The sequence below is a fragment of the Bufo bufo genome, chromosome 8 (genome assembly GCF_905171765.1).
Source record: "Bufo bufo chromosome 8, aBufBuf1.1, whole genome shotgun sequence".
Taxonomy (NCBI): domain Eukaryota; kingdom Metazoa; phylum Chordata; class Amphibia; order Anura; family Bufonidae; genus Bufo; species Bufo bufo.
Genome location: NC_053396.1, coordinates 169825515 through 169969693, shown reverse-complemented (window position 1 = coordinate 169969693; position 144179 = coordinate 169825515).

Genomic DNA, 144179 nt, shown 5'->3' with positions numbered 1-144179 from the left:
GTGCAGTTCATTAGGTGCATCTCAGGCCATAGGTAATGCCAGTCTTGATCTCCTGTGTGCCAGAGTTAGATGCGCCAAATTTATTAAGAGGCAAATTAATAAATTAGATGCATCTCTGGACATCCAAGCACCAGAAACTCAAATTCTGCTATATTACGCTATAATTTAAATTGTAGTAAATCCAGCTGGATGTCTGAGGCTGCACCCCCTCCTGCTAAGCTCTGCCCCTTTACTTGTCACTTTAGAAAAGCAGCATGAAGTGCAAACTGTTGTAAATTATGGAACAAATATGGCATGGGCCATAGCTTGCGAGTCTTTAATGTCACAAATGTGGCATTAAGTAGTGGTAAATCTCTCTCAATGTGTCTGTTCCTGCTCTACAGAGGGCTCTCATCTAGAGTGGATATAAAAAATCTACACACCCCTGTTAAAATGTCAGGTTTCTGTGCTGTAAAAAAATGAGACAAGGATAAATCATTTCAAAACTTTTCCCACCTTTAATGTGACCTATAAACTGTACCACTCAATTGAAAAACAAACTGAAATCTTTTAGGTGGAGGGAAGAAAAAAAAACTAACTAAAATAATGTGGTTGCATAAGTGTGCACACCCTCTTATAACTGGGGATGTAGCTGTGTTCAGAATTAAGCAATCACATTTAAAATCATGCTAAATAGGAGTCAGCATACACTTGCCATCATTTAAAGTGCCTCTGATTAACCCCAAATAACGTTCATCTGCTCTAGTTGTTGTCTCCTGAAATTTTCTTAGTCGCATCCCGCAGCAAAAGCCATGGTCCACAGAGATCTTCCAAAGCATCAGAGGGATCTCATTGTTAAAAGGTATCATTAAGGAGAAGGGTACAAAAGAATTTCCAAGGCATTAGATAAACCATGGAACACAGTGAAGAAAGTCATTATCAAGTGGAGAAAATATGGCACAACAGTGACATTACCAAGAACTGGACATCTCTACAAAGAGGCCTACAGCAACATTAAAGGAGCTGCAGGAATATCTGGCAAGTACTGGCTGCGTGGTACATGTTACAACAATCTCCCTTATTCTTCATATGGGGTAGAGTGGCAAGACAAAAGCCTTTTCTTACGAAGAAAAACAACCAAGCCAGGCTACATTTTGCAAAAACACATCTGAAGTCTCCCAAAAGCATGTGGGAAAAGGTGTTATGGTCTGATGAAACCAAGGTTGAACTTTTTGGCCATAATTCCAAAAAATATGTTTGGCCCAAAAACAACACTGCACATCACCAAAAGAACACCATACCCACAGTGAAGCATGGTGGTGGCAGCATCATGCTTTGGGGCTGTTTTTCTTGAGCTGTAACTGAGGCCTTAGTTAAGCTAGAGGGGATTATGATCAGTTCCAAATACCAGTCAATATTGGCACAAAACCTTCAGGCTTCTGTTAGAAAGCTGAACATGAAGAGGAACTTCATCCTTCAGCATGACAACGACCCAAAGCATACATCCAAATCAACAAAGGAATGGCTTCACCAGAAGAAGATTAAAGTTTTGGAATGGCCCAGGCAAAGCCCAGACCTGAATCCGATTGAAAATCTGTGGGGTGATGTGAAGAGGGCTGTGCACAGGAGATGCCCTTGCAGTCTGGCTGATTTGGAGTGTTTTTGCAAAGTAGAGTGCAAAGAAGAGTGGGCAAATCTTGCCAAGTCAAAATGTGCCATGCTGATAGACTCATACCCAAAAAGACTGAGCACTGTAATAAATTCAAAAGGTGCTTCAACAAAGTATTAGTTTAAAGGTGTGCACACTTTATATTTTTTCTTCCCTCTACCTAAAAGATTTCAGTTTGTTTTTCAATTGAGTTGTACAGTTTATAGGTCACATTAAAGGTGGAAAAAGTTCTTAAATGATTTATCTTTTCTAATTTGTTTACATCACAAAAACCTGACATTTTAACAGGGGTGTGTAGACTTTTTATATCCACTGTATGTGGAATCAGATGAAAAGGAGGAGAACTATAGGATCATGGTTTGATTAGTAACAGGACACAGCACAGGCAATGTCTGCTGATACTGGACCATTGAAACAGATTTTTATTTTTTCTGTTTTGTGAAAATATATAATTTGTTTTAAATTTTTTTTAAAAGCAATGTGTTTTTATGCCAATCTAGCGGCTTTGTCAGGCTAATATTGTACTGGAAAATTAGCAGCTTTCTTTATTAGCTGACCGCTGATTGGCCTCTCATGTGACCGCACATTAACTTCAGTGCAACAGTCAATATTAGTGTTGAGCAAAGCGAGCTTCTGATGCTACATCCGAAGTCACTTCTTTCAAAATTTCGGAGTAATGCTGTATGGAGATCTATCTCTGTACATTATTAAAATGTATGGGCTCCGATCAGCCGAAGTTACTTATTCGCGAAGTCGCGTGCGACTTCATTGAATAACTTCAGTAGTTGATTTTTAAGGTGGAAAACCACTTTAAAATTTGAAACCAAACTCGGCTTCGGTTCTGAGGTACTAGTCAGAACTGAAGTTAAGTTTGGTTTCAAGTTTTCTTTTTTTTTTTGTAAATTCTTTATTTTCAGAGTTTTTCAAAACAAGTTTTCAACTACCAAAGTTATTTAACGAAGTCATGCGCGACTTGTGAATAAAAAACTGTACTCATTGTACTCATTTTGAGATATAAAAAAAATATTTTTTTATAAAAAAGTTGAGTCCTTTTTTTTGCTCTGTATTTTTACTGTTTTCTGTTATGCATCTCAGCTGATGGCTCCTTATTTTTGAGCTCATAAACACTCATTATAACTTACTTATCTTACTGATAAGAAAGTAGGTAAAATAAGTGTTTATGGCCTTTTAGTCAGTTAGGCTGGGTTCACACCTGAGCGTATTCGATAAGCGCTTTTTACAGGCGTTTTTATCGGGCGTTTTTGAGGCGTATTTTGGGGCGTTTATGTATTTTGGAAACGCGCGTAGTACGCGCGTTTGTGTGATTAACCACAGAGGCATCCAATGAAAAACTGCCACAATACGCGCGACAATACGCCCCAAAGAAGCTCCTGTACTTCTTGGGGCGTAGGGCGTTTTATAGCGTGTTCATATGCGCTGTAAAACGCTCAGGTGAGAACCATGCCCATAGGGAAACATTGGTTTTTGCTTGTTGAGCGTTTTACAGCGCGTAGGAACGCGCTGTAAAACGCTCAGGTGTGAACCTAGCCTTAGAGGCAGAGAAGGTCATTTATGACCAGGCAGATATATGCCACTTTTGTGGCGAATTTTTGGAGCAGATTCTGTCGCAAGCCATCGTGCCAGGTCTAAAAATGTGGGCGTAGTGTGGGCAGGGAAGGGGATGGTCTGGCAGGCCCATCTCATTCATCATTTTCTACGCCTAGTTTAGGTGTAGAAAATTGTCTAAATTTAAGACAGCAAGGAGCCATCCACCACCAGCTATAGGGGTTATTAAGACCGGTGCCTAAAACACTGTTTTTAATAAATGTGCCACAAAGATTATTAGATGACTGGCACAAAGTGAAAGTAAAAGTGTGATTCACACTAGACAGTTAACCATTTGTGACAGAACAGATGAATATTTTTAATAAAGACCAATTGAAAAAATATATTTTTAGCCCAAAATGAGTAAAATGAAATCATAAAACAATTACCCCTGAAGATGTACAGATGCAGCCGAGCTAAACTTGATGGTTAACGAGTTAAAGGGGTTGTCTGAGTTATGAAAAAAAAAATATAGCACTGTAAATCTGAGCAAAATATAACTAAGCTAAGCAAGTTTGAAGGAAAAAAAAGTAATATTTCCTAATTTCCCTGGTTCTATTCTGGCCCTTTGTTTACCTCCAATAACAACATTCTCTGCCCATCCCCCTGCACTGCAAAGGGAGTGAATGCAAGTGCTGTCCTTTGTGACATGTCTGCCTGCTGGGACATTCAGCAGCATGTTGTATGTGTAGGACTTCAAGTCCCAGCTGTACAATGACACTGCTGATAAACACAGGATCTTCTCCCTACCTGTTCTTGTGCAATGCTCTGCAGAACTCCTCTAGTCTGTCAGCTCCTGTGCCCAGCGTTTGTCTCCTCACTGCCTGCAGCTACTCAGTAAAGCCTTCAGTCCTGAGTCTATACTGCTGAAGGGGTTAAAGTTTTTCCTGAAGAATCCAGGGAGAGAGCAGATGGCAGCAGAAGGCATTGCAGGGGTGCGTGGCCAGCACAGTGATGTCTCGTGTACAGACACATATCTGCTCTCTCAGGCTTGTGCACAATAAATCATCAGAGCAGGGAGAGAAGCTGATATCACAAGTCATGTCACCCTCAGTGAAATCTGAGAAAGCAGAAACTGCAGATAAAATAAGTGCATGGTAAATCCTTTAAATTTGATTAGTTAGAAACAAAGAACAAAAAAATAACTCGGACAACCCTTTTAACTAAAAAATGGCACAAAAAGGTTGACTAACTCTTTCAATATATTTAAATGTTTTTTGTCAAAAGAAGGCAGGAGATAACACTGTGACATGTGTGTGAACTCGCTCTGGTAGACAGGGTTAGCGGACGCAGTATAGAGGCAACAACAAGTTCTTTAGATCAAACAGTTCAGTGTTTTTTTCACACTTTAAGCAAGTGACAAAACATTCTTATAAAAAAAAAGGTCATCTTGCAGTGTTGGTGGTTGCAGTGTTGGTGACAATTCACACCATGCAGAGATTCTGCCTCAAAGAGTCCTTACTGATAGCAGCACAAACCTGTTTTTACGCCAAACAGGTAGCAAACCTTCATCCAGACACAATGCTCCCAGATCCCAACACAGAGACCTGGCTTCTGAGCCCAGCTGCCTATTTAAGGACAGCCAGGTGCTGTCACCAAAACCCGGACCGGCATTTAAAATCTGGTCCAGTATTTGAACTCACCTGGCTGTAAATCAGCCCAGCAGCACATGCTGGCAGGAAAATACCTGTTTTCCCAGACCAAACCTCTCACTGTGTCACACATGTTATCAGAGTTACCAGCGTCAATTTTAGCTTGGCTACATCTGTACATAGAGAATTCACGGAGATATAAATCAATAAAAAAGGTGTGTGCGTCTGCCTACATCTAGGCTAAATCCTGGCGCACACGTCACGCCCATACTAGCGCCGGACTCCATGCCACATGTTATCAAAAGTGGCTGCTCTTGCAACTGTTATTTTGCTAACAAGGCGGCTCCTGATGATACTATGTTGAAACACGTTGAGTAACATGATAGCAAATAGCCACTACTATAGGGAGGCAGATTACATAGGCAGTCTCTTTAAAGCATAGACTGGAATGCTGCAGGTTTTGGTGGTTAGGAGTGGGGCTAGGACGCTCTAACTTGACCTCTAGGGAACTCCTACTCCAATATATATCGATGTAAAAATAGGACTTGTGAAACAGAGCTTTTAAAACAGGGCTTGGATTACTTACCTGGCATCCTGAGGCCGCTGAGTGCAACATTCATCGACACTCACCTCTACTAATCCATACCTGTCTATTGGTTTTATCTGCTAGTACCTTTCTCTCTGAGATAGGACACAGCAGTGATAGCCTACTTTATGGTGCCACTCCGATTTTAGGATTACTATTTATAATAAAGATGTCATGTCAGCACTACTGAGAGATTCTGATGTCATGTCAGCATGATCTCTATCATATCATGGAGACTTTCTGTAGCTTGAACGCATCAAAAACAAGCCTGGGCCAACATACACAAATATATTTCCATCCCTTTAATCCAAAGGAAGTAATATTTCCTAATTTCCCTGGTTCTCATCTGGCCCTTTGTTTTCCTCCAATGTGGCTGATGAGCCTGACAGTTTGTAGTAGTAGTGTATATATGTATGTATGCATGTATGCAGTAGTGCAGCCTCAGCCTTTGAAGTTGTAACTTCAAACAGTCATATCTTAGCGTAGAAGTAAGATTTTAAAGCTCAAACGTTCACGGTAAACATTTCATTATTCATGAAAAATAATGTTTTCTGATAGAACTGCACATTGTTTCTCATTGTCCGTGGAGAATATAGCATTTTCGGGGGTCCCTGTTCTCTCTCGCATAAGTACGATTGTACTTTTTTTAATAGCACAGAACAGGAATTGTCCACAGTTCAGAGTGATTGTCATCTTTGAGTAGCTGTGAAGGGGATCCGGTGCTTTACAGAAAATTGGCTCTCTTTCATATTTGCCCTATCTCAAGGACCCCACAACTTATCCTCTTACATATTGCTATGACTTCTCAAAAGATTAGCAGAAACGCCACTTTAGAAATAGAAAAGGGCATAAAATTCAATCTTTTGTAGCGTGCCGATATAGTCAGGCCAAGTAAGCTTTTCTTTACTTTCGCTTATGGTGTTTATTCTGTTTTCCTTGTGCTGTAGATTGCAGGAAAAAATAAAGGGCAATAAATGCTTCAGAAATAATATCACTTTATATGATTGCTTTCAAGGAGGTTAACAAGATTGCCGATATTGAACTTCTTGATGGAATATAAAGAAAATTGGTCGTCTGGGGGGCATCAATCAACAAGGGCAAAATAGAATAAGAAGACCCTGAATAAGGTAAAGCTTTTATTCTTCATTCATTTTGCTACTTTGAAATAAAATGATAATGGCCTGGAATTCTTCGGCGAATGCCTATATTGTCAGACATTTTCTCTATTCCAAATAGTCTTTAGATCGATAAGAAGAAAGGCTGTACATCTGTGTATCGAACAAGGTGTGGTGCCAATTGCTCCCCTATAAGGTCACGTTCACTTTTCAGTTATTTGGTCAGTTATTTTGATCAGTTATTGCCATCAGTTATTGTGAGCCAAAACTAGGTGCGGGTCAAAAACAGAACAGGTGCAGATCTTTTCATTATACCTTATCTCTCTCTAGGCTCCACTACTGGTTTTGGCTCCCAATAACTGATAGAAATAACTGATCAAATAACTGAATGCACTTGGCCTAATATGTAAAAATAACCATGCCATACAGTGCCTAAATACAACCACCATACATCATGGTGTCTAATTGACCGTTCTATATCTGTTTGCCTAAACAAAGAAGTACATTATGGCCAACCCTATATGCTGAAAAAGTAATATACTGTACAGAGCAAAAGTAGAAGTGCTACATAATGCCTAAGTAAATACCTCCATACAATACACCAAATAAGAGCACCATATATACAATATCTAAATAATACTGCTATGAAATGTATAGATGGTGGCTGGTTTGTTGCTAGGGTTTTAAAAGATCAGGGGAACAGGATCAAGACACATGTTTTGACCCCCCCCCCCCCCCCACACCAAAAAAAAAAAAAGTAGATGTTTTGGAGACAAAATACTGTATCTACAGGACAACTTTTTGAACATTGCAGGCTTACCGTAGATATAGCAGCTCAACTCAATATAATTCTATAATACAGTCACCAGGGAAGGCCCCACAGTACATTGTGCATTGTACTAGTTCTTTGCATGAACTTACTTGATATCAGTCAGTTAAGGAACAGCCAGCTTTAAACTACGTGGGCTGGGGGTCCTGATATGGACCTCAGAATAGTTGGGATAGATGTCCCTGAACTACTGTGAGTAGTGGTGGTGTGTATTATAGTCATCTGTACGGCTCAGGAGTTGCTTTTATAAAGAGATGTGTCATGAGAACTCTATAACCCTTGCAACCACCCATCTGCATGGTTCTCCTTTCTCCTTTAATATGCTGGTAATTTGGCCATAAAAAAAGTAATGACCCTTTTCTGACAGTGGGGGATGTCCAGCTGTCGGTGCATCTGTAAATCTTCTTTCCTGTCTTCATCACGCCAGCATTTTGGGATAAACCAAAAGGTTTATGATAGTTCAGAAAGAAGATCAAAGAAGTACATTTAGCCTTAGTGTGGTGAGGGAGACTTGTGGACCCCTCTGGCTTGTAGGTTCCAACACAACTGTGACCAATGTCACCCATATAGTTAAGCCGCTGGTTATATGTCTGTTATACAGTATGACCCTATGCATATATACTGTGGATGTGTACATGAGGCTTTTCTCCGCTACATTTACAATGTCTTCCTTTTCTCTGCAATCATAAGCAGTGCTGATTATAATCTTATTTTTGCTTCTAGCCTCTAGTAAAGAATGCACACATGGGAATGGCACATAGAAAATCAACATCCGCAGAACCTGTATGGTGCCACAAAAAGTTATAGACATTGTGCGTGCCACTATATGCTGCTTCCATAAGGTGATAAATTCACCCCTATAAGCATTGAAGAACATCTCTAAAAACAATGGTCCGTGCCATCCCCATCACCCTCGTAAATAGGTGATTTTGCTGGGCCAATTCATAGCCCTCCAGATATTTTTTTTTCAACCAAAAGTAGTAATACAGGGAGTATATGGACATTACACAAGAAGGGACTCACCTCTATGACATCCATATGCCTTAGAAATGAAGACTCAACGTAAACAAGAAATATAGTTGCCCTCATTGTTTGTCAGTCCGTAGCAATTTCTACACAGTCCTGACACAGTCTTGTAGATATCCTGCAACGGTGAATCTCTTGGTGATCTAACTCATTTTCAGCTGGAGACTGACTAATGTGGGGATCTGCCATGAGAGTGGGGTTTAGGAATCATCTTGTCCTACTGCAGACAGAATACAGCAGGGAAGCTCCTGCTCCATCTGCTTGCATTACATCTTGTCATGTACCTGTAATGTGGAGGAGAGGGGGCATGGATGATCTTCTAGGACACAGCTTTAATATAAACCATACTGTAATATAAATCAAATTAGGACCATGGAAAACACCTAGGCAAGTTGATTTTTCATTCAATTCTGTAACAGGAACAATTTTTGTGATTTGCTATACAGAATGAGTTATACCAAATGTGTAAAATACTAATACTAATAATTAGTGTTGAGCGAATCGAAGTTAACAAAATGGACTTCGATCGGAATTTCAGGAAACATTCGATTTGCCGCGATGCCGAATTTCCTCTTGCTTCGGGATAGCTAATCGATTTTTCCTGAAATTGCAGTAAAAATGTAAAAAATCATGCTTACCTCATCCATTTGTGTGCAAAGAGGCCACCGCGGCCATCTTGCTTAAAGATCTTGTGCAAAATCTCGTGCGCTGTGACGTATGATGTCATCACGCCATCGTGGCCGTCGTGATGACATCATCATGCATGGCGCAAGATTTTGCACTGGATTTTCAAGCAAGATAGCTACGGCGGCCTGTTCGCACTGAAATGGATGAGGTAAGTACAATATTCTTTTTTTTTTATGAGCAACCCTTAAAATGCTTTAATATTGATCTCAGATGCCGCAATCAGTGATGAACACAGCAATGAAGAAGCCGAATCGATTTTTTAAGAATTTTGCTCATCTCTATCAATAATGTTATTTAAAAATTCAATGATTGAACTAGATAGCTTTCAATAAATCCTACCTAAGCACAACTAGGAAGAGTAGGGAATTCAAGTGGTTATTAATTAGCAAGAAATGAAAGACTAACTGATTTTCACAGAAGCTGTTAAAATGACAGAAATAATGGATTTTTTTGAAGCGGCTTCTGAGGTCTGTACGGAGACAGAGACAACCATTAAGGCATTTTAACTGGAATAAACCTTGGTTTTGATATCTTTTCTCATGACACATTGATTGTGGGCTGTTAGATTTAGAAAAAAAAATGGTCCGCGTTCTATAAAAAGAAAGAACTCAGAAAGTTTTGCTTGATGTCAGCAATGTATCTATAAAGCTTTTCTGAAATGAATAATAGCAAAATGTCCTTGTGTAGAACTGTGATTGCCAAATATATCTTCAAGCACAAGTAGAATGACATTAGAATTCTTTCTGCGGAGTATTTTCTGGTACATGTAATTAGAGGTTCTTGGTTTTAATAGTGTGTTGAAGTCCCACTCTTGGGAATGTGCTATTGATTTTAAAGGAAAAAATATTCAGAAGCCTTATGCATGTAATATAGATTATTTAACAGTTCTACCTGACTAACCTCATGTGTTTGATAGAAAAGCTATTAAAAAGCAAAAAATTTTTTTTTAAATTACATGATTATATTATTTCTTAATATTATTATTTATTTTTTACATATATGTTTACATGATTTTCTAGTATCCATTCTTTCTTTAAATATGAACTTAATATCTGTTTTAATATATATTGTTTTTTCCTATTAACGTGGCTTTCTTCAAGTTTTTTTAAATTTTTTGGAAAGTAAAAGTCAACTGGATTATTTGATCATTTGCAGTTGGTAGGAATCTGAGTGGCATGGAAGGGACATGGTTTAGCAGAGTGGTCTAAAGTCCACCCCATTTTTGGCACACAATTCTGTCGCAAAGCAAACCAATTAATAGATTTACAGCTTTCACTGACCTTACTTCTGCTCCCATTTGGGAAATTACTCCTAATTTTGTTTAGATTATTATTATTTTATCAAAGTAAGCGAACATGTCAAAACCATGGGAATAAAGGGGCCGTGGAGTTTGTGTAAAGGAGCACTCCCACAAAACTTTTTAGTACACAGTATAGTGCAGATGATCTGCTTACTTATGGCTTTATGCTGAGTTATTAGATCCTTTCCAGCCTAAAGGATATTCATTTTTGTAGAAATACATGTTGTTGTCCCAGACATAGAAGCTCTATGCCCAAGATCAGCCCCAATCACTTGAATGGAGTTGAGCTGCAGTACATGTAGCAAAGCACTGCAGTGCCTGGCACAACACCAAATGACTACAGCATTCCAGCAAGTATGATGGCATCTTCGTTCCACGGAGGATTACACACTTTCTGGGGGTCAGAGTTACTAATAATTAATTGTCCTATCCTAAGGATATACCAATGATTATAACCTCTTTAATATAAATCTATATTCTCTTTCAACAGACTTCTGGGATTGCACATGCAAAACAGGACCTTTTTAGCAATTTATGATATGAACAGAGCATAAATGCTTATACTTCATAATTATACAATAAGATAGTTAAAAAAAATAGGCTAGAATTTCCATTAGTTCCTTACTTTTCAATCAGGATAAATCTATCCCTTTAAAGCAAATACCATTTCTTCCATTTCTCGATTTTACCCTTTTTTGGATTATAACAAGTATCACTATCTCTTGGTTTCTAATTTTGGATGAAATGTAATTTTATCCTGGTAAAGTTTGCTTTATAGCAACTCCCACACACATGAATACATTCAGATACATGAAGGAAGAAACCTATCTGCTTAGAAAATTTGTGTTAGAGAATGTAAAGTGAAGAAGAATATAAAAATAAACTCTACTCAGAAATTGCGCTTGTAATTTTCAGTTTCCGCTGGGACAATTGTTTATAGCACCTAATGCACGCTTTAACCAGTAAGCTCTATACCAATTTATGATGTATTTGTTGTATTTAGGTTTTGATGGAATTTCAGGTTGTTATTAATAAATTATTGTTAGAGGGGTTGTCTGGGCTGCAGATACTGATGACCTATCCTCAACTCCTAAAACCCCCACCGATCCGCTGTTTGAAGGCACTCATGTGAGCGCAGCAGTCTCCTCAATGTTTACCTGCATGCCATCTCCATTGTAGTGGCAGTACAGTGTAATTACATCTTAACTTGAATAAGGGCAAACAGCTGTAATTACACTTAACAACTGCTACAAAGTAGATGGCATGCAGGTAAACACATCGTAGGATGCAGCTCTCACATGACCACTGGAATCACTTCAAACAGCAGGAGTTGGACCCCCCGCAGCCTGACATTGATGACCTACACTGTCCCTATCCTGTCCCTACCTGATGTATAGAGTAAAATATATAGACAGCTTCTCTGTTGATACCCGTTACACGCTGCAGTAATATTAATAATGATTATCAGTAGAAAGAAATATTAAATATATTTCTGACAGATGGAATAGAGTTTCATCAATCAGAAAATAAATTTTCACTCACTAACAAGTTGCCATAAACAATCGTTCTCAATTACCGTATTATTCAGATGCTTTTCAGACAGGTGTTATATAGAGCCCTTTTTTGTGTCCATACTTCCTTAGAACCAGAGGTATGGTGATCTAATTTATTTTCTGATGAACTACAGGAGGTTCAGTTATTGCGTATTACGGGAGTAATAAAGCACTCGTATTATACCTGTCTGAAAGTGACCTTAGCTAATGAGTTATTTGACATTCAGGGATTTATTATTGCTAAAGGGTTAATGGATAAGAACAAATCCTATATTGGGATCTTATATACCATCTAGTATTACAATTAGAGTGTCACGGTGGGGAGTGGGGGAAACCCCTCACCGTACAATGTAAGAGGAATAAAGGATAGCTGCTAGGCCAAGAAGCCAGGAAAAGGGAAGCAGGTCACCTCCTATGGCGTCCCTAATCCTCTCCCTAACTCCTCACCGTATGAGTGGACCTGCATGGTAGGACGGCTCTTACCCTGTATACCTGAGGCCCTGAGTCGCCCTGAGAATCCCTCACAAAGGAGCTTAGGAGAGGTGCCCTGTTCTTCCAGGACACGGAAGAACAGGAGTCTCAAAAGGCCTAGTAGCAGGGAAAAGGAGAGACCATACACAGCAAGAGGATCGGCAAGTAAGAACACAAGACAACACACTTACCTGCCGAAGACTCCACGACTGTAACCCGTGCATACATACCTGAGTCCTAACACCAAACAGGATGCCGAACCAGCAACTCACACAGGTATCCAGCACACCAGACTCCGCCAGGATCCCCATGCCGCAAGGTGCATGGCAGCCCCAGGCAGCGCTGCATACAGGCTTGTGGTTCACCCCTCCGGGAAACCAACCCCCTTCCGGAGGACACAACACACAGGGAAAACGTCTTACATACATGCAGGAACAAACACCAACAACAGCCCATACCTGTAACAACAATAAAGACGTACAACACACCCCGAACATAAACCCACACCTAACATACAACAAGTGAGGTAGGGTATAAGGAGCATACAAAAGGAAGACAATTTATGTCCAACAAGGAGGCCCTCACCCAGAAAAGGCACCAAACAAGGCTGGAGTACCACTGACCCAGACAGGAAACCACACATAAAGTCAAGCTAGTGGCCACACCCAGGACACACCTAAATCCCCACTAGCTAGAGGATTAACCCCTCGCTCACCAAACCGCAGGGAGACACACCTTAAAGGGGAAATGCACGTGCAAACCGACAACATGTTGCCACCGGCAACCAATCTGCACGGCAACCACGTCACGGTCAAACAATAATATGACCGTGACATAGAGATGAGCAATGTTTAGATAAAAATTAGATTTAGCTGCTTCGACAAATTTCACAAAGAAATTTCTTTGTAAGTAGCGGGTGCAATGATGGCGAAGTCATTATACCCTGGAGATGCTGCGTAATCGCTGATCGCAACATCTGGGATGAAAAATCAGGGCTTTCAAGGGTTAATAGGTTTAAAAAAATACTCGCCTTATCCATTTGGGCGCAAAGAGGCCTCCACAGCCATCTTGATTGAAGATCCTGTGTGAAATCTTGCATTGTGTGATGTCATCATGTTGGCCATCACAGTGCACAACATTTCACGCGGGATCTTCAATCAAGATGGCCTAGCTGCCTCTTTGCGCTCAAATGTATGAGGTGAGTATGATTTTTTTTTTTTTTACAGCTATTTCATTGAAAACTGATTCGTTGTCACGTAGCATGAGGCAAATCGAATTTTCCCTCAAATTCTGATCGAAATCCACTTTGGATACTTTGATTCGCTCAACGCTAATTACTACAAGAGTACAGCTGTATCAAAGGAAATTGGACATTGCTATGCCCCCTGTCTATAAGGCGTATCCCTACAAAGACTGAGGGTAGGGCCACACTGTGCAGCATTGATCTGTGATTATTCTGCTGCAGTTTTCATATTGATTATTAAGGAGCCACATTTGCAAGGAAACAGCGGAGTCACCCGCAAAACCATTCAAACAATTGTAACTGGCTGCACAGTTGTGTGGGCAAGACACAGGTCATTGACATGACATATGAAGTGATATAGTAATGTATGATTAATGAAAACCTGGTGTTTTTATTCTTCTAGTCAACAGGATAGCTCCCTACTAGTGTTGGTTGAGCACCAAAGTGCTCGTATGCTCTGGTATGTCCATATATGGAGTCAGTGCTTGGGGACACCCAGTGTATTTAAACCTAATTTAGCCTCTATTTCTGAAAAGTTTCTGGTGGGATTCAAACTCACAACCTTCTACATTACAGCCAAGAATCTTATCCACTACACTATAGAGCTGCATGGCCAGTTACCCAAAAAAAATAAATAAATAAATAAATATATATAAGACGTCTGCTGTATAGGAATACTTACTACTAAGTATTCCTATACAGCAAAAGTCTTATATATATATATATATATATTTTTTTTTTTTTTTTAAGCAACTGGCCATGCAGCTCTATAGTGTAGTGGTTAACATTCTCGGCTGTAATGTAGAAGGTTGGGAGTTTGAATCCCACCGGAAACTTTTGAAAAATAGAGGCTAAATTAGATTTAAATACACTGAATCAAGCATTGCACTCGAGCACACACGATATTCGGCTGAACACTGTGATGTGCCGAGCTGCGCGATGCTCGAGCCGAACTGGTGTTTGGCCGAACATGCTCGCCCAACACTACTCCCTACACAGTCTAATTAGTTCTTGCTGCATCAGACAGTGTCAGATGCACTGAGACTTTGGGACTCTCTTCCTGAGGAGGTGGTGATGGTGAATTCACTAAAAGAGTTCAAGAGGGGCCTGGATGTATTTCTAGAGTGTAATAATATTACAGGTTATAGTTACTAGAGATGGGTTGTTGATCCAGGGAGTTATTCTGACTGCCTGATTGGAGTGGGGAAGGAATGTTTTCCCCTAAAGTGAGGAAGATTGGATTCAACCTTTTTTTTTGCCTTCCTCTGAATCAACTTGCAGGATAACAGGCTGAACTGGATAGAAAGATGTCTTTATCAGCCATATAAATTATTTTACTATGTACAGTCATGGCCAAAAGTTTTGAGAATGAAAAAAATATTAGTTTTCACAAAGTTTGCTGCTAAACTGCTTTTAGATCTTTGTTTCAGTTGTTTCTGTGATGTAGTGAAATATAATTACATGCACTTCATACGTTTCAAAGGCTTTTATCGACAATTACATGACATTTATGCAAAGAGTCAGTATTTGCAGTGTTGGCCCTTCTTTTTCAGGACCTCTGCAATTCGACTGCGCATGCTCTCAATTAACTTCTGGGCCAATTCCTGACTGATAGCAACCCATTCTTTCATAATCACGTCTTGGAGTTTGTCAGAATTAGTGGGTTTTTTATTTGTCCACCCACCTCTTGAGGATTGACCACAAGTTCTCAATGGGATTAAGATCTGGGGAGTTTCCAGGCCATGGACCCAAAATGTCAACGTTTTGGTCCCCGAGCCACTTAGTTATCACTTTTGCCTTATGGCACGGTGCTCCATCGTGCTGGAAAATGCATTGTTCTTCACTAAACTGTTGTTGGATTGTTGGAAGAAGTTGCTGTTGGAGGGTGTTTTGGTACCATTCTTTATTCATGGCTGTGTTTTTGGGCAAAATTGTGAGTGAGCCCACTCCCTTGGATGAGAAGCAACCCCACACATGAATGGTCTCAGGATGCTTTACTGTTGGCATGACACAGGACTGATGGTAGCGCTCACCTTTTCTTCTCCGGACAAGCCTTTTTCCAGATGCCCCAAACAATCGGAAAGAGGCTTCATCGGAGAATATGACTTTGCCCCAGTCCTCATCAGTCCATTCAACATACTTTCTGCAGAAGATCAATCTGTCCCTGATGTTTTTTTTTTAGAGAAGTGGCTTCTTTGCTGCCCTTCTTGACACCAGGCCATCTTCCAAAAGTCTTCGCCTCACTGTGCGTGCAGATGCGCTCACACCTGCCTGCTGCCATTCCTGAGCAAGCTCTGCACTGGTGGCACTCCGATCCCGCAGCTGAATCCTCTTTAGGAGACGATCCTGGCACTTGCTGGACTTTCTTGGATGCCCTGAAGCCTTCTTAACAAGAATTGAACCTCTTTCCTTGAAGTTCTTGATGATCCTATAAATTGTTGATTGCGGTGCAATCTTAGTAGCCACAATATCCTTGCCTGTGAAGCCATTTTTATGCAACGCAATGATGGCTGCACACGTTTCTTTGCAGGTCACCATGGTTAACAATGGAAGAACAATGATTTCAAGCATCACCCTCCTTTTAACATGTCAAGTCTGCCATTTTAACCCAATCAGCCTGACATAATGATCTCCAGCCTTGTGCTCGTCAACATTCTCACCTGAGTTAACAAGACGATTACTGAAATGATCTCAGCAGGTCCTTTAAGGACAGCAATGAAATGCAGTGGAAAGTTTTTTTTGGGATTAAGTTAATTTTCATGGCAAAGAAGGACTATGCAATTCATCTGATCACTCTTCGTAACATTCTGGAGTATATGCAAATTGCTATTATAAAAACTTAAGCAGCAACTTTTCCAATTTCCAATATTTATGTAATTCTCAAAACTTTTGGCCACGACTGTAGAGTGTTTATGGGCAGCAGGACCCTTTGTCAATGGGAATTGTAACTCCCAGGTATCAATGCATTCATACATTCCTCGATGCAACAACAGACAGAAGACACATTATTTTTTAATGACTATTAAATGTAAAATTGGCAATGCGATATAGTTTTTGGCATTTACAAGACTACCTCTACAAGTCTAATGGGGTCATTTATTAAGATCGGACTTTAAGATGCCAGTCTTAATAACCCCTATATCTGGCACAGGCTTCTACATACATTTGGCACATCCAGCACCAGTCTAAATGTAAGACATCTTCCTTGCTGGTTTACATTTAGACCATTTTCTACACCTAAAACAGGCCTGGAAAATGATGAATGAGATTGGCCTGCTGGCTTGTCCACTACCCCACCAACACCGACTTATTTAGACCTGGCGTTGGCGGGGAAAGGTCGCCGATTGTGGCACAAATAACTTTTGCTCTGCAATCTTTGCCAGAAATACACCTAATATAGGCATATTTCTGGATAATAAATGACCCCTTACCTTTCCAAACTAACATAGAACTATTTGACTTTGAGGTCTGGTCCAGTCAGTGTAATTTCTTTCTTTACACTTATTCAGCAAGACTACAGTAAAGGATATATTGTATATCTATTCCATCACTACCTATGCAGTCAGCCATCAAAAAGTCATTGCTGCATTATGCCAGGAGTCTTGCTTGAAGGAAGACAATTTCTCTACATGATGTAAGGCTGCTGGAGCACTGTTATACACATTCAGCAAATCTATCTTGGCGTAGATAGAAGGTATGCTAATTCATAAGATAGCTTGCCTTTGATGTGTAATTTTTTAATTATTAATTTTATATAACCAGTAAAAATGCTATATATGTGCAAATTTTTCTTTTTTTTTCTTTATGACAATAAACAGCCACTATCATAAGAGATAAAAAAAAAAAAAAATCTGCTTAGCTTGTAAAATCATCAGGCCAATAGACAAAGAATTTGTAAAAGGAAAAAATTTCAAACAGAAATCTCATTAATATTTAACTATAAAACTATATTGCTCTAGGTAAAATGCTAATCAATTATATAGTGTATTCATATTAAAGTGCAGAGAATATTCAGTAACTTAACTTAATAACTTTTATCAGAATGCAGATGCAATGTAATGCTTGCTCACTGCATAACTGAGCCTGGAAATGTTAAACTAGATCAACAGGAGTGGCTTATAAAATCCAAATTAAACCTCTAGATCTGTAGAAATGTCTACTGAACAACTAGTTTTCCAGGGATGCCTGCTAAAATATTAGTTCTCCAGGGGTTCTGCTAAACATGTGGCTTCCCAAGGATACTTACTAAAACACTATCTGTCCACCATGCTACTGAACTTGTAGTTCCTCAAGGATGCCTACTAAACCACTGTATTTCCAGGAGGAGGGGGTTGCTGCTAAACCTGCAGCTCCCCAGAGATATCTACTAAACCATTTATCTCCACAAGGATGCCTACTAACCCTCTAGCTCTCAGGTGGTGCCTACCAAATCAGCAGCTCCAAAGGGAAGTCTACTTAACCACTAGCTCTCAGACGGTGCCTATTAACCCACTAGCCTCACAGGGATGTCCACTAAACCACTAGCTTTCAGATGGTGCCTACTAACCCACTAGTTCCACATAGATGTCTACTAAAATAATTAGCTCTCAGTTGATGCCTACTAACCCACTACCTTCACAGGGATGACTACTAAACCAAAAGCTCTCAGATGGTGCCTACTAGCCCACTATTCCCACATGGATGCTTACTAAACCACTAGTTTTCAGATGGTGCCTACTAACACACTAGCTCCACATACAGTAAATGCTTACTAAACCACTAGCTTTCAGATGGTGCCTACTAACCCACTAGCTCTACATACAGTTGCAAGAAAAAGTATGTGAACCCTTTGGAATCATATGGATTTCTGCACAAATTGGTCATAAAATGTGATCTGATCTTCATCTAAGTCACAATAGACAATAACAGTCTGCTTAAACTAAAAACACAAATAATTAAATGTTACCATGTTTTTATTGAACACACCATGTAAACATTCACAGTGCAGGTGGAAAAAGTATGTGAACCCTTGGATTTAATAACTGGTTGAACCTCCTTTGGCAGCAATAACTTCAACCAAACGTTTCCTGTAGTTGCAGATCAGATGTGCACAACGGTCAGGAGTAATTCTTGACCATTCCTCTTTACAGAACTGTTTCAGTTCAGCAATATTCTTGGGATGTCTGGTGTGAATCGCTTTCTTGAGGTCATGGCACAGCATCTCAATCGGGTTGAGGTCAGGACTCTGACTGGGTCACTCCAGAAGGCGTATTTTCTTCTGTTTAAGCCATTCTGTTGTTGATTTACTTCTATGCTTTGGGTCGTTGTCCTGTTGCAACACCCATCTTCTGTTGAGCTTCAGCTGGTGGACAGATGGCCTTAAGTTCTCCTGCAAAAGTCTTGATAAACTTGGGAATTCATTTTTCCTTTGATGATAGCAATCCGTTCAGGCCCTGACACAGCAAAGCAGCCCCAAACCATGATGCCCCCACCACCATACTTCACAGTTGGGATGAGGTTTTGATGTTGGTGTGCTGTGCCTCTTTTTCTCCACACATAGTGTTGTGTGTTTCTTCCAAACAACTCAACTTTGGTTACATCTGTACACAGAATATTTTGCCAGTACTGCTGTGGAACGTCCAGGTGCTCTTGTGCAAACTGTAAACGTGCAGCAATGTTTTTTTTGGACAGCAGTGGCTTCCTCTGTGGTATCCTCTCATGAAATCTATTCTTGTTTAGTGTTTTATGTATCGTAGATTCGCTAACAGGGATGTTAGCATATGCCAGAGACTTTTGTAAGTCTTTAGCTGACACTCTAGGATTCTTCTTCACCTCATTGAGCAGTCTGCGCTGTGCTCTTGCAGTCATCTTTACAGGACTGCCACTCCTAGGGAGAGTAGCAGCAGTGCTGAACTTTCTCCATTTATAGACAATTTGTCTTACCGTGGACTGATGAACAGCAAGGCTTTTGGAGATACTTTTATAACCCTTTCCAGCTTTATGCAAGTCAACAATTCTTAATCGTAGGTCTTCTGAGAGCTCTTTTGTGCGAGGCATCATTCACATCAGGCAATGCTTCTTGTGAAAAGCAAACCCAGAACTGGTGTGTGTTTTTTATAGGGCAGGGCAGCTGTAACCAACACCTCCAATCTCATCTCATTGATTGGACTCCAGTTGGCTGACACCTTACTCCAATTAGCTCTTGGAGATGTCATTAGTCTAGGGGTTCACATACTTTTTCCACCTGCACAGTGAATATTTAAATGGTGTGTTCAATAAAAACATGGTAACATTTAATTCTTTGTGTGTTATTAGTTTAAGCAGACTGTGATTGTCTATTGTTGTAACTTAGATGAAGATCAGATCACATTTTATGACCAATTTGTGCAGAAATCCATATCATTCCAAAGGGTTCACATACTTTATCTTGCAACTGTAGATGCTTACTAAACGACTAGCTCTTAGATGGTGCCTACTAACCCACTAGCTCCACAGGGATGTCTACTAAACCACTAGCTTTTAGATGGTGCCTACTAACCTACTAGCTTCACGTAGATGCCTACTAAACCATTAGCTTCCCAGGGATACTTACTGGAACACTACTTCTGCGAGGATAACAAAGCATTTAGCAACACAGCATGAACTCTAAAGAAATACAGGAGCAATTGATTTATAACAAGAATGGATATAAAATGGAAATAATCAAATATTTTGAAAAAGTTTGTAGGATGTGAAAGCAAAACTACTAGCTCACTAGGAAAGATTAGTAAACCATAATATAACTAATTTAAATGGCTATGCATTGTCCTCTGGTGTCCCTAGTAGTAACTGGACTAGTGAGCTTTTAAGGGCTATCAGCTGTTTGAAGAGGAGGCCACACTCCATTTGAGCTCTACCTCCTCTTCATTACACTGCCTGTCATCTTGGAAGTCTTTGTAATTACAAGTACTCATTCCATTCACTTGAATGGAGTGAGTACTTATAATTATACTGCACCACGGCTGCAAGAGAGATGACACGCAGTGTAATAAAGAAGAAGCAGCGCTGGCATGGAGCGCCACCTTCTCTTGGAACAGCTGATCGGCAGGGGTGCCGGGTGTCGGACACCCGCAGATCAGATATTCCTGACCTATCCTGTAGCGCCTGCACAACCCCTTTAATTATCTGAATAAATATGCTTTAGATAAAAAAAATACAGGCATGTCCCTTTAACACTAAATATTACTTTCATCATATATTCAAACCTTTATAGTCTTAGTTAAACACAGTTAAAAAGTGCTAAATCATTTCTTTCTGACCTTCCTAATCTGAGTCAAAATGTTGATTCTGGGCATGGACACCAAATATTGACTAGACTTTACTGACGAGACTAGACTGACACCAGATCCATACATAATTGATCCTTTAAATAATTACAAGCAATGAAAAAATCATTCAGTATAATTCCAGAAGATTTGCTTATGATGGAATATGCAGGGGTAGTGGAGGCCACCGGACAGAAACTATTTTTTATATTCCTGCAAGGGAAAGAAAAATACATGGCACTCGACAGTATGCACTGCATGGATAATGAGAAGACCCACAAACAGCTAATGATCTGCTGACCTGATAACATTGCGCAGTGCAAGCACAATATTGCTGTAGGAATCTCCACCTCGGATCAGAAACGGAAACTGTCCATATAAGAGGCAATCAGGAAGTTAAAATTTGCAGATCACTTCTGACACTAATAAATGTTGCTGCATGGTATGATAACTGATAAAATGCCAGCTTGTGGTGGAGCAACCCTTAAAGGACATCTGTCAGCAGATTTGTACATATGAAACTGGCTGACCTGTTACATGTACACTTGGCAGCTGAAGGCATCTGTGTTGGTCCCATGTTCATTTGTGCCCACAATGCTGAGAAACATGAGGTTTTAATATATGCAAATTAGCCTCTAGGTGAAATGGGGGTGTTGCCGTTACACCTAGATGCTGTTACACTTGCATCAAAAAAGTCAATAAAAATACAGGTGTGCATTATTACTGTGGTCCATGAATAGTTTGATAACCCCTACATAAGCAGCACCTATTATTATGGTTCACAGCAATGTGGATGCATCATCTGCCTGATCTGAAATTAAGTGGTGGCTTAAACTTCATGGCGACTTCATTCCTTTAGTATCTTATTTATTGTAATATTCAGTGATATAACTTTATATAATCATTCCCAGAGTCTTTGATGCTGAATCCATCTCTTAATTTATAGGGATGGATAGATATGGTTGAAGCTTTGAAAGCAAAGTTGTGCATAAATGCAAATTGTTGCGGTGTTCATTTTATAAAATAGCCGGACTTGAAACAGCGCTGCTTATAAGTTCAAAGTGGGAGAATTACCTCATGGTCTAATTAGCCTGTAATTGTCTTTTTATACATGTAATATCTGTGAAGATGTTCTACTGGTGGTTGAGAAATAAAATATAATTATCCTGCAAAAGTGTATCCTAATTTAGTTTTAACTTCCAATTAAAGAAGATCTAATGATGACTGAGATGAGAATTTTCTTAAACACGGAACTGCATGAAACCCAATCATCCATTATTTAAGTCCAGTACAATCTTATATACTTACACTTGTAAATGATTTTGCTAACTTTAATTTGACTTAAAATGGGGTTTCCTAAAGTAAACATCAATGGTTAATCTCAGGACAAGTCATCCATTAATGGAGGTCCAAGTCTGAAAAATTCCATGATCATCAAAACAAAGAAGTCGTGATATTTGCTTTAGTGCCTCGTAGCTCTTCCCCATTCATAGTAACATACAGTAGTTTGTAAGTCTGAAAAATAAAAACATCTGTCCAGTAGTGTTGAGGGAGCATGCTCAGCCAAACACCACATCATCGAAATGCTAGACCAACCACCACAGTCAGTGTATTTAAATCTAACTTAGCCTATATGTCTATGCAGAAGATCACTGTACAGTGGAGGAATGCCAGCTCTGGATCTATATATAGCTATGTCCATATATGGAGTCAGTGCTTGGTGGTACCCAGTGTATTTAAATCTAATTTAGACTGTATTTCAGGAAATTTTCTGCCAGGATTTGAACTCATGAGCGTCTGCATTAGAGGCAAGTATCTTAACCACTGGGCTATACAACCCAATGACAAACTGCACTGGAAAAACCTCATAGCAGTTTCTGTATCAGTAAGAATTCCTTCTGTAGGGAATATTCACTACTTTAGAAACTTCTATGAGGTTCTTCCACCGCAGTTTATCATTGGGTTGTATAACCCAGTGGTTAAGATTCTTGCTTCTAATGTAAAAGGTTGTGAGTTCAAATCAGATATAAAGATAAAATTTATATGTGTTTTAGTAATTGTAAAAAAAAATGTATGTTATAATAAATGTGTAATTACTAATATATATATATATATATATATATATATATATATATAGTGGATATAAAAAAGTCTACACAACCCTGTTAAAATGTCAGGTTTCTGTGATCTTAAAAAAATGAGACAAAGATAAATCATTTCAGAACTTTATCCACCTTTAATGTAACCTATAAACTGTACAACTCAATTGAAAAACAAACTGGAATCTTTTAGGTAGAAGGAATAAAAAAGTATAAAAATCTAATAATATGGTTGCATAACTGTGCACACCCTTAAACTAATACTTTGTTGATGCACCTTTTGATTTTATTACAGCACTCAGTCTTTTTGGGTATGAGTCTATCAGCATGGCACATTTTGACTTGGCAAGATTTGCCCACTCTTCTTTGCAAAAACACTCCAAATCTATCAGATTGCGAGGGCATCTCCTGTGCACAGCCTTCTTCACATCACCCCACAGATTTTCGGATTCAGGTCTGGGCTCTGGCTGGACCATTCCAAAACTTTAATCTTCTTCTGGTGAAGCCATTCCTTTGTTGTTTTGGATGTATGCTTTGGGTCGTTGTCATGCTGAAAGATGAAGTTCCTCTTCATGTTCAGCTTTCTAGCAGAAGCCTGAAGGTTTTGTGCCAATATTGACTGGTATTTGAAACTGTTCATAATTTCCACTAGCCTAACTTAAGCCCCAGTTCCAGCTGAAGAAAAACAGCCCCAAAGCATGATGTTGCCACCACCATGCTTCACTGTGGGTATGGTGTTCTTTTGGTGATGTGCAGTGTTGTTTTTGTGCCAAACATATCTTTTGGAATTATGGCCAAAAAGTTCAACACCTTTTCCCACATGCTTTTGGGAGACTTCAGATGTGTTTTTGCAAAATGTAGCCTGACTTGGATATTTTTATTTGTAAGAAAAGGCTTTTGTCTTGCCACAATACCCCATAGCTCAGACATATGAAGAATACGGGAGATTGCTGTCACATGTACCACACAGCCAGTACTTGCCAGATATTCCTGCAGCTCCATTAATGTTGTTGTAGGCCTCTTGGTAGCCTCCCAGACTAGTCTTCTTCTCATCTTTTCATCAATTTTGGAAGGACGTCCAGTTCTTGGTAATGTCACTGTTGTGCCATATTTTCTCCACTTGATGATGACTTTCTTCGCTATGTGTTCCATGGTATATCTAATGCCCTGGAAATTCTTTTGTACCCTTCTCCTGACTGATACCTTTTAACAATGAGATCCCTCTGATGCTTTGGAAGCTCTCTGTGGACCATGGATTTAGCTGTGGGATGTGCCTAAGAAAATTTCAGGAAAGACCAACTAGAGCAGCTGAACGTTATTTGGGGTTAATCAGAGGCACTTTAAATGATGACAGGTGTATGCTGACTCCTATTTAACATGATTTTGAATGCAATTGCTTAATTCTGAACACGGCTACATCCCTAGTTATAAGAGGGTGTGCACACTTATGCAACCAAATTATTTTAGTTGGGTTTTTTTTTCACCTAAAAGATTTTAGTTTGTTTTTCAATTGAGTGGTACAGTTTATAGGTCACATTAAAGGTGGAGAAAGTTCTGGAATTATTTATCTTTGTCTAATTTTTTTGCAGCACAGAAACCTGTCATTTTAGCAGGGGTGTGTAGACTTTTTATATCCACTGTATATATATATATATATATATATATATATATATATATATATATATAGTGTGTGTGTATATATATATATATATATATATACACAGTACAGACCAAAAGTTTGGACACACCTACTCATTCAAAGAGTTTTCTTTATTTTCATGACTATGTAAATTGTAGATTCACACTGAAGGCATCAAAACTATGAATTAATACATGTGGAATTATATACATAACAAACAAGTGTGAAACAACTGAAAATATGTCATATTCTAGGTTCTTCAATGTAGCCACCTTTTGCTTTGATTACTGCTTTGCACACTCTTGGCATTCTCTGGATGAGCTTCAAGAGGTAGTTCCCTGAAATGGTTTTCACTTCACAGGTGTGCCCTGTCGGGTTTAATAAGTGGGATTTCTTGCCTTATAAATGGGGTTGGGACCATCAGTTGCGTTGAGGAGAAGTCAGGTGGATACATAGCTGATAGTCCTACTGAATAGACTGTTCAAATTTGTATTATGGCAAGAAAAAAGCAGCTAAGTAAAGAAAAACGAGTGGCCATCATTACTTTAAGAAATGAGGAAAACTTTAAAAGTAAGGGCTATTTGACCATGAAGGAGAGTGATGGGGTGCTGCGCCAGATCACCTGGCCTCCACAGTCACCGGACCTGAACCCAATCGAGATGGTTTGGGGTGAGCTGGACCGCTGAGTGAAGGCAAAAGGGCCAACAAGTGCAAAGCATCTCTGGGAACTCCTTCAAGACTGTTGGAAGACCATTTCAGGGGACTACCTTTTGAAGCTCATCAAGAGAATGCCAAGAGTGTGCAAAGCAGTAATCAAAGCAAAAGGTGGCTACTTTGAAGAACATAGAATATGACATATTTTCAGTTGTTTCACACTTGTTTGTTATGTATATAATTCCACATGTGTTAATTCATAGTTTTGATGCCTTCATAGTCATGAAAATAAAGAAAACTCTTTGAATGAGAAGGTGTGTCCAAACTTTTGGTCTGTACTGTATATATATATATATATACCAAAAAAAGAGCAAAGCCAGCACACTGGTATCTCTGTAAAACATTACATGAATAAATATGTGTAATATTATCCATATCATGAAATGTCCTTCATTGACAACCATCCAATCACAGGTGTACATAATTGTGTGTTTAAAAACAAATTGCTCATTATCTAAAAACTCACATGTAGCTCGAGTACATCTGTGATTGGATGTTTGTCAATGAAGGACATTTCATGATATGGAATATATTACACATATTTATCCATGTATATCAGCACATTGCATTTTATAAATGATGTTTAGATTTTTTGAGAAAGAACAATGTACACTCTGTGAAATCACTTTTGAATTATGTATTTTAAAATGGTTTTTAAGTATATTGACACTTAATTATGTAATCACTATGTTTAAATATGTATGCTATATAAGCACTTGATTTTGCACATTGTATTATGGCTTGACAAAGGCTCCATGGAGTGAGCTGAAACGTTGCTATCACATGGGTTAGAAAATTACCCACTGTTTTACACGGATACTAGTGTGCTGCCTTTGCTCTTTTTTTGGTATATGTAACAAGACCTTGGTCCTTGGTCTTTTTAAGGTATTGCACTGCTGATTTGTTTGTGTGCTGCTCTTCAACTTTTTGTGTGTGTATACAGTACAGACCAAAAATTTGGACACACCTTCTCATTCAAAGAGTTTTCTTTATTTTCATGACTATGAAAATTGTAGATTCACACTGAAGGCATCAAAACTATGAATTAACACATGTGGAATTATATACATAACAAACAAGTGTGAAACAACTGAAAATATGTCATATACTAGGTTCTTCAAAGTAGACACCTTTTGCTTTGATTACTGCTTTGCACACTCTTGGCATTCTCTTGATGAGCTTCAAGAGGTAGTCCCCTGAAATGGTTTTCACTTCATAGGTGTGCCCTGTCAGGTTTAATAAGTGGGATTTCTTGCCTTATAAATGGGGTTGGGACCATCAGTTGCATTGAGGAGAAGTCAGGTGGATACACAGCTGATAGTACTACTGAATAGACTGTTAGAATTTGTATTATGGCAAGAAAAAAGCAGCTAAGTAAAGAAAAATGAGTGGCCATCATTACTTTAAGAAATGAAGGTCAGTCAGTCAGCCAAAAAATTGGGAAAACTTTGAAAGTAAGGGCTATTTGACCATGAAGGAGAGTGATGGGGTGCTGCGCCAAATGACCTGGCCTCCACAGTCACCGGACCTGAACCCAATTGAGATGGTTTTGGGTGAGCTGGACTGCAGAGTGAAGGCAAAAGGGCCAACAAGTGCTAAGCATCTCTGGGAACTCCTTCAAGACTGTTGGAAGACCAATTCAGGGGACTACCTCTTGAAGCTCATCAAGAGAATGCCAAGAGTGTGCAAAGCAGTAATCAAAGCAAAAGGTGGCTACTTTGAAGAACCTAGAATATGACATATTTTCAGTTGTTTCACACTTGTTTGTTATGTATATAATTCCACATGTGTTAATTCATAGTTTTGATGCCTTCATAGTCATGAAAATAAAGAAAACTCTTTGAATGAGAAGGTGTGTCCAAACTTTTGGTCTGTACTGTATATATATACAGTTGCAAGAAAAAGTATGTGAACCCTTTGGAATGATATGGATTTCGGCACAAATTGGTCATAAAATGTGATCTGATCTTCATCTAAGTCACAACAATAGACAATCAGTCTGCTAAAACTAATAACACACAAAGAATTAAATGTTACCATGTTTTTATTGAACACACCATGTAAACACAGTGCAGGTGGAAAAAGTATGTGAACCCCTAGACTAATGACATCTCCAAGAGCTAATTGGAGTGAGGTGTCAGCCAACTGGAGTCCGATCAATTAGATGAGATTGGAGGTGTTGGTTACAGCTGCCCTGCCCTGAAAAAAACACACACCAGTTCAGGGTTTGCTTTTCACAAGAAGTATTGCCTGATGTGAATGATGCCTCACACAAAAGAGCTTTCAGAAGACCTACGATTAAGAATTGTTGACTTGCATAAAGCTGGAAAGGGTTATAAAAGTGTCTCCAAAAGCCTTGCTGTTCATCAGTCCACGGTAAGACAAATTGTCTATAAATGGAGAGAGTTCAGCACTGCTGCTACTCTCCCTAGGAGTGGCCGTCCTGTAAAGATAACTGCAAGAGCACAGCGCAGACTGCTCAATGAGGTGAAGAAAAATCCTAGAGTATCAGCTAAAGACTTACAAAAGTCTCTGGCATATGCTAACATCCCTGTTAGCGAATCTACGATACGTAAAACACTAAACACGAATGGATTTCATGGGAGGATACCACAGAGGAAGCCACTGCTGTCCAAAAAAAACATTGCTGCACGTTTACAGTTTGCACAAGAGCACCTGGATATTCCATAGCAGTACTGGCAAAATATTCTATGGACAGATGAAACCAAAGTTGAGTTGTTTAGAAGAAACACACAACACTATGTGTGGAGAAAAAGAGGGACAGCACACCAACATCAAAACCTCATCCCAACTGTGAAGTATGGTGGTGGGGGCAAAATGGTTTGGGGCTGCTTTGCTGCGTCAGGGCCTAGACGGATTGCTACCATCACAGGAAAAATAAATTCCCAAGTTTATGAAGACATTTTGCAGGAGAACTTAAGGCCATCTGTCCACCAGCTGAAGCTCAACAGAAAATAGGTGTTGCAACAGGACAATGACCCAAAGCATAGAAGTAAATCAACAACAGAATGGATTAAACAGAAGAAAATACGCCTTCTGGAGTGGCCCAGTCAGAGTCCTGACCTCAACCTGATTGAGATGCTGTTGCATGACCTCAAGAAAGCAATTTACACCATACATCCCAAGAATATTGCTGAACTTAAACAGTTCTGTAAAGAGGAATGGTCAAGAATTATTCCTGACCATTGTGCACGTCTGATCTGCAACTACAGGAAACGTTTGGTTGAAGTTATTGTTGCCAATGGAGATTCAACCAGTTATTAAATCCAAGGGTTCACTTACTTTTTCCACCTGCACTGTGAGTGTTTACATGGTGTGTTCAATAAAAACATGGTAACATTTAATTAGTTGTGTGTTTTTAGTTTAAGCAGACTGTGATTGTCTATTGTGAAGTATAATTATATCGTGGCTCACCCTTATCTGTTAGCCTGGTTAAGGTGCTCTGTTTTTTGGATGTCTCACCCGTTCATCCAATGTAACAAATGTACTTCAAATGCAAAAATAAAAATAAAAACAGGCACTCACCAGCTGGTATGTCTATAGTAGAATGTTTATATAAAATATCACATAAAATATCACATAAAATATCACATAAAATATAAAATACAAAATAAAATGCAATGTATCATAATATGCACTGGGGTTGGCACATATATTATATCCTACAAAGAAAAAAATAAGGGGTTGGGTCAGCACAACCTGCCTGTAGGTGCACATCACTATGGCGAAATACATATACAAACGGAAAATGCAAATGTGATCGCACACTACATCCAGCACTCTGCCCTCCATGCTGGACGAGACATTGGTTTATATTTTGGCCAAAGCATAGTAAGCCACTCACCGCGTCAAGGTTGTCTCATGAGTGGTCCCTAACTCTTGTTCCTACCTGTTCATGGGCCATGACAGCCACATAAAATCCAGGGAATGCAGGTCAGCATGCAAGCCAAGTACACTTTGCTTGTAACCCCGTCCGGTGCCATTACAGCTTTCATCGGATCCAGGGATGCAAGTACCAACATGCATGCTGAACCCACCATATACTTCTCCTGGAGCCAGATGGCTAATGGTAGGTTCTATACAAGCAGACTCAGTTTTATACTGACTTTAAAACCAGCCTCAAGGACAGATTAACTGGTCAGGTGTGCAATGACTCCAAGGAGATCGCCACGCCTCCAATATATACTACAAAGAAAAAAATAAGGGGTTGGGTCAGCACAACCTGCCTGTAGGTGCACATCACTATGGCGAAATACATATACAAACGGAAAATGCAAATGTGATCGCACACTACATCCAGCACTCTGCCCTCCATGCTGGACGAGACATTGGTTTATATTTTGGCCAAAGCATAGTAAGCCACTCACCGCGTCAAGGTTGTCTCATGAGTGGTCCCTAACTCTTGTTCCTACCTGTTCATGGGCCATGACAGCCACATAAAATCCAGGGAATGCAGGTCAGCATGCAAGCCAAGTACACTTTGCTTGTAACCCCGTCCGGTGCCATTACAGCTTTCATCAGATCCAGGGATGCAAGTACCAACATGCATGCTGAACCCACCATATACTTCTCCTGGAGCCAGATGGCTAATGGTAGGTTCTATACAAGCAGACTCAGTTTTATACTGACTTTAAAACCAGCCTCAAGGACAGATTAACTGGTCAGGTGTGCAATGACTCCAAGGAGATCGCCACGCCTCCAATATATACTACAAAGAAAAAAATAAGGGGTTGGGTCAGCACAACCTGCCTGTAGGTGCACATCACTATGGCGAAATACATATACAAACGGAAAATGCAAATGTGATCGCACACTACATCCAGCACTCTGCCCTCCATGCTGGACGAGACATTGGTTTATATTTTGGCCAAAGCATAGTAAGCCACTCACCGCGTCAAGGTTGTCTCATGAGTGGTCCCTAACTCTTGTTCCTACCTGTTCATGGGCCATGACAGCCACATAAAATCCAGGGAATGCAGGTCAGCATGCAAGCCAAGTACACTTTGCTTGTAACCCCGTCCGGTGCCATTACAGCTTTCATCGGATCCAGGGATGCAAGTACCAACATGCATGCTGAACCCACCATATACTTCTCCTGGAGCCAGATGGCTAATGGTAGGTTCTATACAAGCAGACTCAGTTTTATACTGACTTTAAAACCAGCCTCAAGGACAGATTAACTGGTCAGGTGTGCAATGACTCCAAGGAGATCGCCACGCCTCCAATATATACTACAAAGAAAAAAATAAGGGGTTGGGTCAGCACAACCTGCCTGTAGGTGCACATCACTATGGCGAAATACATATACAAACGGAAAATGCAAATGTGATCGCACACTACATCCAGCACTCTGCCCTCCATGCTGGACGAGACATTGGTTTATATTTTGGCCAAAGCATAGTAAGCCACTCACCGCGTCAAGGTTGTCTCATGAGTGGTCCCTAACTCTTGTTCCTACCTGTTCATGGGCCATGACAGCCACATAAAATCCAGGGAATGCAGGTCAGCATGCAAGCCAAGTACACTTTGCTTGTAAGCAGTGAATTTAAAGTACCGGATCCCACATCGTGACATAAAGGACCCAGCGACCATTGGCAGCATAAATCACACAGGCATTCTAAAAGGGCAAGGTAAGAGGGTTCACGGATAGGGGGATGCCCCATTCATAAAACCCGTCTACTTTAATATATACTGAACCCTGAGTGCGGACTTTGTATGCTGGTGAAACCGGATGTTTCACATCTCTATATTAGCGCTACATTAGTTGCTACATCAATCTACATGGACACAATTATCACCTAAGAAGACACATGCAAGTTCTTTACAGCTGCTCATTCAGCAGTTTTTTTCACTCTTGAATAACCCTTCATTCACAGGTATTAATCCTTATACGGGACATTTCTGTCACAGATTTTTGATCTTATTTATCATACATAGTATCACTTTTTTTCTTTTTCTTTTTCTTTTATTAATCCATCATATTGAAGCAACTCTTCTGAAATATATCGCTATAATATTTGTATTTTGCGCAACAGAGCGGATGTGATATAATATATGTGCCAACCCCAGTGCATATTATGATACATTGCATTTTATTTTGTATTTTATATTTTTTGTGATATTTTATGTGATATTTTATATAAACATTCTACTATAGACATACCAGCTGGTGAGTGCCTGTTTTTCTTTTTCTTTTTGTGATTGTCTATTGTTGTGACTTAGATGAAGATCAGATCACATTTTATGACCAATTTGTGCAGAAATCCATATCATTCCAAAGGATTCACATACTTTTTCTTGCAACTGTATATATATATATATAGTATATATATATATATATATTTTTTTTTTTTTGTATTGACTAATTACTAATATATATATATATATATATATATATATATATATATATATAAAAGTAATTACACATTTATCTTGTGCCATACATTTTTTAGAATTTCAAAATAACATGAGAAGTTTATCAATGTAATCCCTACTTCCTATGTCAGGATTCGAACTCCCAAGATTGTACATTAGAGGCAAGGATGTTAACCACTACAGGGAGTGCAGAATTATTAGGCAAGTTGTATTTTTGAGGATTAAATTTATTATTGAACAACAACCATGTTCTCAATGAACCCAAAAAACTCATTAATATCAAAGCAGAATATTTTTGGAAGTAGTTTTTAGTTTGTTTTTAGTTTTAGCTATTTTAGGGGGATATCTGTGTGTGTAGGTGACTAATACTGTGCATAATTATTAGGCAACTTAACAAAAAACAAATATATACCCATTTCAATTATTTATTTTTACCAGTGAAACCAATATAACATCTCAACATTCACAAATATACATTTCTGACATTCAAAAACAAAACAAAAACAAATCAGTGACCAATATAGCCACCTTTATTTGCAAGGACACTCAAAAGCCTGCCATCCATGGATTCTGTCAGTGTTTTGATCTGTTCACCATCAACATTGCGTGCAGCAGCAACCACAGCCTGCCAGACACTGTTCAGAGAGGTGTACTGTTTTCCCTCCTTGTAAATCTCACATTTGATGATGGACCACAGGTTCTCAATGGGGTTCAGATCAGGTGAACAAGGAGGCCATGTCATTAGATTTTCTTCTTTTATACCCTTTCTTGCCAGCCACGCTGTGGAGTACTTGGACGTGTGTGATGGAGCATTGTCCTGCATGAAAATCATGTTTTTCTTGAAGGATGCAGACTTCTTCCTGTACCACTGCTTGAAGAAGGTGTCTTCCAGAAACTGGCAGTAGGACTGGGAGTTGAGCTTGACTCCATCCTCAAACCGAAAAGGCCCCACAAGCTCATCTTTGATGATACCAGCCCAAACCAGTACTCCACCTCCACCTTGCTGGCGTCTGAGTCGGACTGGAGCTCTCTGCCCTTTACCAATCCAGCCACGGGCCCATCCATCTGGCCCATCAAGACTCACTCTCATTTCATGAGTCCATAAAACCTTAGAAAAATCAGTCTTGAGATATTTCTTGGCCCAGTCTTGACGTTTCAGCTTGTGTGTCTTGTTCAGTGGTGGTCGTCTTTCAGCCTTTCTTACCTTGGCCATGTCTCTGAGTATTGCACACCTTGTGCTTTTGGGCACTCCAGTGATGTTGCAGCTCTGAAATATGGCCAAACTGGTGGCAAGTGGCATCTTGGCAGCTGCACGGTGGCCGATCCAGCATGGAGTGAGGAAGCAGGATTGCAGTGCTCCTACAAAATCCTGTGAAATATCCTTTATACACCTGGCATAATCGGGGTTTTTTGAGCGCATTCACTATATGTTGGACCCCTTCATACTTGTGGACACTCTGCCCGGTGCTGGATTGCTGAGTTTTGGCTGTGGTGCTGTGGATGCCGACGGATTGAGGGAGAGGAGCAGAGGGACGCAAACTGAGGAGAGTGTGGAGTGAGGCCGGGACACGATCCGCCACAAGGTACACAGTGCAGGTATGGCTTGCTGAAAGTTGCTAACAACTTACCTTGGACTGCTGCCGATACCTGCTGGAATCTTGAGCCGAAGACCGAGGCGGGAAGAAGCCGTGCAGTGGGCGCCATCTTGCCGTTAAGTGTATGTGCAGCGGCGCTCCTCTCTGCCCCAGCAAACGGAGTGGATCGGCGAAACGCTCTGTATCTCCCTACTTCCACTATTATCCTGAAGTCCTGCAGTGGTAATCCTGTTAGGAGTCCTTATATATGAAAGCTGCAGAGTTCACCACAGTTTATATGAAAGTTTAATGGTGGTGCTGGTGTACTTATCCCCCTCCCCCCTGAGGAATGTAAAGATATCTGGCAGTCTACTTGGCTGTGTGGCAGGACTTGCTGAATTTAAAAAAGCCTCATCTTGATTTGCTGCATGAGTGACAAACCCCAGCAGATCTTTAAAGTGTCTGTGGACTATTTCTATGGGCCGCAAAACTTCTTCTGTGGCTCCATCATCTGTTAAACGTTTCATGGACGCCATGAGTCAAACTGAACAGGAAAGTGAGGGGTCTCCTGTCCCTGGTTCCTCTGCTGAAGCCTCTCAAATTATGAAAGCTATAGCTGCCTGTCAAGCTGCTCTTACATCAAAGATAGACCATCTACAGTCTGACCTTAGCTGTTTGCGACACGATTTTGACAAAATACGTGAAAGAACATCTGCAGTGGAGCAAAGAGTGAGTGATGTGGAAGATGCATCCAGAGCAGCTGGAAATAACACCAGGCAGCTGCTGCAACAGGTACAGATGCTGCAAGCCAGGGCGGAGGACGCTGAGAACCGCAATAGACGTAACAACGTCCGTATCCTGGGGTTACCGGAGCGAGCAGAAGGGTCTACCCCAGAAATTTTTGCGGAACAGCTCATAAAAGAAGTGTTACATCCCATCTCACTTTCCAGTTGCTTTGTTATAGAGAGGGCTCATCGGATTCCAACCAGGCCCTTACCGCCGGGATCCCCTGCTAGACCTTTCATCATGAAGATCCTGAACTACAGGGACAGAGACGCTATTTTTCTAGCTGCTCGACAGAAGGGGAATGTCAGCTATAAGAATGTCCGTTTGTCCTTTTACCCGGACTTTACTGCAGAGGTCCAGAAGAAAAGGAAGCAGTTTACTGAAGTCCGAGCGCGGCTGAGGGACAAAAATGTGAAATATGCCATGATCTACCCTTCTCGCTTGAGGGTGCAAGATGGTGAAACCGTCCGTTTTTTTAGTACTCCTGAAGAGGCTACTGAATGGATTGAGAGAAATCTAAATGCAAGGCCTCACCGCTGATGGTTTATACTATAGTGTTGGCAGCTGAAGCATATAATACTTGATTAAATGTTAAATTGTTTTGCTGACAAGATGGTTGGGGGAGGGGGGGAGTATCTGGTTTAAATGCACCATTATTACTCCTGTTAGATTCCCTGTTATTTGACTTTGTCTATTGATCAGATGTTTAACCCCATTTTGGTATGCTGGGTGGCAACACCCTGTATGACTATGCACTGTTGTGGGTAGACGTATATACTTGCTTCCTATCACCAACGTACCTATATGGTATATATGTTCTAATGAGTTAGGGTAGGTTATCGTACCCAGGAGTTGCTAGTTTGGGGTGTCAGGCTCAACCATGTTAGGGAGGTTTGGGCAGGGTGGGTTAGGGAGGTTGGGAATGGGTGGGTTAGGGAGGTTGGGAATGGGTGGGTTGAAGAGAGTTTCTCTGTTGAGGGGTTCTTTGATGTGGATTGTGTGTGTGCGTGAATGTGCCTTCATTGGTCGGAAACTATGGAGATGTTATCTTTGGAAGAATAAATGGCGGTAATTAAGCTACTTTCGTGGAATGTTCGGGGTCTGAATGATAAGATTAAACGGTCTTTAGTGTTCAATTATCTGAAGAGGTATAACCCTGACATAATGTTATTGCAAGAAACGCACCTGCAGGGCCAGAAAGTACTAGCTTTGCGGCGCCCATGGATAGGCCCCACATATCATGCGGTTTACTCAAATCACGCTAGAGGCGTGTCTATTTTAATTGCTAAAAGTCCTCCATTTCAAATACTATCTGTGCAGCTAGACCCTTATGGTAGGTATGTGATTTTACATGCTTGTGTCAGAGGCCTGCAGTACCTATTTGTGGGACTATATATTCCTCCGCCATTCCGCAGAGAGGTCCTAGACTTAATTACAGCTAAAATAGCAGGATTTCCAGCAATACCTTATATTATTATGGGTGACTATAATGCCACTTTAGATCCTATACGGGACAGAAGGGTTCCCCAGGCCTCACACAACAATGGCCTATCACATTGGGCTAATACTTATGATTTAGTAGAGACGTGGCGCTATTTCCACCCCACAGATGCGCAATTCTCTTGCTATTCAGCTTCTACTGGCTCACTCTCTCGTATAGATCTGGCCTTTGTCAGCAGAGACTTATCCCCCTATATCAAGTCTAGTGATTATCTACCGAGAGGAGTTTCAGACCATGCCCCCCTCCTTCTGATACTGTCACAGCCGCTGGCTTCGACTGATAAGCAGTGGCGGTTAAACCCTATGTGGCTCGAGGTATTACCTGTGGTGAGCGAGAGTCTAGATGCAATGGGGAACTACTGGGCAGAAAATGAAGGGTCTACGAATCCTCTGGTAGAATGGGATGCTTTCAAATCAGTAATGAGAGGGGCATTGATTGCTGCTATTGCAACTCATAGAAAGGAACTGAATATCAAACGGATAAAACTAGAGACGGAACTAGCTGATAAGGAGAGGTTATATATACTAGATCCGTGCCCTGAGAAGTAGACTTTGTGGCTTGAGGCGCAGCGTAGGTTTACTTTGCATTTAACTGAATATACTGAGAAGAAACTTTTAAATCAGAGGCAAACTATTTTTTCAGATGGTGATAAGTGTGGCAGGGCCTTGGCGTACTTGACTAGATCTGAGACACAGCAAACGGTGGTGGCGGGAGTTCTGAATGACCAAGGGATCTTATTGAGGGAGCCTAGAGATGTCTGCCGACAGTTTGCCTCCTATTATGAGACATTGTATGCCCCCAAGATCACGTGTACTTCGGAGGAAATTGTCAATTTCTTAGCAGGTATTAATATTCCTTCTTTGGACAGAGATGACAGGGGAGCCCTGGCAGCAGACATATCTGACCTGGGGATTGAAACGGCCATTAGTTCCTTAGCAACCAAGAAAACCCTGGGACCCGATGGATTTCCTGCTGAATGGTATAAGCGATTTTCTAAAGACCTGGTTAGTAGATTTGGGAAGCTGTTGAGGTATGCACTGGAAAGTGGTTCGTTGCCACCGTCCTTTCTGGAGGCAACGATAGTAGTGATTCACAAGTCGGGGAAACCATCTGACCAGTGTAGCTCTTATCGACCTATCTCACTTCTGAATCTTGACGTCAAAATCTTTGCGAAGGTACTGGCGTTAAGATTGCGGGGGGTAATTCTCTCCTTGGTTGGGGTAGATCAATCAGGTTTTATGCCAGGGAAAACCACAGATATTAATTTAAGGCGATTGTTCACTAATCTTCAGGTCAAACATGATAACAGAGGTATGAGGGCTCTTGCGTCCTTAGACAATGAAAAAGCATTTGATTCAGTAGAATGGGAATTTATGTGGGCAGTGCTGACTCAAATGGGCTTTCCGGAGAAATTTTTGTGCTGGTTACAAATGCTTTATAGATCCCCTTCGGCGAGAGTCAGGGTGAATGGGTACACATCGGACTCCTTCCCCTTGGGTAGAGGCACTAGACAGGGCTGCCCCCTCTCCCCCCTGTTATTTGCATTAATTATGGAACCTTTGTCGATACTCATATCCTCTAATTCAGGTATAGAAGGCTGGGAAATAGCTGGAATATCAGAAAAGCTTTCATTATATGCTGATGACATGCTGGTCTACCTAGCAGATTCAGGGAAATCCTTGGATACCCTTTTAGGTGTTGTTGATCAATTTGGGGGTTTCTCGGGTCTCCGTGTGAACTGGGCTAAGTCTAGTCTATGTCTGGTTGATGATGTTGACCCAGCTCGCATTTCGGTGAACAATAAGCTTCAGATTGTGGAGCAATTTACGTATTTGGGGATTATTGTTCATAAAGAAGTGGCAAAATTTTATGATTTGAATGTTGCTCCTACAATGCAATCCATTACTCGAAAGCTAGAGGCTTGGGAAAACCTTCCTTTAACTCTGATTGGGCGTATTAATGTGGTAAAAATGATTCTTCTCCCAAAATTGCTATACTTATATAGGGCTGCCTCAGTGTTACTCCCCAAGAGACATTTTGCTACTTTGGATAGAATAATCGCTCCCTTTCTATGGAATAAGTCTTCTCCCAGAATAGCGAGATCCACCCTCCAGTCGTCTTACCTGCGGGGGGGTCTTGCCTTGCCAAACCTGTACATGTACTATGTAGCGGTGCAGCTGAGCTATGTGGCGTGGTGGGTACGGGCTGACTCAGGTAACCCGGCGGTAGTGTTGGAGGCAGCTTTATTGGGGTCCTATGAGGCACTTACGAACTTGGCGTATAGGAGGGAGGCTAGGTCTACAATACACTACACCCAATCGATGGCTGCTGCAGTACAGATGTGGGTCAAATGGGGTCAGAAATGTAACCCTGATGAGAATGATATTACTTGGTCGCCATATTTGCCTTTGTGGAGAAACAGAGTGCTTCCGGAGCTGTTCTCATTACTGGAGTTTGAATTTTGGCCTCAGAGGGGGATGCGCTACCTTACCCAACTATATGATAAGGGCCTATTTAGAACCTTTAATAGTTTGAAACAGGAGTTTAATTTGCCCCAGCGTTGTTTGTATAGATATCTTCAACTCAGGCATGCCTGTCAGGCTCAGTTTGGTAGAGAACCTTTAAAGCTGGAGTGTGGTACAGTTGAGGCAGCGATTAGGAGGGTTCCGTTGGTCAAACCAGTGTCGACCCTGTATGCGTCGTTGATGGCTTTGCAGGACTCCCCCCTAGACAGGGCATTTGTTAGGTGGAAAAGGGACATTGAAGGTTTGGAAGATGTTCATGTTAAAGAATCTAGCTGTACATGGAGATCTACAGTGGTAAGTGCTAGGGATCAGTTGATTCAAGTTAAATGGCTTCATAGGATTTAATATACTCCTGTGAGACTATTTAAAATGGGTAAATTGCCGAACCCTCATTGTACAAGATGTGGACATGAAAACGGTTGTCTTAGACACATGGTTTGGCAGTGTCCGATTATTCATGGCTTCTGGGAAGAGATCCATAAATATTTTAATGACAAACTAGGTGTAATGACCGACGACACGCACAGGGAGGAAAACAGGGAAAGCCCTGCCCAAGGGAGAGGGAAAGGTGGTGACCCCTAACTCACCTTGCGGCTGGCACCTGACTGCCCTGACGTCCCTAGACGGGTTCCTCACCCGTGCGGCGATCACGTGCCTAAACCCTGGCTTTCCCTAATATGAGCCCTGAATAGTGAACAGGCCGGTGGGATCGCTAGTCCACACCACTATCACTAAGAGGGAAACACCAGGGAGAGGACAGACAAAACATACAAACACATACACCCAGGTGGGCGACCACAATAAACCAAAAAGGTCCAACAGGGATCTGGAGGGTAGCGTACTGGACCAACTACCAGCGAACGCAGCAACACAGCTCCAGAAGGTCAAAATAGATGTCCAGGCAGGAAGCTCTATCTCTGGCAACCAGAGAAGTGTGAGAGAGAAATATAAGGAGGTCTGGGAGTGCTGGACAAGGAACAGCTGAGGAGAAGGAGCTACGGATCCCTGAGTGAGCCAAAAGGGTTTGCTAAGCAAACCCAGAAAGCTACCATAAGGAAAACAGCCCTATCTTAAATAGAGCGTGCAGCCAACCCCTGCGACTTCCTGACCCCGGGTATAACGGAGTCAGGCGTGGTCCTCGACACCCTCGTGACAGTACCCCCCTCTCTACGAGGGGCCTCCGGACACTCAGGACCAGGTCTCTCAGGATGAGAGGCATGAAAAACCCGAACTAACCTGTCGGCGTTTACCTCAGACGCAGGAACCCACATTCTTTCCTCGGGACCGTAACCTCTCCAATGCACCAGATATTGAAGAGAGCGGCGGACCCGACGAGAATTAACAATTTTGGATATCTGAAATTCTAGGTTACCATCCACGACAACAGGAGGGGGTGGCAGCGGTGATGGTTCTAGAGGTGGAACATATTTTTTGAGTAACGACTTATGAAAAACATTATGAATTTTAAAAGTCTGAGGTAACTCCAGGCGAAAAGCCACGGGGTTGATGATGGCTACAATTTTGTAAGGGCCAATAAACCTAGGACCCAGTTTCCAAGAGGGAACCTTCAATTTAATATTCCTAGTAGACAACCACACATAGTCATTCACTCCTAGGTCCGGACCTGGCGACCGTCTCTTATCAGCCATGCATTTGTATTTACCTCCCATATTTTTCAAGTTATCTTGCACCTTCTGCCATACCGATGAAAGAGATGACGAAAACCGTTCCTCTTCGGGAACCCCAGAAGACCCCCCCTCTTTGAAAGTACAGAATTGGGGATGAAAACCATATGCACCAAGAAATGGTGACTTGCCAGTGGATTCCTGACGACGATTATTTATGGCAAACTCAGCTAACGGTAAATATGATGACCACAACTCTTGGTTTTCAGACACAAAACATCTTAGATATGTCTCAAGGTTTTGGTTGGTACGCTCAGTCTGTCCATTCGACTGAGGATGGAAAGCAGAGGAAAAGGACAAGTGTACCCCCAAACGAGAACAAAAAGCTTTCCAAAATTTAGAAATAAACTGGGTACCCCGATCCGAAACAACATCGGAGGGGACCCCGTGAAGCTTCACGATTTCACTGACGAATACCTGAGCAAGAGTCTTAGCATTAGGTAGTGCGGGTAACGCAATGAAGTGTACCATTTTGCTAAACCTGTCCACTACTACCAAAATAACTGTTTTACCCGCAGACAAAGGTAAGTCAGTGATAAAATCCATTGACAGATGTGTCCACGGTCTATTGGGAATGACGAGTGGTAATAGAGACCCTGCAGGACGTGTATGTGAAACTTTTGCGCACGCACAGGTAGAACAAGAAGACACAAAATCCAATACATCCTGACGCAACCTTGGCCACCAAAAACGACGAGACAATAGTTCCAAGGTTGCTTTACTACCCGGGTGCCCAGCAAGTGCCGAATTATGATGTTCCTTTAATAATTTGAAACGTAAGTTCAACGGTACAAACAATTTCTGTGAGGGGCAAGAGACCGGGGCGTCCCCCTGGGCCTCTAACACCTTCCCCTCCAAAACAGAGTGTACCGCAGAAACAACCACTCCTCTTTGAAGAATGGGTACCGGATCACTCACATTACCCCCTCCAGGGAAACAACGAGATAGTGCATCAGCCTTGGTGTTCTTTGCCCCAGGACGATAGGTAATCACAAAGTTAAACCTGGTAAAAAATAGCGACCACCTTGCCTGTCTAGGGGTGAGACGCTTAGCTGATTCGAGGTACAGAAGATTTTTGTGGTCCGTAATCACAGTGACGGGGTGGACTGCACCCTCTAAGAAATGACGCCACTCCTCAAACGCAAGTTTAATAGCTAATAGTTCCCTATTGCCAATATCGTAGTTCTTTTCTGCTGCAGATAGTTTTTTAGAAAAGAAAGCACAAGGACGCCATTTGCCAGGAGACGGACCCTGAGACAGCACCGCCCCCACTCCCACCTCTGACGCATCGACTTCAACAATAAAAGGCTGAGAGACATCAGGTTGGACCAGTACAGGTGCTGAGGTAAACCTCTCTTTTAGAGAGGAAAAAGCAACTTTAGCGGCGTCAGACCATTTAGAAAAATCAGTCCCCTTCCTAGTCATGTCAGTAAGCGGTTTTACAATAAGTGAATAATTTTTAATGAATTTCCTATAGAAATTCGCGAAGCCCAAGAACCGTTGTAGTGCTTTGAGGTTCTCAGGAAGATCCCAATCTAAAATTGCCTGGACCTTCCTAGGATCCATACGGAAACCTGACGCAGATAAAAAATAACCCAGGAATTGTATCTCCTGAACGGCGAAGACACATTTTTCAATTTTAGCATATAATTTATTCGTCCGTAGGACCTGCAGTACTTGTCTGACATGCACCTCATGTGTTTTCAGATCAGACGAATAAATTAAAATATCATCTAGGTATATTACCACAAACCTGCCGATTAGATGACTAAAAATGTCATTAACGAAATGTTGAAAGACGGCAGGAGCATTGGTCAGACCGAAAGGCATAACTAGATTTTCATAATGCCCCTCAGGGGTGTTAAACGCTGTCTTCCACTCATCCCCCTCCTTAATACGAATCAGATTGTAGGCACCCCTAAGATTAAGTTTGGAGAACCACCTAGCACCCGCAATCTGATTAAACAGGTCAGGAATGAGAGGAAGAGGGTATGGGTCTCGGATGGTTATCTGATTTAATTCGCGAAAATCTAAGCAAGGACGCAGGCCCCCATCTTTCTTTTTAACGAAGAAAAACCCTGCAGCCACGGGTGAAGAAGAGGGTCTGATGTGTCCCTTAGCCAAGCTCTCGGAGATATAATCTTTCATGGCTTGTCTCTCTGGACCCGAAAGATTATATAACCTGGTCTTGGGTAATTTTGCGCCGGGAATAAGGTTAACCGGGCAATCATAAGGACGATGAGGTGGTAACTTCTGACAACCCTTTTCAGAAAAAACATCCTCAAAGTCCGAAATAAATGTAGGTATGGTAGTTATGGAGGCGACTAAGCAATTGCTATTTAAGCAATTTTCTCTGCACTGCTCACTCCACTCCAATATCTCCCTGGCCTGCCAATCCACCACTGGATTGTGCGCTACCAACCAGGGAAGACCCAGCACTACCGGAGTGGGAAGCCCCTCCAGAACATAACCTGAAAGCATCTCGTTATGGTGGTCCCCTACCCGAAGGTGTTAATTATGAGCAATGTGCGTGAGGTTTCTCTGAGACAGGGGAGCAGAATCAATAGCGAATATGGGAATGGGTCTCTGTAAAGTACAGAGAGACAAACCCAAAGTGCGGGCAAAATGGGCATCTATCAAATTTACCCCTGCTCCACTGTCTAGAAAGAAAGAAATAGTCTCCGTCTTATCACCAAAAATAATAACCGCTGGCAACACAAATTGCGATGTACGTATGGAGGAAACGTATACCCCCCGGCTGACATCCTCCACACAGCCTGGGGTTAGTAGTTTTTCCGACGGTCTTTTGTTTCTGAGGAAAGAAGGACAGACATTAATGAAATGACCCCTCTCCCCACAAAAAAAAAAAACCCCACGCCTACGGCGAGCCTCAGGAGGACGGACCTGACGAGTAGTTCCTCCTAGCTGCATAGGCTCGTCTAAGTCCGTACAGACTAACTGCTGCTTGGGAGGGGTTACCAATTGCTCCGGTTTTTTCAACCTGACCCTAAGGCGTCTATCTATTCGGATAGAAAGGGACATAACCGCATCAAGGGAAAAGGGGGTCTCATATAATGCAAGCGCATCCTTAACCCTTTCGGATAACCCAGAGCAGAACTGACTCCTGAGAGCCGGGTCGTTCCATTGGGTATCCGTAGCCCACCTACGGAATTCAGAGCAATACTCCTCTACCTGCCGCTCTCCTTGTAAGAGTCTCCGTAATCTTGATTCAGCCAGGGCGACTCGGTCAGGGTCATCATATATGAGACCCAAGGCCCCGAAAAAACTCATCCACTGACCGAAGAGCCTGGGAATCAGTAGGTAAAGAGAACGCCCAGGACTGCGGATCCCCCTGCAGCAGGGAAATAACAACCCCCACCCGCTGATCTTCATTACCAGAGGAGTAAGGGCGCAGTTTAAAATATAACTTACAGGCCTCACGGAATGTCAAAAACTTGTCCCTTCCCCCAGAAAATCTGTCAGGGAGAGGGACCTTGGGTTCCGCAACAACCTGGTTACCAGTAGCAACCGCTGGGCTTGCAGTCAGTTGTAATTGCTGCTGTTGCTGGAGGACCGACGCCTTCAATCCTACCACCTCCAAAGACAGGCCATGAAATTGTTTGGACAGAGCAGCAATTTGATCCATACTGGATTCTAAGTAGGTAAAAAATTTTATTTATTTTTTTTACCTACACAAAATAATGGCCAGAGATAATGTAATGACCGACGACACGCACAGGGAGGAAAACAGGGAAAGCCCTGCCCAAGGGAGAGGGAAAGGTGGTGACCCCTAACTCACCTTGCGGCTGGCACCTGACTGCCCTGACGTCCCTAGACGGGTTCCTCACCCGTGTGGCGATCACGTGCCTAAACCCTGGCTTTCCCTAATATGAGCCCTGAATAGTGAACAGGCCGGTGGGATCGCTAGTCCACACCACTATCACTAAGAGGGAAACACCAGGGAGAGGACAGACAAAACATACAAACACATACACCCAGGTGGGCGACCACAATAAACCAAAAAGGTCCAACAGGGATCTGGAGGGTAGCGTACTGGACCAACTACCAGCGAACGCAGCAACACAGCTCCAGAAGGTCAGAATAGATGTCCAGGCAGGAAGCTCTATCTCTGGCAACCAGAGAAGTGTGAGAGAGAAATATAAGGAGGTCTGGGAGTGCTGGACAAGGAACAGCTGAGGAGAAGGAGCTACGGATCCCTGAGTGAGCCAAAAGGGTTTGCTAAGCAAACCCAGAAAGCTACCATAAGGAAAACAGCCCTATCTTAAATAGAGCGTGCAGCCAACCGCTGCGACTTCCTGACCCCGGGTATAACGGAGTCAGGCGTGGTCCTCGACACCCTCGTGACACTAGGCTTTCCTAACGTCTGTACTGAACTTACTAGTCTGTTGGGAGTAGCCAACGAGATTGTTCCAACCAAATTTGGCAGGAAGCTGTATAGAATACTCTTATATTATGCTAGGAAAACTATCCTTCTCAACTGGAAACCTCCTAAGAATCCTACTGTGCAACAATGGGTACATCTAGTTAATGCTGATCTGGAATTATATAAGTTTGTGTATGAGAGAAGAGGGACCCCTGATCGTTTCATGAAGATATGGGACCCCTGGATTGGAGCCCAGACTCTAGTACCATAGATGACTAAAAGACTGTTCTGACCAATGAAGGCGTGTGTGAATGTGTGTGTGTGTGTGCAGTACTTTTAATCTTCCTTAGGATTGATATGTTGGGTACTGTTCATCCTGAAAGTGATATCTTTTTCTTCTGTCCCAAACTTGGGTCATGAGGAACTGTTATGATTGATCCCATGTATTTGATTTGTACTGGACTCAATTGATGATTGTCTGTATTTGATGTGTTTGTTATGCTTTTGCTAAATTAATAAATAAAAAGATACTATTAAAAAAATCTTGGCAGCTGCACGCTTGACTTTTCTCAGTTCATGGGCAGTTATTTTGCTCCTTGGTTTTTCCACACGCTTCTTGAGACCCTGTTGACTATTTTGAATGAAACGCTTGATTGTTCGATGATCACGCTTCAGAAGCTTTGCAATTTTAAGAGTGCTGCATCCCTCTGCAAGATATCTCACTATTTTTGACTTTTCTGAGCCTGTCAAGTCCTTCTTTTGACCCATTTTGCCAAAGGAAAGGAAGTTGCCTAATAATTATGCACACCTAATATAGGGTGTTGATGTCATTAGACCACACCCCTTCTCATTACAGAGATTCACATCACCTAATATGCTTAATTGGTAGTAGACTTTCGAGCCTATACAGCTTGGAGTAAGACAACATGCATAAAGAGGATGATGTGGTCAAAATACTCATTTGCCTAATAATTCTGCACTCCCTGTACACTTTACAGCTACATGTTAACCTGCACAAAAATATAAAATAAGTCTTCTGCTAAATAGTGTTGAGCACAAATATTCGAATAGCAAATTTTTATTGCGAATATCGCCACTTTGAGAATTTGCAAATATTTAGAGTATAGTGCTATATATCCGTTATATCGAATATTCGAATTTTTTTTCCATCTGAACACATGATTCCTCTCTGCTTCTTGCTTGTGGGCCAATGAGAAGGAAGCAATGTCAAGTTCACAACAATACTTTAGTGCACCAATTAGTAATCTGTAGTCAGACCTGTTAAAATGTGAAGTTGCGCGTATTGCGCCAAAATACACTGCGTACAGAATTATTAGGCAAATGAGTATTTTGACCACATCATCCTCTTTATGCATGTTGTCTTACTCCAAGCTGTATAGGCTCGAAAGCCTACTACCAATTAAGCATATTAGATGATGTGCATCTCTGTAATGAGAAGGGGTTTGGTCTAATGACATCAACACCCTATATTAGGTGTGCATAATTATTAGGCAACTTCCTTTCCTTTGGCAAAATGGGTCAAAAGAAGGACTTGACCGGCTCAGAAAAGTCAAAAATAGTGAGATATCTTGCAGAGGGATGCAGCACTCTTAAAATTGCAAAGCTTCTGAAGCGTGATCATCGAACAATCAAGCGTTTCATTCAAAATAGTCAACAGGGTCGCAAGAAGCGTGTGGAAAAACCAAGGCGGAAAATAACTGCCCATGAACTGAGAAAAGTCAAGCGTGCAGCTGCCAAGATGCCACTTGCCACCAGTTTGGCCATATTTCAGAGCTGCAACATCACTGGAGTGCCCAAAAGCACAAGGTGTGCAATACTCAGAGACATGGCCAAGGTAAGAAAGGCTGAAAGACGACCACCACTGAACAAGACACACAAGCTGAAACGTCAAGACTGGGCCAAGAAATATCTCAAGACTGATTTTTCTAAGGTTTTATGGACTGATGAAATGAGAGTGAGTCTTGATGGGCCAGATGGATGGGCCCGTGGCTGGATTGGTAAAGGGCAGAGAGCTCCAGTCCGACTCAGACACCAGCAAGGTGGAGGTGGAGTACTGGTTTGGGCTGGTATCATCAAAGATGAGCTTGTGGGGCCTTTTCGGGTTGAGGATGGAGTCAAGCTCAACTCCCAGTCCTACTGCCAGTTTCTGGAAGACACCTTCTTCAAGCAGTGGTACAGGAAGAAGTCTGCATCCTTCAAGAAAAACATGATTTTCATGCAGGACAATGCTCCATCACACGCGTCCAAGTACTCCACAGCGTGGCTGGCAAGAAAGGGTATAAAAGAAGAAAATCTAATGACATGGCCTCCTTGTTCACCTGATCTGAACCCCATTGAGAACCTGTGGTCCATCATCAAATGTGAGATTTACAAGGAGGGAAAACAGTACACCTCTCTGAACAGTGTCTGGGAGGCTGTGGTTGCTGCTGCACGCAATGTTGATGGTGAACAGATCAAAACACTGACAGAATCCATGGATGGCAGGCTTTTGAGTGTCCTTGCAAAGAAAGGTGGCTATATTGGTCACTGATTTGTTTTTGTTTGGTTTTTGAATGTCAGAAATGTATATTTGTGAATGTTGAGATGTTATATTGGTTTCACTGGTAAAAATAAATAATTGAAATGGGTATATATTTAATTTTTGTTAAGTTGCCTAATAATTATGCACAGTAATAGTCACCTGCACACACAGATATCCCCCTAAAATAGCTAAAACTAAAAACAAACTAAAAACTACTTCCAAAAATATTCAGCTTTGATATTAATGAGTTTTTTGGGTTCATTGAGAACATGGTTGTTGTTCAATAATAAAATGAATCCTCAAAAATACAACTTGCCTAATAATTCTGCACTCCCTGTATGCGCATCATTAATTGCCGATTTGCGCAATCGCAGAAATATTGGAGCACTCTATCTGCATATAAAGCTATTGTAATGTTCTGCCGTGCCAACAATTTTCTCCAGTCTCAGGAAACTTCTAGCAGCTTGAAAAATGTAGCAAAAGTGACCTACTCCTTTATTGCGTGCGAAATACGCACATATTACATTGCCGATTTTCACAATCAAGAAAATAATGGCGAATTCTCAATTTTATGATGAATATTTGCCCAAATATTAGCAAAATATTGCAAATTTGAATATTGCCCCTGCCGCTCATCACTGTTCATGAGTAGATATTTGATTAGATCGAGTGACAAATGAGTCGTTAGTTGAGACAAAACATTCGAACGACAACCCTTTAGATGGCAAGAGCATCGCATAAGTGCTATTGTGTAATAGATTATTTGTCAGGAAAAATTGTTGCATTTCCACCCACTGTGGAATTGTCCATGCTGCAAACGAAACCTGCGTATGCTTGTGGAATTCTTGGCGGTGAACGATGACTTCGACTGTCGCTTGTTGTTCGATCGTTCAATGCTTAAACAATATGCTACTAGATAATTGATCACTTTAGCTTGATTTTACAATTTTTTTTAAAAGATTATCTACTGTAAAGGGGTCTTTTCATTTGAAATCCGACTATAATAACAGATTGCTCAATGTTAACTATTTAGAGAGTTGTACAAAACAGTCTCCAGACAAGATTGTTGGGAATTTAGAATAATCTGAACCCCTTTACAGCAGTGTCTCTTTCATTTTGGGATTTATATGTGGTTTCACAAAGCATTAACATTCAGGCTTGATCCCAACCAGTGCCAGGGAAGGCTCATCAGTATCGAAGCAAATTATTATCAAAACAAAAAAGGTTGACCGATGAATTTATATAAGATGCCTATATTCTCAATTGTTATTTAGACAATCAGATTATTTTAGGAGGGTGCCCCAGACAACAGGCTACCCCCCCCCCCCGCCCCACAATCTGCAGAGAGGAGCCTTGCAGATGTATAAGACCTGCTGATGGTCGGCCAGATCATTGCTACTGTAACAAACGTTTGTAAGAACATTAGTTAGCGATGATCTGGCTGTGTAATACATCCCTAAAAGTGCCGCTGATGCTCATTCATCAGGCAATCAGAATCTTTCAGCATGCTTAAAAATCATCATTTGCCAGTGCCGGATTGTGCTGTCTAATCACAAACTGTCAACAGTAAATGAATCAGTATGGGGATAAGCGATGGCATTAGCGATTGCACCTCACCATACTGTGGAAGAGATTGCTGCATGTAATAGCAGCAGTCTCCTCCACTAATGAGTAGGTGACTTCTGGGAAAGAATTCTTTCTTCCCCACAATTGTTTGCTAAACCTTTTTATGTAATACAGCCCTTACTTACTGCAAAGCACCATTAGAGAATAAATGAATCATTGAATCACTTTTCATTGAGGTACATATACTGTCCATATGATACATGGATGTCCTAGGTCGTTAAAGTGAACTTTTTTAACTGCCAAACCAAGGATGTAGTTAATTATGTGCACCTTCAGTAGTCTTCAGGTATACATCCTGTAAATTTCCAGATGGACAGGGTCACATGTGCCACTGCAGCCAATAACTGGCCTCAGCGGGGACATGTCTCTAAGCAGCATGTGACCCAGCAGTGATGTGACCCTCCATCCTAAAGAATGGGAAATGGAACACCATTAAAGGGATCCAGAGACCCAGGGATACAGGACAGAGCAGTTGGGTGCAGATGAGTGTGATTTATTTAACAGGTACAAAAGACTGGGGTTCGCAGGTAAAAAAAATTCTGAAAAGGGAAACCTCTTTAAGAGATACTCTTTTGCAGCTGCTCTGACAAATAGATGAGGATCCAGAAAAAGAGACTAGTTTGTAATGCACAATTCCTCATCTAAGCATTTGAAAATGTGCCTTCTACACAAGACACCACTAAATGTGTTTTATTGCAAATAAAACCAATCTCCTCTTCTTTCTCCTGCAGGAAGCTGAGCTTTTGCTCCTGTTTTTGGCAGGTTTGCATATTTGGTATTGCTGCATCCTTAACAACCCGTACTACGTAATTTCATTTCTGTAAATTTTTAATTTATGTAATTTATCCCACATGTTGAATACTGTGAAGGGGGGGGGGGGAAATGCCAGAATTACTGTTCTTTGCACACTTGCCACAAAAAAAAGTGGCATAAAAAGCAATCAAAAAGTGTTATGTACCCCAAATTAGTACCAAAATCAATCAGTAGCAAAAACCAAGCCCTAACACAGCTCTATAGAAAGAAAAATAAAAAAATTATGGGTCTTGGGAAGCGGCAATGCAAAAACATTTTCTTTTAAAAAAAAAAGTATTTTTACTGTGCAAAAGTAGTAAAACAAAAAAAAAACTTTATGTATTTGGTATTGCTGTAATCACACTGACCCAGAGACTAAATGTACAGGTATTATGTTATTTATGAATGCTGCAGTATTCATAACGTAGAAACTCAGAGCAGTATTGCTTTTTTTTCTCAACCCCCTAGACAAAGTTAATAAATGTTAATCAATAAGTGTATACTCCAAAATGGTGCATTTAAAAACCACAACTTAATAAGGCTACATCGCTTTTAAAAGTAAAAAAGTTATACCTACTGGAATATGATGATGAAAAAAATTGCTTGGTCACTAAGGCCCAAAAAGACTGATCATTAAGGGGTTAATAATTTTGGCATATCATATGCCATCAGGGTTTACTATTAACTATGACATACGAAATCCATGTATAAATATTGTAGTTTCTCTCCTTAGTGCCTTAGAAGGGACGGAGAGAGACTTTGGATCTCAGCATCTTGGATCTTAGCTTCCAGGACAGGGGTATAAGTATGTCTAGGACATGAGAGGAGTGAGTCAGGTTAATTTTCAGTGTTTTTGTAGAGTTTGGGCTTCTTTTTTTGCAGCTACTCCCCACAAACCATATATCAAAACTAGAATTTGAACAGTATGTGCAGAAAAACAGCACCGCAAATCAGTGAGTGTTTTAATCAAAATTGTATTATTTTTCCATTTTTGTGACACTTTTACCACAAGAAATATTGTCATAAATTAGATTATTTCAAGCTTTTGTATTAAATTAAGAATAATATGTTTACAAAATATGTGTCTTTCAAGACAACTTTAAAGCTAAACACAGCAGTTTATGGACCGACCTCGATCATTAATCTTTCCAAGATTTTACTTTGAGGCCTTCTTGAAAAGGTCACTAGAATCATGAGAACTCTGGTATTTGATGGCGTCTGGCAAATAAAAAAAAAGAAATGTTTTTACAAAACTGAGACTTTCAGAGACCATTGATTTCTTTTAATCTTGTTTAGTTCATTTATTTGCACACATTTAAAATGGAACATCTTGTGCCATCAGATGGTCTGTGCTTTCAGATGGTTTAACAGCTTACTGTTTTACTTTATTTCTCATTAGGGAAAATTAAAAACATGAAGGACTTACACTTATATATCAGGGGAGAGTATACACAGCTATGTCTTCAAGGGAAGATAACTGATAATTTTAAACCCTAATGGTCAAGATTAAGAGTATAAATCACAATAAAAGTTACGTTTTACGGGAATGAATAACACACATGTCAAGACAAGGCAAAAAATAGTCCAATGACTAAATGGAAATGTTAATTGTGATATAAGACAAAATAGGATTAAGGTTAATTTCACACAGGCAAGTGTGTGTCGGGAAAAATGGTCCACGTGCCACATGCAGTTTCCGAACCGACTCGCACTCTGTAATTGTAATACTTTAATGTCATGTTCAGTTCAATACTGACATTGGCATTATTTCTAAACTATTGTGCAGCATGGCAGCAGTCCAAATTAGAGAACAAAGTGCGTCCACAACCCACATCACACCGCGTTATCATTAATGGCCGTACATGGAGAAGGAAGGAGTGCGTACCTCCCTTCCCACTGTGATGTGGCTGGGCACTGCCACCAATGGGTAGCAGCCTGATCTAGGAGTGTCAGGGATGGAGGAAATTGTGTGACATGTGAGCGGAACTTTCCGCTTGTGTCTGATGACTTGCATCATGGCCAGCCAGCAGCATACAGGAACATAGGGATTAATGTGACTCTCGTTAATCCCAATGTTACTATTATGTTAGATAACTGATGGGGATCACTGATTATTAAAGTGAGGCACCTGGTGATATTACTTTAAGAAATCCATTTACCTCACATTAATTGTGAGTGACCCCATCAAGTAATCTAACTCACATAATAGTAGGAACTTACATCAATATGATGCAGTGTGTTTGGGTCAGCTGATCCACAATTGACCATAACATGGGCCTTTTTTCCAGGAACGCATTTGCCAGTGTGAAATTAGCCTACAGGAATGGAGAAGATGAAGGAAGGCAGTGTGGGATTTTTTTTCCATACATTTTTCTATGTTCCTTTAATTCAGTTCTTGATAGTTGAGTCTAAGCATTGCAATAATTCTTTTTATTAGCTGCAATTTGAGTATTATGTAAACTTACATATAATTTTTTGCAGGATTTGACATTTTTTTATGTATATGTAACTAAACTTGATATCTTTATGTAGGACTGTAACTCACTCTTTAATATAAATTCTTCTCTAAGCTTAGTAGACTCCTTGGCAGGTTTGATTGCTGGAAGCCTCTTCAAACATTCATAGGAAATCACATGTATTCCTTCATTGCCTTCACAGTTTGGATTTTCAATAATAATTCAACTTCTCATGTTTCTTTAAGCTTCGTGAACCCTTCGTCTCATACAGCCATTAACAACTTTAAAACAAAGGGAAAACTTAATTTTCACAATACAGGCTATGTCAGAAAAGTCGACTAGAAGAAATGAAATGGAGAGTTTTTCTCAAACAAACCAACATATTTGTGTTTTCTTGCCAGGATTGTAATAGCCACCTGTTGAATGGCACAGTAGGTGACTAAGGTCTAACACTTATTAGTAGCTCTCCATATGCAGTAGGAACACATTTTATTTTTCAGAGACTTGGAAGTACAAACATATCCGTCCCCACGTTGTGTGCTGTAATTCAAGTCAGCAATGCTGCAGTCATCAACCTCACGTGAAGCGCAACTTCTCTCCTAGATTATGGGTCAGCATTTTCATTTCATTCCATCTCACTTGTGCCAGGGGATTTTTAAATCTTGATAAGGTTGATTTGCTTTGCTTGGACTCCTGCGCTTCTGTACAATGGCTTGAGAAGCTTGAAATGCAATAAAAAGTGATCTGAAATATTTTATGTACTGTCCAGTCTTGATTCCTTTTAATACATGTAACATACTTCTCTATGCAAAGTATTTACTGAAAATGGGATCAATATCAGCTCACTCTTCTATCTAGTATTTGGGGTCATCACTAGTGATGAGGGAAGTTATCAAAAATTCTGTTTGGCTGCTTCGCTGAAGTTCACAAAGAAATTCAATTCGTTATGAATTTGTCATGAAGGGGAGTTGGGGAAAACTACCCACCATATAGCGTAGAAAAACATGGAAGCAGCTAGGACTGGACACCAGGAATAGGGAGAATGTCACCTCCTAATGCAGCCCTAATCCTGGCCCTGACTCCTAACCGTATGAGCAGACCCAGATGGTAGGTGGGCTCATACACAGGAACCTCAGACCCTGAGTTGCCCTGAAGATCCCTGCAATGAGGTTAGGAGCAGGAGATGACCTGTTCATCCCAGAGGTGGATGAACAGGAGTCTCCACTGACCTAGCTACAAGGAAAGGGACAGCCAGTGAACAGCTACAGGATTGTCAGGTAAGAGCCCAGAAACAACATGCATTTACCTGCCTTGTCCTCAACAACAACCGGACTGTCACAGTGGGGAGTGGGGGGGAAACTCCCCACTGTATAACGTAAGAGAACAGGGAAGCAGCTAGGCCTGGACACCAGGAATGGGGAGCAGGTTACCTCCTAAAGCCGCCCTAATCCTGAGGATTAGGGCGGCATTAGGAGGTGACCTGCTCCCTTTTCCTGGTGTCCAGGCCTAGCTGCTTCCCTGTTTTCCTACGCTATACGGTAGAGAGTTTTCCCCCACTCCCAACCATGACAGTATGTCTAGCTAGGAGGCCCTCCCACTGGACAAATGGTATATCCAGGATAAGAGCAACACTCCAGCTCTCACAAAGGCTGAAAGGCATGTGACCTCAGGCTCACAACACAACATATAAAAAGCCAAGAGGCCACACCCAAGACACACCTAGATCCCCACCAGCCAGAGAATTAACCCCTCCCAACAGGGAAGGGAAGCAGGATAAAATGGGCAGGCACCTACATGCTCCAACAAACACACGTTGCTGCTGGCAACAGCATGCACAGCAACCGTGTCATGGTGAACACAACAGAGGCCGTGACAGAATTACTTTGTAACAAATCCCATTCCATTGTATGTAGTGGGGGAAGTGAAGGGGATGAGGCGGATTGCACTGCCCTCCGTCATATGAGGGCGAACGGAGATTGCGCCACCCGCCCCGTTATTGAACCCCTCAGATGCCGCCTTCAATGCTGATCGGGACATCTGACAGTCACATTGATGCCTTTTAGGGCTTAATCAGGGATTTAAAAAAAACACAAACTCACCTCATCCATTTGCCCGCAGAGAGGCCTTCACGGGCACCTGAAGAAGAAAGCACACCAAATCTCGCGCGCTCTGACTTGATGACGTCACCCCTTCGTCAGGATGGACGATATTTGACGCGTTTTCTTCAATCAAGATGCCCATGATGGCCTCTCCACCAGCAAATGGATCAGGTGTGGCTTTTTTTCCCGCCATTTCAGAAAAAAATGTATTCGTTACCACGAAGTCCCAGGATATTCAGATTCGTGGAGAACTGAATTTTTCCTGAAATTCGGATTGAAGTCAGATAGATGATAATGGAGAAGGAAAAGAGGCTAAATTTAGTGAGTGGTATTTTATAGACACTAAGCTCGTCTTAGGTTCTATGCATAATGTGGAGTATGGATGCATGTTGGCTAACTGCAGACATGTTTCCAGCATTAACTTACAATGATGGAAGTCTCTTTTCACTTATATAAGTACCCAGGGTATCCAGAGGATCCTCTTTCAATCCTCTGGATTGTCTTTGAATCTTTTGTCTCACAATTATTTATGCACAATAATGTATTTTGCAAACTGTGACGTCAGTGGGGGTGGAGGAATTCTCCCCATCATTAGCCATTGTCTCTTGGTTTGAGGAATGTTATACCTTCATTGACAGTAACCCTTGATTGTTTGACCTTGTATGGCCGCTACATCAATGATGTGCTAATCCTATGAGTTGGTGATGTGGCTGCCATACCAGGATATATTAGCTACTTGAATAATAATTTGGTTTGTTTATTACATATCATAAAAAATATAATTTCATTTTCAGATTCAATATAATCATTGATATGACTGTTGACACTTGCAGTTATTGCAAACCCTCTTTTGGTAATGCGATTTTGCATTTTATGTCTTCCACACCATTTTGTAAGAAACATTTCTGTGGATGAGTTTTTAAGGTCTAAAAGAAATTGTCCCAGTGATGTTGCTTTTCATAAAAAAAAATAAACATAAAAGAAAGATTGAAAAAATGACATTACCCTAATTGGGCTTTGGATCATGCTGACAACATAGTGAATGACAGAAAAAGGGAAAATATCTTATTAAAGGGAAAACAAAGAAAACGACAGTGAGATATTAGTAGATTAGCAGATTACTTTTCTGTGCAGATTTCAGGCGGAAAAACTGCAGAGTAATACAATACCATCAAAGTGTATTAGAGGTTAGACAAATCTCAGGTATACTTTGCTTTTTTTTTCTTAGATGTGGAAATTGACCTGCTGTCGGGATTTTAAAATCTGCTGCATGTCAATTGTTTGTGCGAATCCGCACTTTCTGTAGAGTGGTTTTCTCATAGATGTCAATGGGGTTGTTTATATAAACAGAAAAATGCATGAACATCCACAACAAAAAATGCATAAAAACCACACAAAAAAAATCACCAAAACCGTGATAAATAGTGCAGATTTATGTGCGGTTTTGGTGTAGATTTCATGCATATTTTCTGCACATAAGTCTGCACCATGTGCAGGCACCCTAAGGCACGATTGTGTGACTTTCAGGATGCAGCTGTACCTCCTTGCAAGGGTTAAGGGTGAAGAACACCAATAGTGGTTTTGGCCATTACACAAACCATGTAATTGCATGGGTACTAGGGATCAGTGATGGCCAGTTTGCATTGTTCGCCCGCGAACATATGCGGGCTGCCATCTTTTTTCACAAGTCCGGCGAGGCACAGGTAAGCCATTACATGTGCCTGTGCACGAGCCGGTCTGAAAACAAGTGCGGTCAGCGGGAGCAGGCAGTTCCGAGAACAGCCACCGGGGGCCTTCATCGGGTTGTTCTCGGGACTGCCTGCTCCCAGTGACCGCATTTGTTTTCAGACCGGCTCACGGCACAGGCACAGGTAAGGGCTTACCTGTGCCTCGCCGGACTTGTAAAAAAAGATGGCAGCCCGCATATGTTCGCGGGCGAACAATGCAAAATTTGCCATCTCTGCTAGGGATCAGGTAACCCCCTACTGCCCCTGGCAGCTTTGTCCCCCCATCAGCTGCACCTATTTCAATGAAATCTGCTTCCTCAGGATGCAGATACAATTGAATACAATTGTGAAGAAGGAAACATTATACTATATAGGATAAAATGTAGTGGGCATTATACAGTAATATGGTCCCTACATATGCCCTTCATACAGTATAATTTATACTTTATGCGGGGCACATATAAGGGGCATAATACCGTGTTGGGGGCACATAAGGGCTCACCATATTAGCAGTGTGATGGGGTGGAGTTTAGCAATGCTATGAGGAGCAGCTTAGCTGTGATACAATGCGGAGCTCAGCAGTGTGACAGAGACCCTAGGTATAACTTTTCTTGTGGCACCAAAAATCCAAAATCTACCTCAGAAGATACATTATGTTTCAGATATTTCTGCAACTGAATATCAGTTCCATTCATCTAATTGGGGTTGTTTAGGCAGCATTCACATGGCTATCTGCAAACCCCATTCATAAGCACAAATGTCTGCCACGGTCCAGGAGGGGTGGAAGATGAGAGTGGTAGTTGCTCTGCCTGCAATGATTATTCTTAGAAATTACAGTGCCAATCCTCACACTGATGCTCCTTATGGCCGGGCAGTGACAGGGAGGCTTAACCATTCTTACCTCGGGGCACACCCTGATGTTGGGATTCCTGTATGATGGTAGTTAAGATGCGCTTGGGGTTATGGATCTGTTATGGGTGTAAGGCAGAAAATGTAGGTGCTGTGCCCGGTAAATGGTTTTGGAGGCCAGTTATAAAAACAGACAATTCTCTTACTAAAATGCAGAATGGGAGTTGTCGTACTACTCATCATACTGTTGTTTTAATAATCTACATGCAGCATATGGGGAGTAAAACTGGGAGAAAGATCTGGGTGTATTAATAGATCATAAACTAAATAACAGCATGAAATGCCAGTTATCTGCAGCTAAGGAAGACAGAATTTTGCCTTGTAATTAAAGAGGTATGGACTCGCAGGCAGGGATGTATTATTGCCACTATACAAAGCATTGGCACAGCCTCACCTGGAATATGCGGTTCAGTTCTGGGCACCAGTCCATAAAAAGGATGCCCTGGAGCTAGACAAAGTGCATAGGAGAGCAACTAAACTAATAAAGGCAACTCCTACAACCAAAGTGTGTATACCCAAAAATCATTCATATTCAAAATTTACATTGGAAAAGGTGAACACCAGACAGTAATATAATAACACCCGCCCACTACGCAAGAAGTAGGCCCAAATAAAAAAAAAAGTAAAAAAGTCTTAACAGTTGTCCAACAATGAGACCAAAACTGAGGACCATGTGTAAGCCCAAAAGTATATCTACCATACCAGTGTCCCTTACTCACCCAACGCTTTCGCTAACAGGCTTCGCCAGGGAAATAAGGGACAGTGTAATGGTTGTGGGCGGTGTATAGCACTGCTTTGGGATTTTTAGAGGTGGGTACCACTAGTACCCACCTCAAAAACAGCCTAGGGCAGTGCCAAGATATCCATGGCTTACATTAATTGTACAGGGAGTGCAGAATTATTAGGCAAGTTGTATTTTTGAGGATTAATTTTATTATTGAACAACAACCATGTTCTCAACTAACCCAAAAAACTTATTAATATCAAAGCTGAATATTTTTGGAAGTAGTTTTTAGTTTGTTTTTAGTTTTAGCTATTTTAGGGGGATATCTGTGTGTGCAGGTCACTATTACTGTGCATAATTATTAGGCAACTTAACAAAAAACAAATATATACCCATTTAAATTATTTATTTTTACCAGTGAAACCAATATAACATCTCAACATTCACAAATATACATTTCTGACATTCAAAAACAAAACAAAAACAAATCAGTGTCCAATATAGCCACCTTTCTTTGCAAGGACACTCAAAAGCCTGCCATCCATGGATTCTGTCAGTGTTTTGATCTGTTCACCATCAACATTGCGTGCAGCAGCAACCACAGCCTCCCAGACACTGTTCAGAGAGGTGTACTGTTTTCCCTCCTTGTAAATCTCACATTTGATGATGGACCACAGGTTCTCAATGGGGTTCAGATCAGGTGAACAAGGAGGCCATGTCATTAGATTTTCTTCTTTTATACCCTTTCTTGCCAGCCACGCTGTGGAGTACTTGGACGCGTGTGATGGAGCATTGTCCTGCATGAAAATCATGTTTTTCTTGAAGGATGCAGACTTCTTCCTGTACCACTGCTTGAAGAAGGTGTCTTCCAGAAACTGGCAGTAGGACTGGGAGTTGAGCTTGACTCCATCCTCAACCCGAAAAGGCCCCACAAGCTCATCTTTGATGATACCAGCCCAAACCAGTACTCCACCTCCACCTTGCTGGCGTCTGAGTCGGACTGGAGCTCTCTGCCCTTTACCAATCCAGCCACGGGCCCATCCATCTGGCCCATCAAGACTCAATCTCATTTCATCAGTCCATAAAACCTTAGAAAAATCAGTCTTGAGATATTTCTTGGCCCAGTCTTGAAGTTTCAGCTTGTGTGTCTTGTTCAGTGGTGGTCGTCTTTCAGCCTTTCTTACCTTGGCCATGTCTCTGAATATTGCACACCTTGTGCTTTTGGGCACTCCAGTGATGTTGCAGCTCTGAAATATGGCCAAACTGGTGGCAAGTGGCATCTTGGCAGCTGCACGCTTGACTTTTCTCAGTTCATGGGCAGTTATTTTGCGCCTTGGTTTTTCCACACGCTTCTTGCGACCCTGTTGACTATTTTGAATGAAACACTTGATTGTTCGATGATCACGCTTCAGAAGCTTTGCAATTTTAAGAGTGCTGCATCCCTCTGCAAGATATCTCACTATTTTTGACTTTTCTGAGCCTGTCAAGTCCTTCTTTTGACCCATTTTGCAAAAGGAAAGGAAGTTGCCTAATAATTATGCACACCTAATATAGGGTGTTGATGTCATTAGACCACACCCCTTCTCATTACAGAGATGCACATCACCTAATATGCTTAATTGGTAGTAGGCTTTCGAGCCTATACAGCTTGGAGTAAGACAACATGCATAAAGAGGATGATGTGGTCAAAATACTCATTTGCCTAATAATTCTGCACGCAGTGTATGCATATGGCCACGTGTTCAGGTTTCTGCAAGCAGTTTTGGAAGCCAAAATCAAGAGTGGATCAAAAAGGGGGAGAAAGTATAAAGGACAAATACCACTTTTCTTTGTTTGGGGGGCTTCCAAAACTGTATTAGAAAATCCTAATAGGGCATGTACAATGATTTTGCCACCTTAGAAACACTCAAAATAAAATCAAGATTTTCGAGCGTACGTCTCATCAGTATAATCATAGCTTAAAAGATAGATCATTTGATCATTAAGCAAATCACTGTGCCCTAGTAGAAAAACATTAGCCGTTGAAAACTATAACCACACAATTTTCTCTTGTTTCTGATGGGACTGCACCCCTCTGCGAATTTTATAAACCCCGAGATCTGTAACCTTACTCATAAGCTAGAGAACATAGATGGATATCGTATTAGTGAAGTATTTGCGAGATTTGTGTTTGAATGAAAAACACAAAACACTGTTTCCATTGGCCCCTCGTTCATACAAATAATTTCCTATTCCCGTCTTCGGCATTTTACATCTAGTATTGTCACCAGTGGAGATGAGAGATGTCTTGGTCAGCATGACCAAGTCTAGATGGCAATGAGCACTCAATCCAATTTTCCATTTTGTAGCTTTCATTACTATTTTTCATCAAACTGTTATTCACAGAAAATGCGCTGGGGAATTCAGATACAGGAAGGAAGTGTGGAGAAGATCAGGGTTTCATGCGTCCATCATTCACAATGACACATTTCATCGTTAGTACACAACAGCAATAGATGTGCTTCATCTCTCCTAAATATGACCAGATATCAATCTGCAACATTACATCCCAATTGGAGATGTAGTTTACTTGCAGGAGCCCCAGAAAGATGATATACTGATATTGTATATTTTCTCATGTTCAGTACTGCGTTCTTTATGTAGATAGCATCTCAGAGTGTTCAATAACAGAGAGAGACTGAAGGAGGTGAAAAGTGTTTTCTTCCATGGGGATCCATGTGTTCTTAATCATTCTACTGTGACAGAGATGGCCGTGTCATATTGATGCTTTAGATTAGTATTAGTTGAGAATACCTCATACGTCTAAAGTTATGAACCACAGTAAATGACTAAAAATGAGGATCAGTAATATCCTGTCAAACTGCAGAAATGTAAATTGCCACACTGTAGATCGAAGACAATAGTGACATTAACAGTTTGGTCTGACAGCAGAATCATATCTCCATTGCATTTTTATGACATAGATCTTGTTAGTTCATAGTGTGGACTAACTCTATTCTTCCCAAATATGATAATGGTCAAATAGATCAAGGGGGTTATGAATAATGTAATTAAATTATAATCCTACCCAATCTAGTACTTCTAGTACACCTTTATGTCTATATGCAATTGTAACCTGATGAAGGGGAATTCATTGTCCTCGAAACACGTTGTTTCTCTGCATCACCTGTAATAAAGACGTTTCCATTACCTGGGAGCAGGGGTGCACCACCAATGAGGTGAGGTGAGGCGATTGCCTCAGGCAGCATCAGGTAGGGGCAAGAGGGGGGCAGCAGAAGGGGGATTATCTGTTTCTACAGCATAGTATTGGGAAGCACAGTATGTGGAGCTGTATTACCCTGTATGTTTTGTAGTTCTGTATGTAATGTTTCCCAAGTGTGTCTTTAACAGTATGGCTGAAGGAAAGGGGTTAGGTTAAGAAATTGGCATTGGGGGGTTGAAGCGCCGTTTCAGTTTTTACCTCTGGCAGCAGAAAGGCTAAGTGCACCCCTGCCTGCGAGTTGCAACGGATTCTTGTGTCAATCAGTTATCTAATAATATACAATCTAGTACGTGATATCCTCTTTCTAACAAAATTAAAACTAGCCCTGTACCTCACTAGTTTTATTTCAAGCTGTCAGCTTAGGGAGCATCTCTTTACTCAGGGGTAAGTCCTTTCTACTGCAGCTTGTGGAGGTTGAAGGAGGGAAGTGAGCATGTGCATCCACCTCAGTGAGGTGGACAGAGAAATCAGAAAAAGAGATGTTGCTATACAGATAGATTCCATTAAACAAATCAGTGGCTATGCTAAATTTTTAATTACATGCAATTATAAAAGAATTCCGATCCAGGTGATAGTTTGAAAACTGTAGAATATTTTTGTGGGGCAATTCCTTTAATATTTTAAAACTCTTTTCAGGAATTTTTTTAATTTAAAGTAAATTCCCAGTATAAAGATGATTTAAAGGAAACTTTCAATTTTTTACTTTTTCACTTTATGACTTACAGCAATTCATATTTCTTCGACCTGTCAGCTTTCATGATCTGACTGTTTAAGTAACGATACTGAGACACCTTTTCTTCTAACTACATCAATCTTCTGCTATCCCTTCTGGAAATGTATGGGTAAATCGACAATTGGATATTATGTCTTGTAAATAGGATGTATCCCTACACATTGGAGCACTATTTGCACTGATTAGACACTGTCAGAATAGAGACATGTCCCATTGATGAGGAAAAAGGTTACACCAAGTTGTCAATGTATTTATACATTTTCAAGAGGTAGAAAAAAGGAACAGCAGAGCATATTGTTCTAAGAAAACATTATTTTGTTGTTAAAATATTGCGAAATTTGCTGTTCAGGATGAGTTCCATATTTTTGATGCATCTGTTCCAGTTTTTCCAACACAGAAGGCTGAGGGCGACTTTTTTAAATTCCATTTTTTTAATTAAAATTTATATTGCTTAATAAAAGAAAAATCATACATTTCTCAGAAGTCTGGAGCATTGTGCTTTGTTCGAAGAGTACAGGGAAATTGGTGATGCAGTGGGGCCCACACAAATTTTTGCTATCGGCCTTTATTGGAGACTGCTGGCATTTTATGCACAAACCTCTAGTAGGAATTATAGAAGAATGCCACAACATGTAGCCATACTAATAGTTACTGAAGAACTTTCTGGGGTTGAAACTCTGTTCCATATATTGCAGGGTTGTTCATGCTGCATGTCCATGAATTTCTGAAAACCATACTATTTCAATGGCGTATCAGAGACCATGTGTGTGATATTGAGAATAGCATTTTCTAAACACACCTGATTCAGGTCACGGTATGCATTCATCACCCCAAAAAGGGGTTGGCGACTGCAACAACTTGATTTTAAGTAAGGAGATGCAATGGATTTATTCCATACACTCAATGAGTGCTGCAGGTGAAAAGTTCAGTTTTACACGTTTCATCTAGCCTGGAAAGTCTACTTGTATCCTAGGCTGGATGTTGTTTAGTAGAGCAATTGAGCAGGACTAGGGGAAGCTGAGCACTGGAGTCCCCCAAATACAGTGCACAAGTATGGAAGTCCTCATATTTATGGTCTCCTGGCTCTCCCTTTGCATAGTATAGGATGAAAGCTGTCACAGGCAGCCAGGAGCTTATTATATCAGGATTCCAGCACTTGCATTGTGGTGGAGCTTCTCACCAGGGGTTTTAAGAAAAAGGACTGGGTCAAGAAAACCCAGCATTTTAATCATGGTCACCAGTTTATGTGTCCTCAGATAGAGCAGCATAAAACTAGTGACAGATTCCCTTTAATTTTTATTTTTTCTAACCTTACCTATCTGCCTGAAGCACACTGCTTGGAATCTTCTACAGCAATAAGTGACCTGATCCACTGCCTACCATGCAAACAATTTGCGTAGTTTAAAACCGGCAGGTGGGCAGTGAAATTCTTATCGGCTTTGATTTTGTTTCCATCAATGCTTTTCACCATCACTAAACAGCTTTATGTCTGAGCCATCGTCCGTTTCCATTACTAATCAAGAGCATTTTGAAATTCTAAAGAATAAAAAAAGGTTTTCTGATGTAAAAAAAAAAATATCAATCTAATAACTTAAGGCATTAGAAAAGAAGCTGTATTGATTCACAATTAATTGCGTTATCAAACAGATCTGCCTCAAGGGGAGTAACGTCACAGGGCATCCTTCTTTGCATCTGCTCTGAAATCGTACAAGGCTTTGATTCACCTACTGATTAATTAAAGGAAAAAAAATGAATAATTGGAACCAGAAAAGAGATGAGTTATATCAAATGATTTCCCCCTGTGTGGAAAAAGAAAGAACATCAATGTATGCAAATGACACTCTTTGGAACAGCTTTCAATATGGATAAAGCTCACAACCCCTCATGATGTCTGGCACATCGTTACACACTAAGTAACATCTACCAGCAGGAACCTAAAAGGAGAAGGAACTGCCAACTGGCAAGAACAATTGTCTCACTCATATATAAAACAAGAAAAAATCTGATGTGAAAATTGTATTCTGCCTTGAAATCTTTTGTAGTTTCCTAGATGTGAATGAAATGTGACAGATATAAAAGGAAATATACACAGGGCAATGCCTGGAATTTGTCACAGTTGCAGGTCTATGAAAGCCTTTCTGTAACCCAAAGACATACAATATGTCCACTTTCATTTATCAGGTGGCTTTCTTCTAATACGGTTCAGGCTGAAAAGTACAAAGTAGAAGCCTTAAGGTGTCCTGTAGGCAGTGGAATTAAATGTACAGTATGTGGCAGATTGAAGATGTGGAGATATCGCATAGACCCCTGTAAAAATGTGTGAGGCTATTGATAATTATGTCTATAGATGGTTCATATGTAACTAGGCCTCTAAATTGTCAGCCATGATCTGCTGTAATGTTCATTCATAAGTGTGTTTTACTGCATCCACTTCATAGAGTCTGAGATATGTATGGTTTGTCCATCGCTGTGAAGCCACTAGTGTTATAACATTGTGTACATGCAGCAGGACCTTTTGGCCCCATGACTCTCTTGCGAAGGTCCTGGAAACAGAAAGAGAGCAGGGCCAGTGTAAGAACGTGTAGAGAGTGCTGTAGCCCAGAGGATGTTGACCTTGTTTCTTACTGTAGGATATTCAGTACATAAACAACCATGAAACAGACACTAAGCCTTGACATGTAATCAATGCTCACAGGGCATAGCTAAAGGCTCATGGGCCATGGTGCAAGAGTTCAGCTTGTGCCCCCTTCCCTCAGTGCTTTGTGGCAAAGGACAGGGGATCACATAGCCTTCCTGCTGCCTGAGACAAAAATTGAAACAGTGTCCGTCCCCCCATGCCAAATTGTTGACATAACCCCTTACCTCCAGCCAGAGGTGTAACTTGAACATTCTGGGCCCCAGTTCAAAATCTATAACAGGGCCCTCCCAGTATGCACTTTCTATAATACCGATGTCTTCTTATGTGGCACAAGGGTCCCCTCAGGCTCCTAGGCCCGGTAGCGACTGCTACCTCTGCACCTTCTATAGCTACACCCCTGAATACACAGCAGTGTAACAATCCAATGCCTGTACAGCATTTACTCTGGTGATTAGGGAAGAGCAAACTTGTGTTTTCAAGTTCGGTGTACATGGTTTGGGTTTGGGTTATCTAAGAATTCCGTGTGCGCCGAACTTGGTTCTGCCACCATCTGCAACTTCTCCCCACTCACATCAGGTCTAAAACTGTGGGCGGCCCTTCTCATTCATAATTTTCTACGCCTGGTTTAGGCGTAGGAAATGATCGAAATGCAAGACAGCTAGAAAGCTGTGTTACATTTAGAACTGACGCTGGAAATGCCGAAGTTAGGGAGAGGCCTGCACCTCTTCATAACTTCGGTGGATCCACTGCCGGCTATAAGCCTTTATTAACACTGGTGTCTAAAACACTGGTCTTATTAAATGTGCCAGTAAAAGCTTAAGTCATCCAGAGAGTTTCCTGCTCCAGAGAAATGGTTTTACATAGTTCGATAGGCTTTGTGCTTTATTTGTATCTGTGTAAGTTCATTCTAGATCACATTTTCTGTACAGTCTTCCTAATATAAATTCCTTCATTAGTACACCTTTTACAAAGTATCATGTATTTGAGGATGCACATGAGAAAGTGTCCGTGATGTTAAGTCTGTTTAGTTTTAGTGCTAGTCTTGCATTTTTTATTGTTGCACGTAAAAGTTCCAATCTCTGACGGTGATGAAAGGGCACTTCTGATGTCACTCACTACACATTCATCTTACATTCACCTGTCAGTTAATCAACCCTAGGTTAGGGAAATTGGAAATAGGACAAACTGGGTCACTATTTAATATGATCATGTCTCTGGGGTCCATGCAAGATCCCCATAAAATGTTTATAATGTTTAAAATGTCTATTTCGTCAGGATTTATTGAATATGTACGCTCTATATTGTCATGCTTTTTATATTTTTATATTTCCACTTTTAATATTTTAAATTTTTATGTTTCATTTATATTAGTATGTTTATATTTTATACTGCAACTATATCTATATATGTTTTAGATGATTAAGCCCATTTGTGATGGCTAGAACAATAGAGGATCTATTCTATCTATATAGATATCAGAGAATGTATTATCTGCCAGTGAGAAATTTTAAAAATGATATATCTCAGCAAAGCAACCAGCTATAACAAATTCATTTTTACCCCAAGTCTACAAGAAAAGTAGAACCATGCAGCACCAAAAAACGCATATGTGCTTAAAAAACCGCATGGAAAACGCATGTAGAAAAACCGCAAGTGCATTCCAAAATGGAAAATCCAGGCTTCCATATTTTTTGGGTGCCATTTGGGATATAAAAGGCGGAGGCATACAGGTGTCACGGCACCACTGAGGAAGGGAAGGTTAATTCCCGAAACGCGTCTGGGCTGGACACCTGTAAAAAGTACCTCCGTTACTAGTAGCGTGGCCACGCTACGAACATTGCAGCTGTAAGACAGAGCGAAGTCTATTGGAACAGATTAACACGGACCAAAGAGGCAGTTTCTGTATTCCAGCCGGAACGGTAACAGGCACGGACCAACTAAGTCCCGCTCCAACTCCCGCGATAGTTCGGGATAGCTGGCGAGAGAAGCTGGAAGCGTGACGCTGATACCAACCTGCACCGCTCGACTGTCGTTCAGATAAGAAGGAAGGTAAGAGCTAATCCTTCCCAAAAGCATTGACCTACCAACGAAGTGATAAATATCTACGGCTATTAAGCCTGAAATTACGTTAGGGACTCACTCTTTTGAATGCTCTTTTGAAAATTCTGTGGAAGAGACACATTCATTATCTCAATTATGCTTTGGAGATCTACTTGCTTGTGACACAGGATTCATATATGGGATAAGGCTATATCCATACTACACTTTTACCAGTGGATTTGCGTCCAATTACCACCATCCTGGTGGTCTGCATTGCTGGGATATTGAGAGGACTATATATACAAAGTGTTAAATTCTAACATATTTATTGGCAACAGTATTTTTGATGTTTTATTTATCTTAATTGTTTCACAATCATACATGTATTAACTGATTTAATAAAATTTTAGAATAAGTCCAAGTGCCAGAGTGCTCACCCATATTTTACTATTCATCTGTTTAGTTTTAGTGCTAGTCTTGCATTTTTTATTGTTGCACGTAAAAGTTCCAATCTCTGACGGTGATGAAAGGGCACTTCTGATGAGGAGATTCCTTAACCCCTTAGTGACCAAGCCTGTTTGGGCCTTAATGACCAAGCCAAATTTTGGAAATCTGACATGTGTCATTTTAGCTTAGAATAACTTTGTAACGGTTTTGAACATCAAAGTAATTCTGACATTGTTTTCTTGTCACATATTGTACTTTACTTAGGTGGTAAAATTCTACCAATAAAATATGCGTATCTTTATTAAAAAAGTGAAAATTTGTAAAAATTGGCACATTTTCCTATTTTCAACTGCAATATTTCACATACATACATAAATACTATTCAATATTTTTATCTGAAATATATTTCCGCATCTTTACTTTATTTTGGCTGCTCTTACAACATTTTTTAACTTTTTTAAATTTATTTTAGGAGAGTTAACATTTTAACATAAATTTTAATTTTTTTGAAGTACATATTTTTTCCTGCAGCAAGCCAAGTTTGCAGAGGCTTATAAGTGTCAGAATAATAGAACCCCCCAAAAGTGAACCCATTTTAAAAACTAGGCCCCTTAACGTATTTATCTATGGGTAATGAGTTTTTTGACGCACTAGTTTTTTACAGAAATTAATGCTAAGAAGGTGAAAAAAAATTTAATTTTCATTTTTTACACAAAAGTGTCAATTTAAAGAAAGATTTTTTTCTACAGAGCACATGAAAATGAAGATGTACACTCCAAAATGTATCACCCCGTTTCTCCTGTCTTCAGAAATACCCCCATTGTGGCCCTAATCTTATGTCTTGACAAACGGCAGGGCCCAACATAAAGGAGCACCCAGTTGTTTTCAGAACACAAAATTTGCTTGAAAATGGTTCAGGCCCCATTGCACACTTGTAATGGCGTTGAGGTGCCAAAACAATAGAAAATAGGACCCCATTTAGAAAACTAGACCCCCTAAGGTATTCATCTAGGGGTGTAGTAGAAATGAATGCAAAGCAGGCGGAAATTTTTTTTTTTCATTTTTTACAAAAAAGTGTCAATTTAAAGACAGATTTTTTTCTACAGAGCACATGAAAATGAAGATGCACACTCCAAAATGGAAACAAATCAGAAAAGGTAAAATTAGTTCCAAAGTCTGAAAAAAAAATTAGCTCCACGACCCATCCTAAAGGGATCCCTCCCTCCCTGGAAAGCCCACAAACTAAACAGAAAATGAGAATAAATTGAATTCCTGAATCCCCCCACCCCCGTTCTTTTTGGTATTAAATAAAATTAATAATTCGCAACCGTATGGTACGTTTCAAAACAGGGGTAATTACAGAGGCCTGGTTGTGATGGGCAACTGGGGCAGTAAATCCGGATGTCCCTCCTCCTTTCATGTTTGCTACACACCCGGCATCTTTTCTGTGGATACGTTTTGCTGGTAGTGGCAGGGGTGAGGGAAATGGTGTTCTGAAAGCCTTCGAACGTCCTCCGATTCGAAGGCTTGCCCAGGTGCGGGGGACTCAAACAGGAGACTCTCAACCACCGTCTCCTGGTACTCGAGGAAGTTGAGGTTTCCCTGGGACTTTTTAAATAAAATAAAACTATTGTAGGTAGCAATCTGGATGAGGTAGATTTCTACCTTTTTATACCAGGCCCAGTTTTTTCACTTCACTGGGTAGGGTTGAAGCGCTGGTCCGAGAGGTCTACACCTCCCATAAATTTATTGTAGTCTGTCACACAGACTGGTTTGTGCTTGTCCGCCGTAGCCCCCCTCTCCCAAACTGTCACTGTGGTGTCTGCATGCAAGGTGGTCAGCATGTAGACATCCTTCCTGTCCTTCCACTTCACGGCAAGCAGCTAGTCACTTGCGAGGGTAAAGGATGTTCCTTTCCCCAAACGTTTGGAGACCAGCGGTTGTGGGTATCCAACTCTATTTTTGCGGACTGTCCCACAAGCCCCTGTGTTTGCAGCATGGAGGGATTTATAAAGGGGTATACCGGTATAAAAGTTATCTGTGTACACATGGTACCTTTTGTGCAGGAATGGCGCCAATAAATCCCACACAATTTTGCCTGATGTTCCAATATTTTCGGGGCAGCCTGGGGGGTTAAGTTGGGAGTCTCTGCCCTCATAAATAGACAGACCACAGGTGTAGCCGATTGTGCTCTCGCACACCTTATACAATTTTACCCCATATCTGGCACGCTTGGAGGGAATATATTAACGGAAGGAAAGGCGGCCTTTAAAACTAAAAAGGGACTCATCAACGGATAAAAAAATTTCAGGGGTATATAATTTCAAGAATAAATCTGTAAGGAGGGAAATAAGGGGTCTCAATTTATTTAGGCGGTCGAAGGCTGGATCAGTTCTGGGGGGGACTTGGGAATTGTCAGAAAAATGTATGAACCGCATTAGGACTTCATAGCGGTTACTGGACATAACTGCTGCAAACACAGGGGTTGAGTGGACAGTACTCGCAGCCCAATAGGATCGGACAGAGTTTTTTTTTTACCATGCCCGTGTCCAGGGTAAGCCCCCAATTTTTTTTTATTTCAGGGACACTTGTGGGGGTCCACCGTCTTACATAAATAGACGTGGGCTTTTGTACAGCAAACTGTGTGGCGTACAAATTAGTTTGGTGCACAATTAACTCAAGGACGTTATCATCCACAAATAAATGAAAAAAATCATAAGGGGTAAAATTGGCGACATCCACATTAATTTGGGGAGTGGATAAAAATTGGGGTACTTGGGGGGAAAATGAAGTGGCAGGAACCCATGTAGCAGAAGGGACGGGATCACTGGGTGGTGAATGAGAGGAGGTGGCGACTTCTACCACCATAGGGCTATGGGGTCTGGGGATGGATTCGGAGTCCCCGCTATTTCAGCCTCTGAAGCGGTGTCAGATTCAGAGTGGTCAGAGCAGAGAAATTCGTATGCCTGCTCTGCACTGAATAATCTCTGAGCCATTTTTTTTTTCTGTACAGCTCAGAAAGAAATAAAAATAACTGACCGTCCCTAACAGAGTGGTAATGGACAGCAAATGACTGACACCTACTGACGGACTGACACCCACCAACTGACTGACTGACACCCACCAACTCACTGACACCCACCGACTGACTGACACCCGCTGACCGCCAGTAACAGACAGACACAGGGTCCTTAATAAAGATAATTGACCATCACTAATAGACGTCTAATGACGGACGCCTAATCAGGGACACCCACTGACCGCCAGTTACTGACTGACAGTTTATAATTTGATTTTTTTTCACAGTATGTAATCACAGAGCCAGGACAGAAGTCTGATCTCTCTCTCTCCTTACAGAATAACTGTGCTGAGGGGAGAGAGAAGCGTATCCCCTGTCCTGGCTCTGTTTTGTAAATATAATGGATGTGATCTCCATGATAAGTTTATCAGACAAGTCGAGCACCGAGTGATCAGCTCGGCGCTCAAGGCAGACCTAGGAGCAGGGAGCCTCCCAGCTAGCAAAGTCGCCCTGGGAACGAGGTCAAACACAGATCCTGGCTCCCGAAGCTAAGCAGCAGGTCTGCGGCTGATGGGAGACCGAGTGCGCCTTTGACGCCCCGTGACAATACCTTATCTCTGTGGAGGTTCCAGTCCTGGTTCTACCCCACATTAACTGACCAAAACGCTGATGTGTGAATGGGGCTTCATATTCATTAACACAAACATACGGTATTCTACATCACAAGATGTAAGATATCATTAAAACACTATTTGAACCCAACAGGAAGCATGCACTTATAGGATGAAAGGGATAAATGTGCATGAAATATGCATCTGTATGTTCAAGTGTTTAATGGAGAAGCAGATTTAATTAGAACAAAATAATAGTTGCAAATTGCATTGAAATACATTGGACGATGTGGAATTAGTAAAGTCAATGTCTTACGATTAGTGTTGATCACGAATATTCAAATTTTTATCGCGAATATAGGAACTTAGAAAATTCGGGAATATTTTGAATATAGTGATATATATTCGTAATTTCGAATATTCTATTTTTTTTTTTTAATCAGTACACATGATCCCTCCCTGCTTCTAGCTTGTGGGCCAATGAGAAGGCTGCAGTATATTTGACTTTAGGAGTAGTGTTGTTTGCAAATTTTCGTAATGCGAATTTTCGTAATGCAAATTTTTATTGCAAATTTTTCAACTTACAACTATTAGACAAAGAAGATTATAGCATTATATTAGCTAAATTGCTCTAAATTTGTTTTTTTTTTCGAATATTCGCTATATATATATAGCAATATAGCGAATATTCAAAAAAAAACAACGAATATAGAGAAATTTAGCCAATATAGTGCTATAATCTCTTTTTTTTATAGTTGTAATTTTTTTCCAATCTGAACTTCAGATGAGAAAAAAATTACAACTATTAGACAAAGAAGATTATAGCACTATATTAGCTCAATAGCACTATATTCGTTTTTTTTGAATATTCGCTATATATTCTTGTTTTAGAATATTACGAATATTCGAAAAAACGAAGTTATAGCAATATAGCGAATATTCGCAAAATAAAAAACGAATATAGAGAAATTTAGCTAATATAGTGCTATAATCTTCTTTGTCTAATAGTTGTAAGTTGAAAAATTTGAAATAAAATTTGCATTACGAAAATTCGCATATTACACGATCATTACCTTGCCGATTTTTCGAGTAAAAAAAATCTTAGAATATAACGAATATTCGAATTTGCGAATATTCGACGAATAGTCTACAAAATATTCGCGAAATATTGCGAATTCGAATATGACTCCTGCCGCTCATCACTAATTACGATTAGATTCTGTACTATATATGGCAATATAACCTAGAACGGATTGCATTTATAAAAAAAATAATAAAAAAAACATACATTTAATAGGTAAAGAGAGAAAAATGTAAAATGGTGTTTGTTTGGGATAAATATCCAATTTGTTTGCAAATTCATGCAGCCAATCAAGTGAAAAAGCTCACAAATGTAAGCAGGCGCTATCTCTACACTTTATTCTGCACGCATTTTCAAATGGTTACATGTATTCGAATTATGCAGATAGTAAGAGTCATTAAGAAAATTGCAAACTGTAGCCGTGCCCATAGAATTCATTTTATGATGTCATGCAGCAAATGTTTCCCACTTATTTATATCGATAAATATCTGGCATACTGTGTAGAAAATGTTGGCTGCTTTGAAACAGATGACCTTGTACGTACATAAGGGTATTCTTTCTAGATTGCGGACTAGGAACAGTGGATCTACAACTTTGATTCTAAGTTGGAAAAAATCAAAAACTAAAACATACTAAAATGCCAAAGTTTACTAAAATAATAAGTTCCCAAAAATATTAAAAATTTACTATACATAAAAGAGCGGAAATGGTGTTGCGATTTACCATTTAAAGGGAGGTTGCAGGTCTCATGTTAAGAGATTTAATAAATATTCCTAGCTGTCACATTTTTTTCCAAAATGTAAACCTGAGGTAAATTGATCATATATTAATATTGTAGGAAAGTAAGGGTTTCCAAATATTGCTCTGCAGGCGTTATGAATAGAAGACACATGAATGGGCTGTACAGTGGCTCTGTGGTTAGAACTTGTGCCTTGCAGCTCTACTTTAGGTTCAAATATGACCACTGACAGTATCTTCATTGAGTTTGTATGTTATCCCCCTGTTTGTGTGGGTTTCTTTCCACACTCCAAATACTTACTGATAAGGAATTTAGATTGTGAGCCCCATTGTCATGGATGTAGTAGGGGAGAACACCAAAAGACAACAAGAAGGAAGGAAAAAGACACTAGGCCTCACTGCTAGGTAAGAAAAAGGGTCACCACCTATAAAACCCTGCTCCTGGCCCTATCTCCTATCCGTATGGGCACCTCCCGATGGTAGAGATGCCCATACACAGGAACCTAGAAAACCCTGGTGGCCCTCGGATACCCTAATGGTAATGACAGGGCAGAGACAACCCGCTCCTTCCCTGGTGAAGGAACCAGCGTCTCGCTGAGGTCTAGCAAACAACAAAGGTGGGGGAATACAAAATACAACAAGCGGAGCACTTAACTTCTGAGGCTGATGGATGATGGATGATGGATGAACAGGACTTCAACCAGAACCACACTCCAGCTCTTCCAAAAACCAAATGAAGCTATCCAGAGTAAGGAGTGATGGTTAAAGTCAGACTAAATAGGGGGAGGTAAAGGTCACATGATCCACACCTGAACAGGAGGTGTGGACATACAAGCAACACACAGACAAAGTGAAACCAAAAGAGGCTGTCAGATCACTAATGTGCAGATTATCTTTCAGACCTTCTAAAACCTGTCACCCTGTGTGACACCCATTGGGGACAGCAAGTAATGACAATGTCCATAAAGCGCTGTGGAATATGTCAGCATTATATAAGTGAGTGAAATTAATAAATATACCAGATACATCATGATTAGAGATGAGTAAATCAATTTTGTAGAAGTTCAATCCAAATATTTACAGATCATAATTTTTGCTGATTTCATTCAGGAGAATTCTTGGGAAAATAAATCAAAAGAGAGAGAGAGAGAACCACAATGTCATCCATAGTTTTTCAGAGCACTTATAGCACTTTTGATTTGGTCATATCTGCCCCAAACTGACTTTCCAGAAATCCACCATTCATGATGTACAGTAGTGTTGAGTGAAGCAAAGCATTTAAAGCAGATTTTGGCCTGATGTTTAGGAAAACTTTGATTTGCAGCTAATCCGAATTTTCTAAACTTTGTGCTAACGAATCAGTTTTTCCTAAAATAGCGGCTGCACATGTTACAAAGTGAAAGTAAGAATCCCAGGAAAGCAAGATCACCCATAATGCCATACAGCCAGCCAATCCTCAGATAGCCATCCCCTGTGATGTCACAGACCTATAAAAGCTTCATTCTGTGTGGTCTCCCCCATTTTCCTGTAAGCTGAGCATAGACAGAGATGTGACAAGCTCTCATGCACTAGGAACAGTTTTGGACTGCAGGGAGAGTGTTTCATCGTGTACATCACATTCTAGTGCACTGACATTCAGAGTAAGGGCTCATTCACACCGTTGTATGCTGTCCGCAAAAATGCGGATCCGTTTTTTTGCAGATTAGATGCTGTCCCATTCACTTCTATGGGACCCTTTTCTTCCATTGGCCCTATTGAAGTCTATGGATCAGCAGAAAAACAGAATGCAATCAGTTTTTTGCGGACAGCATACGGCCATCTGAATGAGCCTTTAATCCGTTGTTTTAGTGATACAGTTACTGTACACTATGGCCAACAGACAGGTGCCTGGGTTCTCCAAAGGAATGGGCAGTGGCAAGAATGTTGCTATAGCAGAACAAGTAGGAGAAGAAGAAGGGGAGGTGGTAGCAGCCATAGCAACAGGCCAGACCTGCCACTGTTATCGAGCGGTCGTGTTTTGACCAACAATCTAGCCGTACTGGAATACTTGACTCGCTCATTGACCTCTTCTCAAGAGTCAACAGATGCACACAGCCAGGAATCAGTGTGTTCCTCTGACACGACGCTTAGATGACATGGCCCAGGAACTGCCTCTGTCCCCTCACATTTCCTCTTGCTTTTGCTGCTCCTTCTGCTAGCCAAGTAATGCATGCTGTCGGCTCTGCTCCAATTTTCAGCGAGGATGAGCTTTGTGAGGAAAGTCAGTTGTTACAGGCCAGCCCAGACTTGGAAGTGTGTTCTGCTGTGGATTCCTTTAGGCATGGGTTCATAAAAGCAGCGGCAGGCAGGCATTATGCAGTGGTGGAAGGAAAAAGCCATACTCGGCAGTGTGGGAATTTTTCACTAAGTCACTGGGGACTTAGTGTGGTGGTATGCAGGGTGTGTGGGCAGAAGGAGAGGCACTGCCACTGTGCTAATGTTGGCACAATGGCCCTGCATCAACACATGGAGTGTCACCAAAAAGTGGCATGGGAAAACCGTGCCAACCATTAAAAGTCTTACAGCCTGATGCAGCAACAGCTGCATCTCCCACTGGCCCCACTCTCTCTCAAGCAGTCAGGGCTCGTCAACATCAGCAGAAGGAAACTTTTTTTCCTTTCCATCGACTTCAATATCATCTATTGCTCCTGATGCTTCTCCTCCTCCTCTTCCTACTCCTTGTCACGTGTTTTGACAGCAATAGATCAATGCAATAGATTGCAAAAAGACAAAAGTATGTGTGTACTCATCCAACAGTGCAGAAGCTGAATGTGCACCTGGCTATATTGCTGTTATTACAATCCCTCCCTTTTAATGTAGTTTACTCTGCACATTTGAGAGAACTGATGGCTTGTGCCCACCTAAGGTGGAGAGTCCCAAGCTGACATTACTTTTCTAAAAAAGCCGTACCAGCCCTGCACCCGTACGTTGAGCAAAAGGTGGGGCAGTCCTTGGGCCTCTCTGTGTTGTGTAGAGTTCACACCTGCGCTGACGTATGGAGTTGTAACTATGGTCAAGGAAAATATATGTTCTTCACAGCCCACTCAGTAAATGTGGTTCTGGCCCAGGCACACCAGCAACTTGGCCAGGTGATGACAATGCCACCTCCGAAATGCAATGCTGGGATTTCTGCACCAATATCCTCCTCTACCTCCTCATCCTCCACCTTGTCCTCATCCTCCCCTCTAGGCACAGTTCACAGTGGTCCTCCAGCATATCATCTATGCAAAGCTAGGCATCGTCACACTGTTCTGCAACTCGTCAGAAGGGATCCACAGCAGGGAGGAACTGATTGGCATCATCAATAAAGAAATTGAACACTGGCCGTTTCTTCCCCAACTGGAGATAAGAACCATGGTTACTGATAGCAGGAAGAACATTTTGTCTATGCTGCGTCAGGGAGGGCTGATGACCCATGCTCCCTGCATGGTGCACATCTTCAATCTTGTTGCCACCAGGTTCTTCAAGTCTTCGACAGAAAGAGCTGTTAAAAATGTCCAGGAAACTGTGAAAGCCACTCTTAATGTGCAAAACACAACCTCCTTGAGCTGCAAAGGCAAAATGCTCTTCCCCAAAATTATTATATGCAACGTTTCCACTCATTGAAACTCCACGCTCCATTTGTTACACCACCTGTTCAAGCAGAGGAAGGAGTTCAGCGATTTCTTAATGCAGCTGATGAGCGGTTTACTCCTTGGTGTAACTTCCATATTAGCCAACTGCATCTCATACATGACACATGCCATTTGCTCAGGCCCTTTGAGGAGGCCACTTTATTTGTCAGAATTAAGGAATGAATGATGTCATTGCACTCCTTCATATCCAGGAGGGGATGCAGAGAAATATGATTGTCCAGGGGACAGAAGACTTGGCATTTACATCTAATGGCCACCTGAGCCCTGAGGAGGATGAACTGGCAGAGGAGGAGGACATAAACGCCCAGGAATTTTATACACAACTAGGAGGTTTATCTGCCCAAGCGAGAGGAGAGGAGCAGGAGGAGCTGGAGGATGACAACGAACATTACACAAATGACCCCTACAGACCATGGCGGTATGCAGTGGAACTGGAGGCAGGGAGGCATTCCGAGTCCCCTGCATAAATGGCCAGATGCATGCTTTATTGTTTGTGTAGTGACAGCCGCATTGTCAGGATTCGGCAGAGGGATGACTACTGGCTACCTACATTGTTAGATCCTCCCTACTGGTCAAGAATGGGTGTATTTTTTAGACCTTCTGAGAGGGATGCAAAAATGGACTACTATAGAGACATGCTGTGTAGTTGGTTTAACACTGCCTATGAGCGCCATCGCCCACCCTCAGGGAATTCTGACTGGGGATGGACTCTAAAAGTAATCTCCAATTTAGTTAGGGATCTAGGACCATCAGGAAGTTCTTTGGTACCATGGTGAGTAAGTACAACTGTGGAAATGTGTGAAATACAGCCTGTTTCAGTTTATTCATTGTTTTCATTAAATTGAATGCTCAAAAATTGTTTTGTCTCACTCCCATTTCTTCTTGTTGCATGTTGAAGCTCTACTTGGAACCTTGTTAAGATCCAGCCATGCTAAATATGATTTTTTGCCATTTTTCAAGTGGTCTTAAACTTTTGATCAGGACTGTATTTCAAACAGGGTTTTCCTCCTTTTTTGTTAAATATTCCATGTGCCTAAATAATTAAGAGTAATACAATGTCAGTGTGTATGGTACATCAGTACAGGGGTCTGTGTAACATAGTCAGGTGGAATTTTTTATTTCTTTCTTTTCATGTGTGGATCATGAGACACGGTTTGTCCTTTTTCAGGTGTGAAAAAGAGAAACAAATCGGGAAAATAGGAAACAAAAAGAATTTGTCATCTATTCATAAGAGAAAAATGGCATCCAGTAATATTAGTGATGCCAATCTAGTCCTAGGCCCCAGTGATGTTTTATTATGCACGCACAGCTGTTCCACAACATGATATGTGGAATTGCCCTTGAGAAAAGAGAAATGTAAGTACAGAATTAATCATCAAACAAATGGGTGTAAACTACAGCTACGCATTAGGACACAAAAGGAATATAAAATAGCCCTGGGTATTAATGGTGAAAGTGAAGGGAATACATTTACAAGTCCTTTGTAACTAAGTGGATTCGCTGTAAGAGCATTTATAACCACCGTAAACACTAAGCATTTAATATCTGGGTATAGATGAGCCAAGTACTTCTAAACAGATCATATTTGTTACGACTTTCCCAAAGGTTTGGGTGCCAGCCAAATCCAAATAATTAGCAATTTGATTCTGACGAATCTTTCAAAATGACGGCCACCTTTTTACAGATAAGAAAATCGGACATCTGTCACCAAAAAGGATAATTATTTGACCATTTTTTTATTCAAAAATAAACACAAAATTAAAGGAGCACCTAGCACAAAACTGATACAGCATAGGGTAGATTTATGAAAACTGTCTAAAATTAAAACTGACCTTTTTCCCCATAACAACCAATAACAGCACAGTTTGTTTTCTAAGAACACTATAAAAACTGAAAACTGTGATGTGATTCGTTGGTGTGGTCACATATGTAATTAATGAGAGAAAAATGTGTCAAAATGACTAAATAAAAGTTAGTGCATGGCATATGTGCCTGTTTTTTTGTCATGGGTTGAATTACACTCTTCCTGATTATCTCATGTATCTTGTCCCCCAAATACCCTTTCGTGATGAACCACACCTCACAGCCCTGTCTGATGTCACTGTACGTCAAGATCACACGGTACAGTTTTGTCACTGGTTACCAAGATATTACGTTACGCCCTCCTTGAGAGTATGTAAGGTCCGCTTGGCACAGTATTACACCAACACCCCCTGTCCACACGGGCACAGGGAGGCATATGGAGTAAAAGAGGGTGGCCAACGTGACCTCCGGCGTGGCACAACACTCGATCACAAGCTGGGAAAGCCCTTTCACTGCCCCACTGAAACAGGGCAGGGCCAGCCCAGTAGACTGCCACCAGTTCCTCGTCAGATATAAGCCCGGTCCATTAATGGGGTTATATCGGGTCAGAAACCAACCCAGGTAGCATATAATGTAATACTGAGACACAGACGTGTGGATTCGTGAATCGAGACAAAAGAACAGCACAAGATTAAATTATATATTTATTTGCCTTAAAGGGGTTGTCTCACTTCAACATGTAGCATTTACTATGTAGAGGAAGTTATTACAAGCCAATTACTAATATATTGTTATTATCCATATTGCCTCCTTTGCTGGCTGGATTCATTTTTCCATCGCGGTATACACTACTTGTTTCCATGGTTACGACCACCCTGCAATGCATAAGTGGCGGTCATGCTTGCACACTACAGGAAAAAGCGTTGGCCTCTGTGGTGGCCAGGACCTAGGGGCACATAGACTAGTGCTTTTTCTTATAGTGTGCAAGCATGACTACAACTGATGGATTGCAGGGTGTTTTTAACCATGGAAACGAGCAGTGTATAATGTGATGGAAAAATTACTCCAGCCAGCAAAGGAAGCAATATGGACAATCACAATACATTAGTAAGTGTTTTGTATTAACTTTCTCTACATAATAAATGCTATTTGCTGAAGTGAGACAACCCCTTTAAGGGCGCACTAGACACTATATACACACAGACTACAGGGAGTGCAGAATTATTAGGCAAATGAGTATTTTGACCATATCATCCTCTTTATGCATGTTAGAAACATAGAAACATAGAATGTGTCGGCAGATAAGAACCATTTGGCCCATCTAGTCTGCCCAATATATCTGAATCCTATGAATAGTCTCTGGCCCTATCTTATATGAAGGATAGCCTTATGCCTATCCCATGCATGCTTAAACCCCTTCACTGTATTTGCAGCTACCACTTCTGCAGGAAGGCTATTCCATGCATCCACTACTCTCTCAGTAAAGTAATACTTCCTTATATTACTTTTAAACCTTTGCCCCTCTAATTTAAAACTGTGTCCTCTTGTGGTAGTTTTTCTTCTTTTAAATATGCTCTCCTCCTTTACCGAGTTGATTCCCTTTATGTATTTAAAAGTTTCTATCATATCCCCTCTGTCTCTTCTTTCTTCCAAGCTATACATGTTAAGGTCCTTTAACCTTTCCTGGTAAGTTTTATCCTGCAATCCATGTACTAGTTTAGTAGCTCTTCTCTGAACTCTCTCTAGAGTATCTATATCCTTCTGGAGATATGGCCTCCAGTACTGCGCACAATACTCCAAGTGAGGTCTCACCAGTGTTCTGTACAGCGGCATAAGCACTTCACTCTTTCTACTGCTTATACCTCTCCCTATACATCCAAGCATTCTGCTGGCATTTCGTGCTGCCCTATTACATTGTCTTCCCACCTTTAAGTCTTCTGAAATAATTACTCCTAAATCCCTTTCCTCAGATACTGAGGTCAGGACTGTGTCAAATATTCTATATTCTGCCCTTGGGTTTTTACGCCCCAGGTGCATTATCTTGCACTTATCCACATTAAATTTCAGTTGCCAGAGTTCTGACCATTCTTCTAGTTTTCCTAAATCCTTTTCCATTTGGCGTTTCCCTCCAGGAACATCAACCCTGTTACATATCTTTGTGTCATCAGCAAAAAGACAAACCTTACCATCGAGGCCTTTTGCAATATCACTTATGAAGATATTAAACAAAATTGGTCCCAGTACAGATCCCTGTGGAACCCCATTGGTAACATGACCTTGTTTTGAATGTTCTCCATTGACTACAACCCTCTGCTGTCTGTCACTCAGCCACTGCCTGATCCACTCAACAATATGGGAGTCCATGCTCAATGACTGCAGTTTATTGATAAGTCTTCTATGTGGGACAGTGTCAAAAGCCAGTTGTCAAAACCAGTGTCAAAAGCCAGTGGGACAGTTGTCTTACTCCAAGCTGTATAGGCTCGAAAGCCTACTACCAATTAAGCATATTAGGTGATGTGCATCTCTGTAATGAGAAGGGGTGTGGTCTAATGACATCAACACCCTATATTAGGTGTGCATAATTATTAGGCAACTTCCTTTCCTTTGGCAAAATGGGTCAAAAGAAGGACTTGACAGGCTCAGAAAAGTCAAAAATAGTGAGATATCTTGCAGAGGGATGCAGCACTCTTAAAATTGCAAAGCTTCTGAAGCGTGATCATCGAACAATCAAGCGTTTCATTCAAAATAGTCAACAGGGTCGCAAGAAGCTTGTGGAAAAACCAAGGCGCAAAATAACTGCCCATGAACTGAGAAAAGTCAAGCGTGCAGCTGCCAAGATGCCACTTGCCACCAGTTTGGCCATATTTCAGAGCTGCAACATCACTGGAGTGCCCAAAAGCACAAGGTGTGCAATACTCAGAGACATGGCCAAGGTAAGAAAGGCTGAAAGACGACCACCACTGAACAAGACACACAAGCTGAAACGTCAAGACTGGGCCAAGAAATATCTGAAGACTGATTTTTCTAAGGTTTTATGGACTGATGAAATGAGAGTGAGTCTTGATGGGCCAGATGGATGGGCCCGTGGCTGGATTGGTAAAGGGCAGAGAGCTCCAGTCCGACTCAGACGCCAGCAAGGTGGAGGTGGAGTACTGGTTTGGGCTGGTATCATCAAAGATGAGCTTGTGGGGCCTTTTCGGGTTGAGGATGGAGTCAAGCTCAACTCCCAGTCCTACTGCCAGTTTCTGGAAGACACCTTCTTCAAGCAGTGGTACAGGAAGAAGTCTGCATCCTTCAAGAAAAACATGATTTTCATGCAGGACAATGCTCCATCACACGCGTCCAAGTACTCCACAGCGTGGCTGGCAAGAAAGGGTATAAAAGAAGAAAATCTAATGACATGGCCTCCTTGTTCACCTGATCTGAACCCCATTGAGAACCTGTGGTCCATCATCAAATGTGAGATTTACAAGGAGGGAAAACAGTACACCTCTCTGAACAGTGTCTGGGAGGCTGTGGTTGCTGCTGCACGCAATGTTGATGGTGAACAGATCAAAACACTGACAGAATCCATGGATGGCAGGCTTTTGAGTGTCCTTGCAAAGAAAGGTGGCTATATTGGTCACTGATTTGTTTTGTTTTTGAATGTCAGAAATGTATATTTGTGAATGTTGAGATGTTATATTGGTTTCACTGGTAAAAATAAATAATTGAAATGGGTATATATTTGTTTTTTGTTAAGTTGCCTAATAATTATGCACAGTAATAGTCACCTGCACACACAGATATCCCCCTAAAATAGCTAAAACTAAAAACAAACTAAAAACTACTTCCAAAAATATTCAGCTTTGATATTAATGAGTTTTTTGGGTTCATTGAGAACATGGTTGTTGTTCAATAATAAAATTAATCCTCAAAAATACAACTTGCCTAATAATTCTGCACTCCCTGTATATACAATGGGCCGATTAGTGTTGAGCGCGAATATTAGAATCGTGAATTTTAATTGAGAATCTCCCCACTTCGAGAATTCGCGAATATTTAGAATATAGTGCTACGTATATATTCGTATTCACGAATAGTGTTGATCGTGAATATTCTAATTGCAAATATATTGCGAATATCAGCAGTTAGCAACATCCCTAGCAACCAATAGAAAAGTTGCCTACCCCTTAGTGTTGATCGCGAATATTCTAATTCTAATCTAATTTTTATCGCGAATATATTACATTGCCGATTTTCGCAATCAATTAAATAATGACTGGAGATCACAAATGGCAAATTTATGGCAAATATTCGGCAAAAAACGTGCAAAATATTGCAAATTTGAATATTGCCTATGCCGCTCATCACTAGGTCCGATATGTGAATGCAGATGATGGTACAAACAGATTTACCAGATAAAAGTCATTACCAGATATGCATGTGGTCCTTTAAAGCTGTAATCTTGCATGGTTGGATGCTATAGTCACATGGGAGGCGGTGACATAAGCAGGATTTCCAGGTCCCTCCAAATACGATACCTGGCGTGACTTCCCTTCAGAAAAGACAATGGCAACTGTCCGGCACAGGCACTTTAACCCTTAGTTGGTCACGCCTCACCATCCCCCTGTGAGGATGCCACCTGGGGGGGGTAATTACATTATAGGAGGGGAAGATAGTGCAGATAGAGACATCTTAGTGATATTGCCAATGAAGCTGATACCCTGATTGCCCAGCATGTGTTAAAATATCATTTGGATAGGGCCAATTGCATCAAGTTCCAGGGAAATTAGCATGTCAGAACATCGGCGCGAGGGGGTGACATTGATAACCTCCTCCTCCGGAAGGAGGCCCAATGGACCTTTACTCTGCAGACCACCAAACCTGATGGGTTAAATGACTTTATCTCTTACACTGGGTTTATTTAGTGATGTGCACTGTGGTGTCTAAGTCCACACCTGTTATTAGGAATGGTGACATGTCTGCATGCTACGACTCTACTACGCATTGATAGGCGAGTTGGGATGTCATTCTCTCACTAGTATATGGTGATGTACTGCTGACCCTCTGATATGGATTGTGTGTCATTTATTTTCACATCGCAGTAAGTGACAACGTGACGCATGTGTTTTGCTGTATTGTTGTCATACGCTATATTTAACATGTGCGGATCGCTGTAAATAAGTCACAGTTTGCTTTGAGTGGTGACATTCATCTGTCACATCTAGCGATTTGTTATCATATGGATTGTGTGTTTTTTATAATAATCTATGCTTTTGGATACTCCTCTGGGTGCCTCTTGGGCCATGTTACCTATTCCTGTTATCTTGGTTTGGTAATAATGGCCTTTATTCACTCCTATATTGATACTTACCTCCTGCGCTTTCTTCAGCGATGTTATGAGGTGGGGCAGGGGCGTGCCGGTTCTCGGCAGCGACCCCGATTCATTGGCTCCTGCGCTGCTTTGTACGGCCCAGGGGGTGTGGCTTCTTCTTCTTTAGAAGCAGCACTGGCGCGGCCGCGCTACGGCCGTCCCAGTGCCGCAGGCTACGTGTCTGCACGCTAAACACATGAGATTGTGCAGCACTATTGTTTGTCTATTGTTAAGCTTCCAGTTTTGCTCCGGATGACTAAGCTTCATGATAATAGCAGCTAAAGAAACGCGTCGAGCAGATAGGCTTATGTGCCTTTAGTGTTGCAGAGGCTAACACCTCATTAGGAAGCCAAACCACATTGTAGCCAGTTTCTATTCAGTAGATGTACCAAGGGTAACAGTCCAGGGTTGAGTGACAGTGTCCTTTCTTTCAGGCACTCTCACTTGGTTAACCCACGTTGTGCTGGAGGATTGTGCATGGGGGCTTACATGTTTACCCCACTCATCTCCAGATACATTACTTGTTCCCTGTGAGGTACATTGTCCTAGGATTAGATTTGAGTGTATGACGTCACACTCTTACCATATACTAGTGGGATCCAGGACGTGATAGTATTTATATATGCTTGTATTGTAGTAGAATTATCCACATTTTAAGGACATTTATTAAAAGTTCTATTTTAGCGATGGAAAGACTGGGAAACATCTCATAAAGGAAACAGGTTCTTGGCAATAACCAACGACAATTACCTTTCCCAACTGGTTCAGGACCCGACTAGAGGGACAACCATACTGGACTTAGTTTTAACCAATAGACCTGACAGAACAACAGATGTGCAGGTTGGGGGACACCTGGGAAATAGTGACCATAATGTAATAACCTTCCAATTGTCATTCAAAAGAGCATTTCTACAGGGAGGAACAAAAATACCAAACTTCAAAAAAGCTAAATTTAGCCAACTAAGAGAGGCCATAGGCCTAACTAACTGGGACAAAGTTATTTACGGTACACACTCAGATTGGGTCACTGTCACTAGTGGAGTACCACAGTGGTGAGTATTGGGCCCTATTCTCTTCAATATAAGAGTGTGTAGAAGGCTTGCACAGTAAAATATCAATTTTTGCAGATGACACAGAAGAGGACAGTATACGGCTGCAGATGGATCTGGATAGATTGAAAGCTTAGGCAGAGAAGTGGCAGATGAGGTTTAACACTGCCAAATGTAAGGTTATGCACATAGGAAGGAATAATGCAAGTCACCAGTACATACTAAATGGTAAAACACTGGGTAACACTGACATGAAAAAGGATCTAGGAATTTTGGTGAACCACAAACTAAGCTGTAGAAACCAGTGTCAGGCAGCTGCTGCCAAGGGCAATAAGATAATGGGTTGCATCAAAAGGGGCATAGATGCCCATAATGAGAACATAGTCCTACCACTTTACAAATCACTAGTCAGACCACACATGGAGTACTGTGTACAGTTCTGGGCTTCTGTGAACAAGGCAGACATAGCAGAGCTGGAGAGGGTTCAGAGGAGGGCAACTAAAGTAATAACTTGAATGAGTGGACTACAGAACCCTGAAAGATTATCAAAATTAGGGTTATTCACGTTAGAAAAAAGACGACTCAGGGGAGATCTAATTAATATGTATAAATATATCAGGGGACAGTACAGAGATCTCTCCCATCATCTATTTATCCCCAGGACTGTGACTGTGACGAGGGGACATCCTCTGCGCCTGGAGGAAAGAAGGTTTGTACACAAACATAGAAGAGGATTCTTTACGGTAAGAGCAGTGAGACTATGGAACTTTCTGCCTGAGAAGGTGGTGATGGTGAGTTCACTAAAAGAGTTCAAGAGGGGCCTGGATGTATTTCTGGAGGGTAATAATATTACAGGCTATAGCTACTAGAGATAGGTTTTTGATCCAGAGAGTTATTCTGATTGCCTGATTGGAGTCGGGAAGGAATTTTTTCCCCTAAAGTGAAGAAAATTGGCTTCTACCTCACAGGCATTTTTTGCCTTCCTCTGGATCAACTTGCAGGATAACAGGCCAAACTGGATGGACAAATGTCTTTTTTTAGCCTTATAAATAATGTTACTATGTTACTATGAATCTAAGCTCCTCACTGGAAGGTCATAGGGAGATGGTTCTGGCACCAGTGGACCCGCCTGGACCTCTGGTGCTTTTGGATACTGAACACGGCATTATTGCTGCGCTCCTACCATGAGTTCTCCGTAACTCACCTTCCCTGCGTCCTATCAGCAAATGAAGACCGGGAGAACCTCCGAACCTCCATAAATTCTTTATGAACTCCCGGTTTCATGATGTCTAGAGAGTTCTTTTGTAGTAGTTGACCAGCTCACCTCCTAGCAGACGGTCATCCTGTCAGTGGAATTTGCTTCCAGCTTGGGAGTGTGAAATGTAAACAATTGATCTGCTTTGAGGCAGGGCAACCTGTGGAGCCTGTTTCCTATGCCCAACCACCCCTTACCTGGAGCAAATAGGCAGGCATTAAATAATGACTCCACATATTCCTCACATCTTCCTTCTCTAATGTTGTCTCTCTAAAGTGAATAGGGCTCAACTGAAATACCAGGCACAGCAGATGGAGAGCACTGACACGGTTTTGGACATCCTCTGGCCCTGCACAAGGCATGGCGCAATGTTTTAGTTTATCCTGTTATGCTCCTTTAGCGGATTACATCAAATGTCCCTATTAAGTACAAAACTACATGAATTTTACTAGTGCCATTGACTACAGATAAGTAATATGTATGTGGATATTCACTCCCTTACCTCTGCCATGCACCTGTGCTGAAATACATTAGGAGAAGTTCTCCGTTCCATTATGTGTGCGCTCTCATGAGTCCTCTCAATGCATTCCAGTGCTGGTTTGATGGCACAAAGGAGAGGAACAGTGGAGAGTATTCACACACATATTAGTTATTGATCTTCAGCCAGCAGCAGGAGTACAATTCATGTAGTACTGTCCTTAATAGGGCTTCGATAGTTAACAGATTCTCTTTGAGGAGTATTTAAATAGAAGCCCATAAGAGCACTGTTATTCCCAGCAATATCTTATATTCAGCGATTTATCTGTTTCTCATAAACATGTAACGTGCATGTCTATATACAAACAAACTGAAAAGAATGGTGTGGTGTTAAACAGGCAGAAAGTGCTCAAACCCACATGCAGTTGCGCATATATATAGGGGAGCAAATCCTGCACTTGTGGCCCGTTGCTAATGACGATCCCCAGCAAAAATGCATACAGTGGAAGATGCCCGCAGGGGACCACAAGTACCACAAGAGACATCCTACACAAGATAGCAATTATGTGGATGTGATAACCAATATAACAATATAATAATAGCAAAGACAGGTGCACTCTGCGGTCTTACTAAACCCTCAAACTGATGTTAAAATTGAGAGATTAACCAACATATCCTACGGTGTAGGACATGTCTGAGCCCGAGCACCGCGCCAAGGTTTCTCAAGTAGTTCGGGTCCTAACACTCACCTACCTGAGCCGTATGGGCAATACCAGGGGCCAGTGGGCGAATTACAGGAGCGTGAGGCCCGACTCACAGACAACTCATCAGTTACCTCCAGCATGTGGCCATGCTAGCAATTGGAGGAGGGAGGAGTCTGCGAGTCCCACTCAAGACTGGCTGATATGTCCCAGGCCTCACAGGTGCACCTAAATGTAGCCTGTAGATGGAGAGCAGGCACATTTAAATTGGAGTTTATACACCTCCAGGCATCTCTATATACAAACTAACTTGACGTGCATAGAAATGTATTCAGTAGAAATAATTATATATAAATTCATTTGAAATTTCATAGTGTAAAATCAAATTCTAAGTGTTTATAGGTCCAAGGCGGATTTTAATAACTGTAGATATCTGGTTAGTTTTCAGCCTTTATTTGTAGTGCTTGCAGCTGTAATTATAGGATTTGTATAATATCAAAGTCACTTATTGCTCAATTATCTACTGTTAGCAAAAAAAAAAAAAAGAATCACAGTGGTTCATACTGGATGATATATTTGGAACATCTTTAGACACTTTTCTTGTAACATGATGGTTGTCAAGATAAGGGTCCATTCACACGTCCGTAAGTGTTCTGCGGATCCGCAAAACACGGACACTGGCAATGTGCATTCCGCAATTTGCGGACCGCACATCGCTGCCACTATAATAGAAAATGCCTAATTTTGTCCACAATTGCGGATAAGAATAGGACATGTTCTATTTTTTTGCGGAAACGGAAGCATGGATGCGGAAGTGCGGATCCGCAAATGCAGATGCGGATAGCACATTCCGGCCCCATTGAAAATAAATGGGTCTGCACCCGTTCCGCGAAATTGCAGAACGGATGCGGACCCATTTTGCGGACGTGTGAATAAAGCCTAACTCCTGCTAAATCTAGGTTTAACCAAATAAAGACATGATTATGACATTAATCACAGCTGAATGTTAGGCATAAGATTGACTGATTTTGGAAGAAAACATTTAATTGAAGCCATAACTAGAGATGAGCGAATGTATGAAAAGTTTGATTCGGCTGATTCGGCAAATTTAACAAACAAAATTGCTTTGCGACTAATTACTTTGTCATGAAGCGCATTTTTTTATGATTAGCGGGTGCAATGACAGGGAGCTGCGATAGCGCCGCCCCCATTATTGTACCCCTCAGATGCCACGTTCATACATGATCACGGCTTCTGAGTGTAAAAACTGTGTGAAAAGAACATAAACAAATTAAATCAAACTTACCGCCTACATTTGCTCACGACGCTCCGGTCACCGCCATCTTGCTTGACATCATACATCACCACGCACAGGATTTCGTCCGAGATCATCAATCAAGATGGAGGCTGGGGGCCCGTCGCGAGTAAATGGAGGAGGTAAGTAGGATTTTTATTTATTTTTTTACACTATTTCAATTTAAATCGATTCACTAACATGAAGCACAAGGAAATTCGGCTTCGAAGCGAATCATATTGATTCGGAAATTCGGATCAAATTCCACTTTGTGGGATTTGATATGCTCATCTCTAGCCATAACCACACAGGAATGACTTAATAATCTTAAACATCAATGTTAATGTTCCGGAATAACAGATTGAGAGTTCATGAATGAATGTTGGGCAGACTAGATGGGCCAAATGGTTCTTATCTGCCGACACATTCTATGTTTCTATGTTTCTAATGTGAAGATATATTGTATGTCCAAAAAAAGCTAGGAGCTGGTGTCGATTTCAGATACAATTTATGCCAGTAAACCCATCCCATTAAACTCTGACCCCTTTTCTCACCACTTTTTCAAAGCTCAAAACTTTTGAATTATGGTGCAAATATGGAGTGTGCAATAATTGGCGACATCTTTACTCCATTATCGGGACTAAAACCATTGATACTGTAGATTTCCCCCAATGAGTTTAAATTAATTGCGCATATAACAAGCTTATAAGATGGTAAATAAGGGCTCCCCTTTACATAAATGGATCACAAGTTATATTGGTTAAAAAAAGACACCTTCTAATTTTTCGGCCCATAACAGTGGCATTAAATCCTTGATGGTTACAATTTATCTTATAAGGTACAGAAGCTTAGCATTTGCAGTTCACTCTAGGTGGTAGTTACTTTTGGTTGCAAATATACTTGTTGCTGTTATCTATTAAGTCAAATAAGTAACAGATTCACAGAACAACCCAACTTTTAGTACATAAATAGGAGGAGAGTCACCACTACTCCTGACCCTATTCATGAGAACCATTCCACAACCAATCCCTGCTAAAACTCTTATTCAGTCCATTACACCACAGGACTGACCCAATCAGTCCAAACTATAACCTTCAAAGCAAGAAATCTCCCACAACATGCTAATTGTCAGTCCCTTCCAGGCCTTTGTTCGACACAGCTTCTTATAGACTTAGGCTGCTTTCACACGGGCGAGATTTCCACGCGGGTGCAATGCGGTAGGTGAACGTATTGCACCCGCACTGAATCCCGACCCATTCATTTCAATGGGGCTGTTAAGATAAGCGGTGATTTTCACGCATCACCTGTGCGTTGCGTGAAAATCGCAGCATGCTCTATATTCAGCGTTTTTCACGCAAGGCACGCCCCATAGAAGTATTATTTTCCCTTATAACATGATTATAAGGGAAAATAATAGCATTCTGAAAACAGAATGCTTAGTAGGTGATCAATTGAGGGTTAAAAAGTAAAATAATTAACTCACCTTCTCCTCTTAATCGCGTAGTTGCCGGTCTCTTCTTTACTTGGCTGTGGGCTAAAGGACCTGTGGTGACGTCAGATCACATGCTCCAATCACATGGTCCATCACCACGGTGATGGACCTTGTGATTGGAACATGTGATCTGACGTCACCACAGGTCCTTTAGCCCACAGCTCATCATTAAAGAAGTAAAGAAGAGACCGGCAACTACGCGATCAAGAGGAGGAGGTGAGTTAATTATTATTTTTTTTTTAACCCTCAATTGATCACCTACTAAGCATTCTGTATTCAGAATGCTATTATTTTCCCTTATAACCATGTTATAAGGGAAAATAATAACATCTACACAACACCGAACCCAAACCTGAACTTCTGTGAAGAAGTTCGGGTCTGGGTACCACAGTCGGTTTTTTATCACACGCGTGCAAAACACATTGTACCCGACCGATAAAAACTGAACATCGGAACGCAATCGCAGTCAAAACTGACTGCAATTGCGTTCCTACTCGCGCGGGTTTGCCGCAATATACCGGGACGCATCCGGACCTAATCCGGACACGCTCGTGTGAACCCAGCCTTAGCTGTGGCCTTTCCTGGGTTTACCACCCAAACATTTTCCTTCCTGCTGGACTGATGGCTCTTACATATTCAGCAGACTTCCCAGAACCCACCTTTCACAAAACTGATGGCAAGTTTGGCCCACACCCCTTCAGCAACATCCCACACTAAGCCTTGCAAGCCCACTACTCCCAAGCATTAATGATTCTTTCAGTGAACTCACAATCTATTTGACTCCTCTTCCCTTATTGTTCTCCAAAAAGTATGCCAGGTGACACAATAAGTAATTCTCCATAGGCCAAGTAACACTAACTGTGTCCTCCAGCTAACTGGCGCACCTCAGATGGCCAAGCCGTAGGCCTATATACAGTATATATAAGTCTTCCTGACGCTATGTGCAGACCATCTACACTCTCTTGTTTGGCGGTGACATCACATATTTTTTTTATCAGTACCTGTCTGTATCTCCTAGCAGAGTTATGGTGCAGCAGTCTATTGTCACAGTGCACATGGCCACATTAGCATTAAAGGGGTTGTCTCATCTGAGATAGTGTTAGGCATGAATATTCGAATAGCGAATATTAATCGCGAATATCGGCACTTCGAGAATTCGTGAATATTTATAACATGGTGATATATATTCGTATTTTCTAATATTCTAGTTTTTTTTTTTCATCTGAACCCATGAGCCCTCCCTGCTTCTTGCTTGTGGGCCAATGAGAAGGCTGCAATGTCTTTGTCTGAGCTTAGCAACATCCCTAGCAACCAATAGGAAAGTTGCCTACCCCATACTATATAAGAACCTCCCCAGCAGCCATTTTCTACAGTTTTTTAAAGTTCTGAGAGAGAGAGCAGTGACATTGCTGTGATCTGTGCTTTCCTCTCATTACATTAGATAGTTAGATAGCTTATATACAGGTGAAACTCAAAAAATTTGAATATCGTGCAAAAGTTCATTTATTTCAGTAAAGCAACCTAAAAGGAGTTGCATTAATGGAACTTAAATCTACAATATTGTGAAAAGTTTCAATATTCTAGGCTCAGAGTGTCACACTCTAGTCAGCTAATTAATCCATACCCCCTGAGCAAAGGGTACCTTAAAATTGTGACTTTGGGGTTTTCATAAGCAGTAAGCCATAATCATCCAAATTATAACAAATAAAGGCTTGAAATATCTCACTTTGCATGTGATGAGTCTATCTCATGTTAGTTTCACCTTTCAAGTTGCATTACTGAAATAAATTAACTTTGCACGATATTCAAATTTTTCGAGTTTCACCTGTATATAATACAGATAGTTAGCGGGAGATAGTCAGTGTAGGTTATATCCTGATATAGTGTAGCTGATAGGTTCCAGTGCAGGGTGTTAGGTAGTGTGATAGGTTCTGCTGTCCATACATACATGCTACAGACATAGTGCTGTGATGTCACAACAATACATAGTGCACCAATCAGTAATATGTAGTCAGACCTGATAAAATTTGAAGTTTCACGTATTGCACCAAAATATTAGCATCATTAATTGCCGATTAGCACAATCGCAAATATATTGGAGCACTCTATCTGCATATAAAGCCATTTTTTATGTTATGCTATGCCAACCATTTTCTCCAGTCTCAGGAAACTTTTAGCAGCTTGGAAAATGTAGCAAAAGTGACCCACGCCTATATTGCGCGCTCTTTATGCAAATATAACATTGCTAATTTTCGCAATCAAGAAAATAATAGCGAATTATTGAATATTCTACAAAATATTTCCGAAATATCACAAATTCGAATATTGCCCCTGCCGGTCATCACTAATGAGACAAGGGAGGCATATCATTAGGATATGTCCTCATTGACTGATAGGTTAGGGTTCCTGCTGGGACCCACACCTATCTCCTAAACGGAGCCCTGGATGTGGTGGAGGGCACACTGCGCACTCATAGCCGCCCTCCATTCATTTCTATAGCGCTCTGCTTTTTCTGTCGGGCCCATAGAAGTGAATGGGAGCAGTGGCCAGTCATGAGAGGTGCTCTCCCATTCACTTCTATGGGGAGAGAGCGCTTGGTGGTAGCTGGACTGGAGTCCTCCAGCCACCACTTTTGCCCATTCTCGATATTGGTGGAACCCGCACCTATCAGACAATGGTGGCATAACCTAGCGATATGCCCCATTGTCTCAGATGATACAACCGCTTCAAGCTCTGGGCCTACACTGATGTTGGCATCTTCTCCTGAGAAACAAGTAATTTTATCAGCTTTTATGACAAGCAATGGCATCCCCACGCTGGCCTCTATATAACTTCGGCAGATCCACCACCACTTCTAAATATAAGCCAGCTTCCTAGTCGTTTACTTATTTACATTTAGACTATTTTCTACACCTAAAACAGCCGTAGAAAATGGTAAATGAGACGGACCTACTGGCCCGTCCCCTTCCCTGCCCATTCCACGCCGACTTTTTTAGACTTGATGTGAGCTGGGAAAAGTCGTAGATTGCGGCGCGAAGAACCTTTAAATCACAATCTGCTCCAGAAATATGCCTAATGTAGGTGGATTTTTGTTTAATAAATAACCCCGAAGTCTTTATTATCTTAGGGTACTTTCACACTAGCGTTTTTATTTTCCGGCGCTGAGTTCCGTCCTAGGGAACTCAGCATTCTTAATGGAGAGTCAGTCCTTCAAGATGCATCAGGATGTCTTCAGTTCAGTCTTTTTGACTGATCAGGCTTTTCAGAAAAACGTAGCATGCAGTATTTTTACCTCCGGCCAAAAAGCCTGAACACTTTGACTGAACGCCGGATCAGGCGCTGTGTGTTCAATCAAAACGGATCCGGCTTTTGCATGTTAAACCGGAAAAATGTGAAAAAAAAGTTAAAGTCCATAAATGGCGGATCCGTTTTTTTCCAATGCATTTTTTCATTGTGATCAAAATCCTGATCAGGATTTAAATGTAATCCGTTTTCACACGTTTTTCTGGATCCGGCGGGCAGTTCCGGTGTCGGAATTGAACGCCGGATTAAAACAACGCTAGTGTGAAAGTAGCCTAAAAGAGAATCTGACACCAAGTTTATACTGCCCTATAGTGCCCTATGTTAGCGCAGCATAAAACGGTTAGATTATGTCTAAAGGTGTAATTATTGTAACAACCAGGAGGAGAATAACATTCAACCCTATCCATACAGACTCAGTGCTGTACTTGCCGCCAGAGGTGCTTAGACTAAATACTGCTTTGAAGTGGTGATTAGTTATGCATTCCGTAATGTCATGTTTAATAATTGTAATGTCACTTTGACAGTAAAGTGTCTTTTTTCTGTTGATCGGTGTAAAAAAAAAAAACTAATTAAATCAATGATTCCATGTTGTTAACAATTAAGCATTTGCAAGTCCGAAGGGGGATGTGTGATGGGGGATAAATGGTAGAGTTCTCATAATAGTCATTCTCAAGAAAAACGAATTGTTTCTTTTAAGAAATATTCCCGATCTAAACAGAAGACTAGAGTCTATGAGGATTTGGTTGTGCCACGGATCCATTCAAGGATTAGTCCAATTTAATGCTACTAATCCAAATGGATTTTTTTTTAATGCTGAACTTGAACATACAGTATTTTTATTAATTTTTTTGTACAGGGTTACAAAAATACCATTGAATTGCACTGGATGCAACTTTTTGGTGGATTTGATAAGGATTTCAGAGTGTAAATCCTCATTCAATCCTTATCAGGTGAATGGTGCATAAGGGTGTTTCATAGGAAGCATCTCACCCTTACTATTCAAAAAAGAGGTTCTGCAGTAGCTGATATGTGTACTGTACTATAACTAATAAAGAATATCAGAAGTCACCTCAGCACTACGTGACCTGTATAAATGTACTCACCTGTAGCTCAATACTTTTATAAGGTTATGGAACTAATTGGTGATTTCTAATATTCTTAGAATATACAACATTGGCAGAATATCCCATACATTACTTTGTTACTGACTTTTGATATACTAAGTTTGACGGCAATGTTCTCCTCATACAGAATAATTATTATAGGGGCAAAAGTAATTATAAATCTAAGGCCTCATGCACACGGAGGTTGTGTTGGTCCGCATCCAAGCCGCCCTTTTGGAGGCTTGGATGCGGACCTATTCACTTCAATGGGGCCACAAAAGATGCGCACAGCACTCCGTGTGCTGTCCGCATCCGTTGCTCCGTTCCGTGGCCCCGCTAAAAAAATATAACATGTCCTATTCTTGTCCGCGCTTTGCGGACAAGAATAGGCATTTATATTGAAGGCTGTCCGTGCCGTTCCGCAAATTGCGGAAGGCGCACGGACGCCATCCGTGCTTTGCGGATCCACGATTTGCGGACCGAAAAACACACTACGGTCATGTGCATGAGGCCTAATGCTAAGAAAAAGATCCAGCTTCCAGATCTAGATAAAAGAAAATTCCAAGTTTGATTTAGACATCAGTACGATTCCAAAAGTACAGAGAAAATCGCATTGCTAATACATGAGGACCTGCATAAGGTCCTTATACTTTATTCAGACATGTTATTCTTGATCTTGGTTAGCTGTGTAAATGTACTGTATTTCTCCTAATACATAAGAAAATCAAGTTGTGTGCTATCTAGTGTTGATCGAGCACCATAGTGCTCGGGTGCTCGGACCGAACACATCGGGATGCGTTGATGCTCTACCGAGCACAATGGAAGTCAATGGGAGAACACGAGTATTAAACCAGGCACCCCCTGCTCTGAAGAAGGGAGGGTGCCTGGTTTATATGAAAATGTCAGAAATTGATGGAAACACCACCGGAATGGTTCAGGAACAGCATGGGGAGGATGTCTGGATGCATCTTGGACTCCCAGGTCGCTGCTGGGAACGATGTTGTCCGAGTAGTACGCCACTTTTACAGGCCGACACAAAATAATACGCACAAAACCAAAGATAAAATCGATTTTAGATGAAAAATAGTTTTTTTTATATGTAAAAATCAAAAATGACAATCCTGGCACATAAGGGGGGCTGCTGGGCTGGCACAGACATAAGGGGGGCTGCTGGCACATAAGGGGGGATACTGGCTACTGGCACATAAGGGGGGCTGCTGGCACATAAGGGGGGCTACTGGCACATAAGGGAGGCTACTGGCTACTGGCACATAAGGGAGGCTGCTGGCACAGACATAAGGGGGGCTGCTGGCACATAAGGGGGGCTACTGGCACATAAGGGGGGCTACTGGCTACTGGCACATAAGGGGGGCTTCTGGCGCATAAGGGGGGCTTAAGTTCTGGCACAGACATAAGGGGGGCTGCTGGCACAGACATAAGGGGGGCTGCTGGCACATAAGGGGGGCTACTGGCTACTGGCACATAAGGGGGGCTGCTGGCACATAATGGATAAGGGGGGCTACTGGCACATAAGGGGGGCTACTGGCACATAAGGGGGGCTACTGGCACATGATAGGGGGGCTACTGGCACATGATTGTGGGGGGCTCTTATTACTGGCACATGATCGGGGGGCATCTATGGGGGCACATCTTACTGGCACATGATATGAGGGCACATCTTACTGGTACATGATTAAGGGGCATCTATGGGGGCACTTATTACTGGCACATTATTGGGTGGCACTATAGGGACATCTACAGAGGCTAAAAAGAAGGGGTATTTTATATGGGGGCTCTGTATATGGGCATTTTATACTGGGACACATTATGGTAAGTACTATGGGGAAGGGGGGAGAGGAGCACTATGGGGTCATCTACGGGGGCACTGAGAAGGGGTATTTTATATTGGCACATTATGGGAACATTAGCTCAACTGGGGTCATTACAAGGGGGTATGTTTTGCACATTATAAGGAGAATTATTACTACTCAGGGGGAATTATGGTGGGCTTTATTACTCCCCCATGGTATGACCCCCTAGTAGCAGCACCAGCCTCTCTCTGCTCTGCTATCCCTCTGCCCCTTAATCCTTATTATGAAATCTTTCTCATTAGGATAAAACACAACATCAGCTCCGCCGAGCCCCCGGCCAAAGTGTTGAAGTGGTGTCCGAGATCCCCAAGGGCCAAGCCAAGTAACAGTAAGTTTTCATGTGAAATATGTTTATGTTATAGACATATAGCATACACTGTGCCACACAATATACAGTATACCGCTACACTGTGCCCCACAATGTACAGTATACCTCTACACTGTGCCACACAGTATACCTCTACACTGTGCCACACAATATACAGTATTGTGTGGCACAGTGTATCCCTGTTCTCTAAAGGGGCGGTTTTAGGGGGCGGTCCTAGGGGTGGGTAGGGGTGTCGCCAGGGGAGGGGGGGAGTTCCACCACCTTTTCTCTGAGGAAAAAAGCCCTGGCGACGACTATGTTGCAGCTGGTATTTCACTACTGCCCTCTGCTGCTCACAAAGCCTGGCCAACATGTGGAACGTGAAGTTCCAGCGCGTGCTCACGTCGCACAACAGCCGGTGAGCTAGAAATTTCAAGCGCTGCTGCAGTGTTGACAGACCGGCTGAATATGTCGATGACTTGCAGAAATGTGCACACACCTTCACCAGTAGCTCAGGCAAATTGGGGTAGGTTTTGAGAAATCGCTGAACCATTAAGTTTAATATGTGGGCTAGGCATGGGATGTGTGAGCTTGCCGAGCTCCAAAGCCGCCACCAAGTTACGGCCATTATCAGACACAACCATGACTGGTTCTACTTTGAGTGGCAAGAGCCACAGCTCAGTCTGGTCTCTTATCCCCTGCCACAGCTTTGTGGCTATGTGCTGTTTGTCCCCTAAGCATATCAGCTTCAGCACGGCCTGTTGCCGCCTCCCCACTGCAGTGCTACACTGATTCCAGCTACTGATGACTGACTAGTGCTGCACACAGATAATTCGGAGGTGGAAGTGGAGGAGGAGGCAGTGGAGGAGAAGTGGGGGTTGGAGCCACCAACGTAGGTGCTAGCAGAAACCCTGATCAACATAGGACCTGCAATCCTTGGCGTCGGTAGCATTTGTGCCATCCCAGGGTACGACTCGCTCCCGGCCTCCACAACATTCACCCAGTGTGCCGTCAGGGAAATTTAGCGTCCCTGGCCGAATGCACTTGTCCATGTGTCCGTGGTTAAGTGGACATTCCCAGTAACTGCGTTGGTCAGGACACGTGTGATGTTACGGGACACATGTTGGTGTAAGACAGGCATGGCACACCTTGAAAAATAGTGGCTGGTGACTGCGTAATGCGGGACGACCGCCGACATGAGACTGCAGTGTCCACAAGCCTAAATGGCAACATTTCCATGGCCAGTAATTTGGAAAGCTGCGCATTTAGTGTTATGGCCTGTGGATGGGTGGCTGGGTAATTGCGCTTGCGTTCAAATGCCTGGGTTAAGGACATTTTTACTCTGCGCTGGGACACGGAAGTGGATGTGGTCACTGATGGTACTTGCGAAGGTCCAGGTGTAGGGTGGGAGGCATCTGGGCCTGCGCCTTCAACAGGGGGTTGGCCAACACGTAACACAGGGGAAGAGGAGGCAGTGGTGTGACCCGCAGGCACAGATTGTGGACCCAGGCATTCGGCCCACGAATTACGGTGCTTTGATGCCATGTGGCGAAACATGCTGGTGGTGAGTTTGTTAGTGTTCATGCGCCTGCTCATTTTTGTATGCCACAGGTTGCAAATTACAATTCTTTTGTTGTCTGCACTTTCCTCAAAAAGCGCCAGACTGCGGAACACCTACCCCTTGGCAAGGGAGATTTCCGCAAGAGTGTGCTCTGTGGAACATTTGCAGGCCTGTTTGGTGTGGCCCACCTTCTCCCTTTTGCCATTCCACTGCCTCTTCCAGCCTGTTGCGGTGCAGCAGATCCCTCCCCCACTGTATCGCTGTCCTTGCTCGGTTTCCTACCTTCCCAGGTTGGGTCAGTGACTTCATCATCCATCACCTCCTCTTCCACTTCCTCACTCTGCTCATCCTCCTGACTTGTTGACCTAACCACTAACTCAGTGATTGACAACTGTGTCTCATCCTCTTCCTCAACCTCTTGAGACAGTAATTGCCGTTGAGTTATTGGCAACTGTGTCTCATCATCATCCACCTCATTAAACAGTAATTGCCGTTCCCCACCGTCATCTTCTTGTGATTGTGGATGCTCAAGAGTTTGGGAATCAGGGCACAAGATCTGTCCCTCTTCAATCGTGCTTGGCGAGAGGGCCAAATCAAGGAATGGCGCTGAAAGGAGCTCCTCGGAATATCCGAGTGTGGGATCACTTGTTTGGCCAGACTCTCCATGGTGGCAGGAAGGAGGATAAGGGTGAAGATTGTGTTGAGCAGACTCTTGGCTACTGAGACTGGACTTGGTGGAAGACAGGGTGGTGCTTAAGCGACTGGAAGCATTATCTGCTGCAATCCAACCGACCACCTGGTCGCACTGGTCTGACTTCAAGAGTGGTGTCCTGCACTGCCCTGAAAACTGGGACGTGAATCTAGGTATCATGGATGATTGTTTTTCTTGTGCTTTGGCAGCAGGCACAATTTCACCGCGCCCAGGGCCACAGCCTCTGCGTACACCATCAGCATCACGGCCACTGCCCCGTCCCTTACTGCTCGCCTTCTTCATTTTAAATGTTATATATGATTGTAAGTCTGTCACACGTACAGTAGTGTAGGATTTGGAAGTGTATGCGCAAACAAATTTAAAAAGGTATTTTGGAAGTGGAAACGTCACACAGGAGAAATACCGCAGATAATGTCAATGCTGTCACCAGCGGCTAATGAAAAATTACAGGGAATGTCACAGGTATTTGGGATGAGGAAACGTTATACAGGAGAGGTACCACCGGTAATGTCACTGTACGCAGCATCTACACAAAAAAGTACACTGTATGTAACAGATAAATTTTTGAAGCGCACACGTTACACTGCAGATGTGGCACTGGTTATGTCACAGTCCGCAGAAGACACCGTCTACGGAAAAAGTACACTGTATGTCACAGATAAAATTTTCAGCGCACACATTACACTGCAGATGTGGCACTGGTTATGTCACTGTCAGAAGTGGACACTGTCTATTGAAAAAGTACACTGGATGTCACAGATATTTTTTGGATGCGCACACTTTACACTGGAGATGTGGAGCAGCTATTGTCGCTGTCTGCACTATTGTATGCTATTTAGCGCAGCAATATCTAAAAATTTATATTGCTGCCACACACAATAGTCCTTAGAAGGACTTTTGGGTCTGTAAAGTTTTAGCTATTTAGCACAGGTTGCGCTAAAAATATAGATTGCTGCTGCCACACACAATAGTCTGTAAAAGGACTTTTGGGTCTCTGAAAAGTTTTGGTTGTAATAATATTCTTAAATCACTACCTACACTGTCTGTTCCTTCCTCAGCACAGCTCTCCCTTACTAAGACTGGTTTCACACGGACGTTGCGGGAAAAGGTGCGGGTGCGTTGCGGGAACATGCACGATTTTTCCGCGCGAGTGCAAAACATTGTAATGCGTTTTGCACGCGCGTGAGAAAAATGGGCATGTTTGGTACCCAAACCCGAACTTCTTCACAGAAGTTCGGGTTTGGGTTAGGTGTTCTGTAGATTGTATTATTTTCCCTTATAACATGGTTATAAGGGAAAATAATAGCATTCTGAATAGAGAATGCATAGTACAATAGGGCTGGAGGGGTTAAAAAAAAAAAAAAAAAAAAAAAAATTTAACTCACCTTAATCCACTTGATCGCGCAGCCGGCATCTCTTCTGTCTTCTTCTTTGCTGTGCACAGGAATATGACCTTTGATGATGTCACTGTGCTCATCACATGGTCCAATCACATGGTTCATCACCATGGTGAGGGACCATGTGATTGGATCATGTGATGTGACGTCACCACAGGTCCTTAGCCGGCAGCTCAACATTACAGAAGAAGACAGAGATCCGCAACTACGTGATCAAGTGGACTCGGTGAGTTATTATTATTATTTTTTTAACCCCTCCATCTCTATTTTACTTTGCATTCTGTATTCAGAATGCTATTATTTTCCCTTATAACCATGTTATAAGGGAAAATAATACAGATCGGGTCCCCAGCCCGATTGTCACCTAGCAACCATGCATGAAAATCGCATCTGTGATCAGGGAGAAAATTATTTCCTTATTACATTTTTTTTTTTACTTTTTTTTTACAATTTTAGTGATTTTATTTAATTACTTGTATCAAGCGTCATTGATAATAATATAGTAATTAGTGTTAAACGATTCGAAGTATCCAAAATGGACTTCGATACAAATTTCTGGGAAAATTTGATTCGCCGCAAAGCAGAATTTCCTCGTGCTTTGTGGTAACGAATCAATTTTGAAATTGCCTCAAATAGCGAAAAAATAAATAAAATCATACTCATCATACTCATTCATTTAAGCGCAAAGAGGCGAGATTTTGCGCAGGATCTTCAATCAAGACCTCCTTGCGCTCAAATGGATAATGTTTTTTTTTTTTAAACTAATTAATCTGTGAAAGGCCTAATTTTTTTAATCTTAGGTGCCACGATCAGCGATGAATGCGGCATCTGAGGGCTGAGGGGTTCAATGACGGAGGTCATTGCGCCAGCTACTTACAGTACCGAAGTAATTCGTCATGAAGCAAATTTCTTTGTGAAATTCAGCGAAGCAGCCGAATCAAAGTTTTGTAAACTTCACTCATCTCTAATGGTTATCTATGTACTATTAGCATATTGTTACATCACAAATTCTCCTATTTATCTGATTGTTATTGTATGAACACAAACCATAAAGTGGTCCAGAATGTGCCATGTAAATAGTACAATTACAAAACTTTAGCATTTATCCAAAACATTGAGGAAAGAACTCCCCAAGTACAAAGTATTGAAAATTGCAGGGAGTTATTCTAAGGAAGATGCATACTAGAGCTGTAAGAACAAATATAATCAAGGTGTGAGGAATGGCACATATATTTGGAGCTGTGGTGCTTCATAAATATGCATATTTGGACAAGGATGCAAACTCTTGGAGGCACTTTCAAGATGTACAACATTGTTGTCAATGAGAGGTGGCACCACCATTCTAACCACCATTAAATCCGCAAAGATTTCTGGAATGTGCCAATAAAAGACATGTCCATTCTCAGTGTGGTTCCTGCATGAACACCACTAGAAACTATGGCAGGTGTCTGCACATGGATTAGCCCCATTGATTGGGGCTAAAGTCATGGATGGTTCGATTGCACTTAAATTGAAAAACTCTATTCCATCAGAGAACTCTGCCATGTGAACTTTAAATATGTTCATCCTTGAGCAGGTGGCACGCCAGAGATGTACATTCTTAGGCAGGGATGAAAACTCTTTGTAGCACTTCCAAGATGTTCATCCATTATATGGCACAAGGACTCATGATGATGTTCTAGAGATGCTTCGAGCAGGGGCAGTAATTTTTAGTGTCATTTGAGACATGTGGATCCTTTACCAAGGGCAGATCTACTTGGTTGCATTCTACATGTAGATCCTTAAAGTGTAATTGTCATGTTTCCATAAAAAAATTAATGCTGTTGCATAGGGTTGAGCGAACCCGAACTGTAAAGTTCAGGTTCGTACCGAACTTTACGGTGTTCGGCACCCAAGGTGCGGCACCTGAGGGGTTAATTGTGTGGATCACAGCCCCCTGTAACAGATCGGGTGCTGCCAGGCAGCAGGGGGCAGTTATGTACACAGTTCTTAGTTTATTCTAACTTGAAGCATCCCCATCACCATGGGAACACCTCTGTGTTAGAATATACTGTTGGAGCTGAGTTTTCACGATCGTGAAAACTCAGATCTGAAAAAGCTAATACTATTATTTTACCGTTATAACCATGTTATAACGGCAAATAATAAAGTGAAGATCGGGTCCCTATTGACTTCAATGGGGTTCGGGTTCGGGTCCAAGTTCGAATCAAGTTCGGGTCCCGAACCAAACTTTTTTTAAAAGTTCGGCCGAACTCCCCGATCCCGAACATCTAGGTGCTCGCTCAACTCTACTGTTGCAGCATTATGCATAAAGCAATCTTTAGTTTCTTCACATACCACTGTTTTACCTTAGTTACTGCTGTTTGGGACCCTAAAATATGAGGATCTTCTCAAGATGGCTCCTCTTTCAGTTCTGTGAGGCCAAAACTGCCTTCTGTCACTTCACATATACACTTGCTGTAGCCAGCAGCCTGCCAGCCAATCAGACTGGATTACTGAGAGACACGCCTCCTCACTAGTGATGAGCGGCAGGAACAATATTCAAATTTGTGATATTTTTCAAATATTTGGGCAAATATTCGCCATATATTCATGAATTCGAGAATTCGTTATCTCCATTCATTATTTTCTTAATTGCAGAAATCGGCATCGGCAATTAAAAAATTACGAAAATTCGCAATCAACACTACTCCTAAAGTCAAAGATATTGCAGCCTTCTCATTGGCTCACAAGCTAAAAACAGGGAGGGATCATGTGTACTGATTTAAAAAAATATATATAATTCCGAATATATATCACTATATTCTAAATATTGGCGATTTCTCAAAGTGCCGATATTCGCGATAGAAAATTTGCAATTCAAATATTCGTGATCAACACTACTCCTCACTCTGAAGCCTAATGCAGGCATGCAGTGTGAAGGACCTCCCCCTGTCTTCTGTTTATATTAAAAGGAAGACAGACAAGCCCTAGCAACAGTCTTTTAAGGGACCAGTGGAAAGGGACAGGGGACATTAATGAAAGCTGTTATAAGGTAATTACAGATCTTTTGACAACCACTGACAATCATTGCTTAAGTACTATGCTTTAAGATGTGCTCCCTTCCACTCACCCCAGTCTGGAAGTTCAGTTTTTTAAGCCTACCATGAACATTAGGAATACATTCCTTTTCATTTGCGTGTGAGGCTACTGTTAACAAAATCCAGATGCTACAGGGAGTAGTTTTACTTATGGACTGTTTACCCATATAATATGGCATTGTATTGACTGTACTAAAACAGTACTGGGCAGTACTACCATTAGTATTTTATTGTATTAAAAAATTTATTTTGGACTAGACACTCATCTGAGATCTTTTTATCTACCCTAAGCCTTTCATATCTAGATTTACACTAATTTCTTAATTTTTTAACACATCACTCCTGGGGTACCACATAATAATGCAAAATCTTAGAATTCAATTCTTAGAACAACAGATCTTTCTGTAGTCCAAGCTACAAAACAGACATGCAAGACATATTTAACAGTATGTGCATAATTTATTTTTGTTCTCTTGAGTTTATCTTTTCTACCAGATTACAGTAGATATTTATTCAAAGCTTATAAAATGTATAAATTGTCCTAAAGGATTAGGAGATTTGATATCCACCTGTCCTTGGCTTCAACTCCTGTGCTGAAATTAAAAGGAACTTCTAAGAAAGTCTGTGACTGGAATACATATTGCCTGCTCTAACAGACATAAGTCAGTTGTGCAAGCTTGCCAATTCATAAACTGGTAATTCATCATAAGCAATAAATCACCCTGTCTAAACAAGGTACAATTTTTCCTTTTAAATCATGCAGTCGGGCATAGAAAATGTAATCCAAAGATGCTAAGTTTGCTGCAACGGCCCACTTCTGTAGGCTTTTGTATAATGTCAATACATATGCTAAGTGACTGAACATAAATGCATACAAAATCTAAGTAATTGTGTGCATTGCCCATTTGCATTGTATTATTGAGAGAAATTCTTGTTATAATAGGATATATGGATTGTTAAGATATGTCTCAAGGGTTGAGGGGTCATCTAAAGGTTGAAGGCGCTGGCCAATGTTCATCATCTATTTTTGTTAGAACATTTGCACAAAGAAAGGCTGATTGCAGGTTTGGACTCATCCAATCATCTATGTGGGAGAACAGCAGCAAGTGTTTCTGTGCAGCACCATCAGAAGAGAAATGAAGTATTACATGGGGTCTATGAAAATTAGAGGTGGGACAAATAAAATAAAATTCAAATCCGAATCCGAAAAGGTTCTCGAATATATTGAATCTTTCGAATCTCGAATCCTACGAATCCTGTACGTATGAATTGTGTGAACAGTGTAAGAAACAAAGTGATCCAAACACTTATGGGGGGATCTGTGAATGGCACTGTTATGAGGGGGATCTGTGGATGGCACTGTTATGGGGGAGATCTGTGGATGGCACTGTTATGGAGGAGATCTGTGGATGGCACTGTTATGGGGGATCTGTGGATGGCACTGTTATGGGATCTCTGGATGGCACTGTTATGGGGATCTCTGGATGGCACTGTTATGGGGGATCTCTGGATGGCACTGTTATGGAGGAGATCTGTGGATGGCACTGTTATGGGGGATCTGTGGATAGCACTGTTATGGGGATCTTTGGATGGCACTGTTATGGGGATCTCTGGATGGCACTGTTATGGGGGATCTCTGGATGGCACTGTTATGGGGATCTCTGGATGGTACTGTGATGGAAGGGATCTGTGGATGACACATATATAGCATCTTATGCTATGTGCCATCCACAGATCCCCCCCATAACAGTGTCCCTGCAGAGTGAATGACCCCCAATACAGGGGCTGGGGGCCGGCATCTGGATTAGGAATGACAGCGGGGAACGGTGCAGTCCCTGTATTCTATTGCACCAGCCCCACTCACTGTTGTATAATCTTATCTAACCTGTAGGCATTGTTAAAATATAATAATCACAACTTGAGAACGGTGGCTCACTCTAGGCGAATTATGGATAAGGTGCTGCAAAACCCAAAAATAAAGGGACACCCACCCTCTAATTGTGAATATTATAAAGGAACCAAAGCAATGGGTGAGCACTCTACATTTGGTCTTAGTGGTAAAACAGTTTAATTAAACATCATAAAATCTGATACTTATATAGCACAAATAAAATAAAATTCACATAAAATTGGAAAATCGCGGGTAAGAATAGTCTCTTGTATCCAACAACAAATTCGCTGAGGAATTCTGTGCTGCAGCAGAATAGTAAGAGTACTTTATAGTTGTTTGTAATCAGATTATTTATATATACACTCACCTAAAGAATTATTAGGAACACCATACTAATACGGTGTTGGACCCCCGTGGTCCACTGATATATATATATATATATATATATAAAATCTGATTACAAACAACTATAAAGTACTCTTACCATTCTGCTGCAGCACAGAATTCCTCAGCTAATTTGTTGTTGAATACAAGAGACTATTCTTACCCGCGATTTTCCAATTTTATGTGAATTTTATTTTATTTTATGCTATATAAGAATCTGATTTTATGATGTTTAATTAAACTGTTTTACCACTAAGACCAAATGTAGAATGCTCACCCATTGCTTTGGTTCTTTTTAAATATAATAATCATTTGTATTCCAGCTGTATTACATACAACTAAGTACCATAGCAGAGAGGAGGGAGGAGGCAGGCAGGAGGCAGGCCGGGAGGACAGGCGGGCGACGCTTTACTCACTACGTCACGCGCCCGCGCCGCCTGCTTCATTCATAAAGTGGGCGGTGCAGGTACTTGACGTAGTGAGTGACGTGCCTGCCGCCCGCCCTCCCGGCCTGCCTCCTCCCTCCTCGGGAACTTTGTTGTAAGTAATACAGCTGGATTACAAATTATTATTATATCTTAACAATGTCTACAGGTTAGATAAGATTATTCAACAGTGAGCGGGGCCGGAGCATTAGATTACAGGGACTTCACCGGTCCCCACTGTCATTCCTAATCCAGATGCCGTCCCCCAGCCCATCCTTCCTCTTTTGATACACCCGCCTACTGCGTTGTGCGGCATGGCGGCGGCCGTGCATCATTAGGTAAACTAATCGCAGCATTTTTGGGTCGGCCAAATCGTCATATCGCATTGCGGGATTCGGCGGAGTCGAATTTTACAAATCCAACAAGATTCGAGGGATTCGTGGATTCGACGGATACGTCGTCCCACCTCTAATAAAAATTTATCAAATGTCCAAGTAATGGATAGATCAGCAAGGTCCCCCAGAGAAGATGCCTAATAGATAAAGGCCCTAAACAGGGGGTGCAGGGAGGTAATCCATTTACTCATAATTCTCTAATATAATTTTCTGGTTTAGATATTTTAATTAGGTCATTTGAGAGAGTAGTGTTCAGGAGGGAAATTTATTGAGCCTTGTACTCAAAAAGTCTGGCTTCAAATAGTCTAAAAAAAAGGATTTGCTCAAACATTTTCATACATTTTGCAGTTTTACTTTGCTCACTCCAGTTTTGAAAGGTGAGTGGGATAGTGGGTGTGAGTAGGTTTAGCTAATTTGAAGTCTCAAAATTGTCTCAGTCTTACTTCCTAAAAAGTGGTGGAATAGTAAGTGAAGTAATATATTAATACAGATGTGTTCAACTTAGAGGGGTTGTGCAGGGGGTTTATAATGATGATGTATCCTCAGGAGAGGTTTTCAATATCTGATTGGCTGTGGTCGACTCCCGGTATCGCCGCCAATTAGCTGTTTGAAGAGAAGACAGCCCTCATGCGAACGTTGCTTCCTCTTCAAGATCATACTTCACATTGTCTTGCTTGCGACAGTAGTGCAATGTAATTACAAGTGCTGGTCCAATTCAAGAAAGACGATGCTCAGTGTAATCTTGAAGAAGAAGCAGCACAGGGGGCAAGAGTCAGACCCCCACCGATCTGATGTTGCTGACCTATCCTGAGGATAGGTCATCAATATAAACCCAAAGCACAACCCCATTAAAGAAGTACAACATTTTAAAAACATTGTGCAATATTTGATACATTTGGCCTAAATTATGGACTCCTGCAAAACTGATTTCAAAATTTTCCCTCATTTTCAATCATTTTCTTTATGTCTTTGTCTTATGGTGTTTGCATACATCTTAGATCCCACCATCACATGCTAAATTAATGAAATTTTTTTGCAGTTTTCTTCCTAATCAAGTTCACCTGTTTTCCTTTTCTTTGAGTTTATGTAGAAAGCTTAATTAGCTATTCACATAGAAACTTTTATCAGCACTTCAAAAAGAAGGAAAATTAGACTTTTTTTCTCATTTCAATGCAAGCCTTTCTAATACTTTATAATATTCTGCTGGCTGTAGGTACAACATTTTCAATATTCTCTTTGGAAATTAGATTGTTATCTTGAAATGTCTTTGAAACTTTGACAATGGCAGGTGAGATGAATTATGTGAACTCCAAGATTGGCATAAGCTTTGCTTATCATTTTCAGTAACCTTTCTTTTTCAGCATAATTTTATGTGAAAATTTTTGATTAGAAAAAGTTCTAACGTGTTCATATTCCGGTATCTATATAGCCAGACTGTGATTATGCTTTTAAATGACCAAAGGAATCTTCATCATTTATGCTTGCAGTGTACATCCTGTTAGAAACATTGTTCTAAAGAATACCAATAATCTAGATTCTGGGCCAGATCATATGCTGTTGATTCTGCTTGTCTGTCTACCCCTTACTTGAAAACGAAAATTCCGACAACTTTCTCCCACTACTAGTAGGGTGACCAATATACACTCACCTAAAGAATTATTAGGAACACCTGTTCTATTTCTCATTAATGCAATTATCTAGTCAACCAATCACATGGCAGTTGCTTCAATGCATTTAGGGGTGTGGTCTGGTCAAGACAATCTCCTGAACTCCAAACTGAATGTCAGAATGGGAAAGAAAGGTGATTTAAGCAATTTTGAGCGTGGCATGGTTGTTGGTGCCAGACGGGCCGGTCTGAGTATTTCACAATCTGCTCAGTTACTGGGATTTTCAAGCACAACCATTTCTAGGGTTTACAAAGAATGGTGTGAAAAGGGAAAAACATCCAGTATGCGGCAGTCCTGTGGGAAAAAATGCCTTGTGGATGCTAGAGGTCAGAGGAGAATGGGCCGACTGATTCAAGCTGATAGAAAAGCAATGTTGACTGAAATAACCACTCGTTACAACCGAGGTATACAGCAAAGCATTTGTGAAGCCACAACACGCACAACCTTGAGGCGGATGGGCTACAACAGCAGAAGACCCCACGGGGTACCACTCATCTCTACTACAAATAGAAAAAGAGGCTACAATTTGCACGAGCTCACCAAAATTGGACTGTTGAAGACTGGAAAAATGTTGCCTGGTCTGATGAGTCTCGATTTCTGTTGAGACATTCAAATGGTAGAGTCCGAATTTGGCGTAAACAGAATGAGAACATGTATCCATCCTCTGATGGCTACTTCCAGCAGGATAATGCACCATGTCACAAAGCTCGAATCATTTCAAATTGGTTTTTTGAACATGACAATGAGTTCACTGTGCTAAAATGGCCCCCACGGTCACCAGATCTCAACCCAATAGAGCATCTTTGGGATGTGGTGGAACGGGAGCTTTGTGCCCTGGATGTGCATCCCTCAAATCTCCATCAACTGCAAGATGCTATCCTATCAATATGGGCCAACATTTCTAAAGAATGCTATCAGCACCTTGTTGAATTAATGCCACATAGAATTAAGGCAGTTCTGAAGGCAAAAGGGTGTCCAACACCGTATTAGTATGGTGTTCCTAATAATTCTTTAGGTGAGTGTATATCTATTTATTTCGCTTTATATACAGTACTAATTGCCCTGACTGACACAAATACATATAAATGCAATACTTCTTGGCTCACGTTCATGCCCTCAGCCTGGGGTTTTTGCTTCTTTAATGATTCCTTCTCCCAAGTCACTCTTCCTAATACTGGAGGATATCATAAGAACACCTCTTCTAGGCTCTCTTTAATTCTTATTAATACTAATTTAGAACTGCTATAACCTAATCTTTAAGACAATACAGACTTTTTCAGACCTCTAGAATGAGATCATCACACTCTCTCCCAGCAACTACATCTAACATAGTTGATGGAACCCATTAATGGGGTTTCCATGATTGAAGAGAAAGGTCTTTTTATAGCAAACTGTGCCAATCTTGTCATTGGGCTGAATCCAATATAGAAGCTCAATCCATTCTTTCAATGTCACCAATGAATGGGATGACAATAATAATAAGGCTCCAGCATAGTCTGAGGGAAGTCTGACGCTCACTACTACTTCCTCAAATTGTGGGAAACTCTAGTATGAAATCATATCAATACATCATATTAGGGAAGAATATGGCGGAAAAAAGTATTCAGCCATAGCATTATATGTAAAGTGACTTTCAGACCAGACAGTTGTATTGAAATTATTCATGCAAGTGTTGAAATGTAGAGGAAAATACAGAGACTTAATGCCACAAATTTTAAAGTGGTATTTTCATATTAGACATTCTGGCATATGCACATGGTATACCATAAATATTTGATAGATGCAAGCCTGCCTCTGGGACTTGTAATTATGTTCAGGACAAGGTCCCCTGTCTGGTGAGATGTCCACTAGTCAGTGCAGCCTGGTGGAGTCACAGAAGCAGCCAAGCACACTTGCTCAGCCAACTACCATAGTAGAGGATAGAGAGATGCACACATGAGTTTCTATTTTTTCATTTATTGTAAGCTTTGATGGAGGTGGGGAGACCACCATTTGGGAGATAGGTGCAGGCCCCAAATCTATCAGACACTTACAGATCTACCTATTCACTGTCATTTATTTCTATATGTTCTTCTAATTTACTTTATTTCCAACTATGTATCCACCCTACCTACTATGAGCACTCCTGTAAAAATAGTAATTACGTTCTCTGTAAATTTGGATAGCAAGCACTATCCAAAATTTTATAAAAAAAGGTCCATGCAGGGCAGAGCTTCATTAACCCACCAATTCACATGAATAATATATGACAAAATGCCAGGCATTGCTCTTCAGAACAGGACAGCTTCATCTCACTGTTAACCTTTGTCTCCCAGTTTGAGATACAGTGTAAGGCACAGGTTAATTCTATAATTTAACAACCTGAGGTAACAAAAATCAAGAAACTTAGAAAAAAAATGTAAGACTGGATTATTACAGAAATGTTGTAGAATGTCTCTGGATACTTTGAGAAGTTTCTTCACTTCTGTAGGAATTGCCCAGGAGGAAAAAAATAAAAATAAAGAAAGGGTACATTACTTACTTCATATGCTAACTGCTCTCCTGAGTATACCTGACAAGCATCTCAGTAAACACTGCCACAAATTAGTTTCATATCTGTCTGGAGCTATCCTCTACTATATTGCCTTGCAATAGAAAAACAATCATCTATCACAATAGGAACAAACACAATAGACCGCTTTTTTTTTTTTTTAAAGGCGATCACTCAAGCATTCAGTCATTCTTACAGTACCTCAACTCCAATGACAACAATCTACAGTTCATGCTTCATCACTACCTTTCAACAATCATGTCTTTAGAGGGGGTAATCGAGAAGGGGATCTTTTATGTAGGCAAGATTGAGACCACCCTATACTATAAATCTGTAGATGGCAATTCACTCTTACATGTGCTTAGAAATCATCCACAACATGTTATCCGCCACCTCCCAGTGGGTGAATACATAGAAGCTAGAAGAACCTATTCATAGGCTAACATGTTAGACCAGGAGTACCAAGCATTAATGCTTCATTAAGAAAACACAGAAACAATTCTGCTGCTTTACAGAGAGTTAGATATATTGCCAATTCTAGGACCAGAGTCAGTGAACACCTCAATCACTTTTTCTACAAAGTATAAGGACATTGTTGGTATAATTAAACAAAATTGACCAATTTTGTACCAGGATCTCCATTTGAAAACAATATTAGGAAAAGGGTGTATTTTTATGGCCAAGATAGGTTTCCGTTTGGGTAACATGCTTTCCCCCAGTCTCTATTCTAGCAGAACTAGGATCCATGCCTAGGCTACATCATAATGACAGCTTTCCATGTGGCTCATTTAGGTGTTTATTGTTTATGCACATGACAAGTCTACTTCTCTCAGTAGAAGATGTTCTTATCTGATTTGGTCACAGATGAACTGCAATAGCATTTATGTTGTATACCTGGTCACATGCATAGAATGTCACATGCAGTGTATTGGCTGTACAACACAGTCTTTAAGATCTCATATTGGAGAATATGTCACAGAAGATCATTCAGAATCCAAGACCAACTATTAGAAATCGCAACATACTGTAGAGTGTTTTAAGAACAGTTTCATGACAAACATCAAGGGAACACTAATAATATGAAAGTGACATAATTGGAAAAAAGTTAATAAGCCTTTGCTAGCAGGAGAATGGAGAAGATCCCTCCTTACTTGGGAGGCATATTGCATTTATACTCTCTAGACTATCATGCCACATGGTATGAATTGTAAATCTGAGTCACTGTATTTTTATTGACTTGTCACAGTTCTAATATAATGATATGCACATACTTACTATGGTTTAACCCATATTCTAGTTAATGTCAGGTTGCCTCCACAGGTGCTATGTAGATTCGGTCACCTGTGTGATGATCGCAGGGGAGGAGCCTTGTATAGGGTGGTCACTTTCACTTGAGTGAATATATGAACATACATAAGCCAGAGGAAGAGTTAAAAATGCTTTAAGTGTTTTTTCTGGATGTTCACTCCATAGTTTTAACCATGTCGGATTATCTGCGTTGTGTAGAGTACAAGGAGACACCCAGGAGTCAGCTTCGTGACCTTTTTGTGCAACATGTAAATCAACTCCAGGGTCTGTACAACCAATGGTGGGTTGTGTTTTTTGTAGTTTTATCTGAAATCTAATATAACGCTGCTGTAAATTCCTAGGTCCTGGCAATCATATGGATGTCATATTGACCTTTTTCTCCTACCGTACAGACCAAGTATACTGATTCTTGGCAATGGTGTTTCCTAATAACAGTGCCCTCTTTCAGCAGGATACTGTCACACTGCAAAAATTGGTCAGAAATGGTTTGAGGAAGAGTTCAAGGTGTTGACCTGGCCTCCAAAATCTCCAGATCTCAATCTGCTCGAGCATCTGTGGCATATGTTGGAAAATAAATTGAGACCCATGCAGATCCAACTTTCAGTTTTCTGATTTTGAAGGTTCTACTGCTGACATCTTGATTCCAGGCATCACAGGACATCTTCAGAAGCCTTGAGTCCATGCCTCAATGGGTCAAGGCTGTTTTGGCAACACAACAGGAACCTACACAATATTAGGCAGATGGTTTTAATATTATGGCTAACTGGTGTATTTTTAGATGGTTTTAATAATATGGCTAACTGGTGTATTTTTAGATGATAAATTGAATAAAATATTAGAAAATGTACAGTATAGGGTGCGAATATTCGAATCGCAAATTTTAATCGCGAATATCGCCACTTCGAGAAGTCGCGAATATTTAGAATATAGTGCTAAATAATCGTATTCTCGAATATTCTAGATATTTTTTCATTAGTAACCTCCCTTGTTTGTGGGCCAATGAGAAGGCTGCAATGTCTAATTGGACGATGAAGAGGAGGAGGAGGAGCAGGAGGCGGTTGCCTCCGCTACAGAGGGTAGTACCCATGGAAGTTTAATTCCATCTGTTCAGCATGAGTGGGCAGAAGAGGAGGAAAAGGATGACAAGATTGAGAGTCATCCTCCTGATGACGACAGTGAAGTCTTGCCTGTTGGTACTCTGGCACACATGGCTGACTTCATGTTAGGCTGCCTTTCCAGCGACCCGTGCGTTATACGCATATTAGACAACATGGATTACTGGTTGTTCACCCTTCTCGACCCCCTACTACAATGGGAACTTCTCTTCTCTCAGTCCTCTGGTGGAGACGGATCAATGCCAGAAGATCCTTGTTGAAAAATTGCTCCAAAATTTCCAGCTGACAACGCTGGCGACAGAGTCCGTAGTTCTTTGGCCAACCGAGGAGGGGAGACAAGGGGAACACACAGCAGTTCCAACAGAGGCAGGGCAACACTTTCCAAAGCCTGGGACAGTTTCATGACACCCCGCCAGCACCCTCACCCTGATGCACGGCCTAGTGTCACAAGGAGGGAAAAATGTTGGAAGATGGTGGAGTACATAGGCAGACCGTGTCAGCGTCCTCAATGATCCCTCAGTGCCTTACAACAACAGGGTGTCCAAGCTGGACACGGGGCTCCTCTTCCTTTATATCAACATTATTATTTGTCACATGTACTGCCCTCGCATATATGCCCTTAACAGAAGGAGTCCCACTTCATGAACAATTGTGATATACAGGTTGTGATATACAGGTTGTATCGGAGTGCCTCTTCCTTGTAATTTTTGGCAGCACTTGCACTTTATATACAAGTTAATATACAGGAAAGAATGTTTCCTAACAATTTTTCATCTAAAATCGATTTATCTTTGGTTTTGTGCATATTATTGTCAGTCTGTAAAAGTGGCGTACTACTCGGACAACATCGTTCCCAGCAGCGACCTGGGAGTCCAAGATGCATCCAGACATCTTCCCCGTGCTGTTCCTGGACCATTTTGGTGGTGTTTCCATCAATTTCTGACCTTTTCCTATGAACCAGGCACCCTCCCCTCTTCAGAGCAGGGGGTGCCTGGTTTAATGCTCGGGTTCTCCCATTGACTTCCATTGTGCTCGGGTGCTTGGTAGAGCACCCGAACATCCCGATGTGTTAAGCCCGAGCCCCCGAGCACTACTTGTTAACCTATGATGCGTATTCAACATGATTACAATGGCAGACTGAACTAATTTTTTTTTACTACTACTGTACTGTATGTACCAGCTACTTAAGGTAGGTTCACAATTGCATTAAATGGATCAGGTAGCCTGTGCCATTCAGCCTGTGACCCCACTGACTATAATAGGGTCCTACCACTTTCCAGCAAAATATCGGCTTTTGGCTACACAGAATCTGTTGTATGCAACAGTTTTTGTCTGGCTGAAACCCACCACTCATGCGGAAACTATACCACTAGTCAGAAATTGTGAACTCTTGCAGTCTGTTATCTGCTGGAACAGCCTGCTGAATCCATTTAATGCAAGTGTGAACCTACTGTTATTTTGATTTCCCATTAAAAATATATTTTTTTGATTTTTGAAGGAAAACAACATTAAACTACACTACATTAAACATAACCTTGACATAAACACATATCTGAAGTTTGGACAGTCAAGCTGAAATTTGCATTAGTCCTTGCATGACCAAGGCATCCGGAATATAATTTTTATTGTAGGTTGGATATGTTATCTTGAGGCTTGCCAGAAATGTTGTACATATACAGTCCTGATCAAAAGTTTAAGACCACTTGAAAAATGGCAAACAAACATATTTTACATTGTTGGATCTTAACAAGGTTCCAAGTAGAGCTTCAACATGCAACAAGAAGAAATGAGAGTGAGACAAAATATTTTTTGAGCATTCAATTAATTGAAAATAACGAATAAACTGAAACAGGCTGTTTTTCAGCTGATCCAAATTTTAGGACCACATGCCTTTAAAAGGCCAAATCTGTGCAAAGATGTGGATTCATTGTCATTTTCTGTCAGGTAGTTACACGTTGTGATGGCAAAGGCAAAAGAACTCTCTCTTTTTTAATGTGGTCGGGTTGTTGAACTGCATAAGCAGGGTCTCTCACAGCGCGCCATCGCTGCTGAGGTGGGACGCAGTAAGACAGGCATTTGGAATTTTTTAAATGATCCTGAGGGTTATGGAACAAAAAAAAGTCAAGTGGAAGACCCAAAAAAATGTCATCAGCACTGAGCCGGAGGATCCAATTGGCTGTCCAACATTGGACGATCCTCGACCCAAATTAAGGCCCTTACTGGTGCTGACTGCAGCCCCATAACCATCAGACGGCATCTGAGACTGAAGGGCTTCAAAAACAAAAAACTTCTTCAAAGACCTCGTCTCCTTGAACGCCACAGAACTGCTCGTTTGGACTTTGCAAGAGAGCTCCAAACATGGGACATTCAAAGGTGGAAGAAAGTTTTATTCTCTGATGAGAAAAAATGTAACCTTGATGGTCCTGATGGTTTCCAACGTTACTGGCATGACAAGCAGATCCCACCTGAGATGTTTTCTATGCGCCACAGTGGAGGGGGTGCCATAATGGTCTGAGGTGCTTTTTCCTTCAGTGGAACAATGGAGCTTCAGGAAGTGCAGGGGCGTCAAACGGCCACTGGCTATGTCCAGATGTTGCAGAGAGCATTCCTCATGACTGAGGGCCCTCGTCTGTGTGGTAACGACTGGGTTTTTCAACAGGACATTGCTACAGTACACAATGCCCGCAGGACAAGGGACTTCTTCCAAGAGAATAACATCACTCTTTTGGCCCATCCTGCGTGTTCCCCTGATCTAAATCCAATTGAGAACCTTTGGGGATGGATGGCAAGGGAAGTTTACAAAAATGGACAACAGTTCCAGACAGTACATAGTCTTCGTGCGGCCGTCTTCACCACTCACCTCATGGAAACGCTTGCATCAAGCATGCCAAAACGAATTTTTGAAGTGATAAACAATAACGGCGGAGCTACTCATTACTGAATTCATGTTTGGAAGTTGGATTTCTGTTTTGTGGGGGGTTTAGTTTTTTTTTGAAGGTGTGGTCCTAAGCTTTTGATCAGCTGAAAAACAGCCTGTTTCAGTTTATTCGTTGTTTTCATTAAATCGAATGCTCACATTTTTTTTTGTCTCACTCCCATTTCTTCTTGTTGCATGTTGAAGCTCTATTTGGAACCTTGTTAAGATCCAGCCATGCAAAATATGATTTTTTGCCATTTTTCAAGTGGTCTTAAACTTTTTATCAGGACTGTATTAGCCCTATCCCCGAATAATAATACAATTAGGTGGTCATTTATTATATAGATATACATCTATGTTAGGCGTATTTCTGACAGAGATTGTGGCGCAAAGGTCCTTAGCACCACAATCTGCATATTTTTCCTGCTCATGCCAGGTCTAAAAAATGATGGCATGGGCAGGGAAAGGGATACAGTTATGGCCATCTAGTTATTGGATACCACCGCCATACATTGACCGGATAACACCTCTGTACAGTGACCGGATTACACCGCCATACCGTGATCGGATAAAAGGGTATAAGAGGGCACAGTACAGGGAATGACTACGGGCACCACACAGGGTGTGGTAAGAGGGCACAATGCAGGGTATAAGGGGGCACAGTACGGATTGAGGGACACAGTACGGGGTGAGGGGCACAGTCACATGACCCTGTGACATTAGAAGGTCCTTATGGTGAATGCGGTTCATACGCCACCATAATGAGAGGTAGAGGAGTGAGACAGGGTTGTGATTATGTGGCTAGAGATAAAAAATGTAACAGTCGGCCAGTACAGGCCCCATAAATTAGCCAATAGGCATTCACCTGACAGCAAAGAACTTTGGATTCTGTGGCTGGAGGTACATTAGGCGGTCACAGGATAAATATGTAACTGTCGGCCAGTACAGGCCCCAAAAATTAGGCAATAGGCATTCACCTAACAGCAAAGAACTTTGAATTCTGTGGCTGGAGGTACATTAGGTGGTCACAGGGTAAATATGTAACTGTGAGCCAGTACAGGCCCCAAAAATTAGCCAATAGGCATTCACCTGACAGCACAGAACTTTGGATTCTGTGGCTGGAGGTACATTAGGCGGTCACAGGATAAAAATGTAACTGTAGGCTAGTATAGGCCCAAAAAATGAGGCAATAGGCATTTACCTGACAGCACAGAACTTTGGATTCTGTGGCTGGAAGTGTATTAGGCAGTCACAGGATAAATATGTAACTGTCGGACAGTACAGGCCCCAAAAATTAGGCATTCACCTGACATACAACGCCTTTTATGCCGCTGTATATACATAAGGCAAGGACCATTCTTTGTTCTGGGTGGTGGCCGATATGTGAGGAAATTCAATTAAACATGATCATCACATGTGTTGAATTCCTCCGAGATCCATTCCTCATAAATTTTTAGAAATGTCAAGTAGTCCACACTGTCGTGAGCTAGGTGAGTGCGCTTATCGGTCATGATCCACCCTGCTGCGCTGAACGTCCTTTCAGACAGGACACTCGACGAGGGGCAAGCGAAGAGTTCCATGGCAAATTGTGCCAGCTCTGGCCACAGGTCAAGCCTGCACACCCAGTAGTCAAGGGGTTCCTCGCTTCTCAGAGCGTCCACATCGACCGTTAACCCGATGTAGTCGAACACCTGTTGGTCTAGGCACTCCCTGAGGCTGTATCCGGAGGGCAGCTGTCGATGGGTTATTTGCAAGAATGATCTCATATCCAAAGTGACCAACACATCTTCAAACCGCCCTCTTTTTGCAGGCGCCGTAGGATTGGTACCCGTACCTGTTTCGCTGTGGGTGGAAATTCCTCTGCCAGTGCCCGCAACAGCAGAATGCAGCATCTCTCACAGCATGGCCTGGAAATGCTGCATTCTGACAGCCCTCTGTGATGCTGGTAACATGTCCACCATTTTGTGTTTGTACCGGGGGTCTAAGTACGTTGCCACCCAGTACAGGTCCTTGACCTCTATGTTTTTTATACGGGGGTCCCTCTTTAAACACTGGAGCATGAAGGCCCCCATTTGTACTAAATTGGAAGCGGTGGAACAGCCTGGCTCCTGCTCATCGCCCAGGAGAATGTCTTCCTCGGTCTCCTCTCCCCAGCCACGGACAACAGAAGGCATCCCCGAAAAGTTTAAAGCCTGCTCTTCTTGCTCCTCCTCCTCCTCCCTCCAGACACAATCCTCCTCTGACTCCTCTTCAGACTCCTGCTGACTTGTCTCAAATGGAGTAGCCCTTCCTGGGAATTCATTCAGCATTGCGACTTTCTCATCTTCCAGCTCCTGTTCCTCGACGGCTTGATCAATGACACGATGCAATGCATGCTCCAGAAAGAAGGCATAAGGTATGATGTCACTGATGGCACCCTGGCTGCGACTGACCAGTTTGGTGATATCATCAAATGGCTGCAGAAGTCTGTATGCATCGCGCATGAGCAGCCACTGGCACGGTGAAAAGAAACCAAGCTCCTTAGAACCTGTCCTGCCACAGAGTTCGTACAGGTAGTCGTTAACTGCACGTTTCTGGTGGAGCAGCCTATCAATCAAATTCAAGGTGGAGTTCCAAAGCATCGGGTAGTCACAAATCAGACGTCTTATGGGCAAGTGGTGTCGCCGCTGAACGTCAGCAAGGCTGGCCAAGGCCGTGTAAGATCTTCTAAAATGGCCAGAGATTTTCCTGGCCTGCCGCAAGACATCCTGGACCCCGGAGTATTTGGCAATGATCGCTGCCCAACTAAATTCAGGACTTGTGCCATGCATGGCATGTGTGGCATTTTGCCCTGTTTCAGCATGCTCAGCAGATTGGCACCGTTATCACACACCACTTTACCAACTGTCAAATTGAGCGGCCACTGATCGGCCTGTGACCGCAGAGCTGAAAGGAGTTCAGGACCAGTGTGGCTCTTGGCTTCCAGGCACAACAGCCACAGCACAGCATGATAACGTCTCACCTGGCATGTCGAATAGGTTCTGGGGAGCTTTGGGGGGTGTAGCGGAAGAGGCGGTAGCAGTGGAAATGGAAGAGTCAGCCAAAGAGGAGATGGAGGAAGGAGTAGGAGGAGAACAAGAGGCAGGCCTGCATGCAATCCATGGCGGTAACACCAAATCCACACTGGTGCCACGGATTACATGCTTGACGGCCATCGAATGTTCACCCAATGGGCAGTTAAAGTTATGTACCTTCCCTGCCGGTGTTTGCTAGACCACATGTATGTGGTCAGATGTATCTTGGCACCGACACTGTGTGCCAGAGATACATTTACTTGCTGCTGAACATGACATATAGCGCTGGGATGCCCTTCTGGCAGAAATATTTCCTTCCAGGGACCTTCCATTGCGTTGTGCCAAAGGCCACAAATTTCCTAAAGGCCTCCAAGTTCACCAATTTATATGGCAGTTGCATATATGGCGGGCTAGCAGTTTAGACAAGTCAGCCGTGGGCAAGAGGATTATCCAGCGTCATCATTTTTTTACACTCGAACATTTGGGCCACGGAAGCCTGCCTTGTGCCAGATGAACATGACGACTGCACGGTAGAAGGTGGAGTGTAGGACAATTGGGAGGAGAGAGGAGAAGGATAAGAGGCAGGACGTGGAGCGCCGGGAGTGTGGCTTTGTGGGTTCTGACGGTGTTGCTCCCGCTGGGCTCGGTGTTGGGAGGCCAGGTGCCTTCTTAAGGGGGTCGTCTCTAGGTGATCGTTGGGCTTACCGTGACTTATGCGTTGACAGCACAGCCTGCAGATGGCAACACTATTATCAGCAGCTGACATGTTAAAAAAAAGCCCACACTGAGGAGCCATGTGTCGGAATCCTGGGAGCACCAGATGTGACCGTGCATTGTGGATGGCTCGCTCCAGATACATTGCAGTATGCTTTTTGCCTCCTGTGCACTGTGAGTTCTGCCTGCTTCTCCTCCCTATCTGCTGCTCTGTCTCTCAATCTGAACTTTTCGCCTCTTGTGGGCACCCATCATCGTCACCTTCACCACCACTGACATTAGAGGTCTCGGATTAAGCAGCAACAGTGGAGACCACCCTCCTTAGGCTGATCTGGGTACTGTCGTCAGACTGCTGGGTAGCGGCCGTTGCTACCTCCTCTTCCTCATCCAATGCCAAAAATGGCTGCGCATTGGTAAGGTTTGGGAATGGATGGGAAAATAATTCCTCTGACTCGAGTGGAGGGGCTATGGTGGTGGTGTCTTTGGGGGTGCACACAACAGAGAGTGAGGAGGGTGCAGATACAGAGGATTAGGAGGGTGCAGAAGCGGAAGGCTGAGTGAGCCACTCAACCAACTCTGGTGCACGCTTTGAAGTAATTGCACGCGCCTTCTCCAACTTCCCACTTAGGCTCCGGCCCGGTGCACCTGCCCGACCCATACTATCCCTGCGGAACGGTCTGCCTCTTCCTCTGCTTGTTATTTTCTAAATGACCCTCTGCCTAAGTCTGTAGAGAAGAGCAGTATTTGTGGAAGAAGGTATATCGCAGCCCTCAATCAGTATTTGGTAGAAAAAGTTATATAGCAATAGCACCCCTCAATCAGTATTTGGCAGAAAGAGGTATATAGCACCCCTCAATCAGTATTTTGCGGAAACAGGTGTATGGAACTCCTCAATCAGTATTTTGTGGAAGCAGGTGTATTGCAGCCCTCAATCAGTATTTGGTTGGAGAAGGTATATAGCAATAGCACCCCTCAATCAGTATTTTGTGGAAGAAGGTATATGGAACCCCTCAATCAGTATTTGGCGGAAACAGGTATATAGCACCCCTCAATCAGTATTTGGCAGAAATAGATATATGGCACCCCTTAATCAGTATTTTGGTGAAGCAGGTGTATCGCAGCCATCCATCAGTATTTGGTGGAATAAGGTTTATAGCAATAGAACCTCTCAATCACTATTTGGCGGAAACTGGTATATAGCACCCCTCAATCAGTATTTGGCGGAAACAGGTATATAGCACCCCTTAATCAGGATTTTGTGGAAGAAGTTATATCGCAGCCCTCAAGCAGTTTTTTTTTTTCGGGCAACAGATATATTACACCGTTGCAATTAGTTACTCCAATAGCGTTTGTTCTTCTATCTAGCTGCGGTATCGCAGCAGAACCGCACACAACTGCTGCACAATACAAATACTGTACACTATAATATAATTGCTATGTTAGAAAGTATATTATAAGTATATCACACCCCTCTATATCACACCTTTCGATAGCACACCTATACCAGTGCTTAAAAGGACATTTGTAGCCCTATTAGCTAGCGTTTGGTGTCCCTAACTGTCCCTGCTCCAAAATGCAACCTCTCCCTACACTGGCAAAACACATAATGTAAAATGGCTGCCAGATCGGGTTCTGTTATAGGGTTGCGGGTGTGTCCGTGTGCTGAAACGTCTCAATTGGCTGTCCTGTCCCACCTGATGGATGTGTCATGGGTCATAGTTCGGCGCTATACAAAAAAATATGAATATCACCATATGTTCGCATGTTTAATAAATCACAAACGAGCAAAATTCGCCGCAAAACTACTGCCGGGCAAACCGCAAGGCCATCTCTAATTGTCAAGTCTCCCGCATTCTGCAGAAGTGGCAGAACAAAGCACTTCACCAACATTCCCTCTCTTGTAACATATGGCACTGGCTGCAGAACATCCCGCTGTTCTGTATTGCGCGAGGTCCAGATGCATGAATTAAGAGGAAAGTCCTGATCTTGTGGAGGACCTAGAGATAAGAGTGTTTGGTGCACCAGAGAGGCTGGCTCTTATTCTAATAGTGAGCAAACACGACTGTATTGAAACGCTGGCCATAACCCCTGGACATGAGCAGTGTATAATGTTATGGGAAAATGAATCAAGCCAGCAAAGGAGAAAAATGAATCAAGCCAGCAAAGGAGAAAAATGAATCAAGCCAGCAAAGTGGATAATCAGAATACATTAGTAAGTGCCTTGTATTAACTTTGTCTACATGATAAATGCCATTTGCTAAAGTGAGAAGACCCCAATAAATAGAGCAGCTGGACGGGTCATACAGTTGAGCAAGGATAGCAAAGGTAGTTGCCACAACTATGCCTCCTGAAGCATAAAAATATACTGTATACACTGACATGAGGTTGATGAATCTTTCTAAAACTGTAACATTCAGTCTCCATTGAACAAAACCTTTCTACTGTATGTTTTTGTTATAATTTTTATTTCTTGATATAGCGCCCATGTACAGTATTTAGTAGCTCTGGGCAGAGATCACCATCTCTCACATCAGTGCCTTTCCCCACTCAAGAAACTATAAATCCAACTCACAGCGGCTTCACAGCAACGATGCACGGAGGTGCAGGGAGGCAGAGGCAATGCAAACACAGCAGAGGAATTCAGCATCCATACATTTTAATTCCTTTTTCAGGCTCATGTGGCCCTTTGCTGTATGTGTCCACAGTGAGACTCACAATCTAAATTCCAAATTAACATATTAGCATCATTTTGGAGATTTTCCTCCATCACTTTACCTCCCTTCAATTATCAGGCCATTGAATTATCAAAATTATACCAATAATAAATCACTCTGAAGCTTTTCAATGACACTATGTTCTTCTTTGCACGTCATGGTTTAAGCACATCATCTAAATTGTAACATCCTGCCATGGCAAGCACATTATGTCAATGTTAATCAAATTTCTAAATTATTTAAGTAGGGTATATTTCTGCACATTTACTAGTGACGTAGATTCAGTAGCTATGTACGGTTAAAAACAGTTCAGATAGTGGATAGTAAAAAAATGGGAATAAAAGACAAGAGGAGAGGTTTGAAATCTGCATCTTCTATTACAAGCACTTCTAAACTCCAATCATCCAAAGGTTCTAAAAAAGTCCTAACTGTATCAAACGTTTTGCTCTAGTTTCGAAATACCATTATTGTTTACAAAAGGCTTGTGAATAAATTAAGTTATAAAAAAAACTAATCTCTATGGCTTCAAAATATTGGAATACATGAGTAGCCATCAAAGTGCATAAACATGACATAAAGAACCAGATCTAAAATTAGTTTCCAACTCACTTTTGTTGGCATCTCTAAGAGAAGAAGTTGTGTGCCAGCTAGTTTTATGGCTAGCTGTTTTATGATTAAGAGTTATCATTTTGTTTATGAAGCCCCTGAGACTTGCCTCACCCTACTAGTCAAAGCACTGAGCCAAATTTATGTCCCTTTCAATAGGCTTGTGATTTATTTTTTACCTCAGGTGCAAAAAGGAAGTTGTGTCTCATAACCTGTAAATACCAAGGGCATTCCAGTGCTCAAAACTAATTTATCCCAATGAAAACAGATCCTTTGTCTGCACACTTCAGCTATGCCTCACCTATTCATCAAAAGCATAGAATAAATGTTACTTTTCCTTCTTAATTATGAGACCAAGAAAATGTTTGTGGTATAATAATTTATTACTTAGCCAGCAAATCAGCATAGTTGTGTGGAGACCAAACATGCTATGATTCATGAGGTATGAGAAAAATATAAAAGTAACACATTAAAACTGTCAAATGTAGGCCTCGTGCATGTGTGCTTGGAGTCTGCACAAGGCACAAGAGTACTGCGTATTACAAGGCCGTTTACATGAAGTGTGCCGCTACATGGTGTCTCTATACACTTTTCTATTATAACACATAATAGTAACATTGTCATGAAAGGGTGCAGCCCTTAGAATGTGTCGGCAGATAAGAACCATTTGGCCCATCTAGTCTGCCCAATATACTGAATACTATGGCCCTACCTTATATGAAGGATGGCCTTATGCCTATCCCATGCATGCTTAAACTCCTTCACTGTATTTGCAGCTACCACTTCTGCAGGAAGGCTATTCCATGCATCCACTACTCTCTCAGTAAAGTAATACTTCCTTATATTACTTTTAAACCTTTGCCCCTCTAATTTAAAACTGTGTCCTCTTGTGGTAGTTTTTCTTCTTTTAAATATGCTCTCCTCTTTTACCGAGTTGATTCCCTTTATGTATTTAAAAGTTTCTATCATATCCCCTCTGTCTCGTCTTTCTTCCAAGCTATACATGTTAAGGTCCTTTAATCTTTCCTGGTAAGTTTTATCCTGCAATCCATGTACTAGTTTAGTAGCTCTTCTCTGAACTCTCTCCAAAGTATCAATATCCTTCTGGAGATATGGTCTCCAGTACTGAGCACAATACTCCAAATGAGGTCTCACTAGTGCTCTGTAGAGCGGCATGAGCACCTCCCTCTTTCTACTGGTAATGCCTCTCCCTATACACCCAAGGATTCTGCTAGCATTTCCTGCTGCTCTATGACATTGTCTGCCTATCTTTAAGTCCTCTGAAATAATGACCCCTAAATCCCTTTCCTCAGAAACTGAGGTTAGGACTGTGTCACTGATTTTATATTCTGCTCTTGGGTTTTTACGCCCCCAGGTACATTATCTTGCACTTATCAACATTAAATTTTAGTTGTCAGATTTTTGACCATTGCTCTAATTTTCCTAAATCCTTTTTTATTTGGTGTATCCCTCCAGGAACATCAACCCTGTTACAAATCTTTGTGTCATCAGCAAAAAGACACACCTTACCATCGAGGCCTTCTGCAATGTCACTGATAAAGATATTAAACAATATGGGTCCCAGAACAGATCCCTGAGGTACCCCACTGGTAACAAGACCTTGGTCTGAATATACTCCATTGACTACAACCCTCTGTTGTCTGTCCCTCAGCCACTGCCTAATCCATTCAACAATATGGGAGTCCAAGCACAAAGACTGTAGTTTATTGATAAGCCTTCTGTGTGGGACAGTATCAAAAGCCTTACTAAAGTCTAGATAAGCGATGTCTACTGCACCTCCGCCATCTATTATTTTAGACACCCAATCAAAAAAATCTATAAGATTAGTTTGACATGATCTCCCTGAAGTAAACCACCTTCCTACGTACCTACTTGCACAATCCGTCTTAAGTGACAGCCCACAACTGGACAGTAGTCCCTTCTTAACTAAGTGCAGGGGCCTAAACCAAAACAGGAACAGAATAGTAAGACAGAAAGAGGAGAAAACCAGACAGGCAAAAAAAGGAATAGATCAAGATCCCAAATCAGATATAACTACACAGTAAAGTGTAACTAGGAGAAAACGTCATAGACAAAGTCAGCAGGCAAAGGCAAGGTCACAATCTAGCAAAGTAAAATGCCAATAGGTCACATCAGAGGCAAAATCAGAATCAATGTCCAAGTCAACAGGCAAAGGTCAGTGATCCAGAGTAACAAGCACACCTAGCTAGTGAGGCTTAGAAAACCAATCACAGCCACCTGTGGCCAGCAGCTGCCTGTTTAAATAGCTAGCCTCAGGAGGCATGTGACTCCTGATTGGTCCGGTGTCCTAGCTCCCTGATAGGTTGAGCAGCTCCACCTTCAGTGGGGCTAGTTGCCTGCACCGCTGTCATATTATGGCCGGAGTTGCCGCAGGAGCACAGACAGTTAAGTGCATGACAAATGCTTCTAGAGGAGAATACCTGCGCAACATGACATTTGATGGAACATTTAGGTCATACATTGTTTTCAGCATGGTTACCTATACTTAGTAGTGTTGGGCGCAAATATTCGAACCGCGACTTTTAATCGTGAATATTGCCACTTCGAGAATTCGCAAAGATTTACAATATAGTGCTATATATTCGTATTCTCGAATGTTCTAGATTTTTTTTTCAGCAGTAACCTCCCTTCTTGTTTGTGGGCCAATGGAAGGCTGCAATGTCTTTGTCTGAGCTTAGCAACATCCCTATCAACCAATAGAAAAGTTGCCTACCCCTTACTATATAAGAACCTCCCCAGCAGCCAGTTTCTGCAGTTTTATGGAGTTCTGAGAGAGAAAGCAGTGTCCTGGCTGTGCTCTGTGCTTTACTTTAATTACATTAGATAGATAGTTAGTTAGCTTATATATATAATACAGATAGTTAGTGGGAGAGTCAGTGTAGGTTAGATAGTGATATAGTGTAGCTGAGGTTCTGCTGTCCATACATACATGCTACAGACATAGAGCTGTGATGTCACAAGTTCACAACAATACTTAATGAACTAATCAGTAATATGTAGTCAGACCTGTTAAATGTGAAGTTGCACGTATTGTGCAAAAATATGTGCATCATTAATGCCGATTAGCGCAATCACAAATATATTGGAGCACTTGACTCTATCTGCATATAAAGCTATTGTAATGTTCTGCCGTGCCAACCATTTTCTCCAGTCTCAGGAAACTTCTAGCAGCTTGGAAAAATGTAGCAACAGTGACCCACGCCTGTATTGTGTGCGCAATACGGGCATATTACATTGCCGATTTTCACAATCAAGAATTCTCGAATATTTGACAAATATTCGGCAAAATATTTGCGAAATATCGTGAATTTGAATATTGCCTCTGCCGCTCATCACTAATAGTTAGGTGGTTTGCTTTATACACCTCAAAAGTTGTAAGGAACCATAATACAGTTGTGTGCATCATCCCTAAGATGATCAAATAAAATAGAATTTCCCTCTTTCCTGTAGGTACAGCTTAACGCAAATCTATCACAACTTTTGACCCCCTCAAGAAGCACTACCGCCACCAAACAGATGGCACTATTGAATGGCGGCTCAATCCAATAGTTTGCTATAGCAAAGCAAACTGCTAGAGCCATCACTTAACCTCTTAAGGACATAGGGCGTACAGGTACGCCCTTGTGCCCTGGTACTTAAGGACACAGGGCGTACCTGTACGCCCTGTGTATTTTCGATCACCGCCGCGCGGCAGACGGTGATCGGAACCCCGTGCCTGCTCAAATCATTGAGCAGGCACTTGGGGCAAATGCGCCGGGGGGTCCGGTGACTCCCCCATGTATGCGATCGCAGAAAACCGCAGGTCAATCTGTAGTCGGTCCGGCGGCAGATTCAAAAGAGGCAGGCGCTCCTCTCCTCCTCCTTTTGTGTTCCGGAGCCGGAGGAGAGAGGAGCTGCCTGCACGTGTGTCTGCCATCGCTGCCAGCACCTCACAGGACCTGATCTCTGCCCCCAGGACCCGATCTGTGCCCCAGCACCCCCCATCAGGTACATAGGGACAGCACAGGGAAAGTTTGGTTTAGGCAGGGAAAAAAAAGGGAAAGTTAGTTTCTGAACTTTTCTAAACTTTGATTGCATCACCCTAAGTTAGGGTGTCTGGGGTCCACAGCACAGCTGTGTGACCCTAGACCCCCCAGGGGTGCTGCCAATTTTTTTTTATAAAAATGACCCTTAGACTTTAGAGATACCCAAAAAAAAAGATTTGTATCAAAAAAGATAATTTAGTCAAAAACCTAAATAATTGTAAAAAAAAGTAGACTTATTAGGTATTGCCGCGTCCGTAAGAATCTCCTCTATAAAAATATCCCATTACCTAACCCCCCAGATTAACACGGTTAAAAAAAAAAAAACGGTGCCAAAACCGCTATTTTTGGCACTTTTCCATTTCAATCCGTTTTTTCTGGTAACAAAACAAGGGTTAACAACCAAACAAAACTTAATATTTATTACCCTGATACTGCAGTTTACAGAAACACCCCATTTGTGGTCGTAAACTGCTGTATCAGTAAAAGGGAGGCCGCAAAAGGAAAGGACCGACATGGTTTCTGGAAGGCCGATTTTGATGGCCTTTTTTATTGACACCATGTCCCTTTTGAAGCCCCCCTGATGCCCCCCTAGAGTAAAAACTCCCTAAAAGTGACCCCATCTAAGAAACTACACCCCTCAAGGTATTCAAAACTGATTATACAAACTTTATTAACCCTTTAGGTGTTCCTCAACAGTTAATGGCAAATGGAGATGAAATTTCAGAATTTCAATTTTTGGTAACCTTGCCTCACAAAAATGTAATATAGAGCAACCAAAAATCATATTTACCCTAAAAATAGTCCCCCAAAAAATGCCACCTTATCCCGTAGTTTCCAAAATGGGGTCACTTTTAGGGAGTTTCTACTCCAGGGGTGCATCAGAGGGGTTGAAACAGGACACGGTGTAAATAAACCGGTCCATAAAAATCAGCCCTCCAAAAACCAAACGGCGCACCTTTCACTCTACGCCCCGCTGTGTGGCCGTACAGTAGTTTATGGCCACATATTGGGTGTTTCTGTAAACGGCAGAGTCAGGGCAATAAAGATACAGTCTTGTTTGGCTGTTAACCCTTGCTTTGTTAGTGGAAAAAATGGGTTAAAATGGAAAATAAGGCAAAAAAATGAAATTTTCAAATTTCATCCCCATTTGCCAATAACTCTTGTGCAACACCTAAAGGGTTAACGACGTATGTAAAATCAGATTTGAATACCTTGAGGGGTGTAGTTTCTTAGATGGGGTCACTTTTAGGGAGTTTCTACTCTAGGGGTGCATCAGGGGGTCTTCAAATGGGACATAGTGTAAATAAACCAGTCCATAAAAATCAGCCCTCCAAAAACCAAACAGCGCACCTTTCACTCTACGCCCCGCTGTGTGGCCGTACAGTAGTTTACGGCCACATATTGGGTGTTTCTGTAAACGGCAGAGTCAGGGCAATAAAGATACAGTCTTGTTTGGCTGTTAACTCTTGCTTTGTTAGTGGAAAAAATGGGTTAAAATAAAAAATTAGACAAAAAAATGAAATTCTCAAATTTTCTCCCCATTTGCCAATAACTCTTGTGCAACACCTAAAGGGTTAACAACGTATGCAAAATCAGTTTTGAATACCTTGAGGGGTGTAGTTTCTTAGATGGGGTCATTTTTGGGTGGTTTCTATTATGTAAGCCCTCGCAAAGTGACTTGAAACCTGAACTGGTCCCTAAAAATTTAGTTTTTGTAAATTTCTGAAATATTTCAAGATTTGCTAAGCCTTATAACATCACCAAAAAATAAAATATCATTCCCAAAACAATTCAAACATGAAGTAGACATATGGGGAATGTAAAGTCATCACAATTTTTGGGGGTATTACTATGTATTACAGAAGTAAAGAAACTGAAACTTTTTTTGACTTCATTTTACCAGTGTCATGAAGTACAATATGTGACGAAAAAACAATCTCAGAACGGCCTGGATAAGTCAAAGAGTTTTAAAGTTATCAGCACTTAAAGGGACTCTGGTCAGATTTGCAAAAAATGGCCTGGTCCTAAGGTGTAAAAAGGCTGTGTCCTTAAGGGGTTAAAGGGGTTGTGTCACAAAACATATTCTACATTATTCAAACCAGCACCTGGATCTTAAAACTTTTGTAACAGCGTGTAATGAAAAATTTTGTATAGCCCCTGAGCTGTTCAATACAATGTATCTGTATAGCGCCACCTTCTTTCCCTTATGTTTTGCTTGTCTCACTGGCCTGGTCGAATGTGCCCAGTTAATATCTTCAACTACCAACAGGCCATTTGTTCTATTAGAAGCTTACAGGGAGAGCGCTGCAGTAGAAAGGACATGCTCCTTGAGCTGCCCAGGCTGAAGAGAATCTAGCAGAGCAATTGGAGCAATGAATGGGGAGATCTCTGGATCCATGTGAGGTGCAGGGCTGGCTCTAGCTTTGTTAGAAAGGTATTGTTATGTACTATTAGATGTTTGATTTTCATTTTTTACATCATTTATGGAAAAACCCCTTTAAGGGCAGAAGGGAGCATTTGGAGAGAGAAGTCAGGATACTTTTCTGCCCACCAGACATTTGGCATCTCAGTAAGGGAGTGATTCAAATTTAATTTTCTCTGTTACGTGAGGAGCATGATCAGCAACATAAGTATCTTTAAACATACTATATATTCTCATCACTTAGCTCTTGCTTTAAAGAACTAGATCACTGACACTGAAAATAATTCTAGTAAAAAAAGATGCAAAATCTTAACACCTCTAACCTGCTGACAGAAACCACTCTACTCCTAATATTTCTAGCAGCTAAGTATTTGTTTTAATTGTTTCTATGCTAGACGGTTCATTTTTCTTTTCTTTTGCCCTTTCTTTATTCATTTTTATTTAGATACTGATACCAAATCTAATGAAATCATTGTCTTTCTGTTGACAGTTGTAGCAATTTTGTCCCTTCTCAATCTTATCCATGTACACTGATGGATATGTTTGAGGCGGCTGGCATGCTGACCTTTACTTTTTCTTACTTCAGTCATATTGATGTATTGATTCTTGTATACATGCTGTATATAAACTAATGAAAACATGATCTATATATTGTTGTATACATGCCAAGAAACAGTGATCATATTACTAGTCTTACTAGTGTTTAGCAACATAGATTAGCAAATCTCTTGAAATTCCTTTGAGTCCAATTCTAACTTATTACCAGAAGATTTGCAATATGTGGCTAAGCTCAGACTTTGCTTGGGACCTTACATAGTGCCTAATAGCCCAATTAATATCAATGTGAGGCTCACTGCAGGGCATTATGGGCAAGCCCTCTGGCCAGATCTCCGTTCGGGGCTCAACATCTTCCCTCATTAGTCTACTAAATTTGATATGTTAAATAGCTGGTGTCATCTTAAATGAACATTCCAGTAATAAGATGTTATCCACAGGATCGGGCAGTGCTCTCCAACCTGTAGCTCTCCAGGCTCTTGCTAAACTACAACTTGCATCATGCAGCAGGCTGTTATGGAATGATGAGGGTTGTACATTTGCAACAGCTGGGGATCCACGAGTTGGGAAACATTAAGATAGGGAATAATTACCACTGGTCTTTTCAAACTTTATGGGACTGCCGGAGACTTCCAAACCCTGCACTCGGCTATCTTAAGCAGTTCCATCGACTTTGAATAGAGTGATGGTGTGAATGCTGGACCAGCGCTCCATCTGAACGGGGAACCCTGGACCTCCATTCTTGTGATTGGTGGGGATCCCAATGGTTTAACCCCTACTCATCTAACAGTTATTCCCTGTCTAGTAGAGCCTTTAGGCACAGAGAAAGTATGTATCACCAAACATTATGCTGATGGCTGATAAAAAGACTCAAAAACAGGTTAAGTGTTAACAGTGCTTAGCTGTACTACATCAAGAATAAATCTACAGCTGCCTAAGGAGGGATTATGCCTCTCTTCATGTGCTTTAAATAAAAAATAAAAACCACAAACCAAGTTTGTGTTCACCTGCTCTGTGCTTAACACTTTTATTATTTCATGGAAAATTAAATAAATCAACAAGAGAGCGAACTGAAATGTATGAAATAAAATTCTGCTCTCAGTAGAAATTATATTTACCATACAAAAAACAAAAACAAACAGTCAATGAAGTCTTTATATTGTTGAGTATAGAAGGAAGGTATTGTTGACTGCCTCCTAAAACACATTTAAAATGGATTTTATTGAAAAAAAATTCTTGTTGTTTCTAGTCTTTGAATTGAATTGCATATGGATTGAATACAATGCTGTGAATTATGGTATTTTACCTGTTATCCCATAGCTACAAATTGAATTCAGGATCTGTTCGCATACAGTATGTGTCATGGTTTCCATTAAAAATCATGACGCAGCGCTAGATCCATCACACAATGGACACCAGCGGCAACCAGTGGATTTCACTAAATTGTAATGGAGTCCTTTAGGTTTCTCCATGGTACCATGACATCACTGGTGCGGATATGAGCACCGTTGCAACACATCGTGACACTTTTACTTGTATCATAGCTTGTTTTTTTTATATACTCTGTCTCTTTGCATTATTATACATATTGTAGGTCAGTCAAGGCTTCCTTAGGACACAGGTATCACCACTGTCTACAGCTACATAGTAGTCCAAAACACAGCTCCTGCCTCATCAGTGGCTCAGGCAACTGCTTGATCCTTCCCCATTCTGTACACTGCAGCTCTGTCTTTTCAGATTTGCTACTTTGTAGAAGCCCAGCACCATCAAGACAGTGCACCTTGAACTCATATACTGAGATCAACAAGAGCAGAATGATTAACCACAGAAAGACACTGGTTGGAGATCAGTATATTACATAGCTCCAGAACAACCTATGGTAGCTCCGTCCACTATGTAGTGGATGGAGCTGGTCTGCAGTACTACTTCATTGAATTAAAGGTGTGCACCCCATTCACTACACAATGAATGGAGCTGAGTTGTTTTGGTGTTGACTTCTGGCACTAGAACTACCCCGAAACAACAGATGAGCCATCAACATCTGGTCGTCTGGGTTCCGACCTATCAATCTCCCACAAATCAGACATTGATGGTCTATTCTGGAATAGACCATCAATAGTAAAATCCTGGATGACATGTATGGCTCTTGGTGCTGGGCTTTAAACTGAATCTGTCACCAATTTTATGATATCCTAATTAAGGGTAAAATAAACTAGTGACAGATGTCATTAGCAAAATGCTGGGTCACTTTGTTTAATTGACCCAGCCATTTTACCAAAATCCTGTATTGAACAGCTCCAGTGCATAATGATGAGTCCCAAAGATTCATGAGCTCCTGGCTTTCCCAAGCCACCTGCTGCTGATTCAGTTGAAAAAAAAAATGTCAATCAAAGACAGGTTCATAAATATGGGGACTCATTGGCATGCACCTGCAATCTATCAAGAGCAGGTCGAGTCCTCTTCTGTCAGTGACAGCCAAGGACCCTGTGCAGAAGACAAAGGGGCTGATTACTGCTTCAGCCGTCTCCTTTCTTTTGTGCATATGTTGCTTCCTCTATTGGACCAAGCATTCATGTGATTTCTCGTGGACAGAGCAGAGCTGCAGTGTCTTAGCAAACACTGATCAGCTCTGCCTTGTACAGTGCCCACCTAGAGGAATGTTTTCCCCTGTAACTGGGGCTCCGTTCTATGTACTAATTACAGTGGAAAAATGTTTGAGTGCCCCAAAGGTCTTTTAATGATTATGAGACAAAAATAAAAACACACTACAGGCTGATCCAACTTTGATGCAATGTCCTTAAAACAAGTCAAAATGAGGCTCAGTAGTGTGTGTGGCCTCCACGTGCCTGTATGACCTCCCTACAACGCCTGTGCATGCTCCTGATGAGGTGGCGGACGGTCTCCTGAGGGATCTCCTCCCAGACCTGGACTAAAGCATTTTCCAACTCCTGGACAGTCTGTTGGTGGATAGAGCGAGACATGATGTCCCAGATGTGCTCAATTGGATTCAGGTCTGGGGAACGGGCGGGCCAGTCCATAGCATCAATGCCTTCGTCTTGCAGGAACTGCTGACACACTTCAGCCACATGAGGTCTTGCATTGTCTTGCATTAGGAGGAACCCAGGGCCAACCGCACCAGCATATGGTCTCACAAGGGGTCTGAGGATCTCATCTCGGTACCTAATGGCAGTCAGGCTACCTCTGGCGAGCACATGGAGGGCTGTGCGGCCCTCCAAAGAAATGCCACCACACACCATTACTGACCCAATGCCAAACCGGTCATGCTGGAGGATGTTGCAGGCAGAAGAACGTTCTCCACGGCATCTCCAGACTCTGTCACGTCTGTCACATGTGCTCAGTGTGAACCTGCTTTCATCTGTGAAGAGCACAGGGCGCCAGTGGCGAATTTGCCAATCTTGGTGTTCTCTGGCAAATGCCAAACGTCCTGCACGGTGTTGGGATGTAAGCACAACCCCCACCTGTGGACGTCGGGCCCTCATATCACCCTCATGGAGTCTGTTTCTGACCGTTTGAGCAGACACATGCACATTTGTGGCCTGCTGGAGGTCATTTTGCAGAGCTCTGGCAGTGCTCCTCCTGTTCCTCCTTGCACAAAGGCGGAGGTAGCGGTCCTGCTGCTGGGTTGTTGCCCTCCTACGGCCTCCTCCACGTCTCCTGATGTACTGGCCTATCTCCTGTAGCTTCCTCCATGCTCTGGACACTACGCTGACAGACACAGCAAACCTTCTTGCCACAGCTCGCATTGATGTGCCATCCTGGATAAGCTGCACTACCTGAGCCACTTGTGTGGGTTGTAGACTCCGTCTCATGCTACCACTAGAGTGAAAGCACCGCCAGCATTCAAAAGTGACCAAAACATCAGCCAGGAAGCATAGGAACTGAGAAGTGGTCTGTGATCACCACCTGCAGAACCACTTCTTTATTGGGGGTGTCTTGCTAATTGCCTATAATTTCCACCTGTTGTCTATCCCATTTGCACAACAGCATGTGAAATTGATTGTCACTCAGTGTTGCTTCCTAAGTGGAAAGTTTGATTTCACAGAAGTGTGATTGACTTGGATTTACATTGTGTTGTTTAAGTGTTCCCTTTATTTTTTTGAGCAGTGTATATATACAGTACAGACCAAAAGTTTGGACACACCTTCTCATTCAAAGAGTTTTCTTTATTTTCATGACTATGAAAATTGTAGATTCACACTGAAGGCATCAAAACTATGAATTAACACATGTGGAATTATAGACATAACAAACAAGTGTGAAACAACTGAAAATATGTCATATTCTAGGTTCTTCAAAGTAGCCACCTTTTGCTTTGATTACTGCTTTGCACACTCTTGGCATTCTCTTGATGAGCTTCGAGAGGTAGTCCCCTGAAATGGTTTTCACTTCACAGGTGTGCCCTGTCAGGTTTAATAAGTGGGATTTCTTGCCTTATAAATGGGGTTGGGACCATCAGTTGCATTGAGGAGAAGTCAGGTGGATACACAGCTGATAGTCCTACTGAATAGACTGTTAGAATTTGTATTATGTCAAGAAAAAAGCAGCTAAGTAAAGAAAAACGAGTGGCCATCATTACTTTAAGAAATGAAGGTCAGTCAGTCAGCCCAAAAATTGGGAAAACTTTGAAAGTAAGGGCTATTTGACCATGAAGGAGAGTGATGGGGTGCTGCGCAAGATGACCTGGCCTCCACAGTCACCAGACCTAATCCCAATTAAGATGGTTTGGGGTGAGCTGGACCGCAGAGTGAAGGGAAAAGGGCCAACAAGTGCTAAGAATCTCTGGGAACTCCTTCAAGACTGTTGGAAGACCATTTCAAGGAACTGCCTCTTGAAGCTCATCAAGAGAATGCCACAAGTGTGCAAAGCAGTAATCAAAGAAAAAGGTGGCTACTTTGAAGAACCTAGAATATGACATATTTTCTGCTGTTTCACACTTGTTTGTTATGTATATAATTCCACATGTGTTAATTCATAGTTTTGATGCCTTCATAGTCATGAAAATAAAGAAAACTCTTTGAATGAGAAGGTGTGTCCAAACTTTTGGTCTGTACTGTATATATATATATATACAGTCCTGATCAAAAGTTTAAGACCACTTGAAAAATGGCAAAAAATCATATTTAGCATGGCTGGATTTTAACAAGGTTCCAAGTAGAGCTTCAACATGTAACAAGAAGAAATGGGAGTGAGACAAAACATTTTTTGAGCATTCAATTTAATGAAAACAACGAATAAACTGAAACAGGCTGTTTTTCAGCTTGATGCAAGCGTTTTGAGTGGGAAAATTTCTCCAAGTGGTGAAGACGGCCGCACGAAGGCCATCTACTGTCTGGAACTGTTGTCCATTTTTGTAAACTTCCCTTGCCATCCATCCACAAAGGTTCTCAATTGGATTTAGATCAGGGGAACACGAAGGATGGGCCAAAAGAGTGATGTTATTCTCCTGGAAGAAGTTCCTTGTCCTGCGGGCATTGTGTACTGTAGCGTTGTCCTGTTGAAAAACCCAGTCGTTACCACACAGACGAGGGCCCTCAGTCATGATTAATGCTCTCTGCAACATCTGAACATTTGAAGATCAATTAACGTGGATATCTCACCACCCTTCTCTGTATGGCAAAGGTGCTCTAGTCAGAAACTGATCACCCAATCAGTCAAAGTGTATAATGAAAATAGATAAATATACGACTGGCACTCGCTATGTAGGTCACATCCACAGCTTTTAATCTCAATAAAATGTAACAGCAGGATTTAAACAGCAAAATTTCAATCACACTGTAAAAATATATAAATCACACTATTAAAACATCACAATTTCCGTAATAATATAATCACACATAAAATCTCCCATAAAAGTATATGTAAAATAAGCAATCCACTGGTAATGAAGTTCTATGTATAGGGTAAGGTCATCTATATGTAAAATGCCTAATAGGTGAAGATCCTTTCAGCTGAATATGGTTGTTCTTCCCACGTCCCGCTTTTATGACCTATATGGTCAGCAAGTTCTGTATTAATATTTGGACAATGTTTCTTTAAATATAATATGAGTCCAGACGGTAAGATTTCCTCAAAGTCCGTCTATTTAGAATGCAATGTCCACACTAGTTTGCGGTCCGGTTTTTGTGGAGCAAAAGCGCCTCTTTCAGGATTGTGAAAATAATAACAGCAATGTCACCTGGTGCTCGGTGCTGGGGGGGAAATATCGCTTACCGCTATGTGTTAATGCCCGGCAGTCTCGTTGTCCCGCTCTCCTCTTTCCACCCCACCGGTGTAGCTTTTTCCCGGCGTCCTCGCTCTCTGGTATATGTCACGTGATCTCTCCAGAGATATCGCGAGATTTGGTATCTTTGTTCCGTTGTTCAGGTGAGATTATACTCACAGCAAAGAAAAATGGAGCGCTCCAAGTTTTGAGATTGTTTAAATTGTCCCAATCATGTCCGGATTCTCTTATCAAAGCAGGGATATAACGCCAGACGCATTTCGGGGACTTCACGCCCCTTCCTCAGTGGCTATATCCCTGCTAAAACATCACATCCTTTTATACCGTCAGAGGTCCTCTTCAAAACCTGGACTGGAATATGTATTTTCGTCATTGCGGTATTGATGCGTTTTCCATGCGGTTTTTGGGCAACACATGCGTTTTTTATGTATTTTCTTCGTCTTGTTCCGATTAATACAGGTGATAAAGGAAAAATTACTACCAGGTTGCTTTCCATTAAAAAATATAAGAAATATATAAAAAAGATGATAAAAGGATCCCAATAAAATTGATAACATCTATCTCAAGAGGGAAAGTATACTACAGTCTTATCTAGGGTCCATATACATAAAAAAACATATTCGTGGAGCTATAATATCAACATAATCTTTCCATCATAATCACGTATTCCCCTTTAAATCTCTATATTTTTAGAGTAGTCCAAATATATTGCTAGTAGAAATGGGTAAGTGGGCCTGTCACCAAGGGGGGGGTCACAGTGCCAATAAACGGCCAGACATGTGATCCCCCATTGGATGAAAAGGCACACCGCCCTAACTGATAGGAAGCCAAAAATTTCTAGCTCCGCATTCAGGCCTGCTGGAATCATACTTCCGAAGTCGTAAATCTGTTTAGATTCCGCTCTTGACATCCGCTCAATGTAGTTCCCACCTCTCCAATGTTTATCAATCCTCTCCAGGGCCACAAAAGTCAGCCCTGTGGGATCTCGTCCGTGAACCTCTTTAAAGTGCCTTGAGAGTGAGTGTTTTAAATATCCTTTCTTGATATTAGAAATGTGTTCGGATATTCTCACTCTCAAGGCTCTTTTCGTTCGCCCAATGTATTGTCTGGAGCACGGACATTGGACGAGGTAGACCACACTGGTTGAGTTGCACGTAAGAAAGTAATCTATCTCCCACATAAAGGAATTTTGGGTAGAGAGTACTTTCTTAGTGTTTCTTGGAGCTTTGGTTGTTTTGCAACAGATGCACTGGCCACATCTATAGAAACCCTTTAGGTTAATCCACCCGCTAAGGCCTGATGTTTTATTTTGTTTTGTCTTAATAGAAGGGGCCACTTTTATGCCCAAATTCGGTGCTTTCTTATACATTATTTGAGGTCTTGGCGGCATTTCTCTGCCTATGATTTTGTCCTGCAGTAGGTGATGCCAGTGGCGTTTGACTATCTCTTCCACTTTCCTACGTTGTGTTGTGTAGGGAAGGATTATCCTAAATTGAGAGTCTACCTCATTCTTCTGAGTTGTCTTTGCTGTCAACAGCGAACTCCTCGGTAACCTTCTCACTCTTTCTAATGATCCCTCTAGTATTTTGTTTGGGTATTGTTTTGCTAGGAATTTGTCTCTCAGGTTCATGGCTTCCACTTCAAATTGTGCCTCTTCGGTACAGTTATTTTTCAATCTACGAAACTGTCCCAAGGGCACATTCAATAGCCAATTTGGCAGATGACAGCTTGAATGTAATATGAATGCATTCCTAGCAGAAGGTTTCTGGTAGGTCTTGCATACATATTTCTTACCTAATTTTGTAATTGATAAGTCCAAGAATTCCGTTTTTGTAGTGTTAGTACTCTGAATGAAGACCAAATTAAGGTCATTTTTATTCAATTCGGATATGAATGTATTTAAAGTTTTGTGGTCTCCCTTCCAAATTAAAATAAGATCATCTATATAGCGCCGCCAGAGCTCCAGGTCGCTCCCTCTGTATGGATCAATAGCCACCTGTTCCCATTGTGCTAGAAACAGATTCGCATAACTGGGGGCAAACCTGGTGCCCATGGCGGTTCCTCTGATCTGTAAGTAAAAACTTCCCTCAAAATAAAAATAATTATGCTGTAAGATGTGTTTCATCTCCTCTAAAATGAACTCTGCTTGCTGTGTCTCTATTTCTCTATTCCTTTCAAATTGTGCTTTTACGGCTCTTATGCCTAATTCGTGGTCTATCACCATGTAGAGAGACTGGACATCCAGAGTAGTCATTATCCAGTCATCTCCCACGGTCAATCCTTCCAGAATTTCGATAATTTGGGTAGTATCTCTAAGGTAAGATGTAGTGGTTTTCACCATAGGTTGTAACCACGTGTCCACATACCTCGAAAGGTTGGATGTTAAGGAGCCTATGCTTGACACTATGGGGCGGCCCAGAGGACTCTCCATGTCCTTATAAACCTTTGGAAGGCAATAAAAGACCGGGAGTCTCCCGGGCGTCTCCATAATGAAATAGTATTCCTGTTTTGACAGGATGCCCGTCTGGATTCCTCTCTGACAGTATTCTCCTAACTTGTCGCAAAACTTTTCAGTAGGATCCGCTTCAAGTTTTTCATACGTGGTACTGTCAGAGAGTTGTCTGGAGCACTCCTGTATATATTTGACAGTCTCAAGGATTACAATCGCCCCCCCCTTTATCGGCAGGGCGGATCGTAATACTGTCATTTTTCTGTAACTCCTTAATTGCTGATATTTCCCTATTGGACAGGTTTTTTCTGTAAAATTTCTTCTCTTTTATTTTCCTAAGGTCTTGTAACGGTCACGTACACACACACACACAGGGGGGAGGGAAGTGAGCACTGCGCTTCACCCTCACCCCTGGCCCTGCCTACTTGCCTCGCGAGTCCTAATGACAGGGGACAACTGGACGGCAATCCCTAGCTTGGGATGGCAGACAGACAAACAACAGAACGTGAACAGACCGAGTCAATACCAGGAAATCTACAAAGTACAAATGGAGCTAGCAGAGAATAGTCAGGAGAAGCCGGGGTCATAAATACCAAGAGAGTCGTGAAGTACCAAAGGAGTCAGCAGAGGATCGTCAGGAGTTCAGCAAGGGGGTCAGTGCGCCAGGAAAGACAAAATCGCAGGTGGAACCTAAATAACAGGCAATCTGTGGCCAGCAGATTGCCTGTTTAAATAGGGAGCTAGAGGGGTCATGTGACGTGGCCAGCGTCACATGACTTCACACAGACTACACAGCCGAGCACCGAGTGATCAGCTCGGTGCTCAGCCCTAAAACCATTAGCATGAATGCAGATAGATGCACACATAGTATTATCAGGAGCGCGGGTGACGCTGCACGCACTGATGATGCGCGCGCGCTATGGACGTCCCCGCCTCCTAGACGGTGCCGTGACAGGTCTACTTCAACATTTTTCTGAAAGCTACCAATTTCTGGGCCTATCTCGTTTCTCGGGAATTTCTTTGATTTATTCCTCAAATTAGTGTGTTTAAAACCATCCTCTATTTGTAAAGTTGTAGAGGTTGGATTTTTTCAGTATTTTTTTAGGCAGATCTTCCTAATAAATTTCTGAATCCCAATATAAGTACTAACTCTGTGATGGTGTCAACACTATACTACTTAAATTAATAATATTATCCTGTTCTATGTTTACTGTGCCTATCTGTGGTTCCTTCTTTCTTCTTCCCCTTCGTATCTTTTTATTCCTCTTTGGTGATTGTGATAAACTTGGTTCTGGGTTTCCCTCTGATTGTGTGATGGTGAAGTTCTCTGATACTCTCTCTGTCTCAGAGATCGTGTCTGGTGAGGTGAATAGTGTGTTTCTTCCTGTCTGTTGTGGTGATTGTGGTGTCTCAGATTGTACTGATGTTTCTGTGGAGTTTGTGCTCTTCTGTTGCGTTACGGTGATCGTGTGTATCTGGGTTTTAATCTTAGTGAATGGTGTGGTGGAGTCCCGTCTAAAAAAGACTGCTGTGCCAGTGTCTCGAACCTATTTCTAGTTGGTATCATGGGTCTCGTTTGTTCTATAGGAGTATGGATAGGTCTATCCCTATTTTCTCATTGTATCATTGTCTCATTGTCATTTTTATTTTGTGATTTAGGAACAAAATTATGTTTTTTGCTTTTTTTCGCAATTATTTCAGATTCAGTTTTATCTAAATTTTTACATATCCTATCCTGCCATAAATTAAAAATACTATCTTTGGGTAGTTGGTCTATTTTCCCTTTCATCTGATTAATATTTTCTGAACATAGCCAGCAGCCGTTTGACGTCCCTGCACTTCCTGAAACTCCATTGTTCCACTGTAGGAGAAAGCACCCCAGACCATTATGGCGCCCCCTCCACTGTGGCGCGTAGAAAACATCTCAGGTGGGATCTGATTGTCATGCCAGTAACATTGGAAACCATCAGGACCATCAAGGTAAAAAAAATTCTCATCAGAGAATAAAACTTTCTTCCACCTTTGAATGTCCCATGTTTGGTGCTCTCTTGCAAAGTCCAAACGAGCAGTTCTGTGGCATTCAAGGAGACGAGGTCTTTGAAGAAGTTTTTTTGTTTTTGAAGCCCCTCAGTCTCAGATGCCGTCTGATGGTTATGGGGCTGCAGTCAGAACCAGTAAGGGCCTTAATTTGGGTCGAGGATCGTCCAGTGTCTTGACGGACAGCCAATTGGATCCTCCGGCTGAGTGCTGATGAAATTTCTTTTGGTCTTCCACTTGACTTTTTTGTTCCATAACCCTTAGGATCATTTAAGAAATTCCAAATGATTGTCTTACTGCGTCCCACCTCAGCAGTGATGGCGCGCTGTGAGAGACCCTGCTTATGCAGTTCAACAATCTGACCTCGTTCAAAAAAAGAGAGTTTTTTTTGCCTTTGCCATCACAACGTGTGACTACCTGACACAAAATGACAATGAATCCACATCTTTGCACAGATTTGGCCTTTTAAAGGCATGTGGTCCTAAAATTTTGATCAGCTGAAAAACAGCCTGTTTCAGTTTAATCGTTGTTTTCATTAAATTGAATGCTCAAAAAATGTTTTGTCTCACTCCCATTTCTTCTTGTTGCATGCATGCATGCTCTAATTGGAACCTTGTTAAGATCCAGCCATGCTAAATATGAATTTTTGCCTTTTTTTAAGTGATCTTTTTAAACTTTTGATCAGGACTGTATATATGTATATATATATATATATATATATATATATATAGAAATAGAAAAAATTGGGCAGCACTATTTCTATTGAACGGCTCCTGTCCAGGAGCAATTGTGGAGTTGCACCCGGCATCCAAAAGAGTGCTGCTGATTTAATTTCTGTTTTTATATATATATATATATATATATATATATACAGTACAGACCAAAAGTTTGCCATTTATATGGATACACCTTAATAAAATGGGAATGGTTGGTGATATTAACTTCCTGTTTGTGGCACATTAGTATATGTGAGGGGGGAAACTTTTCAAGATGGGTGGTGACCATGGCGGCCATTTTGAAGTCAGCCATTTTGAATCCAACTTTTGTTTTTTCAATAGGAAGAAAGTCATGTGACACATCAAACTTATTGAGAATTTCACACGAAAAACAATGGTGTGCTTGGTTTTAACGTAACTTTATTCTTTCATGAGTTATTTACAAGTTTCTGACCACTTATAAAATGTGTTCAATGTGCTGCCCATTGTGTTGGATTGTCAATGCAACCCTCTTCTCCCACTCTTCACACACTGATAGCAACACCGCAGGAGAAATGCTAGCACAGGCTTCCAGTATCCGTAGTTTCAGGTGCTGCACATCTCGTATCTTCACAGCATAGACAATTTCCTTCAGATGACCCCAAAGATAAAAGTCTAAGGGGGTCAGATCGGTAGACCTTGGGGGCCATTTAACTGGCCCACGACGACCAATCCACTTTCCAGGAAACTGTTCATCTAGGAATGCTCGGACCTGACACCCATAATGTGGTGGTGCACCATCTTGCTGGAAAAAAACTCAGGGAACGTGCCAGCTTCAGTGCATAAAGAGGGAAACACATCATCATGTAGCAATTTCGCCAGTTGAATGGCCCCCAAGGTCTCCCCATCTGACCCTCTTAGACTTTTATCTTTGGGGTCATCTGAAGGCAATAATGTCATGAAAAAAAATATATTGCAAACTTATATTGACGTTAGGATTGTTAAACCACCTTGTGCGTTAAATCATGAAAAAGTGTCTTTTCAGGTCTATTCATTAAAAAGGTATTGTAGTGCCCTGTTAGCAGTGTTTACTTATCATCAAGGATGGATTGTCTGTAGTGTAGTTAATAATCATATGTTTTCATTTAAAGTAGAAGTTCTTTAAAAGTTTTATTTAGGATGCATTTTAAATTACAATGCCATTTTTTCGTTCGGCTATTCTTCTATGTATTTAAATGACATTTTTCTGTGCTACACAAATGGTGCACTATATTTCCCTGCGTGAACAGGCATAGGTCATTCTTTATTAATCCCTCCTTTGAAATTACTTTAACTCTTAGCCTTTGCAAGTGAATGGATGGCACCCAGATGTTTAATATACATTACAGAACAGCACTTACCTTGAAATGTCGGCTCTATTAATCTAATTGTATTCATCACTCACACAGAGCGGAGGCAGCTGAAATGACTTATTGGTAAAAGTGTACAGCTACACTGTACAACATTAAGGAAATATTTCTGTACTTCATGAGATTAGTCGGAGAAAGTAAAATTGAATTCTGTTCTGAGCAATATATTCCATTTTGGCCAAGCTTTAGAATTCATGAATTAATAATAGATTTGATTTGATCTGTGCGGTATGAACATTTTTAATGTATGATAGAGCATGTCAGCTTTTAGTTTAGTTCCCGATCCAAAGATGTATGAAAACTGTCAAAAAGTGCACAAGGTGGAGGAAAGAAGAATATCTAATAATCTCTGCAGTGTACAATTTCTATCCACCATGGAAAATGTGTGCACAGGACTATAAAATGCAACTTTAACTACATTCCAATTTGTCTCTGAATTGTATTTATCGGACCATAACAATGTGTGGTATTTACGGTGAAAGACTGCCTGCAAGGTAACATGGAGACGGGAACCTTTTGTGTTAGATACAAACTTATGACAACTATTTAAAGGGAGTCTGTCACCACATTTGGGCATATTAGACTGATCAAATAGCGTTATATGTGCCACCCAGAACTTAAAAACGGTACCTTTGTTGTATGTAACAGAGTTTTCTTTTGGCCGAAAATGAACTTTTAAAACATTATGTAAATGAGCCCTCTCAAGTGCCCAGGGCGGCGTCTCAATCCTCCGAGCCCCAGGCAGCACCTCCTCAACGGCTCATAACCCCGCCCTTCGTGTGCCTCTGCCCGCCCTGGGCACTTGAGAGGGCTCATTTACATAATGTTAAAAGTTCATTTTCGGCTAAAAGAAAACTCTGTTACATACAACAAAGGTACCGTTTTTAAGTTCTGGGTGGCACATATAACGCTATTTGATCAGTCTAATATGCCCAAATGTGGTGACAGACTCCCTTTAAAGAAATATTACAAGTAGAATTAGATTACAATTAGAACAGTTCCCCTGCTGTAAAGTTCAATGCTAATTTATTTCTTAACCCCTGAAAAGGGTTTTCCAAGATTTTAATACTGATGAACTATCATCTAGATAGGTCAGCAGTATCTGGTCAGTGGGGTATCGACAGAGATGGGGTTTAGAAAAAATCAGAAGCTAAGGAATTTTCTGGATTTTAGCAACATGTTTGAGTCAATTAAAGAAAGAGACCCTTAGGACACCATAAAACTGGTGAGAGGTTCTCTTTAAAGGGGTATTCTCATCTGAGACAATGGGGCATATCGCTAGGATTTACCCCCATTGGCTGAAAGGTGTGTGTCCCGCACCTATATAGAGAATGGAGCAAGCGCTCTCCCCATAGAAGTGCGCATGCACAGCCGCCACTCCCAATGAATTCTATGGGCCTGACGGAAATAGCCGGGCCAGCACTCGGCTATTTTTGACAACCTTATAGAAATTAATGGAGGGTGGCTGCGCATGCGCAATGCACCAACCAACACTTTCAGGGCTCCTTTTAGGCCCCCATCGTCTCCGATGAGAAAAACCTTTAAGCCCTGATGCATTCTAGTGGATGTTGCAGGCAGTCAGGAGTTTACAGTAGTCAGGGGATCTGATTGTCTCTGTGTCAGAAAAACTATGAGGGACATTCATCATTTGAAGTTGTTTTTGTGTCAGTTTTAGGTCTGTCTTTGCTTTGTGTGCCTATCCCAAATTTATAAACTGGTGCACTTTAATAATATATTTGGCATGAGTTCCTTGTGGTTTACACTTTTATGTGCAAAAGTACACCAGGGGGTTGTCTAGCGTGGGTTGCACCTTTTTTTTTTTTCTTTGCGACTTTGAGCCATAATCCAGGTCTAATCTTACTTTCACCTAGTAAACATAGACCACTGTAAAAAGTGGTGACGAACACCAAATGTCGCAGAATATGGCGCAGTTGCCATAACTTGAAACTTTTTTAAGATACAAAACTGAGCTATATGATTTGATAAATGCCCCTCTATGCATCTTTATTAAACCGGTCAATAATGAAAAATTGACTGCATATCTCATTCAGCTCTTTGTGCTCCTGCCTTCTGTTTATTGGACAGTTTGAGACTTCCATTTTCTGGGCAGAACTTTGTCAGCTGATACGTACATACTCACCCTGCCATGTTCCACTGCTGCCAGCCATGGCCACTGTAAGAATCATTATGGGACTGATAGAAAGGAGAGGCGGTGTGCGTGCAGAATCAGCGGCTGTCCGGTCATTAGTCATCTTGATGTTTGACTGGTCAGAATGTCCCGCCTTCCTGCTAATCAGAACAGTAAGCGTTCTACATGGATTTTATGTGTTATGGAACAGTGCCAGTTACTGGTGAATTCTGTCTTGTTTGTGGACTCTCTTCCCATTATTTAATCTCCAGTACAGTGTTTTACTTGCCCTGTCTTAGACTTCACTGCTGGATCAACCACTTATGTACCACACAT